Source organism: Eptesicus fuscus, chromosome 25 (assembly GCF_027574615.1).
Source record: "Eptesicus fuscus isolate TK198812 chromosome 25, DD_ASM_mEF_20220401, whole genome shotgun sequence".
Classification (NCBI taxonomy): Eukaryota; Metazoa; Chordata; class Mammalia; order Chiroptera; family Vespertilionidae; genus Eptesicus; species Eptesicus fuscus.
Window position 1 is genome coordinate 2871630 of NC_072497.1, and position 107831 is coordinate 2979460.

A 107831-nucleotide genomic window follows, 5' to 3' on the forward strand; every position below is an offset into this window, starting at 1 on the left:
ATGAACTTGGATTAGTTTGCAATTTTCTTTTTTTAAATAGTGGAACCTCTTTCAATGCAAAATCTTATAGTAACAGAAAACATGTGGCAGCAGAGCTGCTGTGGTGACCAGACCTGGGCTGGGGCTCTGCCCACCTAGCAGTCCCCGAGGCCGCCCTGAGGGACTTCTAGGCTGGCCCAGGGAATGGGTTGAAAGCCAGCGTGTGCGTGCCGAATGTGCTGGCCTGAATGTCCACAGTGGCCCTCTCAGAACCACTGCTCTTAAGGTCCGAAGTCCCCCTGGCCCAGACTCAGTGCTGGACTGGGGACTCTCTGGAGAGCCCCGGTCACTCTGTCCTCCCCTCGCCCCACCGCAGGCTTCGCCTCCTGTGGGGAGGATCACAACTTCATCCACTTTCAACTGAATGTTGAACCGTTCATCTGTTACACAGGGAGTGAGCCCACACTGCAGGACTCATTGTCAAGATCCAAACCATCCTATATAATAAAAGACTAATATGCAAATCGACCAAACAGCCGACCAACCAGTCGCTATGATGCGCACTGACCACCAGGGGGCAGACGCTCAATGCAGGAACTGCCCCCTGGTGGTCAGTGCACTCCCACAGGGGGAGCAGCGCTCAGCCAGAAGCGGGGCTCATGGCTGGCGAGCACATAAGCGGCAGTGCTAAGGATGTCCCATGGTCATCAGTCGGACATCCCCCGAAGGCTCCCAGACTGCCAGAGGGTACAGGCTGGGCTGAGGGACCCCCCACCCCCACCCTCCAGTACACGAATTTTGTGCACCGGGCCTCTAGTATAAAATATGTAAAGTAGTTGCTCAAAGAGTGTCGTTTCCTGCCCCCTTCCCCCTAGGGCCTAGGCCCGTGGTCGGCAAACTGCGGCTCGAGAGCCACATGTGGCTCTTTGGCCCCTTGAGTGTGGCTCTTCCACAAATACCACGGCCTGGGCGAGTCTATGTTGAAGAAGTGGCGTTAGAAGAAGTTTAAGTTTAAAAAATTTGGCTCTCCAAAGAAATTTCAATCGTTGTCCTGTTGATATTTGGCTCTGCTGACTAATGAGCTTGCCGACCACTGGTCTAGGCTAACCGGCTTCCCTCCGGGCTCTCCCAGCCGCCCCCACTATTTCTCTCCTCACACTGGGGGCGCACCTCACTGAGCAGGTACCACACTCACCGGGGCCATCTGCGCTGCTCACAGCAGGTCTGAGGAGGTGCGTGCTGCTGGACGGCAGTCCAGTCCGTGAGAGGACGGTGTTCGCTGGGCTCCAGTGGTCACCCCACAGCCCACGGCTGCGCGTTAGCATCGGCGGGGTCCCCCTGCCTCTCCCAGGGCTGTGCTCACAGACGTGAGTGTGTGTGTGTGCGGGTGTGTCGGGCGAGGACTGAGGGGTGAAGCATCACCACAGAGGACAACCCGGACGGAAAAGTACCTTCTCTTGTGGCAGAATAACCGAGTCTAAGCTCCATACTGAGCGGCCTCGGCCGGCCGCCCTGGGGGACCACCGGTGTCACTCGGGTCAGAGGGGCTCGCAGGGATAAATACCCGCTTTCAGCTGCCAGCTCCCCAAATTCCCGCTGTCACTTCTAGCAGTGGCTCCGAACCCCGAGTTTTCTGTGGGAAAGTCCCACCCCTCAGCCATGATTCGTCCGGAACAAAAAGGCGCCTAAGCCATCCCCAAGCTCTATTGGTTGACGCTGCTGTCAGTCTGCGGGCACAGCGGAGACCTGTGGGAAATGAAGTCCAGCGAAGCTCGAAAACGCCTGGGGCTCACGTTTTCGCTTCTGGTGTTTGGTGGGGGTCCGAGGGCCCCGATTTGGGGTCTGGACCAGGGTCCGAGTACAGTGTGGGGCCAGACCTCCCGCAGTCGCAGGCCCTTGTCAGGTGGGCGTGGCGGGGATCCTGGGTCCAGAGCGACCCAGGGCTGGATGCGTCGTCATGCCGGCAGCACCCTTTTCCCACCGTCCCCCGGGGACGACCTTGCCTCCAGCCAGGGTAGCCCCCCGTGGAGCAGTGTCAGTCAGGCTCTGCAGGCCTGTCACCCAGTCTATGGTCAAAGGGCAGAGCCATTGTCCCATTTCTTGCCATAAACCAGCTATGTGACCTTGGGGGAGTTTGAGTCGAAGCCAGAATATCTTAACTTTCCTTCCAACTATTAACACCCTGGGAATCTGTTTTTATTATCTTTGCTCTTAAAGCCTGTAACCTTAACCATGGTAAGTCTTCCTGTTTGGGAGAGTTATGGTGCCAGGACTGAGGAATCCCGAACGGGGCGCCCAAACCTGGGAACTCAGCCAGAAGCGAGGCAGCGGAGCAGTTGGAGCATTTGCATCTGAAGGGCCGAGCCGCCTCCACCCGGTGCTGCTCTCCAAGGTGCTGCTCCGCTGGGCGCCCTCTGAGCTTGCCCTGCACATTCACTGCAACACTGGTGGCCAGTGGCGGGGAGGGCGGCAGTTTATCGGCCCTATTATCTCCAGCAGCCCATCCTCCTGCTTCAGTACGGTAACTGGCATCTTCTCAGCCCTAAGTTGCTATGCAAACACAGCTCCATGTGCCTTTACTTTCCAACCAGATCACCTGCCTCTGCCCCCTCCTATCCAACTTCTGGAGCTGCCTCCCCAGTGACAGAGGGCCAGACCCCACGGGCACCAAGACACGGGGAGGGGAGAACAGGAAGGCTCTTTCTCCACCTCAATCCTGCTGGGATGACTGACATTGTGGCTTTCACTAGGGTCCACTCTAATGTATGCCTCTGTTTTGGTTCTACTGAGTGGCTCCCCTCTGACGGCGGCTTCCCAACGAGGTAAAGAAAGAGGTTTGGACGGCAGAGCACGGTTGTAAGGTTCTTCTCTCAGCTGAACAATCAACAAATCCAGGCTCCTCAACTACAAGCAGAGCTTCGAATAGTGAAGCTGGAAGAAGATTCTCACTGCGAGCAGGAAATTCCCTTCAAGGGAGTGGCCCCGGACCAGGGACCTCCTGCCAGCGCTTTGGGCATTTCCACTATCAAGAAGCATCAGCACCCCAGGAGGCTCGGATCCAACTCAGGGAGCTCATCGCCAGGCGCTGAGGCCAGAGAAGTGTACGAAAGAGCAGATCCTGGTGTTGCTAGTTCTGGAAGAGTACCTGCCTGTCCTTCCCCAGGGGACCCAGATCTGGGTGAGACAAAACACCCAGGAAGTGGAGAGGAGGCAGTGGCTGGAGGACTTGCAGAACCCGGGAGATGGGGGCTGCAGGTGAGATATGGAACCTAGTTCTGACTAATCAAAATAGAGGAATGTGAGCGACGGAGCAACCCGGGTTGCCAGCAGTGAGGGGGATGTGTAATACTCCGCTGTTTGTGTCAAAGTGGAATTTGCCTATTCCTGGGAAATGCAGTTTTCCTCCCAAGTTCAGACTGGCTCTTCAGAGAATGCACAACCTTGGTTGCTCTGAGCGATCCCTGTTGTTAAATGAAAACTTCTTAAAATGCTGATCCTTTGGGTCCTGTTGCAAAGTAGCTGTATTGTTGGATGGATCTCTGAGTTTTGCTTAGGGGTTGACAGGAGCAGCCCCAAGAGAGGCTGCAGTGGGCCTGGGCCCCAGACCTGTCTCTGAAGCCTTCTACACATCCACACTCTGAACTGTCTGACTCCAACACAAGTGTCTTAATCACTATGTTATATCAGCCTCCCAACTGTACAAAGTGCCGGGAGCCAGAGCTCACACGGGGATTGGGCTGTGAAGTCAGTACACCGGGAATGAGTGTGCATGGTCAGCATTACTCTCGAGAAAGCCTCTGACAGTCCATTAGGTGAGGAAGGCGTCTCTCGTGCCCAAAACCTGAGGGATTGACACCTGCTGGAAGCAGCAGGATCCTGTCGCCCACAACTGTCTGGTCTAAGAGTAGCCACCAAATCTCTATCATGTGCCCTGACCGGTGTGGCTCAGTGGATAGAATGACGGCCTGCAGACTGAAAGGTCCCAGGTTCGATTCCGGTCAAGGGCATGTACCTTGGTTGCAGGCACATCCCCAGTGAGGTGGTGTGCAGGAGGCAGCTGATGGATGTTTCTAACTCTCTATCCCTCAACCTTCCTCTCTGTCAAAAATCAATAAAACATATTTAAAAAAACATCTCTTATCATGCGTCCTACCTGGTATTTTCCCATATATTTCTTCTAACTTCCCCAACCACCCTGCGAGGTAGTTACTACTATTCTCATTTTACCAATAAAGACACTGAGGCTAAGAGAGGCTGCTTAACTGGCCCAAGGCCACTCCGCTGGAAAGAGGGACTGGGAGTCCTAAATCAGGACCCTTGTTGTACATACAGCAGCTCCTCTTCCAGGGGCCTGGCAGGAAGGCGCCGGTGTCAGCGGGAGGCACGGAGGTCCACCCAGTCCCACACGTGCACAGAGGTATCACTTGCTGCCGACAACAAAGTCCTGGGCTTGCGGGGGTGCCAGGTGTGGGTGGTGACCAGTGGAGCAGCGCCTGTCCCATGGTCATCCAGGAAGACGTGACCTCTGTGAGTGAAGAGAGGTTCTATGTGGCCCTCCATTCCATCCCGAGACGTGACATCATAGACTTGGACTGTCCCATCAAAACCTGAGGAAGAACGAGAAATGAGAAGACCAACGATGAATCTCTGGAGTAATTTTTATAACTTGCTCTACGGCACCAAAACAGGCTATGGGATGAGGAACCTAATAGTGAACAAGATACTGGTACTTAATGGCCAACCAAGGGCGTGGAACATCTGCCCACATGCCGGCAGCTGCCAACTCCCTGGGGCTCGTGACGACGAGAATCTGTAGTATATCACGTGCCAGGTCTGAGGCTAACCCTGGATCTACATTCTCTCTTTAATTCTCACAACTGTATGAAGTAGGTACTAATACCCCAGGAAACTGAGGCTTAAGACTTTTGTAAACCTTTCCACTTGCCCCAGATTCTAATCCATCTGGGTCTCAGTAAGATGGCCTCATCTCCACGATGATGGGAGAAAATAGAAGCCTTTAGAGCAGTGGATCTCAACCTTTCTAATGTCGTGACCCTTTAATACAGTTCCTCATGTTGTGATGACCCCCACCCATAAAATTGTTTTCGTTGCTACTTCATAACTGTAATTTTGCTACTGTTATGAATCATAATGTAAATATCTGTGTTTTCTGATGGTCTTAGGCTCTACAGCAGCGACCCACAGGTTGAGAACCGCTAGCAGGGTCACCTAAGACCATCGGAAAACACAGATATTTCCATCACGATTCCTAACAGTAGCAAAATTACAGTTATGAAGTAGCAACGAAAATAATTTTATGGTTGGGGGTCACCACAACATGAGGAACTGTATTAAAGGGTCGCGGCATTAGAAGGTTGAGAACCACTGCTTCAGAGGAACATTCTCACGTTCCCCCCTCAACCTAGCTCCATCTGCTTTCTTCTTGTAGGAAGCCAGCCGCTTTCCCCACACTTGGTTCTTGCACTCTTTCTGGATCCTGCCATTATCAAGAATCCTTTCTTGCTCTCTCAACCTCTCCCCCTTTCAATGGATCCTTCGCATTGGTCTTTATTATTAATTATTTTTATATTATTATTGATTTCAGAGAGGAAGGGAGAGACAGAAACATCAATGACGAGAATCATTGATCGACTGCTTCCTGCACGTCCCCTACTGGGGATTGAGCCCACAACCTAGGCATATGCCCTTCACCGAAATCAAGCCCGGGACCCTTCAGTCCACAGGCTGTCGCTCTAGCCACTGGGCCAAACTGGCTAGGGCCTTCCCATTGGCCTTTAGATACTCTCACTAAATATCTTCTTTCAACTAGATATTGCCAGGCCAGGAGCCTGCTGACCTAGGGACTTGCTATAATTCAAAAAGCAGCCCTAGCTGGTTTGGCTCAGTGGATAAAGTGTCGGCCTGCGGACTAAAGGGTCCCAGGTTCGATTCCGGTCAAGGGCACATGCCAAGGTTGCGGGCACGGTCCCCAGTGTGGGGCGTGCAGGAGGCAGCCGATCAGTGATTCTCTCTCATCATCGATGTTTCTGTCTCTGTCTCTTCCTCTCCCTTCCTCTCTGAAATCAATAACAACAACAACAACAACAAAAAAGCAACAACCAAAAAACAAAAAGCAAATAGATTGATTCCACCCTTGGGATCCTATAGCCTCTTTCTGGTCGAGCCCCATGGCTGTCCTGGTGTCTTACTATCTGCAGGCTCTCGACCAACCTCAGAACGGAATTCCTGCTAGGATAGGCAAGCCCTGCTCCCCCTGTTGTGTAGCCAAATGGGGAAGGGCCTGCCCCTGAGGAAGCTGGAGAGTTAATCTGGAGATTCTCGGTGAGCGACTTTAACTTTTGGGGCCAGAGGCTCCTTCCTGAGCACGCGATAGTCCCTTGGAAGAGAAAGCTCCAACAACAGATGCAAAATCCTGCTCAGCGGTACCTGAAATGGCCAAGCAGTTGTCCAGGCCTGGAGCCCAGGTCACTCGCAGCAGCTCTGGGTCAGGGCTGGGTGTGGACACTGGGCACTGCACTGAGCGCACAGGGTGGCAGAGATCCCGAGGGTCAAGAAGACGGAGCAGCCCATCTGAGCACAGGCTGGCAATGTTGGGCCCAGGGTCCCGGCACTTGCCCCTGACTTCTGCACACCACCTCCCTCCACCAGACCCGGGGCTGGGGCTGACATTCTCTGCCGGCGCCCACTTCTGGCGGGTGTCAACGAGCCCCAGCCGGCCCGAGGGGCAGCAGAAGGCAAAGGTGTCTGCATCCAGGACCTGCAGGCTACTCAGCTCCTCACTGTCACTGACACCTGGAAGACAGAGGGCGAAAGAGGAAAGCTGCTGGAGTCACATGGGTCTGGCAACCTGGCAGGGCTGGCTGGTCACAAGTCCCTTCCTCTGGGAAGCATCCCCAATCCCAGGCAGGATAAACCACGTCTCTGCCCTAACCGGTTTGGATCAGTGGATAGAGTATCGGCCTGCGGACCGAGAGGTCCCAGGTTCGATTCCGGTCAAGGGCATGTACCTTGGTTGCGGGCACATCCCCAGTGGGAGGTGTGCAGGAGGCAGCTGATCGATGTTTCTCTCTCATTGATGTTTCTGACTCTCTATCCCTTTCCCTTCCTCTCTGTAAAAAAATCAATAAAATATATATATAAAAAAACCCACAAAAAAACAACAACACGTCTCCCCTCTCCTGTTCATTTTACCACTCTACTCCACTGGGTGGTGCTGGTCCCAGGACTGCCTCCTCCAATCCCAGAAAGGGAGTCCCCCGAGGCCAGGGCTTGCCTCTCATTCATCTTGTGTGCCCAACATCCGGCACACAGGGTTGGATTCAGTTCAAACGCGGCTGCGTAGGGCTGGAGGAGCTGGCAAGGGGCAAACGGCGCCGTACCTGAGGTGTACGTGACCTTCTGGGATTCCAGATCCACAACCTTCAGGCCGCTGAGCCGCGCCCCGTGGAGGACTCCAGGTGCCACCGACGAGCAGATGGCGATCCTCGGCCAGAGACTCCCCTCTTTCTCCTGCACAGCAATGGTGCTGACAGCTTCAATGACGTCTAGGGGCAAGCGGAAGAGGGGAAAGTCCAGAATGTTAGTGAAGGTGTGAAACATAACCTGGTGAGAGCCGGCCAGCGGTCTTCCCCTGTACAGACAGAAGGTCAAGGAAGAAAGAGAACTGACAGCTGGCTAGAGAGGATGTGGCATCATAAACACTCTGTGTTATATTTACATTTTGAAACTGTCAGAAGCACTTTCATTTCTTTTTTTTTAAAACTATATTTTTATTGATTTCAGAGAGGAAGGGAGAGGGAGAGACAGAAACATCAATGATGAGAATCACTGATCGGCTGCCTCCTGCACACCCCCTACTGGGGATCAAACAAGCAACCCGGGCATGTGCCCTGACTGGAATCGAACCCGGGACCCTTCAGTCCACAGGCCGACATTCTATCCACTGAGCCAAACCGGCTAGGGCGCACTTTAATTTCTTTATAAATTGTCTTAGGAACTGTTTTGCAAATGGGCGATAATGAATCTCAGATGCCATCCCAAAAGCCCCCAGCGCAGTTCTGGCTTTTTATACTTTTGTGGAGTACAAATAAAAGGAAAGAATCCACTGATGGTGTCATTTACGCTTTAGGTGAAGAAAATAACAGGAACAGAATGCATGAACTACCATTATTTCTTCAAAAACTTATTACACAACCTCGGCGCTTTGCAGGTAAAGGTCACAAGGCAAATGTCACTGTCTCCAAACACAAACTGGACCAGAAAGTCCATGTCCTTTTTACTCTGAACAGAAGGAAGACACTTGACCTCAAGTTGAATCAAATTTTATTTATTTATTTTTTAAATTTCTTTATTGATTAAGGTGTCACATATTTGTCCTCATCCCCCCATTCCCATCCCACCCCCCTCCCCACGGATGCCCCAACCCCCTGTTGAACTTAACCGTTGGACAGGCTCATATGCATGCACACAAGTCCTTTGGTTGAACTCTCCCCCTCCCCCAAACCCTCCCCTATCCTCCCTCTGAGGCCCGATAGTCCGATCGATGCCTCCTTGTTTCTGGTTCTGTTCTTGTTCCTCAGTCTATGTTGTTCATCATTTCCCCTAGATGAGCGAGATCATGTGTCACTAGAGATATACTTATAAGAACTGAATGTGAGACGAGCAATAATAGTTATGCTGACAGGCAAATGAATCAGTCTGTAGTGAGTTTCTTTCTGGACCAACAGTTCTTTTGAGACCCAATTTCAATGTCCACCAGTTCCTTATGTGTACATGTCAGCACTGACCCCTCAGCTCTGGATGGTGGACAAATGGTGGTAACGGAGGTCCCTGAATCAAATTTTAGTTTTGTTTGTCTCAGCCTGCTTTGTGGTACAGGCAGGCTCTCGCCTCTGCATCTGCAATTGAGGCTTCTCTTAACAGGAGCCAATTATAACATGGTTCACAACAAGCTGTCTACTGCACAAACTGCTTAAAGGAGACGCATACTTTCCTGCTCCAAGAGGGGACTCATGCCCTAACCAGTTTGGCTCAGTGGATAGAGCATCGGCCTGCGGACTGAAAGGTCCCAGGTTCGATTCCGGTCAAAGGGCATGTACCTTGGTTGCGGGCGCATCCCCAGTAGGGGGCGTGCAGGAGGCAGCTGATCGATGTTTCTCTCTCTCCCTCTCCCTTCCTCTCTGTAAAAAATTAATAAAATATTAAAAAAAAAAAAGAAAAAAAAAGAGGGGACTCATTATTTGGTTCCCACAATCCCTGAAGAAAAGGGAGACGTACGTATTTTTTAAATTCTGAAGGAGGTAAAAGTCAGCCTGTGAATAGAATGGATGAGGAACAGAACTAACATGACTTATGTAGCAGCAAGCACGTGAGCAAGGCCCTTCCAGACGGTTCACAAGCCAGGAGCGCACAGAAGGACCGGGGTGGGCTGAGCGAGAATGCCGAGGACCGGAGTGCCTACTGCTCCCCAAGCCCGAGGGCTCTCAGAGCCCCGAATCCAGACTTGCTCAGCTTACCTGCTCCCGCTACAGGAGCTGCGGAGGTTCACGCAGACACAACACCGGAGCCTCAGGACCGGAGTCTGCATCGGGGGAGCTCCAATGAGGCTGTGATCCAAACCAGCCCCAGCAGAGCTTCCAGGCCACACTCTCCCAGGCCGCACCGAAGCAGCTCCCTCTTCCCTTTTCAGACTCGGAGGAGCCAGGACCTGCTGCTCTGAGCCAGGGCATGGCTCTCAGATGTGATTTGTCTCCTGACGGGGAGGGGCGGAGGGTGGAGAGGAAGCCTTCAAAGACGTATTTCAAAGAGGCTTTGGAGCCTCCTGATGAGAGCTGCTCTCCAATCACAGTGGAAATGCAGGCTTCCTCCTCCTCTCTCTCTAGTACAATGCCCTCCTCTAGGACATCCACACCACACTTACCAAACCAGCCCTGCACTGCAAAGAGAAAGCACTACAAATCAAAGCAAAAGACTCAGGAAGGCATCTCCAAGAACTTGGCGACGAAAGACGGTTGTGTATGCAGATTAAACCAACACAGAGCAGGTCAGAGCAGCGGCAGACACATCCTTCAGGAGTCGGAATGGCTCCCGGACCGCCTGACTGAGCACATGCATGAACAGCTCTGAAGTGGGATCCAGGGGAAGGAGGGCTGACCAGCCAAGGGGTCAAAGAAAACGCTGAGGCCTGTCCTGGCCTCGCCACACCAGACTGAGTATTTAACTTCAAAGTAGAAGCAGCAGGTGACACGCAGCTGAGACCTTTAGATGTTTATTTATCCAGCTCAGTGGTTCCCACAGCCCAGAGCGGAGAGGAGGCCTCGGGCACTGTCCAGGGACTTGGACAGCAGGAGCCTGGGCAGCTGCCTTCACAAGTTTCATACTTTCTGTCTGAGAGAGCCACAAACACACACTCTGAAAACCTCTGAGCTGATTCCTCTGGTGACGGTTACCTTTCTCATGAACCCTCTGATCGGGTTCGGTCTTCCACCAGCAAGAAGAAGGGCCTGCCATAACCGGTTTGGCTCAGTGGATAGAGCATCCGCCTGTGGACTGAGGGGTCCCGGGTTCGATTCCGGTCAGGGGCATGTACCTACCTGGGTTGCGGGCACATCCACAGTGGGGGGTGTGCAGGAGGCAGCTGATCGATGTTTCTCTCTCATCGATGTTTCTAACTCTCTATCCCTCTCCCTTCCTCTCTGTAAAAAATCAATAAAATATATTTTTAAAAAAAGGGCCTGAAATATTCCATATTTAAGGGATACTTATTTTTTCATTATCTATAATAATAAAAGTGTAGTATGCTAATTAGACCGGACGTCCTTCCGGACGAAGCCGGGGCTGTGAGGGAAGCCCGAGTCCTGGGTGCCAGAGGGAAGCTGGTGCTGGCAGCCAGGAGAAGGAAGGCCAACTCTTACATGAATTTCGTGCATCAGGCCTCTAGTAAACGATTAAAATTGCATTCTGGTTTATATGGCAGTCTCGTGAGTCTGATGGGTGCTTCTGCTCCTATGAACAGGTTGGAATTGTTTTAGACGTGCTGACAGAATCAGGTTTGAGACACCAAAGCTGTGGGTCAACACTGGACCCTGGAAAATTCACCCAAATAACACTATGCTTTTAAGTTTCCAGGAAAACAGTGGCCAGCCTTCCCCAGGCTCTAGAATATTCTGCACTAATATCTGGGGAAGATAACTCTATCTGATTTCCTAATCCCACACGAGTATCAGAGCGGCCTGGGCTCATCAGCTCCCCTGGGCCTGGGCTACAGGTTCTACGAGGCACCTGGTACCCCAGGCACTGGCAGGACAAAGGGCGCCTCCAAATGGTTGGTAACACTCCAGTCTCTCTCATCTCTAAACCACTGCAGCCCCACCCAGGCTACTTTTGGGCAAACTACAAGTTACTGGCATAAGGGCAGATATAAAGATCAATGGGACAGAACTGAGAGTCCAGAAGTAAATGCTTAGATTATGGTGGATTGATTTTCAACAAAGGCACCAAGGCAAATCAATGGAGAAAGGTTAGGCATTTTGACAAATGGTGATGGAACAACGGGATATCCATGCAAAAAGATAAACTTAGATCCTTACCTCACACCATATACAAAAGTTAACTTGAAAGAGATCATAGATTTAAATGTTGAAGAGATAAAAGCCAAAACTTCCTTTTGGGAAAAATAAAACACGGGAAAATTTATGCGTTAAATAAAGATTTCTTAGATATGACATGACAAGCATAGTCCCTAACAAAAAACAGTGATAAATTAGACCTCATCCAAATCTAACACTTTTATGTTTCAAAGGACACTATTAAAAAAAACGAACATTGCTCTAGCCGGTTTGGCTCAGTGGATAGAGTTGGCCTGCAGATGGAAGGGTCCCAGGTTCAATTCCAGTCCAGGGCACATGCCCAGGTTGCGGGCTTGATCCCCAGCAGGGGGCGTGCAGAGGCAGCCGATCAATGATTCTCTCTCATGATGTTTCTACCTCTCTCTCCCTCTCCCTTTCTCTCTGACATCAATAAAAATATGTATTTAAAAAAAACACAACAGTAGTCTAGCCAGTTTGGCTCAGTGGATAGAGCGTTGGCCTGCGGACTGAAGGGTCCCAGGTTCGATTCAGGCCAAGGGCACATGCCTGGGTTATGGGCTCAAACCCCAGTAGGGGGCATGCAGGAGGCAACTGATCAATGATTCTCTCTGATCATTGATGTTTCTATCTCTCTCTCCCTCTCCCTTCCTCTCTGAAATCAATAAAAATATAAACAAAACAAAAAACAACAGCAATCATAACTATAAGTAAGTGACACAAACACCTGGAAGCAACAAGAAGTACAAAAAAGAAACAATAAAGGAAGGTGCAGAGGCTCAGTGACCTCAAAGCAAAGGAGCACAACAACCGCCTCTCCACAACAAGGACGCTGGGAGAGAAGCCAACCCCGCGGCCAGTTCCTGGGAAGCATCCAAGCGAGGGCGGGGACCCACGGGCAGGCACAGAGTCACAGGCAAAGGGGCAGTTCCAAGAGCAACAGCCTGTGCGTCTGAGCCACTCTTCCATGCTGACCCAGGATGCTCTAAGGGCTGCAGGTTCTGACACCTGCCTGATCCGAACGCACAGAACTGCCCTCCAGCCCTAACCGGTTTGGCTCAGTGGATAGAGCGTCAGCCTGCAGACTGAAAGGTCCCAGGTTCGGTTCCGGTCAAAGGCATGTACCTTGGTTGCGGGCACATCCCTAGTGGGGGGTGTGCAGGAGGCAGCTGATCGATGTTTCTCTCCCATCGATGTTTCTCTCTCCCTTCCTCTCTGTAAAAAATCAATAAAAGATATTAAAAAAGAAAAAAAGAACTGCCCTCCACTCCCAGAAGGAGCCGGAGTAGAGTGACTCCTCTGAGGGAGATGGGTCAGCCCAGCCTCTTGCTCACTCCGTTTTTCTTTCCTGCGGCTACCAGGCTGGGCAAAGAGAGGTGACCTCCTGCTGCCTCCTCCTCCTCCAAGAGGTGTGCTCACCTGAGTGGCCATAGTTCTGTCCTAGCCTCTGCCACTGCACCTGCCTGGAGGAGAGGAAGCTCACTCCGTGCTCCGCCTATGACTGGGTTGGTAACCTCAGTTCCTGAAGCAAGTTACAGGAAGCTCCATTTGGGGCTTGTGTGCAATTGCTAATTTATATATATAATTGAAATAATATATATATAATTGAAATCAACTATATATATATATTTATTGATTTCAGAGAGGAAGGGAGAGAGAGAAAGAAACATCAATGATGAGAGAGAAGCATTGCTCGGCTGCCTCCTGCACTACTGGGGATATGAGCCCACAACCCGGGCATGTGTCCTGATCAGAAATTGCACCATGACCTCCTGGCTCATAGGTCGACGCTCAACCCTGAGCCACGCCAGCCAGGCCTGAACCTACTGCTTCATTGACTCGGATTAGGGGATGGAGGTATGTGTCAACCGGCACCAAGTCAAATTCACTCACCACTGTCCTCCGCGATCTGCCACACCTGCAGGTAACAACTGGGAAGGCCACTGGTCACCAGCAACCTGTTTAGGAGGGAGAGGAGACCTCAGTTCAGACAGCAAGGAGCTCACCCGCCTCCCCCCAGCCTTTCCGCTCTCCAGCCCACTCAGCCTGAGATTCCTACACGCCCACCTCAGGAAAGCTCACTGCACGAAGGGACTGTCCCGTCACCCGCATTTAACAGAGGAAGAGCAGGCTCACTCCACTTTAGGGACAGGCCCACAGTCATGAGACACGGGACTGAGCCCAGGCTTCCATGTGGCATGAAGTGTCCCAGACAGGACAGCAGCATGGAGCCTGAACACACAGCCGGCCCAGACTCTCAGCATCTGCCAATGGAGTCATTCGCCCCAGCCACCCACCATCAGCTCTCTGAGAAACTAAGAGCATCTTTCTACTCTCTATTTGGAGCAGCTCTGGAGATCTGTGGGTCACAGTCATTGGAAGGTCTGCAGAGGGACCATGAAGCCGCCAAACAACAGGTTCTTTGTATTCCAGATTTCTGTGTGCGCGCGCTCACAAGTACCATGTGCTCAGGGGTTAGGGGCGGCATGGTGATAAAGAGGCAGAATACCCTTGACATTTCCAGCCACTCCATCCTGAATGGGGGGGGTCTGAGGAACAGAGCTGACCATACCTGGTGTCTGGCACGTGCTTCAGATCAAAGATAGACCTGTCTGAAAATCCTCCGTGGCATACCTTGAAATCTCTTTCGGGGAGTAAGCCCTGAAATGCGGAAGGGTGGCCAATCAGATAGAGCCTGCTCTCCGAAGGGACCTTTCAGACATGCTCTAGGTAAGGAGCCAGACCCCAGCCTGACAGGAGGCCACGGAGGCCACCCTTCTGCTACCCTTTCCCGAGCCCCTTTTGTTCTAACACAAGTGTTACATTTCCGGCCTTCTTAGGGGAGTCACAAGGCTTAACAGCTTCATCAAAAAAAGCTAGAGCACGCCCTAGCTGGTTTGGCTCGGTGGATAGAGCATTCGCCTGCGGACTGAAAGGTCCCAGGTTCGATTCTGGTCAAGGGCACATGCCTAGGTTGTAGGCTGGATCCCCAGTAAGGGGCGTGCAGGAGGCAACTGATCAATGAGTCTCCCTCATCATTGATGTTTCTATCTCTCTCTCCCTCTCCCATCCTCTCTGAAATCAAAAAAAAAAAAAATTTAAGCCGAAACCGGTTTGGCTCAGTGGATAGAGCATCGGCCTGCGGACTCAAGGGTCCCAGGTTCGATTCCGGTCAAGGGCATGTACCTTGGTTGCGGGCACATCCCCAGTAGGGGGTGTGCAAGAGGCAGCTGATCGATGTTTCTAACTCTCTATCCCTCTCTCTTCCTCTCTGTAAAAAATCAATTAAAAAAAAAAAAAAAGAAACATATAAAAAAAAATTTTTAAAAAAGAATAAGCTAGAGCCCTGGCTGGGTAGCTCAGTTGGTTAGAGCATCACCCAAATATGCCAAGGTTGCGGGTTCAATCCCTGGTCAGGGCACATATAAGAGTCAATCAACCCTAGCTGGTTTGGCTCAGTGGATAGAGCGTCGGCCTGTGGACGGAAGGGTCCCGGGTTTGATTCCGGTCAAGGGCACATGCCAGGGTTGTGGGCACGGTCCCCAGTGTGGGGCATGCAGGAGATAGCTGATCCATGATTCTCTCTCATCACTGATGTTTCTCTCTTTCTCCCTCCTCCTCCCTTCCTCTCTGAAATCAATAAAAATACATTAAAAAAAAAAGAGTCCAACAATGAGTGCATCAATAAGTGAAACAACAAATCTATGTTTCTCTCTCTCCCTTCCTCTCTAAAATTAAATTTTTTAAAAATATATTTTTATTGCTTTCAGAGAGGAAGGGAGAGGGAGAGAGAGATAGAAACATCAATGATGAAAGAGAATCATTGATTGGCTGCCTCATGCACCCCCCACACTGAGGATTGAGCCTGCAACCCGGGCATGTGCCCTGACCGTATGCTAGCCAGGCTAAAATTAATTTTTTTAAAAAGGTGGAATGTATGAGCCAACGAACATATCTCCATTTCTCATGCCACTTCCCATTGGAAATCAGGTGGGTTCTTCTAGTGATAAAAATATAACAACTACTAATTATCCAGCATTTACCGTATCAGGCCCTGTGTTTATGCTTTACATACTTGATCACATTGAATTCTAGAAGTAGATACTATAATTAACCCTATTCTAAATTGTCAAAAATAGCCCTCGCTGGTTTGGCTCAGTGGATAGAGCATTGGCCTGGAGACTGAATGGTCCCGGATTCAATTCTGGTTAAGAGCACACGCCTGGGTTCTGGGTTCGATTCCCAGGCAGCCGATCAATGATTCTCTCTCATCATTGATGGTTCTACCTCTCTCTCCCTCTCCCCTCCTCTCTCTGAAGTCAATAAAAAATAAATAAAATAAAACAACAACAAACACTATCCTTTAAATAAAATAAAATAAAATAAAATGTTAAAAATAAGGCCTGGGGAATTTAAACAAGTTTTCGAAGATCCCAGAGGGGATTATGTTGTGAATTTGAACCTAAGTCTGTCTACCAGTCCATGCTCTTAGCCACTGGATTACTATCTCCAAGTGAGGAACTGGAGGCAGGGAAAAAGGAAGTGGAAAGAGGAAAGAGGAAAAGCCAGGGGTGAGGTGGGAGGTCAATCAGGTCTCTCATAAAGGCCCAGTTGGGGAGCTCCTGGCTCAAGCCTGAGTGGTGGGGATGCGGAGATCAAGAGCGCTAGGTTGGAAATCTCCCCCAGGGCAACACCAGGCGGCTACCAGCTCTTTTCTTTTGACACATTCTCTTCCCTTAGCTTCTGAAATACTGACCTCTTCTGAGACTCCTCCTACTTTCAAGATTATTCCTTCCTAGTATTGCTTGTGAGTTCATTTTCCTCTGCCCATTCCTTAAATGTATTCTCTAAAGTTCTGTCTTTAGCCACCTTCCCCTCTTATTTCTTACTAGAGGCCCAGTGCACGAAATTCATGCACTCTGGGGGAGAGGGGTCCCTCAGCCCGGCCTGCACCCTCTAAGCCAGCCTGCGCCCTCTAAGCAGGCAGTCAGACATCATTAGTGCTGCTGCGGAGGCGGAGAGACTCCCGCCACCACTGCTTGCCAGCTGTGAGCCTGGCTCAGGGCTTCTGGCTGAATGGCGCTGCCCCTGTGGGAGCACACTGACCACCAGGGGGCAGCTCCTGTGTTGAGCAGCTGCCCCCTGGTGGTCAGTGCGCATCATAGCGACTGGTCGTTCAGCTGTTGGGTCGATTTGCATATTAGCCTTTTTCTTGTATAGGATACATTACCCACATTCATTCTTAACCATTCTAAGGGTTTCATCCATCTTCTATACCCTAATGGCTCCAGGTATCTAATTTTGATAAACTACAATGGACTTCTTCCTTAGTGACCCTCTGTAAATCATGGGAGGCTCCTTAGTACTTATCTACGTGCATATTTGCCTCCCTCTGGTACAGCGGTCGGAAAACTGCAGCTCGCGAGCCACATGCAGCTCTTGGCCCCTTGAGTGTTCTAACGCCACTTCTTCAAAATAGACTCGCCCAGGCCGAAAACTGACTTCTGCGCATGGACCACGAAGTTTCAATCGCACTGTACGTGCGCGCCCGCACGTGGTATTTTGTGGAAGAGCCACACTCAAGGAGCCAAAGAGCCGCATGTGGCTCGCGAGCCGCTGTTTGCCGACCACTGCTCTAGTAGACCAGAAGGGCAGGCCCAGGGTTTCTCTCTCTCTCTCGCTCTCTTTCTAGTATCCAGGACAATAGCTAGTAGACAACAGGAGCTCCATAAAGGTTTAATAAATGACTAAAAGGAGACACATATACTCAGCATTTATATTTCAAATTACCTGGTTTTCTTTTACAGAAAGTCGGGGAGGTAATGTCAGGTGAAGAATTTCATTTTTTTTCAACTTTTCATAGCCAGCAACAAAAACTCCTGGGGAAAAAAGAAGCAGAAGTAGCTGTGACAAACTGCTGGCAAGATTGTGGACCATGGCTGGCTCTAGAACAGGCATCCTCAAACTACGGCCCACGGGCCACATGCGGGTGTTTTTGCCGTTTTGTTTTTTTACTTCAAAATAAGATATGTGCAGTGTGCATAGGAATTTGTTCATAGTTTTTTTTAAACTATAGTCCGGCCCTCCAACGGTCTGAGGGACAGTGAACTGGCCCTCTGTTTAAAAAGTTTGAGGACCCCTGCTCTAGAAACTCTGCCAAACCTGCTGAGGCATATAAATTCCCTTGTCATTGAGATGCAGCCTTGTGCTGGGGGATGGGAGAGATCTAGAACTTAGGAAGCGCTGATGGAGCACAAAATTGCCACAAGTGAGCAAGGGGCCCTCAGCAGAGTGGGCTGGGGCCCTCTGGGCTGAGGTCTCGAGTCCCAGCCTGAGTGGGATTCCATCTCCTCACCTCTGTCACCAATCCATTCAAGGACTCGAGTGGCTCCTGGGAGGTCGAATGCATGGAAATCCTGGTACCTGCAGAGAGGGACACCATGTCAAGAACTCTGAGAGGCATCACGGTTTGGTGGTTGGAGGCCCAGGCTCTGGAGTCAGGCAAACCTGTTAACAAGTCTTGTTACACATTCTGCTCCCTGTGTGACCGGGACCAGGCCAGTCACAATAACCCTGAGCCTTGGTCCTCCTCTGCAACACGGAACTCCCAGAGAACCCAGACTTCCCCGGGTTGATGTGAAGAATCCATGAGACAGCCTAGCCGGTTTGTCTCAGTGGATAGAGCGTGGGCCTGCTGACTGAAGGGTCCTGGGTTCGAGTCAGGTCAAGGGCACATGCCCAGATTGTGGGCTCAATCCCCAGTAGGGGGGCATGCAGGAGGCAGCCGATCAATGATTCTCTCTCATCATTGGTGTTTACATCTCTCTCTCCCTCTGCCTTCCTCTCTGAAATCAATAAAAAATATATATAAAAAAAGAATCCATGAGACAATTAGTCTGGGGTTCAATTCAGAGGCTGGTGCAAAATTACTGGTCACTTATTATTACCCTGCACAGCACCGCTCTTACTAGTACCGCAACACAACTTGCGCCCGCAGGGTTGTGCTATCTCCCAGAAGCGGGATCCGAGGCCCAGGCGGCGTCCTCATGCGGTCCCGCCCCGCCCCGCCCCGCCCCGCGGGCATTAACCGCCCGGCCCAGACCCGGATTCCCCACGCGCCAAGCTTCGCGCCCGCCCCGCCAGCTCAAACCCGAAAGCCCGACCCCAGGCCCACAGGACCTACAAGCGCAAGGATTCCACCAGCCAGTCCTCCGCGGACTCCATGGCAACTGTCGCTCAGGTAGCTCACTTCCGCCACCCCACTTCCGCCTCAGAACCTTCCCGGCGGGAGGGGCCTTCTCGCGAGGAGAGTGCGCGTCCTGCTCCGACGCAGTGGGCGTGGCCTCACGCCAGGGGCGGGGCTAGAGTTGCGGGAGCGCCAGGGACCCAGCTGTACCCTTTGCTAGGCTAGGTTAGGGGTTCTCCGGGCAAAAGTATGTAGAATCAGGGATTCCCAGGCTATCAGCTCCGGCCGGGGCCTGAGGGACCAAATACCGTTAGTTTTACGACCGGGAATGTGCAGATCAGAGGGCCAAGGCCAGATAAGATATAGGACGGCCAGTTAAATTCGAATTTTAGATAAACAACGGAACATTTTTTCTTGTATGTCCGTGCAACATTAGGGCATCTTAGACGAAAAAAAATGACTGCTTATCTGAAATTCGAATTTAACTGGGTGTCCTTTATGTTTTGCTAACTTTGGCAATCCTACGGAAAGCCAGAGAAGAGGGAGAGAGGACAGCAGGGTCTGGATCCCAGCTGGCCCTCAACCCTTGTAGGCGCTGGGGGCTCCCCTCAAAGATTGGCACGATCATGAAATGAATGGGGAAAGCAAAGCCCCGGGTAATGTAGATGTAGTGCAGGCAGCTCCCTTTTATTGGGGGCGGGGGGACTCGAGAGACTTGCTTGTGCCAGAAGGTGGCAGAGAGGAGAGTAGAACCAATTGCCGGGCACAGGACCTGGTGTACAGCAGGTGTGGAGTACCTGTTTGCTGAATGAGCTAATGAGTTGTCCTGAGTCAGTGCCAGGCTGGTACCATGGAGTATTCTGGGCATTTTGGAGCCAACCCCATCTCCAGCCACCTTTCCCCCCACTCCATCCCCTCAAACACACTGGAAGGAGAGGACCAGACATTCTATGTAAAGAGCAGGGTTTTATTCACAACTTCAACAGAGAAGCAAGAAATACAGCAGGAACATAATTTGTGTCTGCACTGGTGATACTCCGGGTGACCCGACCACAAATCACAGTAATGGAGTAACAGAGATTTGAGCCCAGAATTTACATCCAGATGGGGCCACTAGCAGGGTCCCCTTCAGCACCTTCCCGGGGTGGGCACAGTCTAAGCCACGTTGTTGTGTCTTCCTCATTAATGGCATTACTTCTGCAGCATTCGCACCAGCAGCCTCCTATACTGAAGGGGAACACGGAAGAACTGACCTGAGCACAGGGGGCAAATAATAGGGCATTCTGCCATTCCTAAGTGCTAGGCATCCACAGAGTCGGACAGGGACAGACTCTCGTCTGAGGCAGCACCCCCCTCCACCCCCCAGCACCTGAAGAAGGGTGATTTTCTCACATTAGCAGCCCAAACCTCAAGAGTGGTCATGACATTCAAGGGAGACCATGGAAGCAAATTCCAAGTAGGTGGCTGGCCCTCTGCCAGCGTTAGCATTTTCACTCCCGCACACCTCACTTCTGAAGCCCGTCCCCAGGGCAAGGTACTGCTTCCTCTGAGATTCTCTAGTTGGTCTGCATGTTTCAGGCCTTCCAGACCAATGGCCCCAGAGGAAACATCGTCTCCCTTCAGAGTAGCCAGTCCTTTCATCCGAGGTCCCCAGGGGCGGGCGGTTCTGTGCATCAGGAGAGTCACAGCTGCACCTTCTCGAGGGCATGCCCCTCCCTTCTTTCAAAATGTACGCTTTACACGCTAGGCACACTGGTGGATTCAAAGGTGAGTCAGGCCCAGCCAGTGTGGCTCAGTGGTTGAGTGTCAACCTATGAACCAGGAGGTCACAGTTCGATTCCCTGTCAGGGCACATGCCTGGGTTGCGGACTCAATCCCCAGTGTGGGTGGTGTAGGAGGCAGCCGATCAATGATTCTCTCATCAGTGATGTTTCTCTCTCTCCCTCTTCCTTCCTCTCTGAAATCAATAAAAATATATTAAAAACAAAGGTGTGTCAGCAACAGGTGCTGCCAGGGATCTCAGACCATACCAGCTCCCATTGACTAAGCGCTTTCTATGTGCCGGGCATCATGCTGAGCAAATGATATGGTCTCATTTAACGGGAGATGGCACTGTTATCCCCATTTTATGGGTGAGGAAGTTGAGGCTTAGAGGGGTTAAGTGACATTTCTAAGGTTACACGGCTACTAAGAGCTAGGTTTTGAGTCGAGCACACTGTCCCCAGAACCCACACCTACCACTCACTCTGCCTTCCACACACAGCAACAGCAGACGTGGGAAGGCGGTGTGGGACAGGGACCGGCCCAGGAGCAGGGAATGGCTACAGACTAAGGCTGGCTTGGTCAACCAAGGGTGATTTTAACTCCCACTCGTGTCCCCTTGCTAGAGCACCCGTGGCAACATCTGAAGGCATTTTTGGTTCTCACAACTGGGGAGGTGGGGAGATGCTCTGGTGGACAGAGACCAGGGATGCTGCTCACCTTCCTAGGATGACCCCACAGCCCAGACATTCTGTCAAGAGTGTGCTGAGGCTGAGAAACCCTGCCATAAGCCACGGAGGCAGAAGACAGTCTGGGAAGAGCACTGGTCAAGGTGAACAAGGTCGGACTCTTCCTCAGCTTCTAAATGACTCCCCCTCTGTGGGCCTCAGTGTCCCAACTCTAACCACAAGCATATTCAGGGCACAGCAAGGGTGGACAGGTGGGGTGGGGATGAGTCTGACTAGACTGTGGGTGCAAGAGGCTGGATAATCCTAGGCTGTGACCTCAGACTGGGCAATCAGAGGGGAAATTTCTTCCCCTACTTCTTTTTTAAAAAAATATTTTAAAAATATATTTTATTGATTTTTTACAGAGAGGAAGGGAGAGGGATAGAGAGTTAGAAACATCGATGAGAGAGAAACATCGATCAGTTGCCTCCTGCACATCCCCTGCTGGGGATGTGCCCGCAACCAAGGTACATGCCCTTGACCAGAATGGAACCCGGGACCCTCCCAGTCCGCAGGCTGTTGCTCTATCCACTGAGCCAAACCGGTCAGGCTCTTCCCCTACTTCTTATTCCCTGGGGTTTGCTGGGAAGGTTAGCTTCCTTTCTCTCTCTCTCTCCTTTTTCTTTATTATTTAGCTTCCTTTCTTATTTTAAAATTTTTTCCTTTCTTTTGATTTCTTCACCTTCCTTTATTTCTTTTTCTTTTAAAAACATTTTTATTGACTTCAGAGAGGAAGGGAGAGAGAGGGATAGGAACATCAATGATGAGAGAGAATCAATGATGGGCTGCCTCCTGCACGCCCCCTACTGGGGATGAAGCCCTCAACCCGGGCATGTGCTCTTGACTGGAATCGAACCAGGGACCCTTCAGTCCGCAGGCTGAGGCTCTATCCACTGAGCCAAACCAGCTAGAGCGTCACTTTCCTTTCTTTGGAGTCCTCTCCCTTTGAGCTCTGCATCACAAAGAGAGCCTGGAATCCCTGGATTTCTGGGGCCCATCAGACCCTGGTTGGGCAGGCACTCCCTGATCCCAGTGCTGGACCCAGGGGCAGCCCTGGCTAAGCCTCTCCTGGGCCAGTGGTGGGGGCCTGGCTCACCTGGGCGTGAGGTGCTGGGCCGCCGGGTCTCATGCCCAGAGCTTTCTTCAGCAGGAGGATCCTGAGCAGATCATGACTCAGCGGCAGTCTCTGGTCCCCCAGCGAGACGTGGGGAGCTGTCTTGAGTAGGGATGAGCCAGGGGGCTCCAGACTCTTCTTGCCCATGAAGTGACCTAGAAAAGCAGTTCCGATTAAAAAAAAAAAAAGAAAAGAAAAAAAGAGGTGCCTGGACATAAGGAAGTCAGGGAGCAAGGATCCTATCACAGTGGGGAAGCTCCCCATCTCTCCCACCTTTTAGTTCTCCTGGAAGGAATATACTCTTCACCAAGGAGCAGTAGAGACCCTTGTGGTGGCAAAGCCTGAACAGGTGGAGGGGGTGGAGAGGATGGCGCAGCCAGAAGGTGGGATGGGCCAGGGTCAGGCCAACTCTGCCAGCTGTGCTGCCTGCTTAGGAGCGGACAGCAAAGGGCAGAGAAGAAAGTGGACAGTGAGGAGGTTTCTGGAAGGAGGAGGGGCAGGGCGCAGACAGAAGTGGGAAGAGTCGGTAGGGTCTTGTTTAAACAAGAAGGGGCAGAGCTGTGAGGCAGATGTAGCGGCCAGCCTCAGCTCTGCTTAAAACGAGCTGGGTGATCTTAGCCACTCGCTCACCTGTCTGGGTTTCAAGCTCCCCATCTAAATTAGAGGAGTCCCAGGGTCCCCACCAGTCCAGACACTAATGTCTGTGGCTCAGGGGCGGCCAGAGAAGGAAAAGGGGGTGAGAGCATGCTGGTGAGGGGCGCTTGCCGGGTCCCAGAGGGTCCCAGACACTTACCGGTGGCCCAGAGGTTGCCTCGCGGGTGCACACGGATCTTGCCGGCCCGGCTGCGGGGCTCCCGGAGATCCCAGCTGAGTGAGGCGGCGCTGGCAGCGAGCAGAGCGAAGAGCAAGACAGCGCCGAGCCACCGAGCGCCCCCCGCCCGCAGGGCCATCGCTGTGGCCTGGACGCACCGCGGGGCTGCGAGCTTCCACAGCGGCTCCTCTCCCGGAGAGCTTCCCAGCTTTTAAACCGGCGCCCCGGGGGCGGAGCCTGCCTGAGCCCGCCCCCCAGTGCCCGCCCCGCCCCACCAGCCCTTCTCCCAGGTCTAGGTCAGGGGCCCCCACAACCTGCACGCCCGCAGTCCTGCCCCAGTGGCCACCGCCTCGCGCTAAGGACCTGGCCCTCCCTCTCCACTCGCACCGGCTTTCGCCCGAGTGATTATTTCACCTCGAAGCCTCCCTTCATGAGGGCAAATCTGGGGGCGAGGATGCCTCCTCCCTTGTCGCAAAGGCGTTAGTGCCCCGCAAAGTGCCAGGTACTGGAGCTCCCTCCCCCTTGGGGGCTCTGGCCAGCACTCACCAGAAACCACAGCAGGTGCCTGGGATGGGAAAGGAGAATAGTGGTGGGATAAGGAGACCACCCCCCGCCCCCCGCCCGGCCCGGCTGGGGAGAGCCTGGCCATCAGGTGGGGCAGGAGGCGGCAGATCTCTGGGTCAGGGGCGTGAGCACTGGACTAGGAGTCCATATACCAGCGGGTGACGTCCTGGAACTTCGCTTTCTTGAACTACAAGGTGGGAATAACTACACTGCCCTGTTTTTAATCCTTTTACGGTTTCTGGCGGTTTTCGTGTGGCCGAAAGCAGCAGCCCCGTAGCACTGCCCCCTCCCAAGGAGAGGTCCAGTCGTTCTGGGAAGGAACTTGTGGGTCAGTGGCATTGCTCCATGAGCAGGCAGAGAAGCTGCGCTCCAGGGAAACACACTTCCTCTGGCTTAAATGTTGACTACACAATCATGTTCAGAGCACTGTGCTAGGCACTGAAGGAGGGGGAACAAAAGAGAATTCCCTGGCCCAGCCACAGTGGCTCAGCGGTTGAGCATCGACCTATGAACCAGGAAGTCATGGTTCTATTCCCAGTCAGGGCACACGCCCGGGTTGTGGGCTCGATCCCCAGCAGGGGGCGTGCAGGAGGCAGCCGATCAGTGATTCTCTCATCATTGATGTTTCTATTTCTCTCCCTCTCTCCTTCTTCCTTCCTCTCTGAAATCAATACTAATAATTTTTAACCCTTTGCACTCGCTTGCTTTTTTCTCGATTCCTTCATTCGAATGCTAACCGTGTCGAGTCACACTCGACATCCGAGTGCAAAAGGTTAAAAAGGTAATTCCCTGCTCCCAAGGGAGTCAACCATCTCACGGGAGAGAGTACACGGGGAGGTGGACCCTGGATGCTTCCCTGAAACCCCTCACACTATGGCTGTGGAAGAACCTGGTCAGTGATGGCACTGCTGCCTGCTAGCTCTGTGACCCCCCCCCCCACACACACACACACAAAGGGGAAGCGTATATGAGAAGCTGTTTGTCATGCTGAGCCCCGAGGAGCATGACACGCAGGGCAGGGACACTCCACCTCTAACCTGGCTTTCCCCCCCATCTCCTTGCTTCTCATCTCCCACCCTGGCATTTACACCTCTCGGCATTCTTGTCACTGCTCAGCCATGGGGTACAGATCCAGCTCTTATCACCTCCCGTAATAGTCACCCCCTGCGGCCCCCTCCCTCCCCGCTCATCAGTCACACGCCCACCCTATCTGCTCTGGTCCTCGGATGCAGTCATTGCAGGGAACACGCAGGCGCTGGCAGAGTGCTTGAAGGAATCTTATTTGGTGGGTTTATTTCTCACTGGATAGCTGGAAACAGCTCAGGGGGTGAGCCACGTGCCCAGACATCACACTGGAATCAGACTTCGGGTGCTGCCTTGCCTAAACCACACCCTCTCTGTTTTTCCACCCCAAGTTTAAACATCAAGTTCCTTTAGACTTCCCAAGGGGAGAGGGAGCCGGCACTGATTTCGAGTGTCACCTCTCTTCTGCAGGTGACCCTGGGATTCTGCTCTCAGGTTCATTTACACTTGAGCCAAGCCTCCTGTGACAGCCTGTTCACAGCTCCAACCACGGCCCTGAGACTGACCCCAGACGCCCTGAGGATCATTCTCTGTCCACCTACAACGAGGCCCCTGGGGAAAGCAGGGCGGCAGCTGCACGGCCAGCTATAAACACAGGAACGAGAAGCATCAGGCACAGCAGAGGGCGGCTTCCCCCAGACAGCACTTCTAAGTGCGATCTCCCGGGAGTACCAGGCTCTGGGTTTATTTTTTGTTTTCATTTTTTAAGACTTTTAAAAAATATATTTTTATTGATTTCAGAGAAGATGGGAGAGGGAGAGAGAGAGAGAGAGAGACACCAAAGAGAGGGAATTATTGATCGGCTGCCTCCTGCATGTCCCCGACTGGGGATCGAGCCCACAACCCAGGCATGTGCCCTTGATTGAAATCGAACCCAGGACCCTTCAGTCTGCAGGCTGAGGCTCTAGCCACTGAGCCACACTGGCTAGGGCAAGGCTCTGGGTTTAGAACAAGGACGTCAGCTGCCCACAGCCTGTTCCCCAAGTCTACAATGATGGCAAGGGAAGTCCAGAGGCTCCATCCATCCCACGGGGAAGACCCACAGTGAGTCACATGGAGGCGCATGGGGAAGCTCAGAGCACCCTGGGGGCGGAGCCTGCCTGAGCCCTTCCCAGGTTTCTACAACATTCAAGGACATCCATGGACAAGGCAAAGAAAACTCACAGGATAACCCAAGCGACAATTAAGCAGGAAAAGATACATGGCAAATCCTGTTATAACCGATAAAACATTTCAACTGCACCATGGCTATTTTTTTTATGGAGATTTTTTTTTTTAAGATATATTTTATTGATTTCTTACAGAGAGGAAAGGAGAGGGATAGAGAGCTAGAAACATCGATGAGAGAGAAACATCGACCAGCTGCCTCCTGCACACCCCCTACTGGGGATGTGCCTGCAACCAATGTACATGCCCTTGACCGGAATCGAACCTGGGACCTTTCAGTCCGCAGACCGACGCTCTATCCACTGAGCCAAACCGGTTTCGGCTATTTTTTTTGTTTTTAATCCTCACCCGAGGGTAGGTTCTTACTGATTTTTGAGGGGGGTGAGGGGGACATCGATAGGTTGCCTCTTGTAAGTGCCCTGACCAGGGACTGAACACCCACAACCTAGTATGTGCCCTGACCGGGAATTAAGCCCAAAACATTTCACTGTTCGGCATGAGGCTTCACCAAATGAGCCACCCGGCCAGGGTTGCGCTGTGGTTTTTAATCAAAGATTGCTTGAAATAAAGGACATTATTTGCTATATTTTCATTACATTGGACTCCATTACAAGTGACACCTTTCATAACTGAGTCTTTGTTGCTAATTTTACTACATCAAAATCATGGTTACCAACATGATTTTGATGTAGTAAAGACTACTGTTGGGGGTGGGGGGCAATGGGGGGATACGGACACATATGTAATATCTTAATCGATAAAGAAAAAAAAGGACTACTATTATACCCATTTTATAGGTGAGTTAACTCATGCACAAGGCATTAACTGCAGAGAAACTAAACATATGGAGAAAACCAAAGTGTGGTGGTTTCCAAACACATGAAAGGTACAGAGGACAACAGAGAAAGTAAAAGCAGAAATTTTAAATTAGACATTTCTAATAAAAGAAATGGTGACAAGCATAGAGCTGCTCAGAGTAGGACAGGGTAAAATCCCTCTCCTGGCAAACTTCTGAGCACAGATCGCCATCTGTGTGGGCTGGGGAGCTGGCAGGAGACATTCTGAGACATCCCAGGTCCTTCTCTTTAGTTTCAGAATAAGAAAGCCGCTGAGGAGCCAGGAAAACAGCAGAATCTTTAAGGGAGGCTAAAGGGAGAATCAGGAATAGTCCATACAGACCTAACCGGTTTGGCTCAGTGGACAGAGCGTCAGCCTACGGACTCAAGGGTCCCAGGTTCGATTCCAGTCAAGGGCATGTACCTTGGTTGCGGGCACATCCCCAATAAGGGGTGTGCAGGAGGCAGCTGATCGATGTTTCTCTCTCATCGATGTTTCTAACTCTCTATCCCTCTCCCTTCCTCTCTGTAAAAAATCAATAAAACATATTAAAAAAAAAAAAAAAAGAATAGTCCATACAGTTTCCCAAAGTCAGAGGGATTAGCTAGAAAATTGAAACATTAGTCATTAATAAGGGAATATTTCAGAAACGGAAACTGTCAAAATACTTTTTTTGTAAATTTTTATTTTATTTTTTTTACATGTTTTTATTGACTTCAGAGAGGAAGGGAAAGGGAGAGAGATAGAAACATCAATGATGATAAGAGAATCATGGATCGGCTGCCTCCTGCACACCCCCCACTGGGGATCAAGCCCGAAACCCGGGCACGTGCCCCTGACTGGGAATCGAACCCGGGACCCTTCAGTCCACAGGCCGATGCTCTATCCACTGAGCAAAACCAGCCAGGGCCAAAATACTTATTTTTTTTTTTTAAAAAGGCAATATTCACAAAAGGAGAAAATACGGTCGGTGTGGCTTAGGTGACTGAGTGTCGCCCCATGCTCCGAGAGGTGGCCCATTCAATTCCCAGTCAGGGCACGTGCCTAGGCTCGATCCTCAGTAGGGAGCCTGTTTCTCTCTCTCCCTCCCTCTTCCTCCCTCTCTCTCTAATGAGAGTGATGACAATCCTCATAGTGGCTAAGAAAGCCAAGCAGCTGCTCTCAGGGAAATGGCACAGATGGTCAGGGAAGGTATGACTATCTCAGGAAGCGAGATGCCCCGGCCCAGCCTTTGTCATTATTTGGGTGTAATTGTCACGTGTTTCAGGAGGCATTTCAGTAGCTGAAGTAAATACTCTTTAAACCTCAAAGAGGTTTAAAGGCTTGGAAATCTGCCTGAGAATCTCACTATATCTAGATTGACTATTCTGAGCAAATCCACAATGCTGGGCCTCTAAAGAACAACTCCCAGGGGCTTTGCAATGGTGGGGTTTATTCCAAATAAGAGTCTCAATAGACACTATAACAGTAGAAAATGGGTTACGACACCCAGCACTGGGACATGATAAAGTGACCGCCTTCAAGCTCTGGCTCCCTCTTCCACGAACCGGAAGATGCTGGGCAAAGCACAACTTCCGGTTTCTCTCTTTTGTAAAATGGAGTTTATTTTGAGGACTAAATGAAAGAAAAGAAAAATCTATTATAAACTCAAAAGCACTTAGCAGAGCACATGGCGAATTCTAAGTTCTCAGTATTATTAGCTGGACCCTGGGGGAAGCAAAGCCTGCTTTAAGCCTGAAGCCTGTTACAGGGCGAAAGGTTCCCTGGATAGCAGTGAAGGCCCTGGTGTTGACACAAAGTCAACAAAATGCCGTGGCAAATGCCTATTCACCGTGAACTTCTTGATAAACTAAAATTGCTAGCACATCTACCTCTCCTTTTGACCAATCCCAAGAAACAAGTTCTATACAAAGTTCTCTCTTTTTCACTTAACTAAGTTGCCAGGCTGACAGCTTTGATCAAACTTCATGCTAGTTGATTTAATTCCTTGCCTGATGTAAGTCCTGAGAACAAATCCTTTTAACGAGACTACTGGAATGAAATCTGGAACCCAGCTAAACAATGTAAACAAACTGACCAACTGCAGGGAGGGCTCAAGAGAAATGATTCTTCATCGAGGCATTCCAGAAACTCCTAAGATTCATAGAACAACAATCTACAGTTTGAAAGTCATATTCAATATAGTAACATAGCTGTATAGAAGAGGAATAACTGTTGTTTTTATAACACAAACTTAAGAAAAAGCAGGATAAAATATTCTCAGCTGGTGAGGATAAGAGGTTGGCTATAGCCGAAACCGGTTTGGCTCAGTGGATAGAATGTCGGCCTGTGGACTGAAAGGTCCCAGGTTCGATTCCGGTCAAGGGCATGTACATTGGTTGCGGACACATCCCCAGTGGGGGGTGTGCAAGAGGCAGCTGGTCGATGTTTCTCTCTCATCGATGTTTCTAGCTCTCTATCCCTCTCCCTTCCTCTCTGTAAAAAATCAATAAAATATATATTAAAAAAAAAAAAAGAGGTTGGCTCTAACAGACCTGAGGGGAATTTTATCAGAATGGAGCAGCGGTATGACATTTTATGTTTCTTTAAAGAGGTGATGAGTTTGAAAAGATGAGGAGCACTGCTCCACTGGAAAGCTAGGAAAAGGCTCCTGACTAAGCGTGGAGCCAGTCTTCCGTCAGGTGGCTCTTGGAAGAAGCTGTAAACTATACCTGCACTGAAGGAGCATCCTCTGAAACAGCTCATACAAACATCAGGCTCATCAGACATTTGGCTCAGTGGATAAAGCATTGGCCCAGGTTCGATTCTGCTCAAGGGCATATGCCCGGGTTGCAGGTTCAATCCCCAGTAGGGAGCATGCAGGAGGCAGCCAATCAATGACTCTCTATCATCATTGATGTTTCTATCTCTCTCTCCCTCTCCCTTCCTCTCTGAAATCAATAAAAAATAATTTAAAAAAAAACCACCAACAAAACAAAAACAAACAAACATTAGGCTAATAAATACAGGGATTACAGAACAGCAGCACACAGTGCCCTTGCAAGGAGGTCCCAGAAGAGAAATTTCTTGGTCCCTGATATCCCTACAAGTTGTTCATTTTTATTCCATTTAGCCTAGTCCATAAAGGACAGACATGATTATTTCCCTCTTTACATCAACCCCGAAGGAGCTGAGAACCAACCAGACAACAGAATCTTTCAATGTGTCTTACCATCTATGTTCTCATCCTTTTCTCTTCCCACACTATTTCAATCCCAAATTCTTCAATTATTTTATATATATCATCATATGCCTTAATGGCATCTTTGTGAGCCAGTCCAAATCCCTTTTGGAACAATGCAGGGTATAAATAAGTCTAAACTGTGCAAAGCACGATGGCAAGCACCAGGGGACACACCGGGATAAACAGAGGCTGGCCCTGCCTTAATGCCTGCAGGGCGCTGGTCGGGAGGGGAACACACATCACGCGGTATCACAGAGGAGCGTGACCTAAGTCTGGCAGCACGGAGCAGGGAGCACTTGAGAGCTCAGTTGAGAATAAAAACACCCCTCATTCGAGCTCCCTGTGCACCTCTACCTCTGCACCTAGGATCCTATGCGGAAAACATCTGTTTCAAGTTGCCCCTCTTAAGGCACTGGGTTCCTGGCAGAGGAGGGACCTGGTCTTACTCATTTTGCATCCCCAGGGCCTAGCCCAAAATCTGGCACAGAGTAGATGCTCAATAAATGTCTGCTGGATGAGAAAGCTTTTAGCAGGTAGAGCAGTGAGCTGACACTCCAGGGAAAGCGACCAGCGGAAGCAAAGACTGGAGGTCTGTACAGTGAGACCAATGTCAAGGATACAAGAATGTGGAATACGTTGAGAGCTGAGGGCTTAAGAATGACACTTTGAAGGTGATGTCTTCACTATTTTTTTTTAAATATATTTTTATTGATTTCAGCGAGGAAGGGAGAGGGAGAGAGAGATAGAAACATCAATGATGAGAGAGAAATCATTGATTGGCTGCCTCCTGCATGCCCCCTTCACGGAGGATCGAGCCTGCAACCCAGGCATGTGCCCTGACTAGAATCAAACCTGGGACCCTTCAGTCCACAGGCTGATGCTCTATCCACTGAGCCAAACCAGCTAGGGCTTCACTATTTTTTGATAGCACCTGCATATTCTAGTCTCTCACACTTCTTGGTCCGGTACTCCTGACAGTCCTAGTAAACTAGAGAGGACAGCGACAGATACACTCAGCTGGAAAGAAACAACAGCCTGGACAGGACGGCCCGACTGGAGCAGCACCTAGTCCTAGAGGAATGTGGACAATCCAGCCAGCTGCTAGAATCAGCTGCATCGTTTCTGAAGCTCAACAGAGTGACACGTGTCAGAAGAAGGCTGCCTCAGATGCTGAGATACCCCAAGTTCTAAGGGGTCACTTGGACTTGGAAACAACTTAAGGATAACAGAGCCGAAACCGGTTTGGCTCAGTGGATAGAGCGTCGCCTGCAGACTGAAAGGTCCCAGGTTCGATTCCGGTCAAGGGCATGTGCCTTGGTTGCGGGCACATCCCCAGTAGGGGGTGTGCAAGAGGCAGCTGATCGATGTTTCTCTATCATCGATGTTTCTAACTCTCTATCCTCTCTCTTCCTCTCTGTAAAAAATCAATAAAATATATTAAAAAAAAAAAAAAAAAAAAAGGATAACAGAGCCTTTATTCCAAGAGTAGGCTCTCTCAGAAGCCTGAGATTCCCTAAGAACAGTGATCAACACCAATACGTCTCCCACGGCGAAAGAGCACACAGAAGAGCCCAAGGGCACCCCACCAAAGGAGGAAACAGGGTTCACATGAACAGTTCTGAAGAGGGAACATGCTGTTTAAACGGAACCATGGAGAGAGAAAATTTTCAGATTCAAATTTGGCAAGACCAAGATAATGTACTTAGTAAATAACAGGAAAGTGCAAATTGCTTTAATGATTCATATGCTCTGCCCCAGAATAACAGCTCAATAATAATGCTGCCCTCAGTTACTGCCTCTGGTTCCAACTCATTGTTATGCTGAACAGTCGGTCTATGCTGCTAGATGCTACATAGCAGCATAGACCGATATATATATCTTTTTTTTTTTTTTTTAATAAAAATTTCAGAGAGGAAGGAAGTGGGAGGGAAGGAGAAACACAATTATGAGAGAGAGAGTCATGATCGGCTGCCTCCTGCACGCCCCACACTGGGGATTGAGCCCACAACCTGGGCATGTGCCCTGACTGGGAATTGAACCTGTGACCTCCCGGTTCATAGGCTGCCGCTCACTGAGCCAGCCGGGCAAGAGCAGTATCTATAAAATGGAACTCCTGCACTGGAGCTCACCATGCGAGGGTGAAACTTGAGGCCATATCCAAAAACTTACACCAGTAGCACAAGGCTGCACATGCTGAGCGAGGGAGGAAGAACAACTGTGAAGAAAGCGAGACTCAGACAAGCAGAAATGAGAGTATGAGGTAAGTGGGAAAACAGCGGTACAGCCCAAGGGTGCTTCATGTTAGCCAAACGCCAAGTTTGAACTTCACACACAGGTAATACGTAGGGTAAACACAATTTATAGTCCAAGTTTGGCTCAGTGGATAGTGTTGGCCTGCGGTCCCGGGTTCGATTCCAGTCAAGGGCACATACCTAGGATGCAGGCTCCTCCCAGGCTCGGGCCCTGGTCGGGGCTCGTGCAGGAGGCAACCAATCGATGTGTTTCTTTCACATTGATATTTCTGTCTTTTCCTCGATCTTCCACTCTCCCTAAAAATCAAAATGGAAAAATATTGAGTGAGGATTAACAACAAAAAAGTATATTCTCCAAGGGCCTAAAGTAGGCACAGACTGGCACGCTGCAGGGCAACTGGAACATACAGTCACCCTAGCGACAGGGAGCACTAGATGAGCTTCTGGATTAGGTGATGGCAGTGGCAATGGAAGGATGGGGGCAAATGTAGAACGAATAAGGGACTAAATGCAGTGGGAAAATGAAAACTCTATGTGAATGCGCCTTCAAAGAAAAGGTGAAATTGGGGGGGTTGTGTAGGAACTGCTATGAGCTTAAGTTGAAAGATGGGCCAGCCAAGTGCAAGGGTCCAGTGGGACAGGGACCTGGGACCAGAACTGAGGACAGGCACTGAAAATGCCTTTTAGAGCCCCAGCTGGTTTGGCTCAGTGGACAGAGCGTCGGCCTGAGGATTGAAAGGTCCCGGGTTCAATTCCGGTCAAGGACACATGCCAGGGTTGTGAGCTCGATCCCCCGTAGGGGATGTGCAGGAGGCAGCCGATCAATGATTCTTCTCATCTTGATGTTTCTATCTCCCTCTCCCTTCCTCTCTGAAATCAATAAAAATATATTTAAAAAAATAAAATAAATAAAATAAAATACCATCTAGACCCAATAGTTGGGGTAATGAAGTGGATGAGTAACAGCTAAGAGACGATCCCATTATCAAATTCTCATTTGAAGTTTTATCGGTTCTTATTCTTTTCTGTACCATTCATTCACAATGGTTAAGCCCTCCCGGATCTCAGAGAGCTTATAATTCCATTAAAACACTACATTAAACATCGCTGGTAGTTCTTACATTTTCAAAGAGCTTTTATAATGCACTATATTTACAAATACAACCTCCCAGTTTTAAGTCCTATGCTTTAGCACTAAACTAGAGAACATAAAAACTGGGGAAATAATACCTGTTGCCATACAAAATATCTTTTTATCATTGGCTAGTAGAGCAACTCAAACATTAGTACATGATTTGATTACTTGTCAGGGAAAGGTAGTTGTTGCTTCCAATGACAGCATCCAGCAAAGGAGGAAAAACAACAATTTCACAAAATTGGGTGTGAAAATCTGCAAGTGAGAAAAAATATTAACGTTTTCTTCCCCGTGAGTATATGAGGAGAAACCTGGACAGCTAAGGGTGAGAGGACCCTCGGGCAGCTGGGATCCCAGAGGAGTCCTCGAAGGGCTGGTGTGAACACAGCCAGCGCATGAATGCTGGGAGCCGTTCCCCAGCCTCTGCAGATGAAGAGGAAAAAGTGGGGTAAGTAGCCATTTTCTGCCATCCACACATGGGGCTAGCGATTTCACGGCGCTCTGCTTGGCTCCTGAGAAAAGAAGCCTCCCAGAAAGTCCAAGGAAGCACTTGTTAGCGGTGACTTGCCAAGATTCACCCTCTGTTGGGCTCATTAAGAGCCCATATCCAAAGCTTGAAGGCTGAAGCCTTGTTAATGGATTCAGGATGGCACTGTTCTCCACAGGGGAGGCCTTCCGAAGATCAATTGTCCCTATTCCCATTCCATTAGCATTCAAGTAGGAACCGATTCCCACTTCAGTTGAACAAATAATAGAAAGAGTGCATTTAGGGGGGTGGGGGCATGCGTGGGGAGGGGTGTGGGATGGGAATGGGGGGGATGAGGACAAATATGTGATACCTTAATCAATAAAGAAATAAAAAAATAAATAAAAAAGAGTACATTTAGCCCAACACGGAAAACTTGCTTACTTTGAGATTTCACATTAATATAAGAAAACAAGGAGCTCTAGCCTGTTTGGCTCAGTGGATAGAGCGTCGGCTTACAGACTAAAAGGTCCCAGGTTCGATTCCAGCCAAGGGCACATACCCTGGTTGCAGGCTCGATCCCCTCAAGTAGGGGGCGTGCAGGAGGCAGCCACTCAATGATTCTCTCTTATTATTGATGTTTCTATCTCTCTATCTCTCTCCCATCCTCTCTAAAATCAATAAAAAATATATATTAAAAAAAGAAAATTAGCCGAAACAGGTTTGGCTCAGTGGATAGAGAGTCGGCCTACGGACTGAGAGGTCCCAGGTTCGATTCCGGTCAAGGGCATGTACCTTGGTTGCGGGCACATCCCCGGTGGGGGGTGTGCAGGAGGCAGCTGGTCGATGTTTCTCTCTCATCGATGTTTCTGGCTCTCTATCTCTCTCCCTTCCTCTCTGTAAAAAAAATCAATAAAATATACTTTAAAAAAAAAAGAAAATTAAAAAGAGAGAGAGATAACAAGGAATTAAGAGTATTTTGTGATTCAAACACAATGGCTTACCCTACTCTCCCTGCCTCGATAGTAAAAGAAGAAACATCTGGCTTTGCTTTTGATACTGAAAACCTTGCCGCCTGAGGTTTGCAGAGCAAAGCCAGGAAGTTAAGGTCCATGCAAATCCTGGTTTAAAGGAGACAAGCTTGCCCTCCAGCACCTCCTTCCTCCTTCTTCCTCCTCCTCCTCTCCTCCCTCCTCCCGCCTCCAGGCAGACAGGGCTGCAAATGTGTCAAGTGTGGAAAAGGTTAGGAGTCTGCAGCAGAGTAAGACTTTCTGGACCTCTAAGCAGCACTAGCTGGGTTTACACCCGACTGAGTCACACCCCGGTGAAGAATTCTGTGACTAAGAGACTTCCTATGAACGTCAATGCCACTCTGACATCACAAAAACAAAAAGAAACACAACAAAGAAACAGCTGCAGTGTGAGGACAATCTTCTAGCGAAAGGACTGGTCACATGGCGGCCTCTATCTCCCCGGGGGGCGCTGGGAACCCGGACTGAAAGGCAAACTGCAGAAAGCTCTCCCGACAAACACAAGTCAGGGATAAAGGGTTCAATATGCAAAGTCTTTTATTTAACATTTTAAAACGTTAAAACTTCCGACCACCTCAGTATGCGCCATTCCCATTAGAAGGAGGAACGGTGGCTTCGAACTCTGTAGGCACTTTAAAAGTGAAGCTTGGCTTCAAAATACAAACACTGGGGGCTTTGGCTCAACCATTTAATATAAAAAATCCACTGATGTACAAAAATGCGAAAGTGGGACAATGACAACGTGTGAGATCCTGTGATTGAGAGTCCCCTGGAGAGCGCCCAGCGGGGCACGCACACCTGCCCATACAGACTCCGGGTGGAAACTTAAACTAATGCAAACCAGTGCTGTCAGGAGGCGCAGCACGTGTGCGCTCCACTCCACCAGCCACAGACCAACATCTACTGCAAACATCAGTAACACAAAGTACGGCACCTCCCAGGAACAGCAAGGCAGCTTCTTACTCACGATGAACCAGCACGAAGAGGCCCAGCAGAAAGAGCACTGCATACTGGGAGAGAAAGAGCCAGTGAGGGCGGCCTTACAGGTAGGTTCATGAGTCCTCAACAAATAAACTGGCCTTTGTGACCAGAATATAACATTCACTAGCCAGTTAGTCTTCTCTTTTAAGGGTCATCCATTTAAGAGTTCCCAAAACTGAGCAAAAGATCACATTTTTAATGAGACATAAAGTATAGGATCTTTTTTTTTTTTTTTAAGTCTTTATTGCTGAAAGTATTATAGACTTCCGCTTTCCCCCCTCAGGGACCTCCCCCAGCCGGCCCTTGTCCCCCACCCCAGGTCTTCACCCCCCTATTGTCTGTGTCCCTGGGTTATGCATATATGCACACAAGTTCATTGGTTGATCTCTTCCCACCTGCCCTCCCTCCCCTGCATTCCCTCTGAGCTTTGACAGTCTGTTCGATGCTTCTATGTAATGAACAACAAAAACCCAAAAAACAAAACTAGATCCAGAGACATGAAGTACAGGATCTTACCTTAAATTTAGGATAGTCATTCATGAGGATTGTCACAATCCCAATATAAGGAACAAATCTAAACAAAGAAACAAACAAAAAATTGATTGTCACAGAACTTCCTATGTAGTTATCATTTACTGAGTATTCTCAGCATCTTCCACAGAAAATTAAGTTTCAGTTCACAAAGTCCATTTGTATATACCGTCATCCTATAGATCCTTTCAAGAGCCCAGTGATAGGGAAGTTAGGGACACTGCCACTCTATAGATGAGGAAACGGGTGCTCAGAACCACGGCAAGTGGCTCCTGCGCAGTACAACCAGTACCGGATCCGCGTCTTAGACATCTATTTGGTGACTCTGATTCTACCTGCTGACTCAGTGCTGGGGACTGGGTTGTCCTCATAACCTTCAGGGACTGTCAATCTAGTTGGGGAGACAAGGTAAACACAGCCAGAACATTACAAGGTATTTCATGCTAAGTGTCCAAAAAGTGAGCGTAAGAGCCCTATTCCAGTACTTAAGATTTCCTCATCTCTCATTTATTAACCACCTGTAATCTGGCTTTGGCTCTCTTAATCCTGGAACTTTCTAGAACAGTTGAAATCACTCTATGCAGCACACCAGTCTCAGCTCCAACCTTCCTTTATTCTGCAGCATTTGACTCAGATGACCACAAACTTGCCGGGCAAGTTGATGTTTTTCTTTTTAAAAAAATATATTTTATTGATTTCAAAGAGGAAGGGAGAGGGAGAGATAGAAACATCAATGATGAGAGAGAGAATAATTGATTTGCTGCTTCCTGCACGCCTCCTACTGGGGATCGAGCCCAAAACCCAGGCACGTGCCCTTGGCCGGAATTGAACCTGGGACCCTTCAGTACGCAGACCAACGACGCTCTATCCACTGAGCCAAACCAGCTGAGCAAGTTGATGTTTCTTAAAACCTAGATTCCTCTGTCAGAATCATTGGAATAGCTTGTTAAAAAATGCAGATCATGCGCCCTAACCGGTTTGGCTCAGTGGGTAGAGCGTCTGCCTATGGACTGAAGGGTCCCAGGTTCGATTCCGGTCAAGGGCATGTACGTTGGTTGCAGGCACATCCCCAGTGGGGGGTGTGCAGGGAGGCAGCTGATTGATGTTTCTCTCTCATCGATGTTTCTAACTCTCTATCCCTCTCCTTTCCTCTCTGTAAAAAATCAATAAAATATATATATTTTTAAAAAATGCAGATCATGCCTAGTCGGTGTGGCCCAGTGGTTGAGTGTCAACCTATGAACCAGGAGGTCATGGTTCAAAACCAGGTCAGGGCATGTGCCTGGGTTGCAGGCTCGATCCCAGTAGGGGGTGTGCAGGAGGGAGCCAATCATTGATGTCTCTCTCTCTCACTTCCTCTCTCTAAAATCAAAGAAAACATTAAAAAATGCAGATCACTGTATCTTTTCCAGATTTACTGAGTCAGAGCATCTCTGGAAGGTGGGCCCTAAATACGTCTCTGCACACTGAAGTACAAGAAGCATGCTCTAGCACATGACATGCATGGAACAGACGTGGTGGCAAATATGATCCCCTCGGAGGGCCCTCACTTTAGTTCCCGCCCCTGCGATGAGCTCTAAGAGCTGAAAATAACAGTCAGTACAGAATGGCACTGCTAAGCTAGGAGGGGAGAGAGAGGTTCTCTGTATTTTTAATGCACAATATTTTCTTTTTAATGTAACAACTCTTTAATGTAATCTCTTGTGTCTCATTTACAACACCTTCATGAAAGCAACAGCTTTCCGTAAAGATAAATCACCTAATTTAAGAATGTAAAGGCAAATGCCCGACGGTACAATGCAGATTAAAAGCAATAAAAGCATCTGTGATTTCTATGAAGACAGAATCAGGCTGCTAATTCTGACCTGATGATCAGTCAGCAACCATTCTCACGGGTAGAGACTTTCGCTGTTCCCTCCTCACAGTAATACTGACGCTCAAACCACCACAACCTTTGGCTCCCAGTAATCACATCGTCTTGCCTGGGAGTTTTCCATGGGCACATTCCTTCCCCTAAGGTTGGTTTCTCTTTGCCACCCTGAGTGAAATGGAAGCACCTTGATCTTTAGGAGTCAAAGAACCCAACCTAAGATAGCATATGACAGGCAGTCCAAAGTCAAACAAAGGACTTCATGATCCGTATCACCATTTCCCTCTGGACAGGGACAGCAAAGAGTGCACAATGCTATCAGGAGTCACTTTCTGTTCAAATCAGATGCGCTTTTTTCCTCCCTGCACAGATAAAGTCTGCTAAAGCAGAGTTGGTAAAAAGCACAAGAAAGTGAGCCAAATGCCACCCACGAGGCCACCTCCAACACCAGCCTGTGCCGAGTCAGCAGCTAGAAGGCAGGGCGGGAAGATATGGAAGTCCTGGGTGCTCTGGGATCAAAGTGCTGCTGATTCCAGGAAGCAGCCTCAGAAGGAAGAAGTACCTGCTGAGGTTGTGTCAGAAGAGACTTTTGTCAGGTGTCACAAGGGATCTGTATCTGGGAAGTCTGGACTACCATAGCTGACTTAAAAAGGTTCATTGTTGCTACCCTAAAATGATCTGTTTCAAGTTAAATATAGAGTATATTTCAAAAGCCTCATCCATGAAACTGAGTTCAGCCAACAGAGAGCTCAATTACTCTGCTCCTTCCTTATATTTTTATTCCTCTTTTCTTTTATATTTTTATTGATTTGAGAGGAAGGGAGAGGGAAAGAGAGAAACATCCATGATGAGAGAGAATCACTGATCAGCTGCCTCCTGCACGCCCCCTACTGAGGATTGAGACCACAACCTGGGCATGTGCCTTTGACCAGAATCGAACTCAGGACCTTTCAGTCCGCAGGCCGATGCTCTATCCACTGAGCCCAACCTGCTACGGCTATTCCTCTTTTCAATGTCAAGATTTCTCTATTCCCTGACCCACCAGCCTTCTCTCTTGCTCCTGTTGTTGTTAACTCTTCTTTGAGTAACAGGTCCTCTTGTGATTTTCAACTCCCTCCCTGAATTTAGGAAGAATCAACCCTATTAAATTCCTAGTTGGTTCAATATTAATTTCTTTTTTTTTTGTTAACCCTCACCCAACAATATTTTTTCCACTGATTTTTAGATGGAGTGGAAGGAAGGGAGAGAGAAGAGAGAGAGAAACATCAGTGTGAAAGACACATTGATGGGTTGTCTCCTGCACAGGGAGCCAGCCTGCAACCGAGGCACATGCCCTGGACTGGAATGGAACCCAGGACCCTTCAGTTGGTGGGCCGACACTAACCACTGGGCAAAACTGGCTAGGCTGGTTTCATTTTCTAAAATTGTTTTTACTACGTTACAACCTGAATGAACCTTGAAAACATTATGCTACGTGAAAGAAGCCAGACATAAAAGACTGCCTAGTGTAAGATTAAGACTCTGTTTATAAAAATGTCCAGAACAGGGGACCCTTCTCCCCCTCCCCATGTGGGAGTCTGTACTTGTTCTTTAATAAATCTCCACCTTTGCTAAAAAAAAAAAAAAAAAAAAGTCCAGAACAGGCAAACCAGAGAGACAGAAAGATTAGTGGTTGCCAGGGGCTGCAGGGAACAGGGGATGGGGAGTGACTGCAAATGAGTAGAGTTTTCCTTCTGGTGTGGAAACGTTCTGGAATTAGACAGTGGTGATGGCTGTGCACACCTTGGGAATATAATGAAACCCAATGAATTGTACACTTTAAAATGATGAATTTTATATCCCAACTAGAGGCCCGATGCACGAAATTCGTGCAAGGGGCTTGGACCTTGCAGCCCTCACAGCCCAGGCCCTCGCAGCCCTAGCTTCGTCCAGAGCAGTGGTTCTCAACCTTCTAATGCCGCGACCCTTTAATACAGTTCCTCATGTTGTGGTGACCCCCAACCATAAAATTATTTTCGTTGCTACTTCATATCTGTAATTTTGCTACTGTTAATGAATCGTAATGTAAATATCTGTGTTTTCCTATGGTCTTAGGCAACCCTGCTAGTGGTTCTCAACCTGTGGGTCGCAACCCCTTTCACAGGGGTCACCTGAGACCATCGGAAAACACAGATATTTACATTACGATTCATAACAGTAGCAAAATTACAGTTATGAAGTAGCAACGAAAATAATTTTATGGTTGGGGGTCACCACAACATGAGGAACTGTATTAAAGGGTCGCGGCATTAGGAAGGTTGAGAACCACTGGTCCAGAGGCTGTCCAGACCATCGTTCTGCTGTTCAGTCTAATTAGCATACTAGCTCTTTATTATATAGGATATATGGATTATAGCTCAACGTTTTTTAAACTTGTTTTATTCTGGGTGTTGGGCTTCAGTGTAAAATTTTTTTAGTGTGCAGGCAGCTGTTTGAAAAAAATATTGTTCTTAACGCATAACGACATTTGTAGCACAGTTACAGAATGATCTGTGAGAAAGCTCTAGCCTCAAGGTCTGGGTACAGTCTGACACTGAAATATCAGTTTAGGGTTTTATAAACACAATTTCCACAAAAGGAGGTGATATGCCCCCTTAAGTGTCAAGGTAAGTGGTGGCATAATGAATGGAAAGTGAATTTGTGTAGTTAAGATCCTGTGCCCAGCTGTTCATGCCTCACGGAAAGTTACTCACTTCAGAGAGTACCGGGCTATTTCACTTATTTTATTAAAGCCACAGAGAGGTCTGTATCTTCAATGTTGGAATTTTAGAAATAACGTAGTGTATAGTTTAGGTAGGATGATGCATCTTTTACGCAAACAGGGGCCCAAGTGAGGAGACAGAACTGCATTAAGCACCTAACGATGAAAACCCAGATAAAGGAACACTGTCATACTCGTAGGAGCACAAATAAAACACTGTGGCAAAATTTATCAAAAGCCTTATGCATCACCTCTGAGAATTGACTATGAAGAAATGGCCGAAACCAGTTTGGCTCAGTGGATAGAGCGTCGGCCTGCGGACTGAAGGGTCCCGGGTTCGATTCCGGTCAGGGGCATGTGCCTTGGTTGTGGGCACGTCCCCAGTGGGGGGTGTGCAGGGAGGCAGCTGATCGATGTTTCTCTCTCATCGATGTTTCTGGCTCTCTATCCCTCTCCCTTCCTCTCTGTAAAAAATCAATAAAATATATTAAAAAAAGAAAAAAAAAAGAAATGAGTGGGCAGAAGCACTGAAATGTATGTAACAGGATGCTCATTCTAACATTGTTCATAATTTTTAAAAATAGGAAAAAAATCTAAGCGTCTAATAGCAGGAGACAGTCTAACTAAAAATGTGGTCTATCCACACAGAGGAAAAGCATACAGCTTTGAAAATGATGATATGGAAATTAATTTTTATTTGTAAAGATACTGGTAACTCTGGGGGATGAAAAAAGGTTATGTTATAAACTGTGACCACTCTCCCTATACACAACTGTTTTCTCTATGCGCACCCACACCCCCAAACACACTAAGATTTACATCTTTATACATATAGGCTAAAAAATATATACCAAAAAGTTCAATATTTATGGAGTGGGAGCTGAAGAAAAGTGACTTTGCTTTTTGATGACTATTTTTTCCTTATGTTTCTATATGAATCTGTACATTTCAAATTAAAGTAAAAACAAAGAGACTCGCCGAAACCGGTTTGGCTCAGTGGATAGAGCGTCAGCCTGCGGACTGAAAGGTCCCAGGTTCGATTCCGGTCAAGGGCATGTACCTTGGTTGTGGGCCCATCCCCAGTAGGGGGTGTGCAAGAGGCAGCTGATCGATGTTTCTCTCTCATTGATGTTTCTAACTCTCTATCCCTCTCTCTTCCTCTCTGTAAAAAATAAATAAAATATATATAAAAAAAAAACACAAAATAAAACAAAGAGACTCAAAGAGGTTGATGAGTGTGAGTAACTATAATAGCAGCATCTTGGGAGCAGAGAGAGACGGGGACAATGATTTCTCAGAAACACGGATGATCGTATTTGGATGGTAAAGGTGCGTCTGGCTCTCCATGGGGAATGAAGCTCCCCTGAACTGGCGGCATGCGCAGAAAGCCCCAGCACTGCGGGGCACAAAGCACGTGGCGCTTATTCTGATCAGATCTCTCTTCCCCAAACTGAGCAACCTCATGCTGTCACTGTGGCAGCTCTCACCTAATAACTCGCACTTAATTCTCTACGGGACCCGAGCTCCTCAGTGTGGTGGCCTGTTCGATAGAGCAGCGATTTTCAACCAGTGTGCTGCAAGAATTTTAAAAACATGCAATCCCTGACTATTTAGTCAGAGGCATTGACCTCTTTGCCTTTAGGTTGTCAAAATGAAAACAGCCAACGATTCATTCCTTGCGAATGAGTCAAAATTATACCTATTTTTTTGTCAGATCGGCAAGAAATATGATGCGTTTTTTGACGTGCCGCAGAATTCTATTGATTGATTTGTGTGTGCTGCGAGGTGGAAAAGGGTGAAAACCGCTGCGCTAGAGGAACCACTCTGAGTTCACACTGTCCGTCCCAGGCGAGAGGAGCAGGTGCTCTCACAGCGGTCAGTGTCACGTGGCAGCTGAACGCTGAGAGCCAGCAGCTACCCATTTCAGAGCTGTTATGCCTGTAACTCCGGTGCGATGGTTAAGAGAGTGGGCTGCGAGGTCATCCGGCCACTCACCACCAGGGTGACCTCAGATAAGCAACTTCACTGGCCCGTGTTTCCTCATCTACAGAATGGAAATGTTAGGGTTGGTCTGAGGTTAAAAAAGGTAATACTTGCAAAGCACTTAGAATGAATCGCTGGCACATAGTAAGCCCTAATAAATGTCAGTTATTGTTAATATTATTAAAAACATGAAGGTAGTTACAATCCCATACTTCCTCATACCAATCACTTACAATTCCTGTCCTCCACTGATTTGTTCTCCTGTTAAAATCTGAAATAAACAGGCTTAATATGACTTTTAAATCTCATTTGACCTCAATAATTTCAAGACCAGAAATAAAACAGTATGGTGTAAATTAATATGAACAAGTTAATACAGATGAACGCTTTAAGTTGCTGACTCAGTAAATACTTAAGAAATGTAAGTTTCATGAAGTGGGATTAAAACTGCTGGGGATCCCCAGAGCCCAGCAGAGTACAAACATGAGAGTCCCTGGGTGGTGCCCAATAACATTTCTTGACTGGAGTGAACAAATGAATTTTTAACACCGTCACTCCAATTCGTCATCTCATCACTACTGTTCTATTCTTTTACTGCCCGCCCGTTCCCGCCCCTCTGGAGCGTATACCTGAAGCTTTAAATGCATTTAAGAAGCCTACCTTTTCAGAGGATACAAGGTGATTTGAAAGAACCAGGATCCAACCATTATGTCAACTGTGTAGGATCAGCGATAGGATTGAGGGGGCCAAGTTTCAAGAGACATGAAAAACTTAGCAAGTGCTCCCTCTATACTTACCCCCTCGCTCTGCCCACAACATCTTTCTTCTCTAGCCAATGCTGTCCTTGTTTATAGAGGCCTCGGTCATCAACCGCATTATTATCTCCTTTGGTTAAAAACTTGATATGTCCATTTTGCCTTAAAAGAGTAAGAGAAAACCAAGTCACCAAAATACCTTGATGTCATTTCAAAGCGTAAAATTTGCTCTTGTTAACCAAAAATTCCTGTGGAACTGTGGTATTTTAATCACCATTCCCAAGATCAAAAAGAATTATTTATTTAGCGAAAAGGATGTTTATAGCCGTGTAGTTTATAATTCGGAAAAACTGGAAACAAGCTAAAAGTTTAACATTCAGGAGTTGAAATACTAAGCAAGCATTAAGGACAATGTTACAGAAGACTAATGCATTGAAGATAATAAACTCTATTAAGTGTAGAAAAGGTTATAAAATAGTATGTGCAGAATAATCTCATTTTTATATTAAAACAAAGACAAACCACCAATTTTTTTTTTAAATACACAGAGCAAAGGAACACATTAAACTATCCTACAGGCAAAATGAAGGTTATGTGAAACTACAGAATGACCCAGTTTCTTCAACCAATAAATTGTGAAGAACAAAATATTGGAAAAGGAATTTACATATTAAATAAAAGACACTATAAAGCCGTATCAACCAATTTCAACTGAGGACCTTTATCTGAATCTGGATTCAAACTGTTAAAAAAAGCTCACTGATTATATATAGTTCATAAATACTAAAACATTTACCTATGACATGACGTGCATATCTATGATTTGATTCAAAATAATACATGCAGGATAGGGGGGAAAGTGTTAGTGTAGGTGGGACAGAATTAGCCATAGATTAGTAATTATTGGGCCCTAGCTGGTTTGGCTCAGTGGATAGAGTCCTGGGTTCGATTCAGGCCAAGGGCACATGCCCAGGTTGCGGGCTCGATCCCCACTAGGGGGCGTGCAGGAGGCAGCCAATCAATGATTCTCTCTCATCATCGATGTTTCTATCTCTCCTTTTTCCTTCCTCTCTCAAATCAATAAAACTATATTTTAAAAAAATTATTGGGACTGGGTGACAGGCTTTTGGGAGTTCACTGTACTGTTTTGTCTATTTTTATGCATGTTAGAAATTCTCCATATTTTAAAAAAAAGAGCAAAAATAACAGTATCTTACTTAATCAGAAACTTACTAGTTTAATTCTTCTGAAGAACCATGTGGGCCTGGCCGGTGTGGCTCAATTGTTGAGCACTGATCTATGACCAGGAGATCATGGTTCGAACCCCAGTAAGGGGCCTGCAGGAGGCAGCCAATCAACGATTCTCTCTCATCATTGATGTTTCTATCTCTCTCCCACTCTCCCTTCCTCTCTGAAATCAATAAAAATATATTAAAATAAAATAAAGAATCATGAGGTTTCTAGTAACTTTACATTTTAACTGAAAGCAAAGTACATTTTACAGTTGATAAAAACCATCTTAAAATGAGTTCAAGTGAGTCTGGGTTGGCCATCATACTAGAAAGAAGAAAATTAACTCCAGACTCCTACTGACTAGTATTCACTGAGATGCTAAGCCAGAAACTGGCTCACTAGACACTAAATCTGCAGATGAAACTAAATTGGGAGGCGTTGCAAACACCACAAACAGCGAGGTGCAAACAGTCACATTAAAAATGAGGTTCCAATGAGAAAAAATGCAAATATATGCAGAGAAAAATAACGTGCAGCTGACAACTCCGTAAAGGAAAGAACGTCTGAAAAATGCTGGAGGGTAAAAGAGGACAGGTGCCAAGAGGGGGGAGCTGCAAGCGTGGACGCCAGGAGCCGCAGGAAGCGAGTCAATTCAACCACGAAGATAGCAACAACACCGAGGCAGAAAAGTAAAACCAAATAGGAGAGGATGATTGGGAAATGGGAAACTTCCCAGGAAAGGAAAGGGGTGCTACGGGAGAGGGGGGTTATTTCCAAGTAATTGATTTGCCAACCCACCAACCCACCAAGCAGACCCAATCTTCTCGCCTCTGCCCAGGGCCCTAACACAGTCAGGAGAGACCACGATAGCTGCTCGCAAAACGCTGGTCTCCTTCCTCTACTTAACAGTGTAACCAATATTCTCTGGTGGCAACCAGCTCCTATTAGATGGACTCCAGTACCTCACATCTCCCAGGCCCAAAATACTGGCCGATGGTACATTAACATCAAACTTTCCCCTTGCTAGTACAGGGACCAAATATTTAACATTACCCACCTCTAAGGAGTGCAACACACTTGCAATTTAATTTAACCATCATAATGCTGTGATGGTAGGAAGGAGGAAATAATCACTTAATAGAAAGTTAAAGATAGCCCTAGCCAGCTTGGCTCAGTGGATAGAGCGTCAGCCTGCGGGCTGAAGGGTCCCGGGTTCGATTCTGGCCAAGGGCACATGCCTGGGTTGCAGGCTCGATCCCCAGTAGGGGGTGTGCAGGAGGCAGCCGATCAATGATTCTCTCTCATCATTGATGTTTCTCTCTCTCTCCTTCTCCCTTCCTCTCTGAAATCAATAAAGAAATATATTAAAGAAAAAGAAAAAAAAGAAAGTTAAACTATGCAAATGTGGCCCTAGCCGGTTTGGCTCAGTGGATAGATCGTTGGCCTGTGGACTGAGGGGGTCTCAGGTTCGATTCCAGTCAAGGGCACATGCCCAGGCTGTGGGCTTAATCCCCAGTGGGGAGCGTGTAGGAGGCAGCTGATCAATGGTTCTCTCTCATCATTGATGTTTCTCTCTCTCCCTCTCCCTTCCTCTCTGAAATCAATAAAAATATATTTAAAAAAAAATTTATGCAGCGTGTTTATAAAACAAAAAGAGGTTTACCCCAAATTTAACATTATCTCTGGGTGCTAGGATTACATGTGATTTTGTTTTCTGTATTTTCCAATTTACACAGCATCATGTATAACAATACACAGGTAATAAGAATGTTCATAAGATGGAGATACATGAAGAGAGCTTTATATGCTATTCACAGATTTGCAAAGGCACCTTACAGAAGAAGCAGGAGGAGGAGAAAGGGAGGAATAAACAAGAGAGAGGTCAGTTGAACAATTCCTACCTCTAGTCTTCTTAAAGCTCAGGATGTTATTGCTTCTGAAAGAAATGAACAACAGTGCAAAACCAGCCTGAAAACACCCAGGACAGACTGACTACACAAGACTTAATCCATTTTGTTTGTCATTGGGTCCTATATTTAAGAACAATGCTAATACCATTAAATCAGATGATTATTACAATCAGGTATTTTAGTCTCTGTGAAACAAAGAAGGAAACGGGAAATTTTAGAATATTAATAGCATCTGCTTTTTAAACAGTCGTGCAAGTTGAAGGCATCTCAAGAGTTGGAAAGAAATCACCAAACCGCCCAGATTATACAGTACCACACATCATAAAATATTCAAAAATCTGATAAAAATTACTTTTAAGGCCGGCCTGTGTGGCTCAGTGGTTCAGTGGCAACCTATGAACTAGGCGGTCACAGTTGGATTCCCAGTCAGGACACATGCCTGGATTGTGGGCTCCATCCCCAGTGCAGGAGGCAACGGGTCCATGATTCTCTCTCATCATTGATGTTTCTCTCTCTCTCCCTCTCCATTCCTCTCTGAAATCAATAAAAAAAAAGTGTTTTTTTTTAAATTACTTTTAAAATTTAGGGAATCTGTAGTTGATATAACATCTGTCAATGAACTTGCCCTGAAACAAGATGAACTGTTTTAAAATTTAAAAACTTACTGGAAAAAAGAGACATATGTAATACTATATGTAATACTTTAAACAATAAAGAAGTAAAAAAAATTTTTTTCACTGGATTTCAAAGGATCACACATAAAAATGGGCAGTATTTGCTCTACCTAAAGCAGGGCCTCGGTTTAAATTGATTTGCTCTGATAAACTCCGGGAAAAGGAGGTTCAGCTTTGTCCACAACAGGCAGTGCTGAGAACAAACACCCCAAACCCAATTGAAGAATCTGGAAAATGCTACCCATACTGAATAAACCTTTGCAATTCCAAAATAAATTCCCAAAAAATGTAGTTAGTCCTTCCTTGTTAATAGAATGCCATTTAAAAATTATCTCTTTCAAAATACATACTCGATTCTGAAAAAAGAGCAGTCAGATCTTTATTCTATAGTGAAGAAAACTCTTCTAAACTGGGATGTTTATGGGGATTTGAAAAAATCAACAACCGACAGTTGCTTCGTCTTTAGGTGGAGAAGATCAACTATGCTGGAGGGTGATCAAATAAGAATATTTATTTATGGCTTCCTCGTACTCAAGAACCTACATTACCCCCACCATTTCACTTCCCCTCTGTGCGTCCTCCAGGACAACCTTCTTCTTCTTCTTTTTTTTAATATATTTTATTAATTTTTTACAGAGAGGAAGGGAGAGGCATAGAGAGTTAGAAACATCGATCAGCTGCCTCCTGCACACTCTCCACTGGGGATGTGCCCGCAACCAAGGTACATGCCCTTGACCGGAATCGAACCTGGGACCCTTCAGTCTGCAGGCCGACGCTCTATCCACTGAGCCAAACCGGTTAGGGCCAGGACAACCTTCTTTTTCCTTCATTTCTTTCTTTCCTAGCCTTCTCAAAGTTTTCCTTAACTAGAAATACCACAGATTTGAAGGCTTAGAACTCAGAGACCTCATAAAGCACCTTCCTAAAACTCTCTGTATTACAGATCGGGAAACTGAGACCCAGAGGGGAAATATTTGCTCATTCTTATGCTCCCCCTCAACCCCACGTGACTCTAAAGGTTTTACATACGTCCTTTTTAATTAAAAAAATGCAAGTACCTACATTTAAAAGAGTAACTTAGATTTTAGAAATTTTCTATGGAATTTGGAAAAGTTGTATATTTACTCTTATTTGAAATGTCTTGTAGACTGCCTTAAATTTTTTTTTTTTAAAGATTGGGGCTTCCTCATTGATTATACCAGAAGATTCTATTAGGGATTAACCTTTATGTCATTTGGGGGAGGGGATTATGTACATCACACACACACACACACACACACACACACACACAGAGCAACAGTACACTGTTCTTTTTTTTTTTTATTTATTTTTTTCTTTCTTTTTCGCTTTCCAAAATAATAACTAACACCCAATTTGGCCAAGATTTGAACTTCTCTTCGAGTTCTTTTATAATTTTTAAACAAAGCATTGAGTAATCTCATTGCGGGAGAGCAGATAGCCTTGCCCTCTCCTGCCACCTTTGAATTTCTCCACACCAGAGGCGGCTTCAGCAGTGGAGTTTCATTTCTTTTTTTTTTTTTTAAAATTACTTTATTGATTAAGGTATCACATATTTGCCATCAACCCTCCTCCCCCAGTACACTGTCCTTGTGGCCTTTGTCTATCATGTGGACAACTGATGTCACAAAAATGACAACTATGTTCCTCTATCCCCTCTGAGGCTCAGGGACCGTTCCAGAAGACAGGGGCATGTGAGATTATAAGAGCTGATCATGAGGGGTGGAGTGTTAGGCAAAACGATTTCTGGGGCTTGACGTGACCAATGCCATTTTAAGCAAGTTGCTCCTAGTGACCGCCAGGCCTGTATCATCTGAAAGGAATGTTCTTATGTAGACAAATAGGCCCATTAAGTTGTTTACTGCTTTGAAATATACAGGGCTACTGATCTGGTTGGGAACCAAGAAAAACCTTCAGGGAAATAAATGAGTTAATAACTAACAATTTCGTTTTCAAATATTCACCAAGCCTTCAGACATTCATAAAAATGAATTGAAAGTAGGACCTAAGAGTTTCCACCCTGTTTTATCCTTTGGGCTATTCAAAATTAAATACTGTAAACACCAAAACAATAAAAATATTTTAGAACAAAAAATATATAGTTTGCACATACTTTTCATGAATCTTCAAGACTCGATGAACTATAGGAATCTCTCTTCCTTCTATTCTAAAAACAACGATTTCTCCCACTCGTATGGGATCTTCAACTCGATTTGTTAGAAAGAGAAGATCTCCTCTATGAAATGCAGGTTCCATGCTGCCACTGGGAGGGACAGAAGAATACAATAGCAAAGAGAAAATCTGAGATTAAGTTTACTTTCAAAATTAGATATTCAACAAAATAATCTCAAGTATCACCTTTGAAATATACTCAATACCTTAACAAATATATTGACAACACAAATGTATATTGTTCTGAAAATATGGTTTCCTCAGACTAAGGAGTAATACTAAAGGTTTCTTTAGTTGTTAACATTTATTAACTACTTCCATTTCAAGCATTATTATTCAAAGGAGCTGAAATCTTTGAAAAGGGCAATGCTACTGATTCTTTAACCTTTTAAAATTTCAAGTGACAAACAGAATGAACTTTATAATCACTGCTCTTATCCTCACTTCTTCTGAAAACAATAAACATATTCAAATATTCAAATGAGAACGGGATCATCTTCTCCTGCCATTTATTAGTTACAGACCAAGATGACCTTATGATATCAAACCACGAAGAAGGAAGAAGAGCTCAAGGCAGAGAACAGTCAGTTACAGAGATAATGCTTGTGGTATCAATTTATTTATTTTTAAAAGAAAAACAAGAGAGGAAACCAAGGACAAGAGAAGAGACTTTTGCCTGAGAATTTCAGAAATGAGCCATGTATTCAATTCCATGGTAATTAGCGAGGACAAACTTCTCCTCTCTCACCTGTTCTACCCTATACCAAGTGCTTCAAAGGTCCTAAGATAGGTGCAGTCATTAAGGAACCTTTTCTATGAGGAAGAAGGCAATCAGTATGATTTTCAGAAACTCAAGCTCCAGTTTGTCATCATAATACTAGATTTAATAAGAAGAAAATGGGTAGACAGGGGATAAAAATCAAGACAGTCTTCTGTCGGAAGACTCTGGACTCTACATAAGGAGAAAGACTGAGGCTTAGAGAGGCCTGAAGTTACACATCAAGGAAATGATAAAGGAGAGATAGGAACCAAGGGAGTCCAATGAAATCCACTCTCACTGTGCCAAACTGCCTCCGAGCCACTCTAGAATTTTAAGCAGCAAGTATCGTAATAATATTTGCATTTAAGAACCATCGCTTCAGAAGCTTTGGATATACACAAGTCATTCAAATATTTATTGAATTAATAAGTAGAATGGATGAGAAGGTAGATTTGGAGACCAGTTGTCCAGGCTATTACTTATAATTGAACATTTTGCAAATATTAAAAGTTTTATTTTAAAAATAGACACAGGAGGAGGCAGCTGATCGATGTTTCTCTCTCATCGATGTTTCTAACTCTCTCTCTCTCTCCCTTCCTCTCTGTAAAAAATCAATAAAACATATTAAAAAAAAATAGACACAGGAGAATAAGGGTGAAAATACAGAGAAAATGATGTATATACGGAATTACCTCAATGATATAACAAATAATACGTGAAAAAAGAGACCAGAGTGTTAACATTATATCCCATAACTATGGGTGACTCAGTTTCATCTTGATTTGTGTGTGTGTGTTTTCAACATTTCATATAATGAAAATATACTAACTTTTTTACTGATTAAAAAGCAGTTTTTTTAAAGGTCACTGCAACAGCCCAGGCTGCTGAGGAGGAAATGATCAGGGCTTGAAATAGCACAGCAGCAGGGGGACGACTATAAAGGGTAGAACAGAGATCGGGAAAAGAACAAACTTGATGGCCAACTGGATATGACAGAGTGACTCCTAGGTTTTAACACTGGCAACTGAGTAGATGAGAGAGATAGTCACAGAGAAATGAGGAAAAAGGACAGGGTTGTGAGAAAAGATGAACTTCCCTTTTCATTACATGGGGTTTCAGGTGCCTGGTTAACGTGCAGGTGCAAATGTCCAGTGTGAGGTGAAAACAGTCTAGATGCCAAGGGAGTTAGGTAGAGATGAGAGAGAAACAGATTTAACAGTTCAGCTATAGATGACAATTAAACAGACAAAAGTGTGCAGTGAGAAGACCATTAGAGAAAGAAACCAGGGGAGCCCTGGCTGGGTGGCGCAGCTGGTTGGAGCATCAACCTGTCCACCGTAAGGTGTGCGTTCAATTCCCAGTCAGGGCACATACCTAGGTTGCTGGTCTGATCCCCATTTGTGTGTGTGTGTGTGTGTGTGTGTGTGGCAACTGATCAATGTTTCTCACATTGATGATTCTCTCTTCCTTGCTGTCTAAAATCAGTAAAAACATATTCTCAGGTGAGGATTTAAAAAAAAAAAATAGAAACCAGGGGAAACTTTTATTTATTTTTATTACATTTTTGTTAATTTTAAAGATGAGAGGAGAGAGAGAGAGAAAGAAAAATCGATTTGTTGTTCCATTTATTCATTTATCCATTGGATGATTCTCGTATGTGCCCTGACCAGGAATAGAACTCATAACCTTGCCATATTGGGATGATGCTCTAACCCAGTGGTCGGCAAACCGAGGCTCACGAGCCACAGTTTGCCGCTCTGTTGACTAATGAGTTTGCCAACGACCACTCTAACCAATTGAGCTACCCGGCCAGGGCCAGGGAAAGCGTTTTAAACATTAAACAAATTATTAGTAACCTTCTTAATATTATTTGATTAAACTATACTTTTAAATTTAACCATCAATCATAATTTTATAAGACATTACATATAAATTATTGAAATATTTTAAAATTGGCTTCAGCTCTGTAAAGAGAAAGTTTTGAATGTTCCCTGAAATGTCAGTTAATAAAATAAATAAGAAGTATTTGTCTTTATCTCTAATGGCTTCACAAAGAGCTTAAAAGTGGATTCTCGGTTGGCCTGAGCCCTCTGAGGCCTATTTGGTTCAGGTAAAAATTATATTCCTTACAGTAACAGGAAACCCTGGCTAGGCCACCCAATCACATGGATTGCCTTTCTCTAATGACTGCTCCTTCCAGTCCTGACCAGATTCTCTTCTAAAATGACTTGGTCTCTTTTAATTTCTTCTTTTTTTAATATGTTTTTATTGATTTTAGAAAGAGAGGAAGGGAGAGAGAGAGAGACAGAAACATCAATGATGAGAGAGAATCATTGATCAGCTGCCGCCTGCATGCGCCTACTGGGTATTAAGCCTGCAACCTGGGCATGTGCCCTGACTGGGAATCAAATCGGTAACCTCTTGGTTCATGGGTCGACACTCAACCAGTGAGCCACACTGGCCAGGCTAATTTCTTAATTCCACATTAGCAATCAGAAAAGTTTAGTATATACATAACCTAGGTACCAAATAACTTATCTAACCACAAGTCCCTACTGATGACAAATTTTCCAGCGATAGCAAAACTGGCTATTTTCAGAACCACCAATGAGCAAGTCCTTAGTCATTCGATTGTCTTTATTTATTTATTTTTAAAATCTATTTTTATTGATTTCAGAGAGGAAGGGAGAGGGAGAGAGAGATGGAGACATCAATGACGAGAGAGAATCATGGATCGGCTGTCTCCTGCACGCCCCCTACTGGGGATCGAGCCTGCAACCCGGGCATGTGCCCTTGGTCAGAATCGAACCTGGGACCCTTTGGTCCGAAGGCCGACGCTCTATCCACTGAGCCAAACCGGCTAGGGCTCAACGGTCTTTAAACATCTCCACTGGAGAAAACTCCATCTGAAGTAATCCCAGAAGAGTATCCACAGGTGCCTCCCGGGACCCTCTCTCCACACCTGTTCCCCACAGAGCCAATTAGCGTGGCTTCCCCTTCTGTCAGTGTTTGGACACTGCACCAAGCGAAGCTCTCCCTGAATCCAGGACTGTCTGGGAACTTCGGGCCACATGACTTTAGAATTGGAAAGGTCTTCTGACATCATCTAGGTCCGTGGTCGGCAAACTGCGGCTCGTGAGCCACATGTGGCTCTTTGGCCCCTTGAGGGTGGCTCTTCCACAAAACACCACGGCCTGAGCGAGTCTATTTTGAAGAAGTGGCGTTAGAAGAAGTTTAAGTTTAAAAAATTTGGCTTTCAAAAGAAATTTCAATCGTTGTACTGTTGATATTTGGCTCTGTTGACTAATGAGTTTGCCGACCACTGGTCTAGGTCCATCCTTCAGTTCATAGATGAAACTTTGGTTCAGTGAGTAAGTGACTCGCCCAATGGTGTAGTCCAGGGGTCCTCAAACTTTTTAAACAGGGGGCCAGTTCACTGTCCCTCAGACCGTGGGAGGGCCGGACTAGAGTTTTAAAAAAAACTATGAACAAATTCCTGTGCACACTGCACATATCTTATTTTGAAGTAAAAAAACAAAACGGCAAAAACACCCGCATGTGGCCCGCGGGCCGTAGTTTGAGGACGCCTGGTGTAGTCAGACAATGAAAGAGACAGGGATCCAATTCTCTATACTTTCCCAGCGAATAAAACCCATACATTTCTGTGGATCTCCAAAGTCAGTTGCATTTGATTATTAACAAAAACAGAACTAACTATTATTAACTAAGACACTGGAGACCCAGTGGTTCCAACCACTTGTTGCTGGAAGTATATCCTCTACCAGTGATCGCCAACTGGTGGTCCGTGAGGTCCGAAAGGTTGGCGACCGCTGTCCTATACGACAATGAAGGAGTAAATTGCATCTTGTTGAGAGTAATGTTCTAACTAGACTCTAGATAATGATTCAGTTTATTTTATGTTTATACTCCATTATCTCCAGAAAAGACTTGGAGAACTTTTATAATTAAGCCCAAAATAAGACAGAACCATAATGACTCAATTAAGTAACCAAGTGGTAATTCTCCAAAAATGAGTAAGTTAAGTTTTAAAGCACTAACATTAGGCATATAAGGAGGGGGAAGAAGTACAGTGGAGAAAAAATTCAGTACTATTTGTCACTTTAAGAGATGGCACTAGTAGCCCGGCCAGCGTGGCGAAGTGGCTGAACACTGACCTATGGATCAGGAGGGTGTGGTTCGATTCCCGGTCAGGGCACATGCCTGGGTTGCAGGCTCAATCCCCAGTGTGGGGCCTGCAGGAGGCAGCCAATCCATGATTCTCTCTCATCATTGTTGTTTCTATCTCTCTCTCCCTCTCCCTTCCTCTCTGAAATCAATAAAAATATACTTTTTTAAAAAAGAGATGGCATTAGTATATTCAAGATTCCTGAAATCTATTTAGGAGTGATATTTAAAGGTCAGCAGGAAACATGGAAATAATTAGTGATGCTTTTGCACCGACAATGAGAACATGCTGCAGAAAAACAACTTCTTTGGAGATGATACATAATCTAGCAAACTAACAACTAAATACCAGCTTAATGTATCAAAGTGGAGAGCAAGAAGACAGAAGAACTTCAGGAAAATAAAGTACATTGAAACACTTTCTTAAGAGACGTGCTGAAAATAAAGCTCACATAGTAAACGTTTTGTAGAGGTCAGAAGCCCTTTGGGGTCTGAATATGAAGTGTCTAACATGTTGAGAATGCCTCACAACTGAGACACAGTAACTAATTTTCTCCCAGGCCCTCTTCCGGGAAGGAGTCGTTTCTAGAGGAATGATACCACAATTATTCAATGTCTCAATGTTTCTCCCAAGCAATGCCATGCCTTGGAAAGAAAAATTATTACCTGAGCACCACCACAATTGGACTTTCACTTCCAGTTAGGACCATTAGCCCCTTCCAGATCATTAGTGCTGAGGAGACAATCATTCCAAAATTTAGGACTTGATAATACAGCTGTAAGAACAAAGGAGAAGAGATTAGATCTATGATTATCCCCTCCCAGGAAAGGACTGAGACTAGTATCAATTGAAAGGTTTCAAGTAGCACTATTACAGCAGCTAAAGTTCCGAGAATCTTTAAAACTCTGTAATAATTACACAATCAGCCTTCTCTCTCTCACCCCAAGTACCTTGCTCCATTTTGTTTACTAAAATAGGTTACATTTATATAACTTACTATTTTCAGAACCTTTCACATAAGTTATTTCATTTGTACTTTCACAATCTTTCAGCTTAATTCATGATACATACCAGCCAACAGTGACAAACTGGTTCTTTTGAACTCCTCTAGCACTCGATTGTCTACAATATTTATCCCTTGATAATCATGGGCTGTTCAATGACATTTAATCCCACCCCCATCTTACAGTTGAGGAAATTTAGTCTCGGAGAGAGAGGAAGTGACTTCGCCAAAGTCATACAGCTTGTCAGTCACATAGTTAGGACTTGAAGGCCAGCCTTCTTTCTTTCTTAATACATTTGCACTACTTGACAAATTGTAAAACCCTATGACTTGAATAAGCAGACGCAATACTAGAGAGGCATTATAAATGAGGGAAATAATCTGAGCTGATTGTGTTGGTGTAAGGCTGCATAATGGGTAAAAGGAGAGAGGATGACTGGACGCCATGGCAGATGGTTCAAGAAATGAAAAGATGGTGCTGGAGAGTCCTGGGAGAATCTGAAAAAGCATATTATTAAGCTCAGATTATAGACAACCTTGAATGTACCATTGAAAATGTGAACCTGAAAAGACATTCATAAGATGCTTTCAAGTGAAAAAACAAAAATTTCAAAAATATGTACAATGTAAGTTCCCTTTTGTTATTTTTAAAATATATGTGGCATGTGAACAATCCATAAAACTGTTCTAGTCCGAAAATCCAGTATCGTGGAAATAAACATGGGAGACTGTTCTAGATTTAAAATAACTAAAGAGATATAACTGAGGACAGAAAATTCAGCAAAATAAAAGTGATGGTAACTTTAAATACTATCATTTAACAGGCCATAATCTGAAAGTTATGTACTGTTCATTTATCTATTATAGTTATCAAACATATCAATTATATTTCTATTCTTGTAAGAGATGTCTGAAGTTCAACATATAGGATATTTTCATAGAAGTCAGACTTCCTGCAATTTTAAGCAAAGACAGAAGTGACCATGGAAGCAAAATGTATCAGAGCTACAAAATAGCAGTTGACCTGCTCTGGGTGGCATTGCTCAGTGGTTAGAGCGCCGGCCTGTGCACCCAAGGACTGTGGTTCAATTCTGGTCAAGGGCACTCAAGGGCATGTACTACCTGGGTTGCAGGTCTGATCCCTGGCCCGGGTCAGGGTGCGTGTGGGAGGCAAACCAATTGAAGTGTCACATCGATATATGTCTCTTCCCCCCCCTCCCCGCCACCTCCCTTTCAGTCTAAAAACCATTGGAAAAATATCCTCACTCCTACGGTGAGGATAAAAAAAAATAAAAATAAACTAGCAGTTGGCCTAAAGTCTTATCTTAGGCCCTCAAACTAACAGACTCATAACCCATAACCACAATTTCCCTGCCTTCTAACTCACAGAAGACGTGATCAGAAGCTAGGGTATTGGAGGCAGGCACACTGACAGCAGCAAAATGTAAAACTGATGGCCGAAACCGGTTTGGCTCAGTGGATAGAGCGTCAGCCTGCGGACTGAAAGGTCCCAGGTTCGATTCCGGTCAAGGGCATGTACCTTGGTTGTGGGCACATCCCCAGTAGGGGGTGTGCAGGAGGCAGCTGATCGATGTCTCTCTCTCATCAATGTTTCTAACTCTCTATCCCTCTCCCTCCCTCTCTGTAGAAAATCAATAAAATATATATATTAAAAAAACAAAATGTAAAACTGATGGCACTGGCAAAACTGAAGCATGTTCAGACCAGACACTGTTATCATGGCCCAATAAAGTCACTGCTTGTCCCAGTGAGAACCTTCAATGATAGTGACAACAACAAAAATCCTGAATAGTCCCAACAGGCAGAATATCAGTAACAGTAACACAAGTCTCATTTTAAAAAATCCGTTAGACTGTTTTACAATCTGACAAATGAAAACATATCTATTCATTACACAGGTACAGTAGCTTCATTCATAATGGCCTCACATTGGTAAAAACAAACAAACAAATGTCCATCAACAGATGAATACACTGCAATATTTCCACACACTAGGATACTGTTCAGGAAGAGAAAGAATGAACTACTGATACATACAACACAGATGAATCTCAAAAATATGATGTTTAGGTCAAGATGGAGTAACAGGGACCAGTTACCTCCCTTCCTGAAATAACTAAGTAACTGGACAAAATAGATGAAACAAAGGGTCTCAGACATTGAACATGTGACTGCATCCATGTAGCACAGGACTGTGATTGCTTAGAAAGGAGAAACTTGCCCCAACTGAGAGACTAGAGAGTTTCTAGAACACGGGCAAAGGGGAATGCAGACAGAGCCTGGAAGTCTCCTTGACTTGAGGAGAAAGAACTAGGAGTTGAGGAGGCAAAGGGAGCTAGAGACCCGGGGTAGGATGGAAATGAGCGCACACGAAGGTCTGCAGAGGGTCTCTGCTCAAGTCCTCGGCAGAAAGACGACCAGCGACGATCAGCACATGCCTCTGAAGGAATTACCAAGGATGCAAAAGAACCATCCAAAAGGGGCAGATGGAACAATTCTCAGCGTTCATATGGGACAGGAATAGCTTGAGCTCTTGAAATAACAGCAGACTTCTTGAAAGTACTAAGAAAAAAAACTATCAACCTAAAATTCTATACCCAGAGAAATTTCTTTCAAAAATGAAGGCAAATGCCCTGGCCAGTGGATAGAGCATTGGCCTGTGGACTGAAGGGTTCCAGGTTCAATTCTGGTCAAGGGCACGTACTTCTGTTGCAGGCTTGATCAATTCCCAGCCCTGCTCAGGTGCATGTGGAAGGCAACCAATTGATGTCTCTCTCTCTCCCCCCACCCTTCCACTCTCTCTAAAAATCAATGGGAAAATATCCTCAGGTGAGGATTAACAAACAAACAAACAAAAAGAAAGGCAAGGGGGGACGAGTGTGGGATAGAAGGGGTCAATGGGAGGGAAGGCATCTATAATATTTTCAAAATAGAGATTGAAAAAAAAAGAAAAAGGAAGGCAAGCCCTCGCCAGTATGGCTCAGTTAGTTGGGTGTTGTCCTGTGCATCGAAAGGTAGTGGGTACGATTCCCAGTCAGGGCACAAACCCAGGTTTCAGGCTTGATCCCAGGTACAAAGCATGAAGGAGGCAACAGATCTACGGTTCCCTCTCACATCAATGTTTCTCTCTCTCTCTCCCCCTCTTCCTCTCTATCTAAAAATCAATAAAAAAAACCTTTTTTAAAGAATGGAGACATGCCTAGCCAGCATGGCTCAGTGATTGAACGTTGACCTATGAACCAGGAGGTCACAGTTCGATTCCAGGTCAGGGCACATGACCGAGTTGTAGGCTCGATTTCCAGTGGGGAGTGTGCAGGAGGCAGCCAATCAATGATTCTGTCTCATCATTGATGTTACTCTCTCTCCCTCTTTGGAATCAATAAAAACATATTAAAAAAAAAAAAAAAAAGAATGGAGACAAAATTAAACCTTTTCCAAAGGCACAAAAACTCAAATATAATTCATCACGAGCACACCTACATTACGAAAAAAAATTTTTTAAAAGTCCTCCAAGCAAAAAGAAAATACCAAATGAAATCTGGATTTACACACAGAAATGAAGTACACTAGATATAGTATATGTTGGTAAACATGTATTTTTTTATTTAAAATTTGTGAGGGTAAAAAAATAAAAAATTAAAAGGCTGTGGGAGATACCTAAAGTAGTACACAGAGGGCATTTTAAAGCAATAAAGGCCTCAAATTATATGTTGTGTTTTTGTTTATACTCAGTTCAAATATTTTGTAATTTCCCTTGCGATTCTCCTTTGACCTATGGGTTATTTAGAAATACACTGTTTAATTTACAAATATTTGTAGCTTTCCCAAAGTAAACTTCTACCTTAAAACACTAGGAAAAGCAAATGAAACCCAAAGTAACTCACAGAAAAGAAATACTGTTAAAAAAAGAAGAGAGCCCTAGCCAGTTTGGCTCAGTGGACAGAGTGTTGGCCTGTGGACCAAAGGGTCCTGGGTTCGATTCCAGTCAAGGGCACATACCTCGGTTGCAGACTCCCAGCCCTGGTCAAGGGCATGTGGGCGGCAACCAATCAATGTGTCTCACATCTGTGCTTCTCTCTCTCCCTCTTCCTTCCACTCTCTCTAAAATTCAATAGAAAAAAATATCCTTGAGTGAGGAAAAAAAAGAGAAATAGTGAAACAAAAGACAGAAAACAAAAAGAAAAACAATCAAACAAAAAATGGGCACTCTGAGTTTAATTAGCCAGACTAATCAGGAAAAAAGAGAGAGAAGATATAAATTACTAATATCAGGCCAGCCAGCTCATTTAGTTAGAGTGTCATTCCAATACACCAAGGCTGCAGGTTCAATTCCTTGTCAGGGCACATATAAGAATCAACCAAGCCGAGACCAGTTTGGCTCAGTGGATAGAGCGTCGGCCTGCGGACTGAAAGGTCCCAGGTTCGATTCCGGTCAAGGGCATGTACCTTGGTTGCGGGCACATCCCCAGTAGGGGGCGTGCAGGAGGCAGCTGGTCGATGTTTCTCTCTCATCGATGTTTCTAGCTCTCTATCTCTCTCCCTTCCTCTCTGTAAAAAATCAATAAAATATATTTTTTTAAAAAAGAATCAACCAATAAGTGCATAAATAAGTGGAACAACAAATCGATGTTTGTCTCTCTCTCTCTCTCTCTCAAATAAAATAAAAAAAGAATGTAACTGTTTAAAGAAATTACTAATATCAGGAAGGAATGAGAGAGGTGACATCACTAGAGTAACTACATATTAATTTGTATTGAAATACAATTATTAAAAGGGTATTATCAATATTATACCGATATATTACCAACTCCTTGAGACAAGCTAACAAAGCTCACTGAAGACAAAAATAGATAAACTGAATAGACCTGTATTTATTAAAGAAATGGGATCTATAGTTTAAACCCCGCCCCCCCCCCCCCACACACACACACACAAGGAAAAACACCAGGCTCAGATGGCATTCACTGGTGAATTCTGTCAAGCATTTAATTAAAAAAAAAAAATCGTAACAATTCTACACCAACTCTTCCAGAAAATTGCAGAAGGAATACTTCCCAATTCATTCTATGATTCCTTTCTTCTGAGTGATACAAATGGCCCTTTGAAGACAGTATGGCACCAGCGAGCCACCAACAACACTTTGTGGGGCTGGGATAATGTCTAATGCCCTCCAGTATGTTGTAAATGCTCTGTATCAGCAACCAATCTATGGGCTATTTCTTCTACAGCAGGATTCACTAGTCTGGAAATAAAGGGTTAGAAGAAGAGTGACTTCTGTCACCCATCTTTACAACTCTGGGTTGTATGGGTTTAAAGGTTTTCATTCCCACGGGAGATGCCCTTCCACCAGGGGACATGCCCATTCCATTAGAATGAATGTTGAGATTGCCACCTGACCACTTGGGGCTCCTCGTGCGAGTGAACCAAAATGCAGAGGCCAGGGGGTTATCTATTGGCCAGGGTAATTGGTCCTGACCATCAGAGAAAAGTAATGAGGGACATATAACTGGAATACAGAGAATCCTCTGAGAGAAAACAACAATCCCATTCAAGCAGGACAACTCATGACATTAACCCTTTAGTAATGGGGTCATAGAGGTTGGGGCACTCCACTGGGCAAGATATTATGACCAACTTCGGTTCTTGCTGAGGGTGAAAGGAATATGCAATGATTAACGGAAGAAAAAAATACAGCTATGACCATGTGGCCAAATACAAAAACACGGAATAGCTGCATATTAGACAGAAGCATAATTTTGCTTTTCTCTTTATTTGAAAAGTTAAATATGATTAAGAGGTGTGCATAGCCTGGCTGGCGTGGCTCAGTGGTTGAGCATCGCCCTATGAACCAGGAGGTCATGGTTCGATTCCCGGTCAGGGCACATGCCCAGGTTGCAGGCTTGATCCCCAGTGTGGGGCTTGCAGGAGGCAGCTGATCAATGACTATCATTGATATTTCTATCTTTCTCTCCCTCTCCTTTCCTCTCTGGAGTCAATAAAATTATGTTTTGGAGCCCTAACCGGTTTGGCTCAGTGGACAGAGCGTTGGCCTGCGGACTGGGGGATCCTGGGTTCGATTCCGGTCAAGGGCATGTACCTTGGTTACAGGCACATGGATGTTTGAGGCAGCTGATAGATGTTTCTCTCTCTCTCATAGATGTTTCTGACTCTCTATTCCTCTCCCTTCCTCTCTGTAAAAAACCAATACAATATATTTTTAAAAATTATATGTTGGAGAAAAAAAAAAAAGAGGTCTCTAGATGCTGAGTAGATAAAGGATTGACTTCAGTTTTGTATTTTGCCAACTTGGCTAACAAAGGTTGAACTAGGTTTCCCTAATCCCCTTCCCTGGTCTGGGTTGGTTGGCCATAAGGAGTAATCTGCCCAAGATGTGGAAAGTGAAAAGGGAACCAACTGCTATTTTGTTGAAGTTAACTGTGGTTAGAGGTGGTGAGAGACATCATTAAAGGCCTGGCAGAATCCAACTTGTCCTCACTCTCCCCTCCCCCATGCCCAGCGCATCTGACTAATAGAGACCAGTGTAGACGCAACACAGCCTTATGCTTCATCTACTCCCCTCTGGTGTGGTCCCACTCCATCAGGAAGATTTGAAATGCTGCCCAATTCCACGGCAAGCATGGGTTTGTCTACCCGTAACAGTGCTTCGGAAGAGGTAGTGATATTTTTCTGATTCTCCACCTCTCAGTTTGAGACTCTTACTTATCGAGCTTCTCCCACAATTGTGTAAGATCTTAGTCCTATAATAAAGCCCTTAATTCCCCAATATTTATAGTGGTTCTGCTTCCCAGACCAAACCCTGACCCATAAACCATGTTTCCCAGACAACACTTCCTGCCCCTGTGGGCATCTTCTGTTTGGATACTCTAGCTCACCTCCTTCCTTCAAGTCCGAAAAGAGAACTTTTGGGAGAGAAGATATAATCACCATTTCTGCTTATGTGGAGCTCATCTTCAGTGTTGTAGGTCTGTGCCATCTAGCCACGGAAATGAATAATCATGCCTGTCTCTATGACCATGGAGAGGATATGATGAAGAAAAAAACAAACTGCCGAAACCGGTGTGGCTCAGTGGATAGAGCGTCAGCCTGCGGACTTAAAGGTCCCAGGTTCCATTCCGGTCAAGGGCACGTACCTTGGTTGCGGGCACATGCCCAGTAGGGGGAGTGCAGGAGGCAGCTGATGGATGTTTCTCTCTCATCGATGTTTCTATCTCTCTCCCTTCCTCTCTGTAAAAAACCAATAAAATATATTAAAATGAGAAAACTAACTAAAAAATATGACATGTTGGCTCTGGCTGGGTAGCTCAGTTGGTTGGAGTGCTGTCCCATTCACCACAAAGGTGGCAGGTTCAATTCTCGATCAGGTATGTACAGGAGGCAACTGATCGGTTTCTCTCTCTTCCTCCCTCTCTAAACTCAATTTATGTATACGTGTGTGTGTGTGTGTGTGAGTGTGTATATATATATATATACACCAGGCGTCCTCAAACTACGGCCCGCGGGCCACATGCGGGTGTGTTTTTGCCGTTTTGTTTTTTTTACTTCAAAATAAGATATGTGCAGTGTGCATAGGAATTCGTTCATAGTTTTTTTTAAACTATAGTCCGGCCGAAACCGGTTTGGCTTAGTGGATAGAGCGTCGGCCTGCGGACTCAAGGGTCCCAGGTTCGATTCCGGTCGGGGGCATATACATTGGTTGCGGGAACATCCCCAGTGGGGGGTGTGCAAGAGGCAGCTGATCGATGTTTCTCTCTCATTGATGTTTCTAACTGTCTATCCCTCTCTCTTCCTCTCTGTAAAAAATCAATAAAATATATTTAAAATATATTATAAACTATAGTCCGGCCCTCCAACGGTCTGAGGGACAGTGAACTGGCCCCCCGTTTAAAAAGTTTGAGGACCCCTGATATATACACACATATCTTGAATGAGGATTTTAAAAATTAGTATAATTAAATTACATTAAAAATAAAGGTAATAAATACTCTAAATTCATGAGTTCCTAATTATTTCACTGCATTTTATTATTACTCTATGTTATTGAGGCCATATTTTTTTCTCTATTTTATCCAAAGGTGGAAATTACAGTTGCATGCTACCACATCTCTTCCTAATTCCACATTCAATGATGTCATGTTAGTAGCTTGAAATTAGCCCCGTTAGGAGTATTTACACCACAGAAATAGGCAAACTCTACAAATCAGGTTTTCATAGATTAAGGGAAGTTTCAGGAAAATGGTGATCAGAAAGAATGCAAGGGGAGTTCTAAAGATAGTTAAATACACAAGGTTTGAATAGAACAATGTTCATAGAGACATTGATACAAAACAGGCAGGAAAGGTACAGTGGAACAAGACTGAAACAGTGAGAAACGGCAGGCTGTAAAATGACTGGGACTTACAGCAAAGGCCTTTCTAAGACAATGGGGAGCTACTGAAGGTTTGAGGCAATAGTGTATAGGATGCAGTGAGGGTAATGAAACACTTTATTTTTGAAAACTGTGAAGCAGACCCTAAAAATTATCCTATATAATAAAAGTCTAATATGCTAAGTGTCTGGTTGTCCGGTCATCTGTTCAACCAATCCAAGCATAATATGCTAATGATATGCTAAGGCCACTCAACTGCTCGCTATGATGTGCACTGACCACCAGGGGGGCAGATGCTCCAACCAGTAGGTTAGCTGGCTGCTGGGGTTTGGCCGATCGATCAGGACTGAGCGAGACCGGGACTGAGCGAGAAGGGCTAGACATGACCTGGAGCCCTCCCACAGCCCCTCCCTGGCTGGCCAACCTCCCGCGTCCCTCCCCGCCCTGATCATGCACTGGTGGGGTCCCTTGGCCTGGCCTGTGCCTTCTCACAATCTGGGACCCCTCAGGGGATGTCGGAGAGCCAGTTTCGGCCTGATCCCATAGGCCAGGCCGAGGGACCCCATTGGTGCACGAATTCATGCACCGGGCCTCTAGTATTACATAAAATAAACAAGTCTTGAATGAGTAAGGTATTCAAAATCAATTATAACTCAAAGCTCAAAAGAATACATACTCTGTGATTCCATTTATATAAAATGCAAACCCATCTATACCGACGAAAAGCAAATCCGTGGTTGCCAAGTGCTAGAGGAGAGACGAACTACAAAGGGGCACAGGGATCTTGTATGGGATAGAATGCTCTATTATCTTGATTGTGATGGGTGTATGTAGCTGTAGGAACTTATCGAATAATACACTCAAATGGATGGGGTTCAGTGTACTCAAGTATTCCTCTATGAACCTAAGGGGAAAAAACACAGCTATAATTCAAACATATTAACCAGACATTTGATATGTATTTAGATGTAAATGAAAAAGTTACGCAATGACAGCAATTTTAGAGAAGCAAAAACCAAACTTATAGTTTCCTCTTTTCATGTGATGAGCTCAGTATCTATAAACACTATCAATTCTTTTCCCCAGAAGTTATGTACAGGCAAAACCTCATTTCATTATTTCCCCTCACCCCATTCCCACACAATCCAATTCCTCCCATTTTCTCCTCACCACCACTTGGAGGGTGTTCATTTCCTTAATCTCAGTAATGGCAAGAACATTACCTACCTCATATGCATATATAACACTTTACACATAGCAAAATAGCCTTAACTATTTTCTACACATTTATGCTCATTGAAGGCAGAGTCTGTTATGTATCTCTGCATTTTGCTCACTGTATTTAGCATAAGGTACAATAAACAGTAGCCCCCACATAAGTACTTCTTCAGAGAAATGTCTGTAGTACCCAGAAATTCAGATATGGATGGAAAAGACAACACCATACAACATAAGGGAGAATCTGAAGGAGTTATCTTCAAGACATAAATGTTCTGTGCAATTTGAAAAGAATGATCAATTATGACCGAAGGAATTAAGAAGCATATCTAGGAGAAGGTGACACTGAGCTAGCTAAAATCTGAAGGGGACTAAGAGGAGGTTGCCTATCTACTTCCCTAATCGGTATTTATAAAGACTGCAAAATACAAGTCCAAGAGAAAAATCTTTAATAGTGACATCAGGATAATTCTTTTTTTAAAATATATATTTTATTGATTTTTTTACAGAGAGGAAGGGAAAGGGATAGAAAGCCAGAAACATCGATCAGCTGCCTCCTGCACACTGCCTAGTGGGTATGTGCCCGCAACCAAGGTACATGCCCCCGACCGGAATCGAACCCGGGACCCTTGAGTCCACAGGCCGACGCTCCATCCACTGAGCCAAACCGGTTAGGGCAGGATAATTCTTAATAGTCAAATACTGTTAAAAGGCCCGAGGCAAGCAAACTAAGCTCTACAGACGGACACTGGGTGCAGAAGATGAAAAGAAGCAACTTTTCCTAACGACTGCATAATCACGACAGCATCCCCAATACCATCTGACATACGATCTAGAAGCTCAAGAGACGGAGTAAGATTGAAGGACAAAATGAGGAGATCTGAATATCCAGATCCCTGTGCCACTCATACTGGGCGCGATGGTACACCCGAGGATTCCGAGGGCTGCCACCTGCATGCTAAATGGACTCGAGGGCAAGTATAGTAACTGTTCCAACTTCCAAGTCAGACGTGGTCCAAGGAAAAGTCAGTGCAGGCCACTGGGGCCAACAAGTACCAGAAGGGTTGTGACCTGCTGAGAGAAGCAAAGCGGCCTTTGTGGGGCCCACAACTGCCTTTCCGAGCACCCCGGCAGCAGGGAACTGCTAAATCTAGCCTCTGGATGGCATGGGGGTCGCTGCGATGGGAGAAACCCCGGGTTTGCCGCCTTACGCAATGAGCAACCCCAACTCCCACTTTACAAAGCGCCCTCGGGTTTCCATTCGCTCCCTCAGCCTCACGGGGAGGAATGGAAGGTGAAGACCGTCTTCCCGCGCCACCCCCAGTCAGCCCCGAATTAACTAGGAGCTAATAATAAACAATAATAATAATAATAATAATAGTAATAGGGGGCGAACCAAGCGACCTCTGGCCACAGACTCCACAAAGAGATGGTTCAGGCATCAGCCCGGCTCAGGGGCTCAGGGGCCCAGAGGCCCGCAGGACCCGCAGTGGCAGCGTCGAAGGGACGAGAGGAGCCCAGGGGGAAAAGCGGGCGGCCAACCTCACCTGCCGCTTGTTCATCCGCCGCACATCGTCCAAAAAATCTAGAGACAGCATGGCGAGGAGGGGCCGGTGACGAGGACACCGGCAGAAGAGAGGCGCGAAGTGACCGGCGGGCGGAACGACCGACGCCGGGCTGAGCTCGCGCTGGAAAGGACCCGCGGCGCCCTCACTTCCGCTTCCGGGGCGGCAACAGGCGCAGCCCGCCCCCTTCGCCGCTCAGAGTGGACAGAAAAGGGCTCGCGACCTGCCTGATCCAGCCCTTCCGGCCTGGCCTCGCTGTCGGAGGGCTCTCCCACGCCGGACCTCACCGGCAGAGAACCGACCGGGGCCCGCTGCCGCGCTCGGCCTCGCGGCCCGTCGCGGAGGCTTCGACCCGAGGTTAGAAGGGAAGCCGCCTTGCAACTTCCGGGGGGGCGGGCTCTCGTGCTTGTCTGGCCAATGGGAAGCCGCGTCTCCGGCGGCTGAGGGCAGAAGCGGCCCCTGAGTGGCCGGAGCGGTGAAGCCCCCGCCGCGGGTCCGGGTGTGGCACTAGACGTGTAGCCCCGCCGTGCGGTCTCCAGTGGGGCGGGTTTCCGGAAAACTGACAGCTGAGATGGTTTCAATGAGTGCTTTTCCCATAAAGGTGGAGGATGCGGGAGACTTTGAAAGCACACCTGAATCTCTCAAATTTAAGAAACTCTTGCCGAAACCGGTTTGGCTCAGTGGGTAGAGCGTCGGCCTGCGGACTCAAGGGTCCCAGGTTCGGTTCCGGTCAAGGGCATGTGCCTTGGTTGCGGGTACATCCCCGGTGGGGGGTGTGCAGGCGGCAGCTGATCGATGTTTCTAGCTCTCTATCCCTCTCTCTTCCTTTCTGTAAAAAATCAATAAAATATATATTTTTAAAAAAATTTAAAAAAAAGAAAGAAACTCTTGGTTGGAGAGAAAACAACCATGTAACAGTGTGATGAGAAAAACCAGTGGTGCGGATAATCAGGAAGTCTCTTTCTCCCTGAACTTGACTTCGATAATGGTATCTGACTACCTCCTTGAACTCTACCTCCTGCACCTTGATGTGACCCTTCTCTCGCTGCCTTCTGTCACGCTGTACTATCAACAGCCTTTGCTTTGAGTAGCTGAAGCTCCTAATAGGCATCTAGGGCAAGAAGGACCAGAGCTGGTCTCTTGCTAGTATTTCTATCTTTTTTGAAAATACTGTTTGTAGAAAAAAGAAAAGAAAGAAAATACTGTTGTCTCACACTGGGGAACAGGGCCCTTCTTACCTTTTCACCCCCAGCATCTTACATGAAAGAAACATTGAAAAAATTGTCAAATGAATGAATGGAGGTCTTAAAACCTAGAAGGCCCAACCCTCCCAGACGGATGCATCCAGCAAGATTCTAAGGATGGGATTATCCTCACTGAGCTCAATGAGGATGGTGGCGCGGCAGTGCTTGCTCAAGGCTGAAAGAGGATTTATCACATTAAAAATCAGAAGTTATGCTAAAAACCGGTTTGGCTCAGTGGATAGAGCGTCGGTCTGCGGACTGAAGGGTCCCAGGTTCGATTCCAGTCAAGGGCATGTACCTTGGTTGCGGGCACATCCCCAGTGGGGTGTGTGCAGGAGGCAGCTGATCGATGTTTCTCATCGATGTTTCTCTCTCTATTCCTCTCCCTTCCTCTCTGTAAAAAAAATCAATAAAATATATTTTTAAAAAATCGGAAGTTATAGCCCTAGTTCTGGAGAGCTTTCAGTATAATTTGCAGCAAGAAAAAAAAAGGTATCACGAAAAGAGACAAGTTAAGGTATAAGTGCTAGCCTCTACATTCCATAGAAACACAGAGAAGAAAAAGAATATTCCCGGCATGGCCTTAGTCAAAGCAGACTTCTGAGGGAAGCTGGGCCACAGTTGGGCCAGCTTTGCATTATAAAAGAGGAAGCATAATGTCAAGCACAGATTAGAAATGGGGTTAGGTGTGGGGAGGTGGCGAACACTCAGGCTTCCTTTCTGGGAGTTTATAGTCTTGAGGGCAGACTGAGTGAGAAATAATTGGAGTGAAAAGAATGCATTAGGAAGGAATAGGATGGGAGGGATTAATATAAACTGGGTAGATCTGTAGAGGCTTAAGAAGGTTTCCTTGTAGTGCTGGGGAGGAAACACTCACTCTTATGAAAATAATTCAGATATTTAGGACAGGTGATCCCAGACTAGATAAAGACATAAAGCCAAAGGAATTACATTTTCCAAATGTGGGACTCTGACATGCTATTTTCTCTGCCCACTGTGCTGCCAGTTTTCCCAACACAAGTCTTTTTGGGCTCCATCAATCACAATGGCATGTCTGGTATTTTCCTTCATATATAGACTGCTGGCCCGCCTAAAGGAGGCACCTTATTATAGAGATTAAGTCAGACCCACTTGACTTTGAATCACAGATCAACCACTCACTAGCTGTGTGATCTTGGGCCAATCAGTTAACTCTTTTTTTATCCTCAGTTTTCTGGTGTGTAAAGTGGGAATAAAAAAATCATTTATATCATTTGAAGATTAAACAAGATAGTACACATTAATACAGCTGTTGACACAATGGATGACAAATGGTGAGTGTATGAGAAATGTTAGTAGTTATTATTAAAACAAGCAGTGGGTTCAAACTGATGTCCAAATGATCAGGGCTAAGAAAGTCTGTCTGTCATGATAGTTGAGCCCTGGCTAATCATTTCTGTACAAATTAAGGGTGTCTACCAGCAGGAGCAAAGTTGACTCCATTTTTTAAAAGGTTCCTCAAAATAACCAGGATCTCACCAGTTTCTCCTTGTCCTTCTGAATGAAGGAAGCAGTGGGTGGGAGGAGAAGGTCCCCTCTGACCCTGCTGGGAAAGGAAGTGGCCCAGGTATATTAGGGCAAGCCACATGGGAAACAGCTCCTCCTGCCACCATCTCCCCAAAGGGAGGACCCATCCACCCAGCCTCCCCACAGACAGGTCAGGGACTAAAGAAATGGGGCTTTCTGTCTGCCTACCAACCCATCAGAGACCATGTTTTTTGGTTTTTGGGTTTTGTTTATTTTATTTATTTATTTTTAAAATATATTTTATTAATTTTTTACAGAGAGGAAAGGAGAGGGATAGAGAGTTAGGAAGATCTATGATTGATCAGCTGCCTCCTGCACACCCCCTACTGGGGATGTGCCCACAACCAAGGTACATGCCCTTGACCGGAATCGAACCTGGGACCCTTCAGTCCACAGACTGACGCTCTTTCCACTGAGCCAAACCAGCTAGGGCGTGTGTTTTTTTTTTGTTTTTTTTTGTTTTTTTGTTTGTTTGTTTGTTTTAATGCAGCAGCTCTGTATAACATGGGGTGTCGGGGGGGGGGGGGAATCTCATTCCCAAAATCAAAGGTGCCTTCTGTGCACAGAGATTATTAGAGTCACACAAGTCTCTCTGGAAGATTTTTGGAAAGCTCTCTTTAAAAAGTCCTGGACAGCTGCAGAGACAGCTGGGGGAAGGAAGCACCAGCCTTCTGGGTTGGGATGTGTGTATACTGTGGTGGGGGGTAGGAGTTGCCAGTTTCCTGTTTGGCCATTCTGATTTGGCTAACAGGGCCTTGCTGTTTGTGTGTAAGCTCTTACAGAGGAGGGGGCCGCGCTGTGAATCTGGGGGGTCCTGGGGGTGAAGGGTCAAGAGTGGAGGCAACCTTAGCCTCTCCCTGTAACCTGGGCTTCCACCTCCTGTCACTGGTTACTTGCGTTTTGGGATTTTGCATCTTAGAGTTTAATGACTGGAGATTGGCTTCTCTTGATAGCTTATGGGAATCCCTGCAGGAAATGTGGCTTGTGTAAACCTGGATTTGAATATAATGTTCTCTTAGCGCAACCACATTCAAAGATATCATTAGCAATCATTTATATATGCAGTCAAGTAATAAGAACCATTTCCCGACAGGCTGCTGGTGCCTGTGTTGACATGCATGATTTGGCCACTGCCTGCCTCAGAGAGTTGGATCCTGACATTCCTAGCCAACCCCTCACCCTACACTCCTGGGCATACACAGCCCCAAGATATGACAGAGGGGTTAATGCAGTGAGCTCTGAAGCCAAAATGCTCTACGCCTTACGGACTGTGACACTAGACAAGTTATACCTCCTTTCTGTACCTCAGTTTCCTTATCTGTAAACAGGGATCGTGGTATCTGATAGATCCTCCCTTCCCCCCAACTGATGGACGGAGGATGACGTAAACTCCACCTGCAGCCGGACATTCCTGAACACCTTATAGGGACTGTACATTGAACCACCAATCAGCACCTGCCATATACCCTAAGCCCCCGATTCCTAAATCCCTAGGTCCCTAACCATGTACCTTACATGAAACCACCAATCAGTGTGGGCTGAGTGCCCTAAGCCCCGTCCCCTCTTTTCCTCCCCTTAAAAGGCACTCTCACCCCGGCAAGCTCTCTCTCTCTCTCTCTCTCTCTCTCTCTCTCTCTCTCTCTCTCTCTCTTCCCTTTCCCCCTCTGGAAGGTGGCCAGCAGGGTGATCGCCAATAAAGCCTGTATCCTGGTATCCCATGGTCTCCGGCCCTCTGTTTCATCTTTCAGTATCTAGGGGTTTTTATGGAGATCAAGTGAGGTAAGAATGTAAGCCACTAGAATAAAGCCGGACACTTCCTAGATAATAAAGAGCTAATATGCTAATTAGACTGGACTGCTGAACGACCTTCTGGAATGACTTCCGGAACGACCAATGGGGCGGGGGGAGGGGAGGGGGACGGGGCCAGGAGGCAGCCAGGGCTGTGAGGGCTGAGCCCCTTGCACAAATTTCATGGCATCAGGCCTCTAGTACTAAAAAATGGTTATTAATATCAGAAAGTCCTTCTGAATCAAGGGAACGTAGAAGTTGAGACAGATAGTGATTCAAACTGGCCCCATCCAGCGTCCTGACTCACCTTCCTCCTTCTCCCTTGCACAATCACTCCCTTAAGCACTAAGTCCTCAGGACAATGAGGTTTTGATCAGGATCAAATGATCTTAGGAGCAAAGCCTTGGGTACATTGACCACACAAACACAGTTTTGGCCAAACTAGAGATACTATCTAAGCCTCAGTGGTGTTTCAGCTCCAGGCCCAGAAAAGCAACAAAACCAGATGGAGCGAGTCCACTGCGGGCTGACAGCAGGACTAGATGCAATGACCAATGGCTCCCGACCCTAGCACTGAACAATCAGTAGAGACCACAACCCTGAAAGGACACACTTGGAAAGCTGACGAATATTCTCTGAGACCCGCCCCCCCCCCCCCCCCAAGATTCCTGCCTTTAGAAAACAGATAAAAATCCTTAAGGGGAAGGACCCAGTGCACTCGCCCTGTGGTCTCTCTAGAGCAAGCCAGCCCCTTTCCCCTCCTTCTTTCCTTAGTTGCATATCTTTGCTTCCTTCCTCCAAGGGCCTTTCTTCTGCCTCTGTAACTTGTTTCCTGAGCTCACGCAGCCCAGGTGGCTCACTTCTTCTGCCTCTGTGACTTTCTTTCTAAAGGGCCAAGGCAGCCCTGGCTGGTGTGGCTCAGTGGATAGAGCGTCGGCATGTGGACTGAAGGGTCCCCGAGTTCGATTCTGATCAAGGGCACATGCCTGGGTTTTGGGTTCAATCCCCAGTAGGGGGCATGCAGGAGGCAGCTGACCAATGATTTTCTTTCATCATTGATGTTTCTCTCCCTCTCACTTCCTCTTTGAAATATATATATATACTAGAGGCCCGGTGGACGAAATTTGTGTGTGTGTGTGTGGGGGAGGGTTCCCTGAGCCCAGCCTGGACCCTCTCCAATCCGGGACCCCTTGGGGGATATCCGACTGCCAGTTTTGGCCTGATCCCAGGGATCGGGCCGAAACTGGCAGTTGGACATCCCTCTCACAATCCGGGACCGCTGGCTCCTAACTGCTCACCTGCCTGCCTGCCTGATCACCCCTAACTGACCTCCCTGCCAGCCTGATCACCCCAACCACCTCTCCCTGCCAGCCTGATCTCCCCTAACTGCCCGCCCCTGCCGGCCTGGTCACCCCCAACTGCCACCCTCTGCTGTCCTGGTGGCCCCTAACTGCCCCCCTCTGCCGGCCTGGTTGCCCCCAATTGCCACCCTCTGCTGGCCTGGTTGTCCCTAACTGCCCCCCCCCCCCCCCCGCTGACCTGATCACCCCACGCAGCCTGCTGTTCAGTTGTTACTGTGAAGGTGTCGTGACCAATTTGCATATTACCCTTTTATTAGTGTGTGTGTGTATATATATATATATATATATATATATATATATATATATATGGCCAAGGCAGGCCATGCCTAGGCTCACTCCTGTTGCTGTGATCTTGCCTCTTCTATCTGAAGCCCTTCCTTTGTTTCACCGTCCCAGCGTCTCCAGCTTCAATAGTCATACTCTCAAAATCACCCGGACTTGTGTTCTGAAATCTTTTCTGCCTGAAGTCAAAAAACGAAGAGCCCACATACCTGCTAACACTTCCACCTGGCGGCCTGGCAACTCTAATTTCTCCTTTCAGACCCTGCTTACGTGCCATCTTGTGGTGGGAAGCCCAACCAGACCTTCCCTGGGCAGAGTTATCATCCTTTCATTTGTTCTACCCCTGTAAGTCCTTTATTACATGGAACTTCAATCATGCTCAGTTTTCTGAATCAAATAATAAGACATCAAGGCTTGACACGACCTGAAAAGAGAATTCTCACTGTACGAGAGATTCTTGCTTTGATAAAGAACAGCTCATTAACCGGTTTGAGTCCCTAACTAGTCACCTAGTAAACTTGAACTGAACTGGTGAGGGAATATTTGTGGGGCGGAGTACTTCCTGTGCTGGGCCTGCCTATTCCAGATCTGTCAACATCCTGCCTGCCAACTCCCACTGTTAAGTAGGCTGCCAGAGAATAACGCAGATCAGCCTTACCTCTCACCCTCAGGCCCCCAAAGGCTTCTGGGTCTCCCCTAAGCTGCTCTTTCTGCCCAGAGCCTTTTCCCAGTCCTCCCTTCTCCCTTTCTGAGCCATTTTTTACTCAATCTTCATTCTTTTCTCCACCCCCCAAGCCTTTTCTTATCTCCCAAAATGGTGATATCATTCTCCTAGGTAGCCACTTCGCCCCTCGTTTTGCCCCAATCACACTTACTACATTTCATTGTAATTATATGTCTCCTTTTCTGCTAAATTGTAGGGTTCTCAAGCCAGGGAATATGCCTGTAAAACTAGCCCTAGGCACGGTCCCTGACCCTTAGCTGATCTTTGATAACTGTTGTTAAGAGAAGCAATGAGCCCTAGCCGGTTTTGCTCAGTGGCTAGAGTGTTGGTCTGCAGACCTGCGGACCAAAGGATCCCGGGTTCAATTTTGGTCAATGGTACATACCTCGGTTGCAGGCTCCTCCCCGGCCTGGGCCCTGGTCAGGGCGCGTGCAGGAGGCAACCAAGCCATGTGTTTCTCTCATATCGATATTTCTGTCTTTCCCTCTCTCTTCCACTCTCTCTAAAAATCCTCAGGTGAGGATTTAAAAAAAAAAGAGAGAATGAAATGAATAAATAGAAGGAATGATTGGGACCAAGCACCTGCATTATATTCCCCTGCTTTTTTTTATCTTCTCAAGCGATTTACCATGGAGAGAAAAAAGCCATCTCTCGGGTATAGAAAGAAAATTGCCTGGGAGAGATGGCCCTGAAATATTTAAAATTTCAAACTAGAGACTCTCAGAATAGGAGCGTTTTTCCTATTCCCTTTGAAATTCAGCCTTACCCAATTCAACATGTTTTGAAAGAAAGAGAAAAGTAAAGAAACAATACAGACAAAACACGTCAATGTCAAAATAGTAAGTATGGTTCTCTCTAAGCCTCGGTTGTCCAACACAAAAGCCACTGAGCTCTTGCAAGGGGGCTAGTCTGGATTGAGATTGTGCTATGAAATACAAGGCCCTTGCTGGTTTGGCTCAGTGGATAGAGCGTCGGCCTGTGGACTGAAGGGTCCCAGGCATGATTCCCATCAAGGGCACATGCCTGGGTTGTGGGCTCAATCCCCAATAGGGGGCATGTAGGAGGCAGCTGATCAATGATTCTTTCTTATCATTGCTGTTTCTATCTCTCTCTCCCTCTCCCTTCCTCTCTGAAATAGATCTTGAAGACTTAGGGAATGTAAAGAGCTATTGATTCTATCTACACTAATAAAAGAGGAACATGCAAATTAACCATCACTCCGCCACACCCACCAGCCACACCCACCAGCCAATCAGGAGCAAGTATGCAAATTAACCCAACCAAGATGGCAGCCTGCCTCAAGTTGGAGCAAGCAGGAGGCTTGGGTTGCCCCTGGCGATGGAGGAAGCCAAGCTTCCTGCCCTGGCCGGCCCTGGCCTCTGCTCAAGGAGGCACTGGAAAAAAATAAAAAAGAAAAAGAAAAAAAGGAGGGGCTGGGACCTTGAGTCGCTGGGGGGTGATCAGGCCAGGATGGGACAGCAGGGGCGGTTGGGGGTAAGCAGACCAGCAGGGGGGCCAGTTGGGGGTGTGCAGGCTGTTAGTGGGGGTCAGTTGGAGGTGATCAGGCCAGAGGAGGGGGGGCAGTTTGGAGTGAGCAGGCCAGCAGGGGGGCAGTTGGGGGTGAGCAGGCCAGTGGGGAGGGAAGGTGGGGGCAAGCAGGCCAGCAGGGGGGGCAGTTGGGGGTGATCTGGCTGGTGGGGAGGCATTTGGGGGCGAGCAGGCCAGCAGCAGGGGGCAGTTGGGGGTGAGCAGGCTGGCAGGCAGAGTGGTTAGGGGCAATCAGGCAGGCAGGTGAGTGGCTGGAGCCAGCAGTCCCGGATTGTAAGAGGGATGTCCGACTGCTGGTTTAGGCCCGATCCCTGTAAACCGGCAGTAGGACATCCTTCGAGGGGCCCCAGATTGGAGTGGGTTGCAGGCTGGGCTGAGGAACACCCCCCGCAGTGCATGAATTTCGTGCACCGGGACACTAGTCTATATATAGAAAAGGCTAATATGCTAAGTGTCCAACCATCCAGGTAATGACGTCACGTAGCAACACCCGGCTTCCTCTCCCTAGCCACTAGCCTCCTTGCAGTTTCTTCAGCCCAGGAACACGACTTGCTTTATAGCCAGGTGGAAACATTTCACAGTTTAACCAAATGTCTGTGAAGCATTTTCCCGTGCCTCATCTCATTTGATCCTCACAGAAGTCCTGGAGTAGGTAGATAGGAGACTCAGTAGAATCCTATTTTCTTTTCATTAGCCGGAAAACGGAGATTTAGAAAGCTGAGAAACTTGACCCGACTGAAAAGAAGTAAGAAATGGCGGACCTTGAAAATGGCTTCAGGTTTTCTCCCTGCACAGAATATAGTCAAACACTGCTGCAGCTAAATATTTTACCCTTCGTTCTCACTGCATGATCTACAATAATAATCTGCTTCATGTTGATATTTACTGCTGTGTTGCTGACAATTACCTGAAAGAGAAGTTGGGGTGCTTCACTGGGCTGGAAAAAGTTTAGCTAAATCAGAAAGCAGCTCTGATTAAGCAAGTTTATTCTATATCTATAAAAGACTAAGTTGACTCACGCTTGCACGATACATATAAAGCTCTCGCTGGCGCCAATCGCACGCATGTGTTTCGATCTGTCATTGTCGATCGTGAATTTGGTTGACACTTCTATTATAGAGAAAGGGCAAATAGCGATATTAAAATATTCCTTCTAATTAATTTCTTTTCAATGTGCACGAAGTCATGTACCAGGCCACTAGTTGATTATAAGTTGAAATAATACTTTGATACACTGAGTTAAAGAAAACAAAATATATTAGCTTTAATTCCACCTGCCTCTTTTCTCTGTTTTCACTATGACTACTAGATCATTTACAATGCTTTCCTGTAGGCGTGTAGAGGTTAATGTGCAAGCGGAGCTGGGTCAGGTGGCTACCTCCTCTCTGCTCAGATCTGCTTTTTCAGTCTCTCCCTGGTCAACTAGGTGCCCTTGAACCCTGGCATTTTCTCCACTGCCGTTGGTGTGATCTCTGGGGCAGGACTTTGGTGTGGCAATCGGGTCTGCCCCCTGTGTCCTGATCTTGGGTCCTGTTGGCCCAGTTACTCTCCACAGCTCTCAGTTCCTGTCTCTGGCCCTAGCCCGGGACCTGACCATAACACTGCCCAGTTCCCTTTGGCCTGTGGATTGGTTTTGGTTTTCTCTGCGTTCACTGCAGATGGGAGTTTGGCAAGAAGAGATGAGGTCTGTTCTTTTTTTTTTTTTTTTTTTTTAATATGTTTTATTGATTTTTTTACAGGGAGGAAGGTAGAGGGATAGAGTTAGAAACATCGATGAGAGGGGAAATCGATCAGCTGCCTCCTGCACATCCCCTACTGGGGATGTGCCCGCAACCAAGGTACATGCCCTTGACTGGAATCGAACCTGGGACCCTTCAGTCCGCAGGCCGACGCTCTATCCACTGAGCCAAACCGGTTAGGGCTGAGGTCTGTTCTTCATGCAGAGATTTTGAAGTCACCTATGGGGAAATATTGATAGATGAGACATACATCACAAAATGCCTCCAGTTGATAATTGTAATAAACAACTTGTTAATATGTGCCAACTGTCTTCTCCTCCATTCCCTTGGATTAGGGGACTGATTCTCCCCTGAAGCAACTGTTTGGGTGGAGGGTTGGGTGAATCAATTGGCCACACAAATGTCCTGAACCTTCAGCTGTAACTTTCTTGACCATCTCCAGTCAATTCTCACTACAGAAAGGGCCGCTCAGTGCTGTGGCTGGCGTTTTCTTCTATGCAAAGTGACATTTTCCTAATCATGCCAACTTTATTTTATTTATTTATTTTTTAAATATATTTTTTATTTCAGAGATGAAGGGAGAGGGAGAGAGAAATATCAACGATGAGAGAGAATCATTGATCAGCTGCTTCCTGCACGCCCCCTACTGGGGATCGAGCCTGTATCCTGGGCATGTGCCGTTGATCAGAATCGAACCCAGGACCCTTCAGTCCGCAGGCTGACACTCTATCCACTAAGCCAAACCGGCTAGGGCAGTGGTTGGCAAACTCATTAGTCAACAGAGCCAAATATCAATAGTACAACGATTGAAATTTCTTTTGAGAGCCAAATTTTTTAAACTTAATCTTCTTCTAATGCCACTTCTTCAAAATAGACTCGCCCAGGCCGTGGTATTTTGTGGAAGAGCCACACTCAAGGGGCCAAAGAGTCACATGTGGCTCACGAGCCGCAGATTGCCAACCACAGGACTAGGGCAATCATGCCAACTTTAAAAGTCCACATGCTAATATATGTGGGGGGAAAGAAGAATAATTCTAAATAAACACATATTTTTAAAAAATTGAATCCTCACCCAAGGATATTTTCCCATTGATTTTTAGAGAGAGTGGGAGAGACAGGGAAAGACAGAGAGAAACATCGATGTGAGAGAAACACATCAATTGATTGCATTCTGCACAATCCCCAACCAAGGGCCGGGGAGCAGCCTGCAATTGAGGTACGTGCCCTTGACCGAAATCGAACCCAGGATCCTTCAGTCAGCAGGCCAGCGATCTATCCACTGACCCAAACCGGCTAGGGCTAAATAAATGCAGATCTTAAGCACAAATGTCTCCTCCAATTCTCCCTTCCTTCACTCAGTGCCTACAGAAGTATTTATTCCTCCTCCCCAATAGTGCCGGCTTCTCTGTCTGTGGTATGGAAACACATCCAGATCTAGATCTCCTGACTTTCAGAAACAAATATACAAACAAAACCCTCACTTGACTCAGTTACTCTCTCTGGTTAGTGTTTTACTTATCTCTTTCTTTTCGAAGGCAGTGTTAGGTGAGTGCTTTATAGCCTCACCATTCTTTCTCTCTTTCCTTCTCTGCCATGTGTCATCTGCTCTGACACATCTGTGACCCCTGAGACACTACTTCAGCAATGATCAGGTCCGATGGCAAGTTCAGCAGTCCCCTTCGTGTCCCCATTCTTCCTGACTTCACCCCTATGACGTTCAGCACTCACCGCCCTTTCACGCTTCTCTCCTCCTGTAGCTCCCATCCCACCAGAAGTGATCAGCCTGGCAGACACATCAGTATTCCTATAAATGCCCTAGTGCTGAAGAATCCCTGGCAATCTTGTCTCCTCCCTCCAGACACTGGCTATCCCCTCTCTAAAATGACATCTCATTGACCAGCTGGCATGGCTCAGTGGTTGAGCGTCAACCTATGAACCAGGAGGTCACAGTTCAATTCCCGGTCAGGGCACATGCCTGGGCTGTGGGCTGGATCCCCAGTGTGGGGCCTGCAGGAGGCAGCTGATCAATGCCTCTCTCTCATTGATGTTTTTCTCTCTCTCTCCCTTATTGATTGATTGAAATCAATGAAGATACATTTTTAAAAATGGTAAGTCACAACTTCTCTCTCCTCAGACCTCCCACCAGGCACCACTCCTCACCCCAACCCCTCCCCTCCCCCACGGGTGACATTCTTTCTCCCTCGCCTGTGGTTACTTCAGAGCCAGCACCTGCAGCCACACCATGTTCTACACCTCCCCTCCAGCTCGAAAGCGGAAGTGGCTTCCTAGCTCACGCCAGGCCCTCCACCTGTGCCCTAAAAACCCTCCCTCCTGCCATCGGGGCACCTTTATGGAAAAAGACAGACCATCAGCGATGTGTCTTCAGCCTCTCCCATTCCACTCCATCCTCCCTGTCAGCATTTAGGATCCCTTCCATCTTAAAAAGTAAATAGTCTTTCTTGCCCTCACTTCCCCTCTCGTCACTGCCTTCTCTCTCCTCTTCCATTTCAGCTACAGTTCTCAAAACCAAGCCCGTGCTCTCTGCTTCCTCCTGTTTCCCACTCAGGTTTCTGCCTTCAGGCTCTGCAGAGAGCTCCCGGCATGCCATGAATTCTAAGTGCCTTCTGGGAATGGAGGGTTCCCTTAAAGGCGAGGTGGTGATAGCACTGTGTCTGTAAAATACCTACGGAGTGCAGGTGGCTTCAGTAAGTTAGCCAAGCTCACCGGGCAGGAGTTGGAAACCTGACAGCTGGGCTCAGAGTCTGTGCTCTTTTTTTTTTTTTTTTTAAGCCTTGTCGAAACAAGGCCACCTGTTATAGTAATCTATAGAAATGTTTTAAAATGTTTAAAAAATGTTAAAAAGGTTTTAAAAGGTTTGAGTTAACTTTCTTGAAACTTAAAGTGTGATATTAAGGACACATTCCCCACTGTCCTGAAGCGTGTGTACCCCATAGATAAGGATTTGAACTTCAATTACTGACTTAGAAGTGACTTGCTAAGATAACTCTCCCTAAATAACCACATGTAGCCCCCTCGCCCTGTTTGAGATTAACATGTGTGCATTGACGTCATTCATTGATAGCCACCTGAACTGCTGCGGGTACGAAACAGGCTTTAAAAATGGGCCCTGACCAGCCAACAGTGCTCGCCTGTTCGAGACATCCACAAAGGCACGTCCTTTTGCCAGTCTGGAAAGCGACGCTGCTCCACGCTCCTCTCTCTGCCAGACGACAGAAGAACGGCTAGTACCTCCTGATCAAGATGCGACCGAGCTCCCAGGTGAGGATCGCTGGCCCCCTGCATCCGGGCCAGCCCAGCCCAGCTGCCGGACCCCGGAGGACAGCACAACCGGGGATCCCGTTTAAGCCTGTACCTGCAGCATCAGGAACTTGTGTGAGTAATAAAGTGCTGTGTGACTTGCAATTGCATATGTTTCATGTGGTGAATTCCTCCAGCAGTTAATTGAATCACTTTGCGTATGCTTAAAATTGAAATTAAAGCCCTGGCCGGTTTGGCTCAGTGGATAGAGCGTCGGCCTGTGGACTGAAAGGTCCCAGGTTCGATTCTGGTCAAGGGCATGTACCTTGGTTACAGGCACATCCCCAGTAGGAGGTGTGCAGGAGGCAGCTGATCGATGTTTCTCTCTCATTAATGTTTCTAACTCTCTGTCCCTCTCCCTTCCTCTCTGTAAAAAAAATCAATAAAATATATATTTTTTAAAATTGAAATTAAAGCTTCTGGTCTTTTCGGTCCTGGGCCTGCCCTTGGTCCTGCTTGTGTAGAGTAGCCTCTTCGCTAGCAACTACTTGAATGTCCCAACACCTGCACGGTTAAAGTTTATCTCAAGGGACACGTTAGATAAACACCCCAGATCCTTTCCCGGGATCTACTTGGGACACCACCAAAAATTCTGGTTACTTCCCCCCCCCCCCAGAAAAAAAAATCTGGGAGAGACAGATAATGTGCTCTCGACCACCATGCCATACTGCACCCTATGCCCCACTGAATGGTGCTGTTCTCAGCACTCAGCACAGTGCCTTGCATACAGGTGGAGATCAATAACTGTGCCTGGATGAATGAACACATATTGCCACCATGGTTCAGGCTTTTCTTTTCTCACTTAGAATAACCCACAATTAATGGGTTCTTAAAAAGTGCATGAGGCCCAGCTGGCGTGGCTCAGTGATTGAGCATCGACCTATGAACGAGGAAGTCAGGGTTCGATTCCCGGTCAGGGCACATGCCTAGGTTGCAGGCTCGATCCCCAGGGTGAGGCATGCAGGAGGCAGCCAATCCATGATTCTCTCTCATCATTGACGTTTCTCTCTCTCTCTCCCTCTCCCTTCCTCTCTGAAAACCAATAAAAAATATATTTTTAAAAAAGTGCATGGGCTTGGGTTTATGTCTATCTTTCTGAAAGAACGTATTTTCATGAGTTTTTCATAGGAGTCTGTGTCCAAAAAAAGTAAATAAATGAAAAAGATTCATTCATTTTTCTGTCTTCAGTTTCATTTTCACCCACCTCCTCCCCATTACATCCTGTACATTGCCATAGATGGCTAGGTTGTTAATGTTTTGTTTTAATTTTGTGACTGGTAGGGACAAAGAACTTCCCTTCACCTAAAAAGTCTTGACTGCTGGGGGGGGGGGGGGGCAATGGTAAGATATGTACACATATAATACCTCAATAAAAAATAAAAAATAAAAAGTCTTGACTGCCTCCCTGGCTGACTGCATCCAAGATAAAAACCAAACACTTTGCCTGACAGCCAGCACTTTTGATAATCAAGCCACAGCACATTTTACCAGTACCACCACCCATTTTCCTCCTCTGTTCCAGTCAAACTGGTCTTCTTATAATTTCCAAACATCTGTTCTAACCCACCTTTCTGTAGTTCGCTCAGTAACGTTTGTATTGCATTCCTGATCTAGGCCAGGCACTGTGCCTGGGGCTGAGAACTCAAAGATGAATAGCACAGTTCTTACCCTGGAGAAACGATCAATCCAATTTGGGAGAGAGGTGTGAAAACAAAATCCCCCAAATAAAGGATGACAAACTACTCATGGCAGTTATTCCTGCCTGGAGGTCGGATGGAGCCGGGAGTAAAGGAGACTTCCTCTTTCTAAGTTAAACGTGTCCATATGCTTTACTTGTTTCTTTTACAACAAGCACGCAGTAAGTTTGTAACCAGGGAAGAAGTCACATCACGTGACCATTACACTAAATCCAATTCTGACCACCTGCGTTTCAAGTGGGAAAAGCCATAACTGTCAAAGAATGAGCAAAACGAATAAGGAAAGAACAATCAACCAATAGAAATATGGGCAGGAGCTATAAATAGACATTCCCCAGAAGATAAAACATTTATGGTCAATAAGTGTATGAAGACATGTTCAACTTCGTTAATCAGCAAAAAGTATAAACTGAGGCTGCCATGTTATTCCATTTGAAATCAAAGTGGTGAAAATGAAGAAATCTGACAATATCAAGTGTTGGCAAGGATGTGGGTCAATGGGATTTCATGTATAATGTTGCCAGAAGTGTACATTGGTAAAAACAACTTTGGCAAACAGTCTGGAATTATCTTGTAAAGTTGAAAGTTCCCATAGCCTCTGCCCCTTATGTAAACATGCAAGAGAAATTCTTGCACGTGTGCACTGGTGGGTTTTCCATGAAGATTCTCCTCTAATCCCCCTTCCCCCCCAATTGATCCTTAAAGAGTGTAGAAGGGAGGGAAGAGGGGGAGAAACGTTGACGTGAGAGTTGCCTTCCACACAGGCCCCTGACCCCTGAGGTATGTGCCCTTGACCGGGAATCTAACCCAAGACCCTTCAATCCTTGGGCCGACACTTTAACCACTGATCCAAACTGGCCAGGACTACACAAAGATTTTTAGTAGTACTTTTGCAATAGCAAAAACCCGCAACACCCCAATGTTCATTATCAGGAAATTGGTTGGATTGCATGGGGTTCCCCAAAAGCAGAGCCTGGGACAAGGATTTGGGTGCCGGTTGTTTATTTGGGAAGTGACCTCAGCAGCAGGAATGATGGAGGGAGGAAGAATGAGGCAGGGGAGAAGGAAAAGTCCATGTTAGGGGTGTGATTCCATGGAGATCTCTGAGAAGTGTACAGAATGCCTCCCGGAATTGTCCAAGTGAAGGATTGGAGCCTGGGGCATTTACCTCTTTTTTATTTTTTAAAATATATTTTATTGATTTTTTTTACAGAGAGGAAGGGAGAGAAATAGAGAGTCAGAAACATCGATGAGAGAGAAACATCGATCAGCTGCCTCCTACACCCCCCCACTGGGGATGTGCCCGCAACCAAGGTACATGCCCTTGACCGGAATCGAACCTGGGACCCTTCAGTCCACAGGTCGACGCTCTATCCACTGAGCCAAACCAGTCAGGGCATATTTATTATTTTTAATAAAATATTTTTAAGAGCAAGAAAACCGTAAGTACAAGCTTAAGCACTGGGTGGGCGGAACAGGGGGGAAATGTATACTTGTCAATTCTAGTGTTCAGGGTGAATTATGAGTAACAAAAGAGGGCCGCACATGAACCCATGAATAGAGGGTCCTGACCCATGGATTACGGGTAATCCGATCCTGTGCCCTTGAGGTCTAAGAGATAAGGTTATATGGCATGATAAAGACATTCAGGGCTATGAAGATGTGCTGACAACACAAAGGAAGAAGCTGGAGGATACTCCCTGACTCCTGGGAAGGTCAGGGACCAAAGAGGTGGCAGTTAATTGCATAGAAGTATATGGAGAGGATTGCCAACTGGGAGGAGCAGAGGGTGTGGCCGCCCATTCCAGGTGGAAAGGTACTGAAATGAAGGACAGTGTGGCATGATCAATGGACTACAGATAATTAGTGTCGGTAGAAAAGGAGAATGAGAGCGGGAGGCAAATGATGGACTCCGAAGATAAAAGGTAGACATTGCACACTGCAAGCAAACCAGAGCACTGGAGGACTTTAACCTTTTGCACTCGGATGTCGAGTGTTACTCGACACGGTTAGCATCGGTAGCCCATCCCTTCCCTCCCTCCATCCCTCCTCCTTTATTTGGGCTTTTCTTACATTAAATAAATAAGTTTGTATGAAAAGAAACTCCAGTTTTTTATTCTACTGCCATGCTTTGTAAAATCTGGGGTATTTAAAAAATTAAATCCCGAGTAGAATAAAGGAATCGAGAAAAAAGCAAGGGTTAAGGAGGGTGTTGTCAGGATTCACCTCAGGAAGAGTCTCACAGCAGAGGGAGGGGCTGGTTGGAGGGTGCTGGAGGCAAGGAGATCAATTAGGACATTATGATCTTAGTCCAGGACAGAAATACTGAAGGCCTAATTTTTAAAAAAATATATTTTATTGATTTTTTACAGAGAGGAAGGGAGAGGGATAGAGAGTAGAAACATCGATGAGAGAGAAACATCGATCAGCTGCCTCCTGCACACCCCCTACTGGGGATGTGCCTGCAACCAAGGTACATGCCCTTGACCGGAATCGAACCTGGAAACCGGTTAGGGCCTGAAGGCCTAATTTATGTAGGTGCTCTGTTGTATGGGGTCATGTGTGGTCTAAATCAAGAGGTTTTTAAGTAGAATGATAATTTTGTTTCCCTATTTTCCTGTGCCTCTCTTTTTTTTCTTTTTGTTTTGTTTCTGTTTGCCTTTCTTTTCTTTTAAAAAATATTTTTGGGCCCTAGCCAGTTTAGCTCAATAGATGGAGCTTCGGCCTGCCGATGGAAGGGTCCCGGGTTCAATTCCAGCCAAGGGCACATGCCCTGGTTGCGGACTCGATCCCCAGTAGGGGGCGTGGAGGAGGCAGCCGATCAATGATTCTCTCTCATCACTGATGTTTCTATCTCTCTCTTCCTCTCCCTTCTTTTCTGAAATCAATAAAAATATATAAAAAATACTTTTCGGTATGTGTGCCTTTCTTTTCTTTTTTAAAAAAAATATATTTTATTGATTTTTTTTTCAGAGAGGAAGGGAGAGGGATAGAGAGTTAGAAACATCAGTGGGAGAGAAACATCAATCAGCTGCCTCCTGCACACCTCCTACTGGGGATGTGCCCGCAACCAAGGTACATGCCCTTGACCGGAATCGAACCTGGGACCCTTGAGTCCGCAGGCCGACGCTCTATCCACTGAGCCACACCGGTTAGGGATGTGTGCCTTTCTTTATAGCATTTATCACCCTTGGCATATTTACTTATCTGTGGTCTGTTCCCCCCACCAGCATGTAAACTCCAGCAGAAAAGAGATGTTCATTTTGTTCCGCTTAATCCCCAGGGAATGTGATAGGTACTAAACAATTACTTGCTCAAGGCATGAAGTTAAAGCTAGGAAGGAGAAATACAGCGTGATATCCAAATAGGGGAAGTTGGCTAACACGCAGGTCTAATGTAGCTCGTACATATCCCCCATAATCTCTTCCTGAGCTCAGACTCTAGCTTAGTACTTGATCATCTTGGTCTCAGTGTGAGTTCACAATCTTTCCTGACCCTTCACCTATCCTACCTGCTCTCTAGCTATCTCCACTTTTTACCCCTAGAAACCCTGGTTTTCAGGTTCCCTTAAGGTCCCGGTCACGTGCGTAGACAGTTCTCAGATTGTTATAGGATCACCTACCTGCTGGATAATTCTGCCTTTGTTCATCCAGATCCACTCTCCAACCTTCTCCAGGGCTGACCTTGAAGGACAGCATCACCTGGGCTCACGTGCCCTTAGCCTTCCTCTTGGGTTCAGCCACTGGGAGGTACCACAGGAGATCTGAGGGAGAGAGGGAGGGAGGGAGGGAAGGAGGAAGGGAGGGAGAGAGGGAAGGAGAGGGAGAGGGAGGGAAGAGAGGGAGAAGGAGAGAGAGAGGGAGAGGGAGGGAAGGAGGGAGGGAGAGAGAGAAGGGAGGAAGGGAGAGAGAGAGAGAGAGAGAGAGAGAGAGAGAGAGAGAGAGAGAGCTGTATTCCTCTAAGTTTCTGTTGGCCCTCCCTCCCCTTCGACTATTTCTCTCACTGAGTACTGGTTACATCGATTTACCCCTTCAGGCCTAGGGTTGATAATGGCTATTTTTCATTGATTTTTTAGAGAGAGTGGAGGAGAGAGGGAAAGACAGAAACACATCGATTGGTTGCCTCCTGCACGCCCCTGACCAGGGCCTGGGCCAGGGAGGAGCCTGCAACCGAGGTATGTGCCCTTGACCAGAATTGAACCTGGGACCTTCGGGTCCACAGGCTGACCCTCTAACCACTGAGCCAAACCAGGCAGGGCGATAATGGCTTTTCAGCAGATGATAGCTTTGGGGTATTTCACTATCCCTTGTTGGTATCCCTCACTCCTGCCCACAACTTTGTATGCTGTCCATTCATTAACTCTTCAGCTACACATTTTGAGTCAGCCATCTGTGTACTCTGATGCTGATCCTGGCTGATACAAAAGCAAAAAGGCAGATTGTATCATTTAAAAAATAAATTAAGATATGAGTCACAAAATTCACTCTTTTAAAGTGCAGGATTCAGTGGTTCTTCATGAAGTTGAGCGACTTGTATCTTTTTTTCATTTAATATGTAATTAAGTGTTTTCCAAGTTACCAGTTGTCTGAGTACTCAATGGTAAGTTATACAATGTTGCAAAAGTTGAGTTAGATGCCTAACAAGAGTCTTGTTGTGTTTGATCCCAAACCTGCTTATGACAACTAATATGCCCGAATATAATTAATTAATTAATTTAAAAAATATATTTTATTGATTTTTTTTTACAGAGAGAAAGGGAGAGGAAGAGAGAGTTAGAAATATCGATGAGAGGAAACATCAGTCAGCTGCCTCCTGCACACCCCCTACCGGGGATGTGCCCACAACCAAGGTACATGCCCTTGACTGGAATCGAACCTGGGACCCTTCAGTCCGCAGGCTGATGCTCTATCCACTGAGCCAAACCAGTTAGGGCCTGAATATAATTAATTTAATTAAAATATACACAAACTGATGAAACGTAATCATGAAAAGAAAATCTCTGTGAAATATCAGTTGAATGCTTTGGAAACATTAGCTAAAGACCAGCTGAAAATTACTATCAAACCAAATCTGGCTGAGATGATTACCAAGGATTTTAAAAAATATATTTTTATTGATTTAGAGAGGAAGGGAGAGGGAGAGATAGAAACATCAATGTTGAGAAAGAATCACTGATTGGCTGCCTCCTGCACACCTCACACTAGGGATGGAGCCCACAGCCCACAACCCAGGGATGTGTCCTGACTGGGAATTGAACCGTGACCTCCTAGTTCCCAGGTCGACGCTCAACCACTGAACCACACTGGCTGGGCTTTTTTTTTTTTTTTTTTAATAAGGAGCCTCTACTGATATTGCTTTGCAAGAAGCTTTAAGTCCTCAGTTAACCTTAAAGAAACACTTGGAAAGCATTGGAAACACATCGTGGATATGACTTAGGTAGGAAAGAGAGCTCCAGAACTCTAATCAGCACTCTTGCTCCAAGAAAAGATTTGGCCTCACAAAGGAAATTTGGCAACTTTAGTTTTCCTAATAGGTTTTAAGTGAATATGAAATGTTAAGATGTGTATGCAGCCAAAACCGGTTTGGCTCAGTGGATAGAGCGTCGTCCTGCAGACTGAAGGGTCCCAGGTTTGATTCCGGTCAAGGGCATGTACCTTGGTTGCGGGCACATCCCCAGTAGGAGGTGTGCAGGAGGCAGCTGATCGATGTTTCTCTCTCATCCATGTTTCTAGCTCTATATCCCTCTCCTTTCCTCTCTGTAAAAAAAAAATCAATAAAATATATTTTTAAAAAAAGATGTGTATATATAATTTTTAAAAAATAATTCACTGCTTTAATATACCTTTTAACCTAACTGACCTACCTTTGGGCCAGATTTGCTTGGGAAGAGATAAATCCTTATTCACTAATCCCGTTGTTTTCACAGGAGGGCAGGTAGGGGAGAATTTGTCTTGGTTCTTCCAGAAGACTTATGTAATTGGGTCTGCCTGCCCTCAGAGAGAGTGCAGTCTTCTCTAATCAGACATGGTTAAAGTTGCTAGACCTCTGCGAGGGGGAGGCTGGAGTTTTGGGGGAACTAATTTTAATTCAGGGGATATTAAAAAGCCAATTGGTCATCATCCAAGCCTCATTCTTCAGTTCAGCTTTATGGTAATAGAAGTTGATATTCTCAGCCCTGACTGGTTTGGCTCAGTGGATAGAGCGTCGACCTGCAGACTGAGGGGTCCCAGGTTCGATTCCGGTCAAGGGCACGTACCTTGGTTGTGGGCACATCCCCAGTGAGGGGGTGTGCAGGAGGCAGCTGATGGATGTTTCTCTCTCATCTATGTTTGTAACTCTCTATCCCTCTCCCTTCCTCTCTGTAAAAAATCAATAAAAATATTTTTTAAAAAAGAAGTTGATATTCTCATCTTTTCATTGGTTCCAAACTTATAAGAGATGGTACTTCACTGTCCTTGTGGATAAGATGGTCTCTATGTACTGTCACAATCAAGACACATTATTTTCCCTTTTGTCTTAGTCCGTGATTCTGTTCATTCAGACAAAGAGTTGTCTCTGGTTTGTAGGCGGTAGTCTAGCCTTGTACGAAGTCCATTCTGTATCTCAAGCGAGACAAAGAAAACACACACACACACACACACACATATGGCTCCTGAGGAATATTGATATCAGGAAGTATTTACTGAGAAGGGAAGAGGAACCCAAACATTGCTCCTGCCAACCTTTCTGTCCCCTCCCCCACCACATCCTGAGAGCCTTACTTGTCCTGATTTCTGGAACAGGCGAACATGGCAAACCTAAGATCACAGTCTGTGCGGCTATCTAAATGAGACCAGCCAACATCGAAGGGATTCGTCTACTAGTCTTTTTTTTTTTTTTAATATATTTTATTGATTTTTTACAGAGAGGAAGGAAGAGGGATAGAGAGCTAGAAACATCGATGAGAGAGAAACATCGACCAGCTGCCTCCTGCACACTCCCTACCGGGGATGTGCCCGCAACCAATGTACATGCCCTTGACCGGAATCGAACCCGGGACCCTTCAGTCCGCAGGTCGACGCTCTATCCACTGAGCCAAACCAGTTTTGGCCCACTAGTCTTTTAGTGGGTCATAAAATCAATGTAGTAGGTCCTGACCAGGATTTAAAATAAATAAAGTTGAAACTATTAGCAAGCAATGGGTGTGTAGAAGTTGAAACAAAAATGCACATTTTAAGTATATGTGGTTTATTGTATGTCAAGCATACCTCAATAAAGCAGTAAAAACACCTACAAAATCCATCTTAAAATAAAGATGAAGTAGAAAAAACATTAGTATGCATTGCATAAAATAAGGGTAATATTTCAGGAAGCTTCTTTTTCAGAGGTGTGTGTATCTGGGCGCATGTGTATATACATTTTGGGTTGAGAACTGGAATGTGTTTCTTCTTATGGGGGGAGGGCACAGTCACAAAAGCTTGCAGAGAATATTATTTACTAGTAGCTATAAGAAAGGAAATCCAGCCATTTCAAACACCATGGTTAGATCTTGAGGGCATTATGCTAAGTGAAATAAATCAGGCAGAAAAAGACAAATACTGTATGATCTCACTTGCATATGGACTCTTAAAAAAGTATTCCTCACCCAGCTGGCATGGCTCAGTGGTTGAGTGTCTACCTATGAACAAGGAGGTCACGGTTTGATTCCCGGTCAGGGCACATGCCTGGGTTGTGGGCTTGATCAAGCCCATCAATGATTCTCTCTCATTGTTGATGTTTCTTTTTTTCTCCCTCTCCTTTCCTCTCTGAAATCAATAAAAAAATATATTTTTTAAAAAAGCAGCCCTAGCTGGTTTGGCTCAGTGGATAGAGCGTCGGCCGGTGGACTGAATGGTCCCAGGTTCGATTCTGGTCAAGGGCACATGCCTGAGTTGTGGGCTCACTCCCCAGTAGGAGGTGTGCAGGAGACAGCTGATCAATGGTTCTCTCTCATCATTAATGTTTTTCTCTCTCCCTCTCCTTTCTCTGAAATCAATAAAAATATACATATTTTTAAAAAGCAAAAGTCATAGAAAGTTGTGAAAAAAAAGTTTGCAAAGCTCTGGTTTGAGGTGCACATTTCTTCTTCATTTTTGCTCTTTGCTAATTTGCTCTGAAACTGCTGCCTTTTGAATAGAACCTGTCCTTAACAATGAGAAGGGCCAATTCTCACTCGGTAAACAGCTGGGATGCAAAAACTATTGCTCCTCCCTCATTGCTCTAAGCCCGTGGTCGGCAAACTGCGGCTCGCGAGCCACATGCGGCTCTTTGGCCCCTTGAGTGTGGCTCTTCCACAAAATACCACGGCCTGGGCGAGTCTATTTTGAAGAAGTGGCGTTAGAAGAAGTTTAAGTTTTAAAAATTTGGCTCTCCAAAGGAATTTCAATCGTTGTACTGTTGATATTTGGCTCTGTTGACTAATGAGTTTGCCGACCGCTGCTCTAAGCCAATCAAATGCCCAAGAATCATTAAGATAGAAGGGCAGTGGACCTTCCTGGCCAGCAAATTACTAAAGGTTCATGTTAGCGTTCAGGACCATAACCCTAGCTTACCTTTCCGACTGACTCACTTCCTCTTCTCCCACAGGAATCCTGTGCTCCAACCAAACTGACTTCTTGGTGTTCCAGAACTCTCCTTCCAGTTCTCATTCTGTGTCCTTGATGGCACTGTTCCTTCGGCCTCCTCAACTAGCCTGTCTCTGCTTGCCAGGCCCCATCTGTCCTTCAAACACCCACTTCCAATTTCCTTGCTGGATGCCTAATTTCTTTCTTTTGAATTCCATAAATACCTTTTAAAGAAATACCTTTCGTAATGATAACTTTAATAATATATTTAAGAATACCATTGCCCTGGCCGATTTGGCTCAGTGGATAGAGCGTCAGCTTGTGGACTGAAGGGTCCCGGGTTCCATTCCGGTCAAGGGCATGTACTTCGGTTGCAGGCTCTACCAGGGCCCGGGCAGAAGGCAATCAATCGATGTGTGTCTCTCACATTGATATTTCTCTCTGCCTTTTCCTCTCTCTTCTACTCTCTCTAAAAATCAATGGAAAAAAATCATCAATGGAAAAATATCCTCGGGTGAGGCTTAAAAAACAAAACACCAAAGGAAAAAAAAAAAGAATACCATTTTTCCTGACATTGAGAAACATTAATGTAGTATAAAAATAAGAAATACAGAAGTCACAGAAGAAAAAATCCCATTTTTTAAATGTATGCATGGTACATAGATGTATACTTATATATTACAGGGTGATATGATGTCATCTTTTAAAAAAACATTTTATTGATTTCAGAGAGAAAGGGAGAGGGAGAGAGAGAGAGAGAGAGAGAGAGAGACATCAATGATGAGGGAGAATCATGGATTGACTGCCTCATGCATGCCCCACACTGGGGATGGAGCCCATAACCCTGGCATGTTTCCTGATCAGGAATCGAACTGTGACCTCTTGATTCATAGGTTGATGCTCAACCACTGAGTCATGCCCACTGCGCTATGTCATCTTAATCGGACTTTTAATGGCTACAAATAAACTATAATTTATTTAACAATCATAGAACATTGGGCATATTGCTTGTTTTTCACATCCGGCACTGCATTTTGGGGGAGCCTATATGGGGTACTATCCAGAGTACAGTGACCAATTTCCTGAAAGAGCCCGAAGTGGTCAGTGACAACTAGGAGAAATGTAAGTCCCCCGAGGAATCTTTGGAGATATTTTAGAAATGCTGGTTTCCCGCTTAAAGTGAAATAGGAGTTTGAAGCAACTGCACTTAAAATTTTTTTTTTTTTTAGCCTGCAATGCGGGTATGTGCCCTTGACCAGAATGGAACCTGCGACCCTTCAGTCCGCAGGCCGATGCTCTATCCACTGAGCCACACCGGCCAGGGCCAACTGCACTTGTTTTAAAGGTCAGTAACCCCAGCAGAGGCCCACGGATGACTCAGGACTCGTGGAGGGGTCACCTGGGCAGCTGATCCATGGACACACGCAGGGCGCAGGGCGCAGAGACAGGCCTACCTTTATGCATCCTTTAAAACTCAGTTGCCTGGCCCTGGCTGGTGTGGCTCAGTGGATAGAGCGTTGGCCTGCAGACTGAAGAGTCCCGGGTTCGATTCCGGTCAAGGGTATGTACCTTGGTTGCGGGTACATCCCCAGGAGGGAATGTGCAGAAAGCAGCTGATCGATGTTCCTCTCTCATCGATGCTTCTAACTCTCTATCCCTCTCCCCTCCTCTCTTTAAAAAATCAATAAAATATATTAAAAAATAAATAAAACTCAGTTGCCTTCCCCCCCCCCCCTCCCCTCTCTGGCTCCAGTCATCATCTTATCTCTTATTCTCTCCTCTCTCAGCTCCTCAACCTGAAAGCTCCTCCTGGAATGGAAACAAAACAAAACACCTGTCTCTTTCCCTGTCGCTACCCCTGGAGCCACAGGCCTCCTTTTTCATTCTCCCTCCCTCTCGCCTCCAAACTCGGGGAGAGCATCACCCCGGGACTGCCTGGCTGGCCTCGGCAGCTCGCCCTCCTGACCCCAGTGAGTGCTCCGCGCAGGGGCGGGAGCCCGCGCCCTCCCGCAAGCGGGCCTCTCCTCCCGGCCCCGCGCCCCGCACCCCGACCCGCTGCCACCTCGGCGCCGCGCGAGCCAGGCGCGCCGGGTGCTTGGGGCGCCCCGCCCGTCCCCGCGCTGCCCTGCGACCGCCCCGCCGGTCACCCCGCGCGCGGCCCGCGCTCCCAGGACTCAGACCCGTCCCGGCGGCCCGGTCCCTTGGTCCCCGCGGCGGCCGGGCCGCGCCCCGCACCTCCAGGCCCGCGCGAGCCCCAAGTCCCGCGGGGACCCGCTTCCTGTCGGCGCCGTCCGGGCCCCGGAGGCGCGCCCGGCCCCCTAGTGGGCGACTCGGGCCCGGCGGAGGCCTCGGGCCTGCCCCGCGGCGCCTCACAGGACGAGGCCCGGGTCGCGGGAAGCCGGGCCGAGCGGTGCTCCCCGGGCCGGAGGAGGGGCCCTGGGCCGGGGTCCGGGGTCCGGGGTCCGGGGTCCAGCCCCGCTCGCCGCCGTGGGGCCCGCGCCGCGCAGCCCGATTGGGGCGGGAGGAGTCGGGCGGAGGCGGAGGCCGGGCCGGGCAGCCCCTCAGCCGCGCCGCGCTGGCCGGTGCCCAGGTCCGAGTCGCCTTCCGCCCGCGCCCCGCCCGCGGCCCCAGCCGGGTCCCGCCAGCCCGGCTCCCGCCCCCGCTCCGCCCCCGGAGCCGCGGCCCCGCCCGCCGCCGCCGTCGCCATGTTGGGGCTCCCGCAGCCGGCGCCGCGGACGCGCGCGGCCGAGCCCGGGGCCTGTCGCCGCCGCCGCCAGGTAAGCGCCCCCCCGCGGGCCGGGAGGGCCGGGGCCCGGGCCGGGGCCGCCGCCGGGGTGGCCCGAGCGCGGGCCGCGGGGAGCGGGGCCGGGGGAGCGCGCGCCCGCGGCCGGGCCCTGCAGCCTGGGACCCTGCGCGCCGCCCCGGGCGCCGCCGCCGCCGCTGCCCCGCCGCCGCCTGGCGGCCCGGCCTCCGCCTCCCACCCGCCCCCGCCGCCCGCCGCCCGCGGGACGGGACACGCTGCTGCCCTCCCCGCGCGGGACACGGGCCGCCCCGGCGACAGCCCCGCGGCCCCCGCCCGGGCGCCGCTAACGGGGCACTTTCCCCGCCGGGACGCCTGTCAGCCGCCGTCCCCGCCGCCCGAGGAGCTGGCGCCGTCGGGAGGCGGACTCTGCGCGCAGCGACCCTTTCGGGCGCCCCCCGCTCCCCCGCCGCCGCCGCCGCCCGAGTTCTGACCCGGGAGGACTCGTCGCGGGCGGACAGGTCCTCCTGCCCGGAGCGGGGTCCTGGGGGGCGACGGGGAGGGTGGGGGGGACCAGGCCCGTGGGTCCGGGTGGAAACGGTCCCTGCATCGGCCCTTCCTGCCAACCCGGGGGAGGCTCAATGTGACCCGCGGAGGACGGGAGCGTCCGCCGGACAGATGGCCTCCTGGCCGCGGGTCAGCGCGTGCGGGGGGGAGGGGTCCTGCGACCTGAGGTGCCGCCTGCCGCCGCGCACCCCGGGCCGTGGGAGCTGCCCAGGAATTTTTTTTTTTTTTTTTTTTACTTTCTACTTTATTTTATTTTTTGGAGTAGGCCAGAGGTGGCATGAAAAGTCCTGGATTGCAATCATCCCAACAGGCCCATCCAGGGAAGCGTGTCTGGCGCCCCAGGACGCGCGTGGAATAGGACGGGCAGCAAGGGGAGTGGGACTTTTGGGGGGGCGGCAAGATGGTGCGTGGCCCGGGGCGGCCCTGCCCTCGCCTGCAGCCTGTGTTCACGCAGGGCCTGCCCCGAGGAGCATCTGCTGGTGCGCACCGTGAGCGCACAGTGTGGCTGAGCAGACAGGATGTGGACAGACAGATGCCTTGGCCCGGGAGGTGCTTGGCGGGATCGCAGGGGGTCTGTTTCCTCAAACTCTGCAGATCCACGACACAGTGAAAGAGGAAGTCCTGGTGCGTGAACGCACATTCGGACCATTTTCCCATTTCTCCCCCCCCCCCCGCCCCCACCAGTGGGTCGCGGCTTTGATTCATTCGATCAGTTTTTTACTGAGCACTTACTATGTGCCAGGCACTGGCCCAGGTGTTGGGAATACTGTGGTCAACCAGAAAGGCGTGTTTGAGCTTTGGGGCTCATCGTAGCCTCGACCCTAGTGGGGGGGGGAAAGGCCCCGATCAGCAACAAATAATCTTGAGATGACATCCAAACACGTATTTATTTATTCAGAAGCATGGGCCAGGCATTGTGCTAGATGCTGTGAAGAAAGCTAGCAAAAACATAACTGCTGCCCCTGTGGAACTTTCATTTTCGTGGGGGTGGGGAGAGGAGAAGACAATAAAACGAGATAGGTAACAAAAGATAGAGCCTGTTAAAAAAAAGTGCCAAGTGCGAAAGGAGAAAAAGAAGATAGGGAAAGAGGATACGAGATATCTGGTGGGGGTTGAATTTACTACATTGGCGTGGCCTGGGAAGGCCTCCCAAGGAGGTGCCTTTTGAGTAAGACTTGGAAGGGGGGAGACCTAATCATTTCAAAATGCGACGTGTGCAAGGAAAAAAAAAAAGGGAGTCGTGAGAAAGCAGGATGGGCCTTGATTTGAGTTGGGGGCTCGCGGAAGGAAGTGACGAGTAAGGCTGAGCCCTGAAGGAGGGTTAGGAGTTAACCATGTGTGGAGCAGCTCGGAGCTTGGCCAGTTGAGGAAGTGAAAGAGGCCTGCGTGGCTGGAGGGGGGAAAAGGAGAGGGGAGATAAGTCTGTGGAGAGGTGGGTGGGATCACAGAGGGCCCTGGGGTCAGGCCTTGGTTAGGATGGTATCCCCAGTGTTATTAGGAACCTGTGAAGGGTTTTGAGTCTGTGACATAATGACATTTACATTTTAAAAGGTCTCTGGCATCCGTGTGGGGGAATGTCCTTTGAGTTAAGCAGGTAAGGCAAGGCTGTCAGTGTGGAGTGGCCTAACTACTTGATGGCCTTGGAAAAGTCTCAATCAAGCCCTAACCGGTTTGGCTCAGGGGATAGAGCGTTGGCCTGCGGACTGAAGGGTCCCAGGTTCGATTCCGGTCAAGGGCATGTACCTTGGTTGCGGGCACATCCCCAGTAGGGTGGTGTGCAGGAGGCAGCTGATCGATGTTTCTCTCTCATCGATGTTTCTTACTCTCTATCCCTCTCCCTTCCTCTCTGTAAAAATCAATAAAATACTTAAAAAAAAAAAAGGTCTCAATCAAGCAGCCTGGGGGAGATCCCTTTCCTCAGGGAGGCTATTCTGCCCCTGCCCAGCTTCTAGGAATTAGCATTTATGGAGCCGCATGCTAGGTGGGGCAATCAACTTTAGAGACTTTGACGAACACTATCATATTTAATCCTCTCTGCACCCTAACAGGAAGGGGTTTCCTGCCCCTTGGCAGGTAGAAGCCCAGAGGGGACAGAAAACAAGCCCAGTGGGGGAAGACCACTTATCTAAAGCCACCTTTGTAACACAATCTGCTTTCAAACTCAGGTCTGCCTGATTGCCGAGCCAGTGCATCTTGCTTCTACAGCTTGCTAACAGAATCATCTTGAGCTATGTAACCTCTCTGTGCCTCAGTTTCCTGTTTGGGAAAGCCTCAAGCTTCCCCAGGTTACCTAAAAATAAAAAGGAGCTATCTTATGAGGTTGTCATGCGGATCACATTAACTAATCCATGTAAACATTGTAATGAATAGCTCAAATATTAGTTGCTACTATTATTTAAACATTTTTTTTTTTATTTTTGGTATAGCAAAGGTGGAGATTTATTGAAGAACAAGTACAGACTCCCATGTGGGGAGGGAGAAAGAGTCCCTTTATTTAAACATTTTAAGCATCTATGCTGCCTATCAGCATATTGTGGTCATTTTGGATGAGATTAAATATGTAGATAATTAAATTCTGGAATTTTGTGAGACCCCCTGTTCCCTCCCTTTTTTTCTAAATAACTTAATGCCATGTTCCATGTGATCAATCATTCAACATTGATCTCCCATTTCATTCGTGACACTGTGCTAGGATTTATGGATACAAAGTGACTTCCATCCCTGAAGCTCAGGGGACCCAGGGGAGGTCAGATATTTTAAAAGATGAGCTACAATGTACTTAGTAAGTTCTCTAATGCAGCTGTAATTAGAGACTTGTTGGGAGTAGTAAGAACTAAAGATGGGGGGGCTTCAGGGAGGAGGTGACTTTTGAACTGGGCTTCGGAAGAAGAATAGGAATTTTACAGGCAAGACTGGGCAAAGGACATTCTAGGTAGAGGGAACCATGTGTGAAAACATGGAATCATGAGAGGCTTGGTTTGGCAATGAGGTTGGAAAGCTGAGTTGGAGCTGTAAAAGGCAGGTCAAGAAGTTTGGATTTTAGCCCTAGCCGGTTTGGCTCAGTGTACAGAGCCTCAGCCTGTGGACTGAAGGGTCCTGGGTTCAATTCCGGTCAAGGGCACATGCCTGGTTTGCGGGCTTGGTCCCCAGTGGGGGGCCTGCAGGAGGCAGCCGATCAATGATTCTCATCATTGATGTTTCTATCCCTCCCTCTCCCTTCCTCTCTGAAATCAATAAACATATAAAAATAAATAAATAAAGTTGATTGAATTTCCTTTAAAAAAAAGTTTGGATTTTATTCTGTAAACCATGGGGAGCTATCAGGGAATCTTAGATACATCAGATACTTACAGTGATAGGTGCTGCAGTTACAGAGCAGAGACAGATGTCATACTGGAGGTGGCTTTATATGGCGGGATCACCATGCTTCAGGGTCTGGTTCTCAGTTTTGTAGACCCCAAAATCAGTTTTTGTAGGGTGCTCAGAGCTGATTGGGTCCCAGGAGACTGACTTACTAATCAAACTTGGAAGAGACTGATGCATGGACTCAGGGTATTAACTGGCCATGAGAAATGAAACTGCAGAATGACAGTTGTTTTTGTCCTCTGGCCATTGCCTCCCTGCCCCCACCCGTTTCAGACCCTGGCTGGGACATGCTAACAAACTCTTGCTCTTCAATTCCTGTTTGTTTTTCTCAGGCTCCATGAAAACTAACCCTTTCTGTTAACATAATTTTTTCTCAAGCTCTGCATACTGTAGTCCACAATGATTATTAGTTGGTAGAATGAATGAGTCCATATCAGTTGGGTAGGATCCTGTGTTTGTGACATTTCAGGAACAGGAGGAATAACTTTTTTTTTAGAATTAAAACGGGAAAAAGGGGTTTTCTCGAATTGGGTTCCTGGAGGAGGTTTGCATTTATTTATTTATTGAATTTATTGGGGTGACTTGGTTAATAAAATTATATAGGTTTCAGTATGCAGTTCTATAATACACCATCTTTATATTGTATTGTGTTCATCATCCCAAGTGAGGTTTGCCAATTTCTAAGTGGCATGGGTAATTTTGTGGCTAGGGGCATGGGGTTGTGGACAGATACATTGGAAGTTGTTCTGGAGACAGAGTTCTTTGAACTTGAGGGTTGTGTGTGTGTGTGTGTGTTTTATGTGTTTTTTTAATTCTTACCTGAGGATATTTTTTCCCCAACATTTAGAGAGTGGAAGGAAGGGAGGAGGAGAGAGAGAGAGAGAGAGAGAGAGAGAGAGAGAGAGAAACATGATGGGAGAGACACATTGATTGGTTGCCTCGGGGGTCTAACCTGAAACCCAGGTACATGCCCTTGTCTGGGAACTGAAGCCATGACCTTTTGGGGCACGGGCCGATGCCCTAACTGCTGAGCCACTCCAGCCAGGGCAGGTGTTTCCATACACGTTGGAGACAAAGGAAAGTAGCAGTTCCTGTGCCCTGTTCATCCTGGAGGCAGGGAGCCTTCCTATTGGATTGCAGTTTTCGTGAGGTTTGAGCCTCTTACACTTTGCTTCTGAGACACTGGGTAGAATGGTGGACCCTCTAGAGTTTTCAATCTATTTTTCTACAGTGAAAAATGAAAGCCAAATTGACCAACCGAGATTGTGGATTAATTTTCTTTTAAAATGTAAAAATTGCGGAATATTCATGCCGAATTGCAGATAGGTATACAAAGGAAATAAAACTAACTAGACCCGGAGCTACTGTCAACATTTGAATATTTAGTGTTTGTATTAGACCTTTATCTTCGGCTCTATCTTTATGTGTAAGTTTGTTTCCAGTTTATCTTTTCCTACAGAAGAATAGGAACATCCTGAAGAGGAGAGAGTTCTGAGTGTTGACGTCTGTGAGCTGGAGCAATTGCGTGCACCCCAAATCTGTTTCCATTTGTGGACATCTGGGCCAGTGTTCTCCCCTTCACTCTCTAGGCGCGTAGGGTGTGATACCCATTAGCTAATGACTTTTGAGAAATGTTTTCAGGGGATCAGAGTGTCGCTTCAGCCAACCATTCACTTTTATTTGACAGTGGGAAGTGTGTGTGTGTGTGTGTGTGTGTGTGTGTGTGTGTGTGTTGAAGTGACATAGCTGATCCTTTTTATGACTCAAAGGAAAGTTAATGAACACCTTCCAAGTTTGGTATCACCACAGAGTCATTTCTCAAACCTGTTAGCACTGTGGGCCGTCCTCACTCACTGTGTGACTTTTGGTAAATCCTTCGCCTTCTCCAGTTCAGGTTCTGAAGGTGTTGGAACGAGAGGTGATGGCGGCCGCCTTCCTCGCATTAACACACTGTAGGGGTTGAAAAAGGATAATGAAGTCTATATGTGTGACTGGTTGTGGAAAGACTGCCACACTGTTGAGTGAAAAAGTAATCTGTTGACTCCTCGTAGTCTGCTGACTAGTAGTTGAGTGAACAGATGAACTCCTGGGCTCCAGTCAGTATGTGTGTGGGGCAGGGGGCCTATAGGACATGGTAATTTCTGCTTGTGAGAGCCTCAGGGTCATTGGAGCCCCTGAACATTTTCCGAGTAGCCCAGAGGTGGCATTAAGGGTCTCCTGCAAAAATAAAGCCACAGACACCACCCCAGCTGGTGTGGCTCAGTGGATAGAGCGTCGGTCTGCAGACTGAAGGGTCCCAGGTTTGTTTCTGGTCAAGGGCACATCCTCGGGTTGTGAGCTCGATCCCCAGTAGGGGGCGTGCAGGAGGCAGCCAGTCATCGATTCTCTTTCATCATTGATGTTTCTATCTCTCCCTCTCCCTTTCTGAAATCAATAAAAATATACCTAACCTTTTGCACTCGGATGTCGAGATGAAAATTACTCTTTGAATGTATCAATAATTTGAAATATAAAAAAATCCAAATAAATAAGTTTGTATGAAAAGAAACTCCAGTTTTTTATTCTACTGCCGCGCTTTGTAAAATCTGGGGTACTTAAAAAATTAAATCCCGAGTAGAATAAAGTAATCGAGAAAAAAGCAAGCGAGTGCAAAGGGTTAAAAAAAATCACAGACCCCCACACCCCAGGTTTAACTCATAATAGCTCACTTCCTCTCTGCAGAACAGAGTTCACTGTGAGATTCCTTACCTCTGAATAGTGGGATTGGGGTGGTTTTTACTTTTTTCTCCCCCCCCCCCATCATATGATTTAAAATATATATATATTTTATTGATTTTTTTACAGAGAAGAAGGGAGAGGGATAGAGAGTTAGAAACATCGATCAGCTGCCTCCTGCACACCACCTACTGGGGATGTGCCCGCACCGAGGTACATGCTCTTGACTGGAATCGAACCTGGGACCCTTCAATCTGCAGGCCAACACTCTATCCACTGAGCCAAACCAGTTAGGGCCATCATATGATTTTTTCTATAGGCTTATGTGTCTTTACATAAGCAAACAAATAATTGGTAAATCTATTTTCATTTTAGAGACAAACATTCAATGCCCTAAAGCAAAAACTCAAGCTGTGCAGAACTGTGTCCCTTTTGAAGACTGCTGTTGCAGCTGGCCACCCCAATCTGGTTACATTTCAAAGACGATGTTAGAGATGCGATGTTAGAGATGCGGCAGACACAGCCCTTCCGGGCAGGTGAGCGAGGCCAGGACCTCCTGCTGTGCTAGGCCCTGAACTCATCTGGGAGGAGCTGGGGAGGAGAGTCTGACTCGGCTTCTTTTTCTTTTTTCCGTTCAGCAGTTGAACAGTTAAAGTCATCATCTGAATGGTTTGGCTCCCAGCTTCATTTGTTGGTTTTTTTTCTGTAAGAGTGCTTTTAAAGAAATCACTCCTTTTGGACGTGGTCCTGGGCCTTCCCCGTTAGACCACAGGGCTCCGCCTGCCCGTGGACGCGGAAGATGCCGGAGGTCTTGGTGTTACACCCTGGGGACCACCGGACTCTACAGAGATGGGGTTCTTGTGTGTAAACCTCACTGGGATTTCTCCCTTTCGGGGGCTCAGCCTTTCTTAGGGCTGAGGCGGGAGGACCTTTCTCCCTTGTATCCACCCAGTGTTTGGGCATAGGCGCATTTTACCGCATTGCTCTTGGCAATGGAGCGGAATGTGGACCAGCGGAGTGACTCTTGCTCCGCTTTTACTGCCCAGGTTTGCCGCTGTTGACAGCATTCTGCCTCTTTCTGCCAATTCAGTTCCTGAAGCCGAAGTTGTTCCTTTAGCAGGCTGAAGAGCAGAGAGGGACGAGGGGCGGGGTTTGGGGGGTTGGGTTGGAGGGAGGGGCGTGAAGCTCGGGGCTGTGCCAGGGCCTGCAGCACATCTGACTGAGGCAGCCCCTTGGCATTTTCAGGGAAGGGAGTCCAGGGGTGGGCAGCGAGCAGCTGTTCGGATTCTTCTGGGGTTTGGCCCAGCCCAGGCTCTGGTCTGCGTGGGCAAGGGCCACCCTCTGCCTTTGCCTCCTTAGACAGACTCTCCAGACCCGACCTGAACTGGCTGAGGTGGTGAAAACCGTCGTACTATCTGATACTTTAGTAAGGCGGTACAGCCTCAGGCACTTACAAATATTAGATGTGTGATTAATGCTACTGTTAGTTTTTATTTTTATTTATTTATTTATTTAAATTTAAATTTCTTTATTGATTAAGGTGTCACATATTTGTCCTCATCCCCCCATTCCCATCCCCCACCCCTCCCCACAGATGCCCCCACCCCCCTGTTGTCCTTAACCATTGGTTAGGCTCGTATGCATGCACACAAGTCCTTTGGTTGATCTCTCCCCCCTCCCCCCACCCTCCCCTCCCCTCCCTCTGAGGCCCGACAGTCCGATCGATGCCTCCTTGTTTCTGGGTCTGTTCTTGTTCATCAGTCTATGTTGTTCATCATTTCCCCTAGATGAGTATTTTTATTTTTTTGTTAATCCTCACCTGAGGATATTTTTCCATTGATTTTTAGGGAGAGTGGAAGAGAAAGGGAAAGACAGAGAGAAACATCGATGTGAGAGAAACACATCAATTGGTTGCCTCCTGCATGAACCCTGACCAGGGCCCAGGGCAGGGGAGGAGCCTGCAACCAAGATACATGCCCCTGACTGGAATCGAACCCGGGACCCTTTGGTCCGCAGGCTGATACTCTAGCCACTGAGCCAAACCGGCTAGGGTGGTACTGCTATTTATTTATTTTATATATATTTTTATTGATTTCAAAGAGGAGGGAGAGGGAGAGAGAGAGATAGAAACATCAATGATGAGAGAGAATCATTGATCGGCTGCCTCCTGCACGCCCCACACTGGGGATCGAGCCCGCGACCCAGGCAGGTGCCCTGACCGGGAATCGAACCGTGACCTGGTTCATAGGTTGACACTCAACCACTGAGCTACGCCAGCCAGGCAAGATACTGTTATTTTTCATTAGAACGTTTACTTGTATTGAAGATTCCGTGGAGCCTTGTAGGAACTGGGCCGTCACGGACTGATCAGTCACCCACAGTGGCTTATGAAAGGTGGGCCTGGGCCTCCCCTCCCCCAGAGCGACCTGTGGAACGTAAAAGGATCCTGTGAGATGAACTTCGCCCTCCAGGGGTTCCCCCACAGAAAGCCGTTACAGAACACTTTGCTTCCAGACCAGAAGTGTCTTAAGGGGGCTTTTCTTTCTGAGCGTGGTGGTTCCTTTCCCACAGGTCACCCCTGAGATGGCTGGGCTTACCTCTGGGGAACATTCTATGGCGCTCACAATGGATCGAGTGGCCATTTGGGAGGAGGGAGGTGGTGGCAAGGATGTAATCTCATCTTTCTTTTGTTTTTTAATCACTCGAGGATATTTTTCCATTGATTTTTAGAGAGAGGGAAAGACAGAAATATTGATGTGAACCACATCGATTGGTTGCCTCCTGCAGGAGTCAGAACAGGGTCTGGACTGGGGAGGAGCCTCAACTGAGGTACGTGCCCTTGACTGGAATCGGACCCGGGACGCTTCAGTCCGCAGGTGGACACTCTATCCACTGAGCCAACCCGGCTAGGGCTCGTCTTTCCTTGCCTGTCTCCCTTTGATACTGCTCCTCTGAGCACCAGTACTTTAGGGGAAGGTATAGATGCTTGTCCACAAATAAGGAATCCTAGGGCCTAGCCTGCCACCATTGGAGCTCCATTCCTCTGTGGCTTTTGCATTTCCACTTTAAAATATTTACCTCTGGGAGAGGTCAGACTCTTAGCAGTTCATCACCAAACAATAGCTATAATTATCAGGAATTAATTAAGTCAACAGAGAGAAAGACCGGGGAGCCCAGTCAGCCTCCTAGGGGCAGATTGCCCGAAGGGACAACTCCTGCTGGGCAGGGGGGGAGTGAAGGCCCGCAAGAGAACAAGAGAAGCTCCCAGGCACGACAGCTGTTGCTGGGGGGGGGGGTGGGGGGGGGGGGGGTGCTGAGCCCACCTCCTTGCTGACTGTAGGGCCACCCTGGGGTCCTGCTGGCGGAACAAGGGTACAGCACTGGTACAGGGGGCTCTGAGGCAGAGGGGGAGTTTGAACTGAGTGTTAGAGGGTTGGGGAGGTTGTTTTTATATGCTCAGTTTAAGAATTCTTGGAGCATTCAGGAAGAAAACAAGCCCTAGCCGGTTTGGCTCCGTGGATTGAGCGTCGGCCTGCGGACTGAAGGGTCCCAGGTTCGATTCCGGTCAAGGGCATGTACCTTGGTTGCGGGCACATTCCCAGTGGGAGGTGTGTAGGAGGCAGCTGATCAATATTTCTCTCTCATCGATGTTTCTAACTCTCTATCCCTCTCTCTTCCTCTCTGTAAAGAATCAATAAAATATATTAAAAAAAAAAAAGAAGAAGAAGAAGAAAACAAGCCCTAGCCGGTTTGGCTCCGTGGATAGAGCATCGGCCTGTGGACCAAAGGGTCCCTGGTTCGATTTTGGTCAAGGTCTCGGTCAAGGGCGTGTACCGTGGTTGCAGGTTCCTCCCTGGCCCGGAGCCCTGGGCAGGGTGTGCGCAGAAAGCAATGTGTTCCTCTCACCTGGATGTTTCTCTCTTTTCCTCTCCCACTCTCTAAAAATCAATGGAAAAAGATCCTCTGGTGAGGATTAACCAAAAAGAAGAAGAAGAAGAAAACCCATCACAATTTTATACCTTATGATAGACAGCAAAAGGGGAGTGGCCTAGGCCTAGATTCCCAAGGTTCTCAAGAGCCTAGCCAGAGAGTTGGCGCTCACGCCTGGGGAAACTCTTAGGTTTGTGAGCAGAGAGAGTGATGTCATCAAAATGGTGTTTGGGGAGGATTGCTCTTAGGATGACCTTGGGGAGGTGGTAGGGAAAGCGGTAGCGAGGACAGGGCCGTGGAGTGGGACATGTGACATCAGTGAGACTGGGTTGAGGCGGGATGCTATCCGGCCTCTGTGTGGCCGCCTTGACAAAGGCTTCCAGTGCCCCCAGCCTGGTGGGGCTTCCAGTACCGTCTGTGGCTTTGGGCGGGGTGTCCGCGGGAGAAAGGGAGGGAAGGGTCCTCAGGTTCGTGGGTCTGGCGATGAGCTGGGTCAGACTGGGACCCAGGCTGGATGGAGCCTGTCTGTTCCCCGGTCTGTGCGAGCGTCGCTGTCAGTGTGCTCAGAGCTTGCCCCTGAGCCTGCACACATGCAGGGCGGCCCCTGGAACCCCTGTGTTCCATCACCTTCTTTCAACCTCATTTTCTGTCTCCAAAGTTTTATCTGTTTCTCGGAACCAATGGTCTCTGATTCACAAACCCATTTGGATGGGAAATGCTTATTTCTAAATGGTTTCTGTTTCATTAGGCTGCTAGCCTGGTTTTAAAAAGGCTTTTGCCAGATGAGATTAGTGGAGAAGTGAGTTTGACATAATCTGCTTCTTATGATCTTCTGGTATAAGTTATGTTTTGAGATTGGCGGCTCTGATGTATTCATTTCTAGAATAAATATTTGAGTGCCCATTACGTGCCAGGCACTATTTCAGGCAAGGAAATGTAACCGGGAACAAAATAAAGAAGAACCTTACCTTCATGGAGCTCCTATTCTGGTGTGTGTGGGCTCATAGACAATAAATAAAATATAAAGTCAGAGAGAGGGTGAAAAGTATTTTGGAGAAAAACAAAGCAGGGATGGAGGACAGGGAGGCTCGGTCGGAGGGGAAGGCAGAGAAGCCTCGCCGATAAAAAGACCTTTGAGCAGAGATAGGGGGGCGGTGAGCGGGAGCCAGGCCGTTATCTGAGGGAGGAGCCATCCACGTGGAGAGAAAAGCAAGAGAGCTAGTCCTTGAGGCCAGAGAATGCTCCAGAGTTTATGGAACAGCCGGAAATCAGTGGCTGGGGCCATGTGAGGAGGGGGAAGGCCGGGAGAGGAGGCCGGCGATCCCACGTGGCTTGTAAGTCCCAGTGGGGCCCTGAGTGTGCGTGAGACGGGAGCCTGCGGGGCTGTGCAGAGCACAGTGGCCTCCGCCTCGTTCGGGAGGGTTGCCCTGGCTACTGGTGACGGAAGCAGGGGGCTTAGCTCTCCGCGAAGAGTGGGCATCGGAGTCCGATCTGGGAGCCTCTCCCAGGCCGGCTGCTCGGCCGCCCAGGACTCACTCAGTGCCCTGTTCTCTAACCACCCAGGGACTGTCACGGCTTCGGACCCCTGGGGCCCACTGCACTCCGGTCAGTCTCCAGGTGGGCCCACGAGCCTGCATCGTGAAGCTTTTATGGGGGGCTTTGGAGGCCGGTGGTCCCTGGTCTAAAGACCGTTGTTCTCTATCCCAGACAGCATCAGCCACCTGGGTGCCCCCCGCCCCTAAAAATTCTGATTTGATTGGTCTAAGGTGGGGTTAGGCATTAGTATTGCTCCCTAGATGTGCATCCAAGGCTAGAGTCACTCGTTGGAGGGTTACATAAGCCTTATGCCTGGTCTTTGATGGAGAGATTTCAATGGGTCACTGTGAGGAGGAGACCTCGGCCTCTCTGAGAAGGCGAGGGGAGGCCCGTCCCCTTGGCCGGCATAACAGGAGTCTTTCACAGTAATGAGAACTCTTTTCAGTGTATGTACTTTATCTCATTCGATTACCTCACATCTCTGGGCCTTCATTTCCTTTTTTAATATATTTTTATTGATTTCAGAGAGGAAGGGAGAGGGAGAGAGAGGTAGAAACATCGGTGATGAGAGAAACACCGATCGGCTGCCTCCCGCACCCCCCCGACTGGGGACTGAGCCCGCAACCCAGGCATGTGCCCTTGCCCAGAATTGAACCCCTCAAGTCCGCAGGCCGATGCTCTATCCACTGAGCCAAACTGGCTAGGGCTGGGCCTTCATTTTCTTGCTTCAGAGTCAGTGACTTAAATCGAATGGTTTCCCAGGGTCTCTGGCTCTGACAGTTCTTAGTCTTTCTGGTCCTAGAAGGACTTCTCATCTAGAACGATGTTCTAGAACAGCGGTCGCCAGCGGGTGGTCCGAGAGGCTCGAAAGGTTGGCGACTGCTGTTCTAGAACAGTTTTCTAACCTTGGTCTTCCAGTACCCTCAGGCGTGTCATGGTTATGGCAACGGCTGTGGTGACTGCCTCAGGACCAAATTGGAGGAAAATGTGTGCTGCCTAGAACAGCACCTTGGGAAGGCGAGGGTGTCGGGAATCTGACATGTGAAACCCAACCTCCTGGTTCCGAATCCTGCGTGGAAGGGCCGCTTGGTCCTTGGGGGCCTGAAGGAGTCTGGGCTCCGGTCTTGGCCCCGCCCCCCCACTGGCCACTTCCTTGTGCGGTGGGAATCGCGTTGGGTAAACTGTAAAGCTCCTATAAATCAACGCATGTACAGGGGTAGGGTGACCCGGGAGGAGCGGCCTGGTGCCCAGGTGTGCCAGCTCGGCGCTGCAGCCAAGCCCTGTTAGCTGGGTACAAGAGACGGTCCGGATAACCTGGCAGAGGCCAGTGGCCGCGGGAGCCAAGGTTAACCTGGAAGAAATCCCCGGGCACGCTCGCTCATTGGAGAGGCTCAGAACCGACTCGGGACATCAGATCTGAGACACCTCGGCCGCGGCCCCGGGCTCTGACTTTTGTCCTCATTTGGACAGCACAGTGTCTGCTTGTTAGTTTATATTTTGAAATGTGAAGGTCGAAATAAGAGGGGGAAAAACTTCAGGAGAAAAAAGTTTTTTCTGTTTCTCTTCTGTGGAATTGGGATAATCGGTTTTTGTCCCTTCCCCTCTAGGTTCTTCCGTTAATATTGTCTATCTCTCTCTTTAGAATCCAAACTAAATTCTGGTTTGTCAAAGTTGAGACAGAAATGAAGTTCAGCGAGGGATGCAGGAATAGGATTCGAGTGAACAGAATTAGGAATGAGGCTTTTTAGTTTGACATTTGTGGGTCTAGGTACCCGATGGACCCTTCAGCAGGTCCCCCCCAAACCCCCTCCCACCCCCACTGGCTGATTAAACTGGAACCTGGGGCTGTGGCCAAGCTTCGGTTGTTTGCAAAGTGTGCGAGGTGACTCTGATGTTCAGCTAGTTGAGGACCACCTAGTTGTTGTTCTTTTTTTGTTATTATTATTTTTTAATCCGCACCCTAGGATTTTTTCCATTGATTTTTAGAGAGAGGGAAAGACAGAGAGAACATCGATGTGAGAGAAACACATCGATTGGTTGCCTCCTGCACATGCCCCGACCAGGGCCCGGGCCGGGGAGGAGCCTGCAACCGAGGTGCATGCCCTTGACCAGAATCGAACCTGGGACCCTTTGCTCCGAAGGCCGACGCTCTATCCACTGAGCCAAACCGGCTAGGGCT

General features: G+C 47.3%; 3 protein-coding genes and 1 long non-coding RNA gene across 9 annotated transcripts; all 4 read right to left on the reverse strand.

Moving 5' to 3' along the window:
- Positions 1 to 2828: 2828 nt before the first annotated feature.
- On the reverse strand, positions 2829 to 18809 carry WDR73 (WD repeat domain 73). 2 transcript variants are annotated; one of them, XM_054713215.1, is made up of 9 exons: positions 18769 to 18809; positions 17941 to 18008; positions 17376 to 17464; positions 14158 to 14246; positions 13479 to 13543; positions 7380 to 7544; positions 6427 to 6792; positions 4310 to 4586; positions 2829 to 3440 (listed from the first exon to the last, which is right to left on the reverse strand). In XM_054713215.1, exons 1-8 carry the CDS (start codon positions 18807 to 18809, stop codon positions 4351 to 4353), a joined length of 1119 nt encoding a protein of 372 aa, XP_054569190.1. In that variant the 3' UTR covers positions 2829 to 3440; positions 4310 to 4350. The 2 variants fall into 2 exon arrangements, with proteins under 2 accessions (XP_054569190.1, XP_054569189.1); XM_054713214.1 differs by having other exon boundaries at positions 2829 to 4586.
- Positions 18810 to 19726: 917 nt separating this feature from the next.
- Positions 19727 to 23375, reverse strand: NMB (neuromedin B). Of its 2 annotated transcripts, none has more exons than XM_028137006.2 (3): positions 23168 to 23375; positions 22357 to 22529; positions 19727 to 19993 (listed from the first exon to the last, which is right to left on the reverse strand). In XM_028137006.2, the coding sequence occupies exons 1-3, from the start codon at positions 23322 to 23324 to the stop codon at positions 19829 to 19831; spliced, it is 495 nt and encodes a 164-aa protein (XP_027992807.2). In that variant the 5' UTR covers positions 23325 to 23375; the 3' UTR covers positions 19727 to 19828. The 2 variants fall into 2 exon arrangements, with proteins under 2 accessions (XP_027992807.2, XP_008158255.2); XM_008160033.3 differs by having other exon boundaries at positions 19885 to 19998.
- A 12087-nt stretch (positions 23376 to 35462) lies between these two features.
- SEC11A (SEC11 homolog A, signal peptidase complex subunit) lies at positions 35463 to 67129 on the reverse strand. 3 transcript variants are annotated; one of them, XM_054713228.1, is made up of 6 exons: positions 66932 to 67129; positions 55422 to 55531; positions 49752 to 49901; positions 43846 to 43965; positions 36441 to 36498; positions 35463 to 35953 (listed from the first exon to the last, which is right to left on the reverse strand). In XM_054713228.1, the coding sequence occupies exons 1-6, from the start codon at positions 66980 to 66982 to the stop codon at positions 35903 to 35905; spliced, it is 540 nt and encodes a 179-aa protein (XP_054569203.1). In that variant the 5' UTR covers positions 66983 to 67129; the 3' UTR covers positions 35463 to 35902. The 3 variants fall into 3 exon arrangements, with proteins under 3 accessions (XP_054569203.1, XP_008158254.2, XP_008158253.2); XM_008160032.3 differs by lacking the exon at positions 49752 to 49901; XM_008160031.3 differs by lacking the exon at positions 43846 to 43965.
- Positions 67130 to 77196: 10067 nt separating this feature from the next.
- On the reverse strand, positions 77197 to 93399 carry LOC129148333 (uncharacterized). 2 transcript variants are annotated; one of them, XR_008555392.1, is made up of 3 exons: positions 93034 to 93399; positions 85839 to 85979; positions 77197 to 77420 (listed from the first exon to the last, which is right to left on the reverse strand). It is a non-coding gene; the product is annotated as an uncharacterized LOC129148333 (long non-coding RNA). The 2 variants fall into 2 exon arrangements; XR_008555393.1 differs by lacking the exon at positions 93034 to 93399 and adding an exon at positions 90787 to 90916.
- Positions 93400 to 107831: the final 14432 nt, after the last annotated feature.

What these genes read in the sequence shown, in the direction of transcription:
- SEC11A (XM_054713228.1), bottom strand. Translation starts at nt 66,982, where the DNA reads ATGCTGTCTCTAGATTTTTTGGACGATGTGCGGCGGATGAACAAGCGG. An exon ending in GGCGGATGAACAAGCGGCAG is followed by an intron (nt 55,532 to 66,931) that starts GTGAGGTTGGCC and finishes TTGTTCTTACAG; the next exon opens with CTGTATTATCAAGTCCTAAA. An exon ending in GTTGTGGGCAGAGCGAGGGG is followed by an intron (nt 36,499 to 43,845) that starts GTAAGTATAGAG and finishes TTCTTTGTTTAG; the next exon opens with ATTTGTTCCTTATATTGGGA.
- WDR73 (XM_054713215.1), bottom strand. Translation starts at nt 18,809, where the DNA reads ATGGAGTCCGCGGAGGACTGGCTGGTGGAATCCTTGCGCTT. An exon ending in CTGGTGGAATCCTTGCGCTT is followed by an intron (nt 18,009 to 18,768) that starts GTAGGTCCTGTG and finishes CCCTCTCTGCAG; the next exon opens with GTACCAGGATTTCCATGCAT. An exon ending in GAAGGTCACGTACACCTCAG is followed by an intron (nt 6,793 to 7,379) that starts GTACGGCGCCGT and finishes TCTGTCTTCCAG; the next exon opens with GTGTCAGTGACAGTGAGGAG.
- NMB (XM_028137006.2), bottom strand. Translation starts at nt 23,324, where the DNA reads ATGGCCCTGCGGGCGGGGGGCGCTCGGTGGCTCGGCGCTGTCTTGCTC. An exon ending in AGGCAACCTCTGGGCCACCG is followed by an intron (nt 22,530 to 23,167) that starts GTAAGTGTCTGG and finishes CTGCTTTTCTAG; the next exon opens with GTCACTTCATGGGCAAGAAG. An exon ending in GCCCAGCACCTCACGCCCAG is followed by an intron (nt 19,994 to 22,356) that starts GTGAGCCAGGCC and finishes CCTTCAGTATAG; the next exon opens with GAGGCTGCTGGTGCGAATGC.